A 111494-nucleotide genomic window follows, 5' to 3' on the forward strand; every position below is an offset into this window, starting at 1 on the left:
TATTCCTGACCTTATCATCACTCTCAGGTAATTTCATCATAGTAATCCATGAGCAAGACCAGATTTCCCTACCAGTTAAGGTGGCAAACTTGCACAATTATTTGAAATATCCATGTTTGTGGATGATATTTTGGTATGATGGACTTTCCTGAGTGGCAGCTGTGTCACAGCACATTGGTCTATATCCTGGTTTAGGCTCGTGGTCAGGACATTTTTTCTAGCCAAATTGTGAATTACCTTTCTGATAAGTTTTGAGGTAACTGTGGCTTCTCAAATAGTCAATTGCACATTTTTCCACAATTTTCGCCTTAAATATACTTTTAGCCCTGTGGCATCTATAGGTACATCAGGGACGCACAACACAAAAACTAGAATACTCAAAAGACTCTAGCATTCAGGAAATGCACAATATATCCATACTTAACATTGTGTGATGACATCGTGAGCAATAAATCAGACCGCTGACTGGCAGAAATCTCCCACATTTAATCCCTCATTTCAAGTAATAAGCATGCATTTGATCTTGTTCTAGCCCTGTCACATACCAATTAAAAGCTGCTTGAAACTACTTGAAATGAGAGGTTATATTTGGGAGAATTGTGCCAGTCATTCTTCTGATTTACGGCTCACAATATCATCTTACAATGATAAAGTGTGGATATATTAAGCATTTCCTGAATCCTTAGATTCTTGTGACTATTCCAGTGTCTGTATTTTGTGTCCCTAATGTTCCTAGATGCCACAAGGCTAAAGGAGAAAGTATATTTAAGGCGAAGATTGTGGAAAAATGTGTCTCATTGAATATTTGAAGAGCCAAAGTTACCTCAATATTTTTCAGACAGATTCACAATTGGGAGTGAAAGCTATGCATGCCCCCTTTAAAATGATACCAAACACAATATTATTAAACAATGAAAAATGTCCTGACCATGAGCCTAAGCCATATGCACCAGCGTCTAAAATGCATTTCAGTTTGGGGGTTGGTTCACTTCATGAGCTAGTTACTGTGACACAGCTGCCACTCAGGAAAGTCTATCATACCCACATATCATCTCCAGACATGGAAAATTTAAAAAATGTATATTACTTAGTTTTGCTACCTTGAGTGGGACCGACAAATTACATTTTAGGCTCTGGCCCGTTGACTATAGGAGATGATTTCAGCATTTCCCGAGAACCAATTAAAGACAAGTCTACTGGGTGTGATGAATTGCATACTAGAGCCAGGAAAAGTATATTATATTATACTATATGAATGACTCCAAATAGTATAGATTATTCTTGCCACTCTGGCACACAAAAAAAGATATTCAACACATGCTTTATAAAATTAAGGCTTGCAAATATTACAGTATATTACTATGGGACAATGCTCCGTTATCTTTTAATTATATCAATACTAAATATACTAAATAAGTAAATAGCCCTCTAAGTTTGCAAATCCATATAAAGTGGCAACAGGATGCAGCCTTTATCAAATTCATTGGGAAACAAATAGACATGATTTAAATTTAAGTTAATACAACACAGACCTCAGTTTGTACCCAATGGGAAGCTTTTAAAGCCTTCTTAAGAGGAAAAACATATTTCTTCTCCTAAGTTGAAACACACCCGTCAAAAACAACTGGATTCTAAAATGTAAACTCTGGAGAAGGTTGAATGTTTGAACGGCTCAGGAAACTCACATCAGGAACTTTTGTTACTTGATAACAGAATGAGATTGCAGAATGCAACAAAATATCTGTAGAGAGAGCTGTAGATAGCTTGCTGAGACTGAAACAGTCTTTTCATGACTAAGAAGTGAAACCAGAATCAGGCAGATGTCCTCTCTACTGCTGCTCGTCCTTCTGACATTTGGTGGATGTACTCTCTGCTTAACGTCTCTCTATCGGGTTGTCGCACAATACAGCTGCTCCACAGATGGTTCCGGCTCAGGCACAATGATTCCTTTTCGTTGAGCCCACCCAGGGACACCACTTGCGAAATAGCTCAAAAGATTACAGAGATTAAAATTATTTGCAAAATATTAGCATGTACATTAGAGCCTGTTCTCCCAGGTAGAATTGAATATTGAATATAGAATTGGATCAAAACTGATTTATTAACAGGAGACAAGGTTTTTATTATGTACTTAAGAGTGTTAAATATATTACAAATGAAGAGGGGTGCTCCAGATACAGCTCTCTTTTCAGTCTATGCCTAAAAGGTATTTGATCGAATTGAATGGCCTTTTTTATTTTCAGCTCTAGAACGTTTTGGATTTGGGACTGCTTTCTGTAGATGGATAAAGATGTTATACACTCAAACAATATTATTTCTCAATCTTTCAGCATTAATAGAGGTGTTCAATAGAGTTGCCCCATATCACCTCTTTTATTTACATTAGCAATCGGACATTTGCCATGGCAATAAGAGCACACAAAAGTGCATCAGGAATCAGGATGGTGATATCTCCAAATGGATGAAAGAACTTCCAAACTCCATTCGATCTGAAGAGTCCCTCTGCACCTTTAAGAAAAAGCTAAAGACCCAGCTCTTTCATGAATACCTACTAACTTAATGATGATGGTCTCCATATTATTGATGATGATGATGGTTGGGATGATGGTTTTTGTTTGATAATGATGACTTATAAGATGGTTTCTATACTGATTAGAGCTCTCAAGAACTGCCCTCAATGTTGTGCTTTGCCTCTGGTCACTTCCTGTCAGCACCTGTGTGTCCAATCGGACTCAAAGCTGATTGTTTGCTCTTACTGACATTGTTCCCTCTTTTCTAGATCCTTGCTTGTGTTGTAATTACTCTCTGATGTACGTCGCTTTGGATAAACGCGTCTGCTAAGTGAATTGTAGAATTGTAGAAAAGTGTTTTCAAAGTTAACTACAGCAAACATTTTCCGTTTAAAAATGACTATGATCACCAATTTAAAAGATGGTCAAAACTGTTGAAAAGTGAACAGTCTTTCGCTGACAATATGAAGGCATTCATTCAAGCAAAATCACATGAGAGGCAGCACCATGTACTGCATATCTGTAGCCTGCTGATGAGATTCAGTCATATGAGAGGCTGCAGGCTATACCACAAATAATCCCAGAATAATCCAGGGTATTCAGTACAACATATCAACCTCATATGGGATGTTTTTATACAACAGAGATTTAGCATTAATCCACCATGAGCAAAGCACTCTTAACAAGAAATAGTGGCAAGGAAAAAACTTCCTTTTAATAGGCAGAAGCAGACTCGTTTTATGAAGCAATGTGCTGCTGCTATGTTAGGCTTGCAGGAAGAGCTACAGATACAGAACAAGACACACAACAACGTCATGGTATGTTCTTGTTTCTTTTTTGTGATCAATGTTTTTATTGATTTTCATGTTAAGGCAGCATATACATTTATATATCCCGTCTGAGGAATCAACATTATGAATTCATCAATCATACATTCTAAAAAAATAAACCCTGGCTGAACTTTGGTTATGGTAATTATGGTAAAATATGGTTTAATTATGGTAACAATTTGCATTTCTGTTTAAGTAGTTCCAACTCTATAGTGTTATTGAGTAGATCCTTTAAGGTCTCCAAGCTTAATTAAGTTGAACTAACTTAATTTTTATTCAAAAGTTGTGGTCATATTATTATTTAAAGGCTTTATATGCGATTTTTTGATCCAGCAGATGTCGCCCCTTGAGCACCAGCATGAAACCAAAACAGCTCGCGGTGCATTGTTGTGTTAGCATGCTAATGTTAGAGATCTTTATTATGCTCGTATCTTCACACTGCATGTAAATTTACCTGAAATGAGTGTGATCTAGAAACACAGTTAAGCAGTGAGTACAGTATGTTATTCTTCTTTTCTCTAGTCCCTCAATTAAACAACTTTTATACACGAGGGGAGGAGTCAGCCGGCCGTCATGGCGATGTAAACAAAGTGAAGATAGGACTCTGAAAACTCTGAAAACATCACAGACAGTGGGACTCAGGTGTTACACCCATTGTAGACAGTCATGACTCACAGAGTTATTTTCGGAGGATATACTTGATTTCTATTATATTTAAGTGTGAAAAATTGCATAGAAAGCCTTTAAGATGTTCTAACTTATTTATTTCACTTTGATCCTATTTAATACAATTAAGGTAATAATTTGCATTTACATTTTTGAGTACAAGTATTTTAATTAACTTTTCAGAATAAAAAACACATTGCAACTTTATATTCAAACTGTTAATTATACAATATCACACCAGAAGCACAATGTTTTCTGTAAACTTTAAAGACAGTCAGTCACCATAGCCTTTATATATTTGTAGGAAAGCAGTCTATTGTTTTAAGGACATTACCTTTCGGCTTGCTTTCAGACCGTCTAGCTCAAAAAATATCTGTTGACATACCTCAAATGTTCTGATCAGTTCTTTTGGGTATCTGAGGTTGAGTTGTAAACCAGACCCGTCAGAAAGGCACAGGTCTTGGTACATCCAGGTCTTCAAGGTTCTGTTCCTTCACTATCTTTGCGTTGGCTGGATCACACATTATGGCTCCTCTGGCAACAACAATCTCCATCAGTATCCTTCACTTCAGAATCATGGCATAAGGAAGTCAGAATCAACATATTCGATTTTTCGAAGTCATCATGGTTTAAAGATCTCATGCACTCGGCCATTATTGATTCTGGCTGAATTTTTGGACATCACCATATGATAAAATAAAAAATAAAAACATATGATAAAAAAAAATGAAAAAGCTTACAGCACCTGGTATTCCCAGGCAGTCTCCCATCCAAGTACTAACCAGGCCCGACCCAGCTTAGCTTCCGAGATCGGGTGTGTTCAGAGTGGTATGGCCGTAAGCGATTATTGTATGCAGAAAGGGGCCTTTTAAAACAAAAGTTACACAAGTAGTGTTTCTAAACTTGTTTTCCTTGAAGGCCTTCACACAGAGCTAAACCACCAGGCAGTTGATCGCCATCCTTAGAAGGGGAAAAAAATGTCTTAATACTGTTTCTCAACAAGAATGTATTTTAATAAATAGCAGGTAGGCGACGACTGAGTGTTGACCAGTCTGTATTTTTTATATATATCATATACAACTAAAATTGATTCAGAAACGTATCATTTTCAAGTAAGACATATCTATTACTGTAGTTTTTGCATTATAAAACTTGTGAAATACATTTTGAAGTTGGTGCCTTATTGACCGTGAAAAGGCAGAAAGTGTCTTTTTGGCTCATGTGGTTGAAAGACACCAAATCCCAGAATGCACAGCACCGCAGGCCACTCCCACTAAGGTCCTCTAGTTCAGAATCAGAAATACTTTATTAATCCCAGAGGGAAATTCGATTGTTACAGTTTCCCCTAAATTTACAGTATAGCAGTAGAAATATAGTAATAAAAACATTTACAGACATATTTACTTCAACACGAGGCCATTTCCTCAACTGATTCAGAGAATTGATCTTGGAAATTCCTGGCAGAAAACAGACTCTATGTCTGTGTCCATAGGCAAACAGTGAGAGCACCGACACTACCGGGCGGCCGGGCTCCCGGGGGCCGGGCTTGCGGCCATTATCAGCTTTCTCCATAGAACCTGTTAGCTTAGCTTCCAAGCAATATGGCGGACGTTAAGTTTCAATTCTGGGAGTGAGTTCCCACCCACTGATCTGTGATTGGTCTGTGGCTTCAGTGGTCGAAAATATGAGGAACATAGCGTTGTAGTTTCACCCTGCTAACCGCAACAGCTTCCAGTGAGGCAAAAATCGTCATTTTGCCTCACTGGAAGCTCCTTTTCAGACTTTCAGAGAAAAATTGTGCCTGTCAGATGTCTGTTATTAGATGCAGAAAAAATGTAATTTGTGAGTTAAAGCAAGGCAGTAGTTGTTGAGTAATTTGGTCTAAAGCCAGACTGAAATGGAGTACTTAAATAACGTGACAATTGATCATAAGTACATTTTTCAAACACTTTTGCAACCAAATATATGACTGAAATTGGTCTGTAATTGTTGGCATCGAGAATATCGGCCCCTTTGTGAACGAGAGCATTTCCAAATAGTGGGTATTTGACATGTAGATAAAGACATGTTAAAGAGGTCACAAAGAGGATACATTAAAATATGTGAAGCTAGTTTCAGAAATTTGGTTTCAATTCCATCTAAACCAGGGCTACTACACGATTTTAGATTATTGATAGCCTCCTGTACCTCAACAGGTGTTATAGCCTTGACAGAAAGATTATAAGTGAGTGTAGCATTGCTAAAGAAACCATTTGAAGAGGGAGTTGACAGCTGAACGAACAGAGGAGAAATGCTGATTGAAAGCTTGAGCGACATGGAGTGGGTCTTGGAGTATATTATTGTTAACTTTTAACTTAGTAGGAGAGGTTTTTTCAGATATATTTGTTGCTTTTTTTATTTTATTCCAGAATTTTTTATTTTTTTTAAGTCCTGAATAAGAGACTCTTTATAATAACTGGATTTGGCATTCCTGGTCATGGTTTTGCTTATATTTCTCTGTATTTTTCCCAGCTATCTCTAAACGTGGACATGCATTATCTCTCTGTCTATATAGCAGTATAAAGTCAGAGGATATCCATGGTAGATGTGCTCCTTTGACTTAAGTAGATTTCAGGGGAGCATGTTTATCAAAAATGACAATAAATTCTGAGTATACAAAGTCCCATGCATCTTGTACATTTGGAATTAATTGGAACCTATCCCAGTTGATTGAGATTAGGTCATTGATGAATTGTTCAACATTCATTTTCTTATATTGCCTAATTCTAATTAGTTTATTTTTTATGTTCTTTACATTTATTTAAAAATATCTCTGATATGAACTTAAAAAGTGACACTTATATAAAGTACTTTTTATTGATCAGTTTTATACAAGTTAACATTGATTCTACATTTATCCAGTTTTTTTATATTTCTGAATCAGGTCAGCATGCTGGCATCACTGTTGCTCTCATCATTTGTGGGACTTCAAACCAGTGCAAGGAATATACCCGGATTACAGTTTGGAACACAATATGAACAGACTTTTAGTTCTCTCCCTTCTGAGTTCAAACTATGGCTTCAGTCTTAATTGCAATTCTAGTGTAAGCATTAAGTATCAGCATAATGCTGAAAATCTCCCAACTTTTATCACTGTCAGATCTTGAGATGTAATATTAAGGTCAGGTAATGGTGGTTTTTGTACACTTCACAGAAAAAAATCCTTACCATCCACAGTGCCATTTCTTTTTTGAACTACAGATTTAGAGAAAATTTGTTTTTTGCTCCACAACTACAATTTTAAGGTCTTTAGGAAGGTTAAAGTGTTGTTTATTCCAACCACTTAGGAGGGAAATTAACTGTAGGTTAAAAGTATATTGCAATTTATTTTAATTGGTTAAAAATGCAATCTCCTTTGGGATTAAATCAAAACAAATGGCCAAGACGCACAGAATAAGTTTTTTTGCGAAAAACTGTCAGACGGTTAATTTGATTTACCTTTTTACTGTCAGCAGAAGGAAATATTAAAATATATTGTATATTTTTATAGGCCTACTGTAGCGCCTACCTGTTGTCTTAGCTTTTGTATTGCATCACTTATTTAGTAAAGAAGTTCCCTGAACCTATCTTTGCACTATCTGCTTTTTAAACATTGCTGTACATATATAAACAACACAACCTCAGAAGGTCAACACTTTTTTATTCTTATTTTTTAGATTCAGGTCTAATTACAGATTTTTTTCCTCAACTGTTTTAAATTCTTGTTTAAATTGCACATATATTTTTATCCCTGCACGGGTTAAGTACATTTCTTGTATAAGTCTATTTTTAATTGCACAGTTTAAATTTGATTCATCTAGAGCAGGGATGGGCAACTTTGGTCACAGCAAGGGCCACATTCATTCAATTCTGACTGCTAGAGGGCCAAATTGTAGGATACAAAAAACAATTCCAATCAATTATGTCTCAAATGTAACTCAACATATGCCAGTGATCAAATATTATTATGCACATATTTCTGGTTTTCATGATTTCATGGCAGATTTTCTCATGTTTTCTTCATGTTTCCAATGAATTGATATGTAAAAAATGACCTGAGGGCCACGTTGAGAGTTGATGGGGGCTGCATGAGGCCCCCGGGCCGCCAGTTGCCCACCCCTGATCTAAGGGGATTCTTTAAATCTTTTATTTCGGGTTAATAGATATGTATGGGAGGGGGCCATTCACAAATATGAAAGATGAAATGTAAATGTGCAAAAACATAGTCGTAAATGGACAGTATAGACATAAGTTAAAGTGCATGAGTGCAGACATATTATAAGCAGAAACTATACAATATAACGGCGAGTAGACAGACAGATGAAGTGAACCTATCTTTCGCTTTTATACAGCAGTGAATTTAAAGATGCATTAAATGAATTTAAATTTAAATAAATTACACGATATAAATAGACACATGCAGTTAGGGCTGCTAGTTAAGGGGGAAATACTTCAGGGTCTCAAAGTCTAATAATTTTCCAACAGACAACGTGCCTTTTCCCATTGAAGCCAATCCGCTCCAATTTCAACCTACTTCCTGTTTCTCGTCGGGGTTCAACCAACCAGCGGCGCCGCTGCAATGTGCACTAATCAACACACAGAGAAAGCTCGCTAGAGCTAAGATGGCGGCATGTCTGTGAGGAGGCTCGGATCAAAACTCGAGGGTTTTTCCGTCATCACACGATTCTTATGAATCCACAAAAAACAGACCGATTATAAAACAAAAAAAAAAGATTTCCACAGTTTTTACCCGGCGGTGAGAGGGATTTTTTTGGATTGACCCCATGACATCTATTCACTTCGTGGTTCACCCGTTGCCCGGGACCGAGGATCAGCTCAATGACAGGTATTTCACTGCGGCCCCGGAGGAAAAGCAGGATTTAAAACACAAAAAAAACAATCATGACGAGCTGCGTTTGGTACACCGTGTTGTAGATTGTGTTCAGGAACGACATGAAGATTTACATGCGTTTGCATTCACGTTAAAAAAAAAACAATGAAATGACCCTCCACGGTGTGAAACAAGGCCCCGCATCATGAACAGTCCTCGTTAGCTCGCTGCTAGGTGGAGATGCTAGTGGTGAGCAGCTAACGGCTAGCAGGCTGTTTCTTTGGGCTCTCTGGGAGGATTGGCTCGCAGTCAAAGTTGAGGCAGACAATGCGGGTTGGGGGATGGGAATGAGAGGGATTGAGAGGCCTTAAAAAACACTGCTTTTTAATTTATTTTTTAAATCACATTCGTTTTTTTGTGTCAGATGTCACACACGAACTGTTTGGACACGTGTCGCTGTTGTTTGGAGAAGTTTCGTTCATTATCTTTATCAACGATGTAATGTTAGCATCACGGTAGCTAGTTGTTGCTACTAGCAGCAGCAGCAGCAGCAGCAGGCGAATGCGATAACACGCTCCTGACAAAGACAACTATTTGTTTCAGGGTTTTTAGTGTCAAGGGTTTTTTTTTATTTATTTTTTAGTGATGCAACTTGTGTGTTTTTTTTTTCAATAAAAAGGACTATTGGAAAAAAAAATGTACAAAAAAAAGTAAAGCCGACAACATTGTGTTTAATCCAGTTATCTACTTTAGTAAGGGGTCAAGTCGTCTGGATTACACACAGAATAGAATTACTTTATTGATCCCCAAACTGGGAAATTGTGGCGTTACAGCAGCAGGTTATCCAAACACACACAATGAGTAAAAAAACACAAATCTAAACACAATATAATATTAAATGCAAAGTAAATAAGCACTACAAATATCAAAACTAAGAATGTGAATATATACAACCAGGATTTAACTAAGCATTACTAGTCTTAAATAGGAAGATTAAATATGGAAGAGTAAATGTAAATGTGCAAGAACAGAGTCATAAATGGTTGCAAATTAAATACGAAAGATTAAATGTAAATGTGCAAGAACAGAGTCGTAAATGGACAGTATTGACATAAGTTGAAGTGCATGAGTGTAGACATATTATAAGCAGAGACTGTTCAATATAAGGGCGAGTAGACAGACAGATGAAGTGAACATGAGTGCAGGGATAGTTTGTAGATTTAAACATGTGCAGAACAGATTACATTATGGAGAGACAGATATTATCATGATGACAGTTCTCTGCTCGCATGAGGTGAGCTGTTGTACAGAGATGATCAATGGTGTTCTTCAGTGTTACAGTGTTATTAATTAATTTGTTATTTTTTTTACTGTCAAAATGCAAAGTGGCCACAGCATGCATTCCCTTCTTATACTTAACATTATGGATGCTGTTGTTAGTGTCATGATTCAGGCAAACATAACATACTTTGTTATCATTTGAGAATATGATGGTCTACTTCAGGGGTGGGCATCTGGCGGCCCGGGGGGTCACATGCGGCCCCCATCATCCCTCAACGTGGCCCTCTGTTCAATTTTGACATATCAAATAATTGGAGTCATGAAGAAAACATGACAAAGTCTGCCATGAAATCATGAAAGCCAGAAGTATGATCACTGGTATATGTTGAGTTACATTTGAGACACAATCGATTTCAATCGTTTTTGGAAACTACAATTTGGCCCCCTGGCAGTGAGAGTTAAATGAATGTGGCCCTTGCTGTGACCAAAGTTGCCCATCCCTGGTCTACTTGAAGACAACCTGCTAGATAAATGTTCTTGTGAAGATCTTAATACATAGTTCTGAATTCAAGCTCATAGTAGGACTGGGTATGTCAGGAACTTCGCAACTGGATTTAAATTCTGTGGGTCACAATTTGATATTGTTTGGTTCAATATGCTTTGATATTGATTCACCCAAATGTATTTTGACGTTGCATTATTTATAAATACACACAGGATAAAACATTAAACAGGGTTTTTGATGGACTGGTCAGAAACACTGCATCAGAATGAGCCAATCAAGTCTTGGATCATTTGAGTTCTGGTTGCTTTTTCTCCCTCCTTGACACACGCTTTACACTTTAAGTACACATGCATTTGGGCAGGTGTGCAGTGACTAGGCGGCGGCGTGTTTCTATAAGTATTCTAACTGGGTGGCCCACCCAGGTATGGTTGCAGACAGTTTAAGCATTAAATTGTCTTTATTCACATATGATTCTCATTTGCGATGGATAAATTAGTCAACAGTCTCCTTTTTCTCAGTACTCCTGGCAAGTAGTGTCTGACACGTGGCCTGTGTCTTCAATACGCTACACGTCATTAACAAGGCTCACCCACAAGCGAAACACAATGGTAGAAACATATTATGTCTTGTGTAATTTAGGCAACTTTTCACTTTGCTGCAGGAGGCGGGGCTGGACAAGCTGTGTGTATTATTAGAGGCAGTGTCGGTCACACATAGACGATACCTGGGTGAGCTGTCCAAGTATATTTAACCGTCCAAGTATAATTAAGACCGATTTTTTTTAAAAATGTATTTGTATAAATTGCCACTCGCATATAGAGATGCAACTAGGACTGGGCGATACGACTAAAAATGTTATCACGATAAACACTTTCATATCAGTTGATATTTCTTGGAAATTGAAAGGCTGATTTTTGATCCTGAGTGAAAGTTGAAGAAACCAGATTGTTAATTGTGGTTTACCCTTCTTTATTGTCAGAACATGATAAACTATACATGAACAGAGGAACGTTTCACAATCATAAGCATGGTGCTGAAAAACGCTCATATGACTCATATGAGTTTGTTGCTGGGGAGTAACACTTAACTCATTACTGAATTAGGTACTTGCTGAGGGTCCACAAACACTCGTTTGGTAATTTCTGTCTTTCGTTGTGGTCTTATCAGTGATATTGTTTCAAAGGTTTGTGGTGTTTCCCGTTTCACCTGCACTTGTCTTCAGAGCATGCAACTGTTTTTTTGTTGGACGGTAAATAGCGGTAAATATATCTCCAAACTCCTGAAGTTCAGTGGCCTTTCTTGTCACTCTTCTTCTCCCTGCTTTGAGCTGGTAGGCTCGGGGCTTTAGTCAGGCTGTTATCCCTTTATTTAGGCTGTGTTTCGTCTTTTTATTCTGATTTTTTTTGTCCTCGGATTATTCAAGTTAGTCGAGGAATCGTTTCAGCCCTAACCGTAATATCACTGTTATTATGTATTAACATATTATTTAATGCGGATACTTTTCCCGGTATGTTTTGGGAACAGTGGGACTCTGTCATCTTAAATAACTCAGTGGTCATTCTTGATGTACCCAAAATGCTCCAATACACTGCCGACTTCACTCGTGTCTTCAGTGTCCTTGCGTCCGCGCTGATGTGGGTTGCTCTCCTTTGACTCACCAGAATCATTTTCACTGTAGCCTTTTTTTATCGAGAAGAAATCGCAAATAAAGTTCTTTTTTTTTTTTATGAACATGTTCAGTATGATTTGGCTGCAGAATACATAACGTGACCAGAGAGTGAAAGAGGATACACTGTATGGACATTGAAAACGAACAGACCTCATTGAGTTCTGGGCCCGTTGAGCCCGTTTTCATATTAACTTGGTACTAAGCAAGTTGTCATGTATTCTGTTGCCAAATCATGCTCAGGTTTTTCAAAAGTGCACTTGTCGGGGTGATAACTGTTGCTGCTGTGACATTGCTTTGTTTCAGCACCAGGCACTGTGTACTGTATGCAGTAGAGCATGGGTCGGCCCCAGAAAGTCCAGCCTGAACCAGACCAAACCTGTGCAAATTCTGTCCGAACCGGACGGGCCCGTCTCAAAAACTGTATTCATGGACCCAAGCCTGACTAAAACCCTACATTTATAAATATGTTGGTTCAAATGAGATCTTAATGAGCAAAACACACAAGCATGTAGGCTATTATATGATTTAAAAACATCTATGGTTATAAACTTGGATTGAAGCACATTCTTTTCATTTCTTTTTTAATTTATTTCACTTTTAACATTGTACAAAATTCTGACAAAAAATGTCTTTACAGACATTAAACACATGACTTGAAAAACAGTTTTTAGTGATTGTTTTTTTTCCTGCTGCGAGGAGAATCTTATCAAGTATTGGTCTCCTTCATGCACAGATCCTTCCACATGTCACATGTATAAAATGAGACATGATCAAGGGATTTGATAACCCAGCACTTTGCAGAGAGCTGAATGTATCATCCCAGAAAGGTTTTTATCTTTGTGCAATACCAAAAGATGTGTGTGTGGTTTGGTTCCATGTTGTTGTGTAGTCTCCTCCAGCATTGCTGTTGATATTCATTTGTTTACTTAAAATCTTGCATGTCATGAAGTACAGAATTTAATTTTTCCAAATCAATTCTCTCCATGTCTGTGTTTGTGTTGTGGTTTGACTTGGTTTCCACATAACAAACCACATCTTTTCTGGGATCTCATTAAGTTTTTGGTTATATTTATACTAAGGTATTTTAGTGATCCTTCTTCCCAGTCTGAGTTGTTTAAGTTTCTGGATTGGTGAGCAGTTAAACATGAGAACTTGAGTTTAAAGTGAATTAATGTTGTACCCAGAATGCAAACAGAATTTTTCTAGAATTTGCATAAGTTGCATAAAAAAGTTCACAGGGTCCCTTAGATAGATCATAACATAATCAGCAAATAGACTAATTATGTGTTTTTGTTTGTTGAATTCTATTCCTGTTGTTGAATGATCTTGTCTGATCATTTAGGTTAGCAGTTCAGTATACGATCGAGTTGGGCTGAGACCAAAAACAAACAGTTTTAACAAACTGTCTGCTCGCTCCAAGGCTGTTTGGTTTTCTAAGCGGTGATTTATCAGCGTGAGGGCGCAGTCACACTGGCAATCAGTATCGTGCCCAAGCACACTTCAACCCTAAAGTCCAGTTAGTTTGGCCAGTGTGACCGCTCTGTGCACTTCCTTGGCTTTGGCCCACTTCGGAGAGGTGTGCTTCGGCACGGTACACTTCATGCACGTGCACAAGCACGCGGGTACACAACGCTGACTACGTTATGGAGAAATCCAGAGTTTCATGGTTTGTATCTGACTAAAATGACTCAATATAAGCCACAAAGTAGCTGTCGTGTTCTGTGTTGTGCATACGCGAACTTGACTGCGTGTCCCTTTTTTTAAAATTGTATTTTTCCCGAGTCCGCCTGTTTGTAAACTGAGCACGCTTCATAATAACATAAAGCATGCATGTGTTGTATTACAACTAAATACACAAGAGGTAATCGTGTTTATGCACGGTTAGTCCTGGTGCAGTGTGACCACGGGCAGCGGGGGGCCAATCGTGCTTGAGTACGGCACAGTACAGTGTGGCCGTGCCCTGAGTGTACCTGTACACTGAGTGTACCTGTACATTGAGCTGTTGTTCTGTGACTCTGGGGGGGGGGGGGTTGCGTCCGCTCCATAGCGTGTCTGAACAGCGTCTGTATTTCCGACTCCCGTCCTGGTTCCAACCTGGCCTCCGCCCTTCGGATATTTTGCTAATACGGACAGCTTCCCTGTTGCTGAACCTGCTGCTTAACGGACCACGTCCCTGAGTTTTGTGTGTGTCTGGGAAAAAGCCAGGAATAAAAGCACAGAGCCCGTCCCGACACAGACTCCCGAATTATGTATTTAAAAACAAAGCTGTAACTTCAGGTTTATCCAACTGCTAGTATTATTATTAGATCTATAAAAATGTGTATATAATTGAGGATAAGGCTGGGCAATTAATCAAAACTGACATTCCGAACCTCTAATCGATGTGATCAGGGTCCGAAATCAACACCCGCCAAGCGCCAAATGCGGGTAGATTTTCCGTTTGGCGAGTACTTTTCAGAGGGTCAATCTTTATTTGCATAGCGCAAATTCACAACAAATGCTAACTCAGGACACTTTACAAAAGAGCAGGTAAAATGCCGTACTCTTCGTTATATTCTTTACAAAGACCCAACATTAATCCACCTTGAGCACAACACTAAGCAACATTAAGCAAAGTTACAGGGGCAAGGAAAAACATATTTTTAACAGACAGAAAACTTGAGCAATACCAGACTCATGTTGAACAGCCATCTGCCAAAACTGTGTTGTGCTTGGAAAGTGGGATAGAGGGAGATGCAGAAAGAAATCAATAACAACAATGAGCAACATCAATTGTTGCAGCAACAATCATTTTATGGGAAAATAGTGTAATATAAGTTATTATATGCAAGTTGTATTTTCTTTTTCTGCACTTCAGTTTTGTAATATTACTTTTGTTGTCTTTTAGAACATGGTACTCCTTCCACTATCACTTATTTACATGCTCATCAAAACAGGTTTTTTTAAATTCTAAAACTCTTTGTATCTCTACAACTTTGTGCATTGTACAAGAAAATACATTTTCTTCTGATCCCACATTCAGGATTAAATCACAGTTAAGCTAAAATTCATATAGATATTGAAGGAAACAAATCATTTCTATAAATATTTCAAATATTTGTATTTCTCAAATACTGGTTCCTACGAAAAGACCCTTTACTCTGGGATGAACAAGGAGAAAATGATGGAAGCAGTGTTTCGAGGAAGTCCATTTTGTTTGTGGATGTTAAATTTCCCAAAAATAATGAGTTGAATTATACAATTGCTCTTAAAAGATAATCCATTTGAATTAAAATATAAACCTCTAATTAGTTACCCACCTACCTACTTTATGAGAACGTTATTCTCATAAAAAGGTAAAAGGTCAATGTTAAAGTCTCAAGAGATTGAAGATGCTGAGTGCTGTATGCAGAACAATCACATAGGAACAAGCAGCAAAGCCTTTGGTTTGTAACGTGACAATCAGGCCTTTTCCTGTTTGGCCATTTTCAGTTGTACCGATCCAGGGCTCTGCAGACGGATGCTCTTGGATCTTTAACGTTAAGATCAGTTATGGTTTTTAATTAGTTCTTGTCATCCCTTATAATAATGCTAGCTTCTTTAGGTACGAGGCTTAGCCAAATTCATATACTGGGACTGCATTTAGAACAAACCATGATCTGACACATGCCAATGTGTCCTTGAGCAAGACACTTAACCCTGAATTTCTGTTTTTTTTTGCACTCTGTTAACCATGCAACACACACACAGGCTGAAATATACACACATGCACAAACAGGATCCTATGGACATGCACTAATGGAGAGATGTCAGAGTGACAGAGCTGCCCACAGATGGTAGAGGTTACATTGCAACCTCTGCCATCAGTGTGTGAATGTGTAGGTGTGACATCCTTGGTAAAAGCGCTTTGAGTAGCCAGAAGACTAGAAAAGTGCTTTACAATCTCAAGTCCATTTAGCATTTAATTACGCGCACGGAGATCTTAGCGGTCGCATGAATACACTGTATGCACCGTGCAGCAGTCCCAGTATATAAACATCCTTCCCCCTCCTACTAGCTCAAGGTGAATTCTCTGCAGAATATCCTGCTCTGTTCTCACATCATCTCACCCTGACTTACTGTTGAAAGAATACTAGGGGTCTGGCAGGAGAAACTCTGGGTGAAGTCTGAAATGAAAAATTCAGCAGTTTGCGTTCACACAAAAAAAAAATTGGCGTATTTTGTCATTTGTTGCTAGGTGACCAAAACAATAGTCTGGTAAATAACTACTTTTTGGATGCACCGTGTGTTTGTAACTGTTCACTATTCCATTAGAAAGCCCTGTTGCCACATGTTTTTTTGACATTGGGCCCAACAAAAAATGTACTATGTGTTTATATACTGGGATTATTTTTCCCTTTAAATGAGGATCAAAGACTAGACAATGATGGAAGCTGTTTAAGATTATTTAGATCGTCTGTGTTTAGTAAAATTATGACAGTAAATAAGGGGAAATATAAAATATTATTGAAGTGTTATCAGTTTTTATGCATAATAACTAAGTTTATCTATAGGGTTTGGCACTGAATTGAATTGCCCATAACAACCTCAATTTATTAGATTGATTATTGTCTTACTTTCATGAATAATTCCTTTGCTTTCTTGTCAGGCTCCGTGAAGTCTCAGAGAAACTCAACAAATACAGCTATAATAGGTAAGTTTTTGTGAACATATAACTATTGGAGGTGTAAATAGGATCTTTTATGATTATTGTGTCTCATTTGTCTTTTTACTTTTCTTTTTTTTCAATGAAGTCATCCACACCTTGGTGTTTTGGAGCAGGCAACCTTGAAACAGTGTGTTGTGGGTCCAAACCATGCCGGATTTCTCCTTGAGGTAAGAGGATTTTGAGGGAGAGGTTGTGAGACGTGAGGCAGTCGACTGCAGAGGTCACATCCTGTTTCTGTGCATTTCAACCTCCTCCTATGATGGCTGCGGTTTTCCTTTGATTTCCTACAAAATTATACGCTTAAAAAGAATGTTTTTGTTTCACGTACACATTTGTTTCAGTACATTGAATTGAGTTAGTAGTATGCTGCAGCTATCAAATAGCCGCTGATAGCTGCAGCTATCAAATACGCTTAATACTCAGTTTAGTTCAGTGTTTCCCACACACAGACAATACCTGGGCAGGCAGAGAGACCCAGCTTCAGAGAGAGAGGGAGAGAGAGCAACTGTCCGTACGTCCCTCTTGTAAATGCACTGATTGAGTTGCCTTGCTCCTATCGAAACTGAAGCTTCTCACGGCTTCTTTTTAATCATGCTAATGTACAGCTGCTTTCTGCTAATAAACTCCTCTAAATACCAGAATATCAAGTGGAACTTTTCAAAACACACTGTGTACTCCTGGTGTTCGTGTCTGTGTGTGTCCATGGATAAGATGATCAGATTAAAGTTGTTTGTTTCAAAAACTAAATTAATTTAGAGGGGTAAAGACACATTTGATATAAATACAAACCTAACATTAAAATATACCTTAAGTATGTCGAACTGCTCCACAGACAGTACATTAGTATGTCTGACACAGCGTTACATACAGAGGATGAAAGATAGGTTTTGGTATTGTTGTGAGAAAATGGATGTATTTCAACAATAGCACACATTACTGCTTGATTTTGAAGGTTTACACTTGTCAAATGTGTGGCTGTAAAAACAATACATGTTCTCTTATAGGATGGACGCGTGTGTAGAATCAGTTTTGCTGTCCAGCCTGATCGCCTGGAGCTCAGCAAACCGGACAGCAGTGATGGGTGAGACACTTCTTTATACTGCGTTCTGTCTTGGAAAGTATGGTAGTTTTTGGCACTGAGATGGTATAATCAATTTATTGTGGAAATGTCCTCTCCAGAAAACACTGAACATGCTTACATTGACAAATTGTGATTGTTGATATATGAACTTGGCAAGTGTGTCCTTTTGGCTCGCTATAGTACTTTGTAATGTTACAGCAAAGTCCACAACATGCAGTTTCTGTGCAGCTGTAGAGCTCTTTTAGTACCATCATTTCACTTTGTGGAGTTTGCTCACCTACTACCTTAAGTATGGTAGTTGAGCTCTCAATCTAGGGTGAAAGTTGAACACACCCTCGAGTCGTGCTGCCCACCTCCATTGGTCATAAGTTGACTTAAACTGAGGCGTATTTCAATCAGAAGAGCACGACACAAGGTTTATTTACTGAGCAATAAACTACCCTTTTCTTTAAATGCATGATTATTACCTAATGTAGGAGAAAATATGTTAAAAAGTGGTGCTGCAAGCCTGCTCTGCATTGCTATGTATCAGAGCACAGCTTGCCATACACAATGAATGGGGGCAAATTTTCAATGGCGTCAGGTAATGCCGTGTGTGTTTGTGGCGGTTGCATTCGCGGTAATGATACCACATGTCTCAGCATTTTATACTGGTATATTGGTTACACTGGTATATTTTACACAGCCAACTTTTTAAATGGAAAAAATAGATATCAGAAGTAAGTCTTGTATAACAGGTTTTATAATATATACTATAAAAAAAATCTTGCTTTTATAAATATCCAGATTCGTTACATACAGGAAAGAGCGGACAAAGGCGTCTCCTAAATTAATGGCAATTGCAATACATACACAGATGTGGTTTCAATTGCTTCACAGGTTTTGTTGACTGGGCTTTGTTCTTTAAGAAACAGGTGCTTACTTAACCTTCAGGCGCAAAAATCAATTGTATACCGAGGGAGGGAGAAAACAAGAGGTAGATAACACAAGAAGTGCTCATGATGGATTAAGCTGGGTCTTTGTAATAAAGCAATAAGTAAGGTATTTTACCTGCTCTTTTAAAGTAATAAGGAGTAAGGTCTTTTACCTGCTTTTTGCAAAGTGTCTCGAGATAACACTTGTTATGAGTTGACGCTATACAAATAAAGATTGATTGACTGACTAGCATAAATGTTGCCTTTAGCCTGATATAATTAAATTATCAACATAGCACATATGTCTTATATGATTTATAACTACTTTATGTGTCTTATGACGGAAAAAAATCTGTCTTTCAATCTGATGAGTACTGTGGCCGTTAGGTGCAAAGGCTGGGCAGAAGCTGAAACAACTTACATTATTAAAAACATAGCTTATTAAAAAAAAAAACTGTAACTTAAAAAGCAAATTTAAACTTCCAAAAAAACATCTGAAACATGCAGCGAATGAAACAAACATGTAGAAAGCTGAATCAACTGCATTCACATGAAACGCGCTGCACATACAGAAACGAAACAAGTCAAAGCTAACAATATCGGAAAACCACTTCAAATAGTGAAATACTGCAAATTCAGCCTCAAATCTTATTAAAACGAGCAGAGTGCGGTCCACTTGATTCCAGGGAAACTCTGTAGCTCTGTGCTGGAACTGGCTCCATGCTTCCTGGACTGCTCTCACTGAACCCTCACTCCAGTCTATTGAGATGGGCGCTGACAGATGTGGGAGGGAGAAAGGGAGCGGGCATTTGCCCCATGTACAAGAACACTTGGTGGTGAAAGTATCATTGTTTGAAGACAGGGATTAATGCTTATCTGTAGCCAAGAGATTAACAGCAAGTTCAACCTCGACTCTGACAGCGGGGATGGCAAAAGCACGGTGGGTCAGGTTGTGACCACGGGGGCAGAGGGTTGTGTTTGAGCCAGAGCTCGTTAGCGACACAGCAGTGTTTTCCTAACAATGAATTTCCTAACAAATGAATTTTTAGGAAAACACTGAGCTCCTCTGCTTTTTGTTTGCTATGATAATATAATTGTGACAAACTTATCCTTGATAGTTTATATTATTTATTTTATTCCATGTTTATTTGTATAGGTACATGTATGGAGCAAGTAAACTGTTGCCACTAGACTTTTAGTCAATATATTCCAGCGGAACTACTTTAAACAGTTTTGAAGGCCTTTTTTCTGTCGCTCGTAATAGATAGATAGATAGATAGATAGATAGATACTTTATTGATCCTGAGGGAAATTCAAAGCATCCAGTTGCAGGTTACAAAGACATACATGACATGAAACATTTGTTACAAATTAACCACAAAAACGACGCCCCCCCTCCCATTCATATATATTAACCCGAAAAAAAGATTTAAGAATACCTCTAGATGAATCATTTTTTCTAGCAATGTTTAGAAAGAATAAAATGATAAAAAAAACAGACATTAAATAACAGTCAGTGCAAACATTAAAGGTGTGATTTAAATAATTGAGGATATCATTAAAGTGTCCAACTAGAGGCTGACTCTTGGGACAGCTGTGGGAAAGAATGGGAAATGGAAAAAGGAAGATTTAGTCCAAGAGTCACTGTGTGCTTTCCCCCTGCCATAACTGTGAGGTGTTGTACAGACGTTTGGCCAGGGGGACCAAAGAGTTCTCGAGTCTGTCTGTGGAACAGGATTGTGACAGCAGTCTGCCACTGAACACACTCCTCTGCCCGGTGAAGGTGCTGTGCAGAGGGTGCTGTGTGTTGTCCATGATGGAGAGCATTCTGTTCAAGGTCCTTCTCTCCGCCACTGTCACTAGAGAGTCCAGCTCTGCGCCCACCACAGAGCCAGCTTGTGGCTTGTTCCTTCGGAAGTCCACCACCATCTCCTCGGTCTTGGAGGTGTTCAGCTGCAGGTGGTTTGAACTGCACCACGTCACAAAGTCCCCTACCAGGCTCCTGTACTCCTCCTCCTGTCCATCCCTGACACAACCAACTATCACAGTGTCATCCGAGTATTTCTGCATGTGGCAGAGCTCGGAGTTATAGTGGAAGTCAGAGGTATACAGGTTGAACAAGACAGAGGAGAGCACGGTCCCCTGTGGTGCTCCAATGCTGCTGACCACAGTGTCAGATGTGCAGTCCTTCAGTCTGACGTACTGTCGTCTAATCTAATGGATGTGAATCAAGCTTTGAAGAAAAACGAGCAATATGTTCCTGAGTGTTTTGCAACATGCATTCTTGCGTGCTTATTACTTGAAAGCTGATGACTTTTTTAGAGTCAGCATCATTGTGTGATTCTGAAACACCTGCTGTAAGAGAATGGCAGTTTGTCTTTGCCAGGTTTGACAACTTACTCTGCATTGCCTAATATTGTCTGTGGTTTCAAAAAGCCATAATACTTTCTCTCAATAATATTATCTGTGTATCTTTAATATGTCCGTGGTTCATAAATGTTATAAGATTTGGGTAAACTTGTTGACTTTTGGTGTGCATTTACGGTTTCTGTGTAAATCCTGAATAATTTGAATCTTTTTTTTGTTTCCTACTGTATGGTTTAAAATGACTAAAATGTACTTCTGTTATTTTGTCGGTAATCTAAATTCAGTGTTATTTTGTGTCTGTTATAAGTAACATTAGCGAAATTGTACCAAATGAATCCACATTAATTAAAACTATCTATTTCGAACATCTCGGTTGGGGAGATAGCCCAAGTTGAGAACATAACATTAAACTACTTTTTGTTAAACTCAGACTTCTATAATGTTATCTTGAAATAGAAGAAAGGAGTCGCAGCCCTCAAACCCCAAGAACTTTTAAATGGGAAAGTCTTGAAGGAGGAACAAGTTGCAACCAATTCTGATTCCAAAGGGTGTTGCCATGCTAGTCTCCAAAATACCCCCTCCTGTTACTAAAAATTAAGTTTCTGTTTACCCTGGTAATACATGGAAATTTTTATCCCTGTGTGGGACTTCTGTAGATTTGTAACTGATCTCCCATCTTTTGTTTTCAGTTCAAAGTTGAGCAGTGGTTCAGGGACAGGAAGGAGCTCCAGGCCAGGCAGGACTAGTGATCCGCCCTGGTTCCTGTCTGGCTCTGACACACTTGGCAGACTGGCAGGCAACACCCTTGGGTAAGTTCTGGCAGGGTTAATACAGACAAATGGTGCCTAAAGAGTTAGCTGTTTAGCCCTAAACTAGCAGCAAGGCAGGGGTGAATTATGAGGGGATTTCATCATTCTAAAGAATTAATATAAAGGTGCCTTAAGATCCTAATGGATATGAAAGTGTCTACTACATGTACACCAAAACAAAGGTTATTTTCTTCTACTTTAATACATTTGCAATATATAGTAATTTTATTTTTTAATCTTTATTTTATTTATATTTATTTATTTCATGCATTGACCAAACAATACAAACATTAAAATCTTGAATGAAAAAGAAAATGAGCAAAAACAAGAATACTCTTGTATAATATAATCCTCTTTAACATGACATTTTACGGGATTGGTAAGCACTGGATAATTGATTTTCCCTTCAAATGATCTTGTTGCAACTGTTATTGAAGGTGTTCAGAAAGTGCCCTTTACAGCTTGATGCTAAACTGAAACCTACAGGTATTACTGATCTTCTAAACAAGTATGTTGGGCATTTTTTGTAAAAACCTAAACTCTAAGAACATCTGATAAAATAAGGAAATATTGCCATGTTAGATTAGTTCCCTAAAAATGCTGCTGCTGATGCAGAAAGACTTATCCAAGATGCCTTAAAGTACAATCCCTTGGTTATTCCGATGTTGTTTTTGGCAGTTGTCTCTGACCGTGGCCTTTTACTGTATGTAACAGGAGTCGCTGGAGCTCGGGAGTAAACGGAGCTAGTGGAGTAGGAAGTGGTGGAGGAACAGGTGGAGGCGGAACAGGAGGTGGCAGCAGTGGAGGAGGAGGGGGCAGTGGAGGAGGAGGAGGAGGTGGCGGCAGCGGAGGAGGAGGAGGAGGAGGTGGTGGTGGTGGTGGAGGAGGAGGTGGAGGCACATCGGGAAGGTCTTCAACAGCAGCTCGTGATTCCCGTCGACAGACCAGGGTGATCCGTACAGGAAGGGATCGTGGCTCAGGCCTTCTAGGTAGTCAGCCTCAGCCAGTGATACCAGCTTCTGTCATCCCTGAAGAACTTATAACTCAGGTACAGATGTCTCAGATTTCTGATAATATCTGATTCCATTGTTTTTGGTGTTGTGCTTTTCAACTCTTCTTGTGCTGAAACAAATTGTTCTGTTTTAAATTCTTATTACTTGGAAATAGACATCCACTAGAATGCTGGAATAAAATATGTTTTTGTTTTTGGACTTGTCCCACAGGCCCAGGTAGTTCTCCAGGGGAAGTCCAGGAGTGTTATCATAAGGGAACTCCAGAGGACCAACCTGGATGTCAACCTTGCAGTCAACAACCTGCTGAGCCGAGATGATGAAGACGGAGATGATGGAGACGACACGGCCAGCGAGTCTTACCTCCCTGGAGGTTTGACAAATAAAAACATAGAAAGAAAATGGGGACAGATATTGTCGTAGCTTACATATAGTGAAGAACATTCTAATGGCCAAGACAGTATTAGCCAAAATGGCAGATAGTCATGTTCATGTTAATCATGTTTTTTAAATTAATTTTCTCTAACTTGTCAAACTTTTGTGCCTGTGTTCTTATTCAGAAGACCTGATGTCTCTGCTGGATGCAGACATTCACTCGGCTCATCCTAGTGTGATTATTGATGCTGATGCCATGTTCTCCGAGGACATCAGCTACTTTGGCTACCCTTCCTTTAGACGCTCCTCACTATCTCGCCTGGGATCCTCCAGAGGTAACTCATCTTCCCTCCTCAGACAAGAAAAGGGAAAGCAGGGTGATAGAGGGGCTGTGGTTGCAACACTGGTGATGGCTTTTAATGCTGGCATGGAGCCTTAATAGCTATAAGTAAAACAGGTGTTATCTTCCAAGAAAAGCATTTTTATCTTTTTATTATAATAAGAACATGAATGACATCTGTAATGTAAAAAATGTCGATTTTACCCTGTTTGCTAAATGTAATCTTAGTATTGATTTAGGCTTTTAAACAAATGTTTTGTGGGTTCAGCTTGTTCGCTGATGCAGTTTCTTTTCTCCAGTCTGTTTTTGCCAGATTTTTTAAATATGGGGGTTAGGCTAAACAGACTTTACATGTTTGATGTTGTATGCTGCATGGCTGTAGTACATACTGTAAGCTCTCTGAGAAAGGCCCGCTAGGACAACCTGTCTGGACAGGGAACCTCTGAGGCAGTTTAATTAAGAAAAACCTACCTAGCCCACGTGTAGCCCATATGCATGTTTTTGTTTCTTTCTATTTACTTCTTCCTCCACATCGCATTTTAACATATTTGCGTGCAAACTAAAACTCACCTCACCCCCCAGTGCAATTTAACTCCTCAACCACTCAATTTCCTGTACTGCAATTTTGATTTGCATTACAGTGATTTTAAATATTCTATCTCTCTATTCTTAAAACCATGTTGACGGGTCTTTCCCAGAGAGTGGCTTACTTCTATCCCACTGGTGTGACCTTATTGCATACCAGTTCTCCTTCTTCCCTTAGAGCGAGATTCAGAGCTGTTGCGTGAGAGGGAGTCTGTATTGAGGTTGCGGGAACGCCGATGGCTAGATGGGGCCTCATTTGACACAGAGCGAGGCTCTACCAGCCGTGAGGGTGAGCCCAGCTTGGACAAAAAGAGCATCCCTGTGCAGAGCCCCGTTTCCCTGGGAGAGGAACTTCAGTGGTGGCCTGACAAGGTAGGAGTAATCAAAACTGAACTTTAGAATGAATGTCTCAGGCTTTCTGATGAATAAAGAAATGTATTTGTGAGTTTATAAAGACTTAATGCTAAAAAACAACACAGCTTTGCTTTGACATTGCAAGTGGAAAGTTGTTGAATACTACTCTCTTTCATCATATATCACTGTCTCTGAAACGACATGGCAGTCCACTAGTTACAATTTATAGTCATTTACTTTATTCTTCACCATATCAGAAATGATCTGAGAGCTCTAATTTCTTTTTTTACAGGATGGTGTGAAGTTTGTGAGTATCGGTGCCATGTTCTCAGAGCTGGTGGCTGTCAGCTCCAAAGGAGAACTTTATCAATGGAAGTGGAGTGAACCTGAGCCTTATAGGAATGCACAGGTAGCTTTTTCCCCAAAAGTGCTATTTATGTATTTTTAAATTGAAATAAAATATGCAGCTGTATGATAGTAATTTAACTGGCTTGAAAGCAAAGTTTGACTCCTTGAAGAGCTAATATCTCTAACTTTCTTTTCATTTGTCCCACAAGAATCCTTCCATTCATCACCCACGTGTGTCCTTCCTAGGCCTGGCTAATGAAAAGATCACCTTATTATCTGCCAATAGCATCAGGGCCACTGTGGCTACGGAGGCCAACAAGGTATATAATATGTTTTTCCTTTTAAACAGAAAATTGTTCTTGAACTTGCTCTTGGTAGCAATATTTTTCATAAAGGTTTTACAACTCGATTTCGGCCAAAGTTGGGACATGGTGTAAAATCCCAATATGAAATCTTTTATACTACATACTTCATTGAATATAGTACAGACGGACAGAAATCAAACGTTTAATGTCATTGTTTTTGGAAAATTATAGGCCCATTTTGAATTGGATTCCAGCAACACGTTTCAAAAAAGAATGTGTTTCAAGAGGTGAAAGATGAAGGCCAGAGATGCATCTCTAGACAGTTAAACAGAATAAGGGACGTATGCACTTATTATGCTGAAAGCTCTTAAAGGTGTTTGGCGACTTGGAAGACTCTGGAAGTCTACATGTTTTGAGTATTCAAATAAATAAATGTATATATATATGTGTATTTGTCACTGTGGAAATGTACCTGATGAACAGAGATTTTAAAAAAACAACAGAAAAGAGAACACAAGACTAGATCGTAGTTTTAAAATGGTAGAGAAAAGGCACAAATTTGTGAACAAATTGATCAGAATGAAGCAAATTAAATCTTAGGGGTTTCCTTTTTTTTTTTTTGGTTATTTGCCAATCACATAATTTACTATGAAATTTCTCAGTTTCAACGTTTGATATGTTTTCTATGTGCTTTTTTTAAGCAAATATGGTGTATCAATGTTTTGCAACACATCCCGTTTTTATTTTACACCCTGCCCAACTTTTTCTGAAACGGGGTTGAAATCGAGAATAAATCAATGAAAGCTTTATTATTATTTGTAATGAATTGTTCATTAACAAGTGTTTGTATTAAACGTAGGTGGCAACCTGGGTAGATGACACACTAAGCACAGTGGCCTCTAAGCTTGAGCACAGTGCTCAGGCTTTCCCTGAGCTGCAGGGTGAACGCCTAGTGTCACTGCATTGCTGTGCCCTCTACACCTGTGCACAGCAGGAGAATAATCTCTTCTGGTGGTAAGAAAGTATTTTCTATTATCCCCCTGTTTTTTATTTAAAACTATACATTCCTGAAAGTGTGGTAAGAGTGTTCAAAAGTCATGTGGATAACAAAAGGCTTCTTTACATATCTTTATTCTGTTTATATAGCTGTACACTGTATTTGAAGATTCTGTCAGTCAGTATGTTTCCATGCAGTTAAAAAACAATGTTTTCTAACTAAAAAAGAATGTTTTCTAACTACCCTAACAATGTGTCGGCATTGCCACATGGTTAGACGCAGGCCGTTCATTTTCATAAAATAGTAAGGCAAAGGTCTTGGGAGGTTCCAACCCATTTTTAAGAGGGGTTATAGTCAGCTTTGTAGGGAACCACTAGTGATTTTTAAAAAGCACTGGCTTCCTTTTGCCATTAGTTGGCATTGTGAGTGTTTGTGAAATTACTAATGCGTTATGTGTTAAGACATTCAGAGTTTTCATACATGTGAAATATGAAAAGAACAAACAGTTAAAACTCTCATGCATTGTCCAATTTTCTAGATTGTCCAGATTGAGATTGGCAATTGCACGAGGCTCCTTAAAACCTGTGATTAAGCAAATGTGATATGTCTTCAGTTCTAAGGGAGAAAAGCTAATTTTAGTGAACATTATAAATGTCATTGAAGTCCTCACACTTTTCTGCTTGCATGTTTCTGCAGGGGAGTTGTGCCTTTTAGTCAACGGAAGAAGATGCTTGAAAAGGCCAGGGCCAAAAACAAAAAGCCAAAGTCTAGTGCTGGCATCTCTTCAATACCCAACATCACTGTGGGCACACAGGTAAGACAGAATTTGATATTATGTTATAACTTGTATGACACAAGTGGACAATGTTCTTTTCCAGCCTAGGTGTTCCATCTAAGTAATTATTTCATGTTTTGAAAATAGTGGAAACTTACCAAAGCTTTGAAATTTGTGTAACATGTTATAATGTGCAAATGTCCCTCCTTAGGTGTGTTTGAGAAATAACCCCCTCTACCATGCCGGTGCAGTGGCCTTCTCTGTCAGTGCTGGGATTCCCAAAGTGGGAGTCCTGTTGGAATCTGTTTGGAACATGAATGACAGTTGCAGATTCCAGCTACGCTCACCAGAGAGCCTAAAAAACATGGAGAAGACCACTAAGACCCAGGAAATCAAGTCAGTATCATTTTTTTAAAGAAAATGTTGTATTTAAGTCAAATAAAATTAGGCAGTATGCCTGCCACCTTGACAAAAAGATTTTTCTTATAATGAATATTTAAAAAAAACAACAATTAAGTAAAAAAAATCACAGATTAAATTTACATTCAGTCTCTTTATATAGTATCATTAACCACTGAAGCCTTTATTGTATACACCTTTTTTTTTTTTTTTAAATGCTGTTAAAAAAAAAATCTTAGTTTTAGACTCTGCTCTGAATAGTCTGTCTTGTATTATGTTAAATTTTTGTAGCTCTTAAATCTCAAATTCACCTCTCTCTATTGATTTTATCCAGTAGGACGGAAAGCAAGCCAGAGCTTGTAAAGACTGAGATGGGTCCTCCTCCCTCCCCAGCTTCCACCTGCAGTGATACCTCTTCCATTGCCAGCAGTGCCTCACTGCCCTACAGTATGTCAGCCTGTCTCTTGTTATGTCTCCCTCTCAGCAACACTTGTATATTGGCTGTGCTATTCAAGCAGACTGGTCTCGTAGCTTGGCCGTGTCATGTTGCTATTGGTTATTACTCTTCTTCTTTGTATGCTTTGTTGTTTCTTCTTCTTCGTTTGTTGTTAATAACGGTTAGCAAACAGCTACAAGCAGATTGCTGCCACCTGGATTAGGATGTGAATACTGCAATGTGTGATTGCCCTTTATCTCTACTAAGTAGTCACACAACGAATACGTCTAAGAGAATCATTTTGGATGATATTTATATCTATATAATATATTAGTTAAAATGGGAAACTTGCCTTGTCTTTGTATTTGTTTTATTTGTTTTGTTTTGATATGTCATTTTGAATTGATTTTTTTTGCTCTCTTTTTCAAAATACATGTTTTCATCATAATGCTTTATATGAATATCCTGAGATGAAAGGACTAAAATATAGTAATCTCTACTAATTGCAGAGCGAAGGCGTTCCACCCCGGCTCCAAAAGAGGAAGAGAAGGTGAATGAGGAGCAGTGGCCCCTAAGGGAGGTGGTGTTTGTGGAGGATGTTAAAAATGTCCCTGTGGGAAAGGTAGGTGCTTCTGATAATGAGTCAGTGTATAAATTTAGACTTTTCAAGTGTAGTGATATCTATCTAGATTATGCCATCGATTATGTTACTGGTCTGACTTTCTATGAATTGATATTTCAGTTTTGGAACTTAAAATCTTCTCATTTAACCTAGGTGCTTAAAGTGGATGGTGCATACGTTGCTGTTAAGTTTCCAGGAACATCAAGCAGTGTGAGCAACCAGAGCAATGCTGCTCCCACTGACTCAGACCCTTCATCCCTGTTACAGGACTGTAGGCTCCTTAGAATAGATGAGCTGCAGGTATGAAATGAAACTGATATAAAATGCATGCATGTTCATGACTGTATTTTGAAATGTGAAGTAAATGTATTTTTGCATGTTAGAGCATCTAATCCCCTGACATTTATGTGAACTTCTTTCTCCCTCATTTTGTTCTTGACAGGTGGTCAAAACTGGCGGGACTCCAAAAGTTCCTGACTGTTTTCAAAGAACACCTAAAAAGCTCTGCATCCCAGAAAAGGCAGAGATTTTGGCTGTGAATGTTGACTCCAAAGGTGGATTTATGATTTGTTGTGTTAGATACAATACAAACTTGACTAATATTTATGGGTCTATAGTTCACTGCAGATTTTCATTTTTACCTTGACCTGTTTCTCTGTCCCCCAGGAGTCCACGCAGTTTTGAAAACTGCTAACTGGGTAAGGTACTGCATCTTTGATCTAGCCACAGGCAAAGCTGAACAGGAGAATAACTTCCCAACTAGCAACCTGGCCTTCCTGGGTCAGAGTGAGCGCAATGTTGCCATATTTACCGCAGGACAGGTGAGATCATCTCCCGAAAAGGCGATAGATATATATATATATTTTTTTTTTTTTAGTTTTGCCCATGATATTAGAAAGCCTTGCTATATGCTAATCTTAACTGTTGAAATTGTATTTCCTCCAGGAATCTCCGATTATCCTTCGGGATGGAAATGGCACAATCTACCCAATGGCCAAGGACTGCATGGGCGGAATTCGAGATCCTGATTGGTTGGACCTCCCTCCTATAAACAGCCTGGGAATGGGGGTGCACTCTCTGGCTAATCTGCCCTCTAACTCAACAATTAAAAAGAAAGCTGCTATAATTATTATGGCTGTTGAGGTAAACATGATCTTACATTGTAAAAGACAAACAACCGGTAGATGCATTTAGAGTTTCAATGTACCCCTGAAAGTTGACTTAGTTTCCAGTAAAGACATAAATCTAAAATCTGTCTGTGCTCAATCTCTGTGTCTTCTAGAAACAGACGCTGATGCAGCATGTCCTGCGTTGTGACTACGAGGCCTGTCGACAGTATCTGGTGAACCTTGAGCAGGCTTTCCTGTTGGATCAGGGCAGCCAGGCTCTTGGAGCCATCCTGGACAATCGCTGTGATGGAAACCGTAACATCCTTCATGCTGCTGTCTCTGTCTGCTTTCCTGTTAGTAATAAAGAGACCAAAGAAGAAGAAGGTATGTTGGTGTTTGAGAATTCAGCCTTTCTTAAATTAGATCAGAAAAGTACTTGTTTCTGACACATTTTTCTTACCAATATATCTCAGATTTTGACTTGTTTGTCTAACAAAAAAATGAAAATATTTTGAAGACAACTTTCTTTGAAAACAATATTTTAATTTTGAATTTGTGCACCCATATCATTTTTAAATGCTGTATCTGTGTCCCTCATACTCATTTCCATGCTAAGTCACCAAGCTTTGTCCTTTCAGAAGCTGAAAGGTCGGAGAGGAACACATTTGCAGAGCGTCTGTCTGCTGTGGAGGCAATTGCAAATGCCATCTCCGTGGTATCAAGCAACAGCTCTGGGAATAGGACTGGTTCATCAAGTAGCAGAGGGTAAATAACTAGTTATACGTTTTTTTTGCACCACACATAATATAAGAAGGGAAAAATAGTCTGTACAGAAAACTCATTTAGACACTGAAGACTCCCTATGAGAATAAATTTTACACACATACGTATATACGTGTGTGTGTATATGTATATGTGTATATATCTATATATCTATAGCAGAAATCAAGTCTATCTTTTGTAAATGTGTCCTTCACTCATGACTGTCTACAATGAGTGAGAAGCGTGGGTTTGCCAGCTGTTTTTTGCCAGCTGTGTTGTTTACATGGATGGGACGTCCTTGAGTATAAAGCTGTTTTAGTCAAGGACTAGAGAAAATAAGAATAACATCTACAACACCTACTCACTGCTTATTTAGATATCCCCCAAGTGATCAGTCATTCCATGCAATGTGAAGCTATGAGTTAACCTAAGTGTGCGAACATTAGCCTGCTAACACAACAATGCGAGCCACAGGCAAGAGCAGCTCGAGTCAAGGACAATTTTGTCCGCCGCTTGTGCTTAAATGGTTCTCAATAAGGTTGCGTTCTTGTTAATAACTCCTTTGTGCAAACGCGAGTGGAGGGGGGTTGGAGGTGTGACACTGGAGAAGTGCAGAGGCTCCACAATAGATTGTCACCAAACAGCAATTTGTTTTGGTTTAATGCTGGTGCTTAAGGGTGACATTTACTGGATCAATAAGGTGCACATTTTTCCTTTAACAATAAATACTTCCAATGTGTATCAAGATTCAGAAAAACGTAGGACGTGCCAAGGGGTTTGGCAAAATGGTAATATGCAGCTGCTGTCAGAAGTGTTCATGTATATGTGAAAGTTACAACATGGATTTGCTGCTGTTGTGCATTATGTGTTTTACTAAGAAGTATGTTTAATATTTACTCTCTATATATGTTTTGTTTTGCCACCAGGCTTCGTCTAAGAGAGATGATGCGAAGGTCTCTTCGAGCAGCAGGTCTCAGTCGTCATGAGTCTGGCCCTTCATCCAGCGACCATCAAGATCCTGTATCACCTCCTATTGCTCCACCAAGTTGGGTGCCTGACCCGCCACCCATGGACCCTGGTTTGTACAATCTTTTTATATGAAATTGAGATGATCTTTGTTACGTTCAGACAAGCAATGCCACTGTGACAAAAAACATTCATATAAGCAAGACGTAGTTGAGGTGTTGCTACAAAGTATTCAAGCCTAAAACTGAAAAATTCTATCTCTACACCAGCCCACCTTTCTACAACAAATGTAATGAGTTATATGTTACCAGTTAAAACCCAAGAACTTTCTACCTTGTGGCCTTGTGATAATTTTCTTATAATTTGGAAATATTTAAAGCCCTGTGGTTTAAATGGTTTAAAAGATACACAATCGTTAATTAAAGGAGCATCTGTCTTGCGTTTGGTATGCCTTCTCAATTTGTTAAAATCTTTGTAATACATCGGAGCTGTGGTTTGATTTTTTTTATCAACAGACGGCGACATTGACTTCATTCTAGCACCAGCAGTGGGTTCCCTAACCACCGCCTCCACTGGGCCCAGCCAGGGACCAAGCACCTCCACCCTACCAGGTACATAACATCTTCATTAAAGAGGAGAAATTGTGTCAAAAATTAATAAAATGTTAAAGTTCTATACATAATGTCATTAATTTCATTGTAAAGGTGCACTGTTCCAACAGTTAGTTGTCCCATGTTCAACATACTTAACCAGATTTTATATTATTCGACCACATATGAAACGTGTAATAATGGGGGTTACTTTTTAAATTTGTACTCGGCTTGTTGGCTTGCTGGCAACATCTGCCATTGTAAAGTCTGACGTGCAGCAATGCATTGTTGGGCTGTTGAGTAAGACTGTAGAGCGATCATATAATACTACAAAATAACAATATCATACTCCTATCTAGAGTGCATCCGAGAATTTCTCACACGGAAATTTGCATGAGATGAATTCGGCCTAATCTCTCATGTATCAGTGTTTCTTCATTCTTGGGCTGTGTGCTTTGTGTCCTGAAATTCTGTGATAAAATGTTTTTCACCTAATGGACATATCCTCTTCATATAAGCAGGGACATCCACTGAGTCGTCTGTGGTGGAATCTAAAGACAGGAAAGCCAATGCCCACCTTATCCTGAAGCTGATGTGTGACAGTGTTGTTCTGAGGCCACACCTACGGGAGCTGCTCTCTGCCAAGTATGAATTTTCAATTATTGTTATTGTTACATGTTATTTTAATTAAATGCTTATTGTTAACAAAGCCGATTCCCTTTTTTATAGATATTTGTCTGCTATTGCATAAATTGCCCACTCATTTTAAGTGCTCTTTTATATAATGTTTTGACAGAGATGCCCGTGGAATGACTCCTTTCATGCTAGCAGTCAGTGGGAGAGCCTATCCTGCAGCCATCACTGTACTGGAGGCTGCTCAGAAAATGGCTAAGAGTAAGTTAATTGATCATCTGTCTTCCTTGTTGTTGTTGTACCCTGTTTTTCATTTTATTTGATTTAATGACAACACACAATGCACATACAAAACAAACAGAGAAAAGACAATTACAATTTACATTACAGTGTAACACCCTTTAAGACAGCACTTTATGATTATGAAAGCTATAGAAGCCATATATTCTATAGAATTATAGAAGCCTTTTTCGAGGTGGCAATGTTGATGTTGATCGAGGAAGGTCTAAATGTATGTTTGTAATTTCATGTGTTGAAATGAGTGATGCCATTTTCATACCATGTGTGGCAGTGTTTTTTTACTACTTCTCAAATTAGAAACGGATTGTGCCAAAGAGGGTTGTGGAATATTCACCAGGCTGATATTGTTTTTAAAAAAACAAGAAAAGGAACAGCTAGGATAAGACATTAATCTGAATTTTGAATCTCTTCACTATCTTTCTATCAATTTGTAAAATATGCACCAAAAAGATCTAGACATTATCTATGTCCACGCAGCGTCTCATTGCTTTCTCCCTCTCTCGTCACGCTATGTATTCTGTAGCCAATCGTAACTGTCTTTCACTTTATGGTAGGTAAAAAGGTTTTAGTCATTCATTCATTTAGTCAGGGCTTTGTTTTTGCATCGGTCACTGTCTACTGTCTGCAGAGCTGCACTGTTTCATGGTGGGAGTGTTTGACTCTGTCACTGGTTATCATGGCATTGTTAAGAAAATATTAAAATAAGTAAAAGTCACAGTCAAAATAATCTTGCCGGCCAGATGTTGTTGCTGGCAGGCCAGTTTCTGACCCTCAGAAACCCATTTGCTAAATAAATAAAAAGGGGTGGTGCGATAATTCCTGCATACTATTGGCCCACCCTGGATCACCAAGGTGGAAATTCCTTCACTGCAACAGTGAATGGCAAACTTTGTTAAAATGCTCAACATAGGCATCTGTGTTGCATACATGGTCCCCTGGTCTGCGTGGGTTAAAAACATCCACACTGGGGGCAATTTGGGTTTCAGTGTCTTGCCCAAGTGACTGCATGAGCTATGGATACTCCCCCACATTCCAGTTGAGAGACCGCTGACTCCATCACTGAGTTACAGCTTATCTCATGTTATGTGGTTTGGTAAGAGTTGTCACATTAGATGTAAGTTGAGAGATTAATCCTGACCTGTTTTTCTGCCTGTTTTACAACAGCTGACAAAATGTGTATCTGGCATGCTTCAGATTTCTTATTTTCCGTATATTTTCCTCTCTGTCTTTAACACAGTGGGTGACCCAAGCATCACAGAGAAGGAGGATTCAGATTCTATTTTCATGGAAATGATTTGTCCGTTGGGGACAAACCCAGATGAATCGCCGCTCTACGTTCTCTGCTGCAACGACACCTGCAGTTTCACTTGGACTGGAGCCGAGCACATTAACCAGGTGAGGCCTTAAGCATACAATTCTGATGAAAACACTATTCACCATAAAAATTATGTATGTTTGAGAGCCCAATCAAGCTGTGTCTTTTTAGGATTATAGTTGTTGACCAATATTTAGTATCTTAAGTACTTACAGTTACAGGCTTTTAAGGAAGTAGCTGAATGAATTATTTCCTATCGCCAATTAAAAGAGACCACAAAACATATAAAAAGTCCTGGCAAACTGCATTAGCTATACTCTTTATTTTACTGCTCAAGTAGGGCTTAAATGATTAAAGAGACAAAGTTAAAGCTTTTAATTTGCACTCTTCATTTGTACCATTTTTCACAACAACGACTTTGTGTTTAGGACATCTTTGAGTGTCGGACCTGTGGTCTACTCGAGTCCCTCTGCTGCTGCACTGAGTGTGCAAGGGTATGTCACAAAGGACATGACTGCAAGTAAGTTCAACGTTTGAGCATGGCCTAATTTAAAATGTGAAGGTTTCAATGCATCACCTGTATTTCACAATTTGCTATCTGCTCTTTGCCAGGTTGAAGAGGACTTCCCCAACAGCATACTGTGACTGTTGGGAGAAATGTAAGTGTAAAACATTGATAGCTGGCCAAAAGGCAGCTCGCCTGGATCTGCTGTACAGGCTACTCACAACCACCAACCTCGTCACCACGCCAAACAGCAGGCAAGACTTTTGTATTTACTGAAATGGCTTTTACTTTCTTTACTTTACATAGAGCAGCGTTTTGTTTTGTTCTTTACAAATACAAGTTGCTTAATTCTGTGAAAAACAAGGAATAAGTTGTATATGTTTGTTACTTTCTGCAGGGGGGAGCATATATTACTGTTCCTGGTGCAGACTGTTGCTAGGCAAAGTGTTGAGCACTGTCAGTACAGACCACCACGCATTAGAGAAGACAGAAACCGCAAAGCTGCTAATGCAGAAGGTGGGTCCATGATCATTGTCAAGTTACTAGCTTACCACTACTGATTTATTTTGTGTTTAAGTAACCTTCTTTTTTGAACATGATTCCCTCAAGTCATCTGCTATATTTTCCTTTATTTCAGAATCTGATATGCCAGATCATGACCTAGAACCTCCCCGCTTTGCTCAGCTGGCTCTGGAGAGAGTCTTGCAGGACTGGAATGCCCTCAAGTCAATGATCATGTTCGGTTCTCAGGAGAACAAAGACCCGTGAGTATGACAGCAAAAATGCAACCCCGTGGTTCAGTTTAGTTTTAAAACCTTTGAAACAGTTCCTAATACTCAAGAACCAAATATGGTCACGGAAAAGATAATTGAATGTAATTTTATAAATACTATCCATGAACATGAATCCCCCAGAGCCTTGTATCAGGATTCCAGTACATTGAAAAAGAAGTTCACTTCTTCACTGCATGACCATGTGTCACATACTATAATCACATTATGGAATATGTTTAAATGTGCATGCTTTTTTTGGCCATTCTTACAATTCTATAAACAAAACAATGAAATGAAAGTCAAAGTCTTGAATTTAATTTGAACAGTCTTTAATTTATGAGGTCTTGCATAGGATAGAATAAATACTGTATCAGTGATGTGTGTGTAAGGCTTGGTGCTGACAGGAAACAGAACTTCATATCCCTGCTTAAAAGATATGGACAAATCCATATTTGGAGGCAGGCAAGCCCGATACTGAATGTATTCCTGTCCAACCAAAACAGAACATTTATACCCCCTTTGGTTAGAGCTGTTTGAATAGTTACGGTGTTCTCTTTCTGGTTTATGATTGTGGCATAGTCATGCTCTCTCTGCTACATTAGCTTTACTATAGCAGAGAACCCAAACAGCGCAGCTTAGTAGCCAATGAAGAAACAAGCAAGTAGGCAGTGTAGGGACATTTCAGATACACAAAGAATGATCATTAGAGACAACAGAATAAAAACAGTTGCGCATCATTGGCTCTCTCTATCTGCTCAGTCTCAAAGAGTAATTCACAAAGCATATAGCTGTAATGATATTCAGGCTTCGATCAGAAAGGTGCCCTGCTCTGTTTGCGTGTGACATGTCTTATAAATGTTGCGGCAAGTTACCGCATAGTCTCAGCAGACGTTTTTTGATACACTCTTAACTGCGTGGTTGTTGGTGCTGGTGTTTGGGAAGTTTTGCAAAGAGGCTTATTTGCATGGAAAGGTAAAGGTTTTTCCCCAAATGACTGTTAGCAAAGGTACATTCCATGCTACATATAAGATATGGTTTCAGTCACGTCCTCACAATAGGTATTTGGATTGTTGTTGTAAAACTCATATTTTGTGCTTTGTATTTATTTATTTTTTGTCCAAGACTTAGTGCCAGCAGCAGAATTGCTCACCTCCTACCTGAAGAGCAGGTCTACTTGAATCAACAGAGTGGCAGCATTCGCCTTGACTGTTTCACCCACTGCCTCATTGTCAAGTGTGCTCCTGACATCACTGTAAGTCTAGTTAGTTCCTTCTTCTGCCTTGCATCAGGTTGATTGTTTTCCATCTTGGCTTCTCTAGTTTTGACATAACATAAGTATGCATTAAGTAACTGTCTGTTAGTTGGGGGTGTTTCTTCTGTAAAAATTCAATGATGAAATTATGAGACAGACTGTATATTATATTAGGATTTATTTGGCCAAGGTCAGACAAAATATAGCATAGCATGAATAACTTTTCATGTTAACAGTCAGTAAATGTCAGACATATACATTTCTTCAGCCTCAGCAAATCACATTTCCTTTTCTGCTCACAACAAAACTCGGCTCCTATCCAAATATAGATCTGCTGCTAGGAGGTGTCTTACACATATATATTACCGCTACACAGACCTAAAAGAAGCATTACCCTAAGAGGGTAGACATATTTTAAATAATATATCCATTAATTTACCAAGATTAATGAATTCCTGAAAATTAATACAAACACAAACGATCTAACCTAAATAATATCAGTGGTAATACATGTTCTTTTGATTTTGTGATGTGCACTGTTGACAGTATTTTGTATTTTGTTCTTCAAATAGTGGTTTTTTTTTTTCCTCCTGTCTTAGTTTATTGACACCTTACTGGGTACGCTGGTAAAGGAGCTGCAGAACAAGTACACCCCTGGCCGGCGAGAGGAGGCAGTCAGCGTCACCAGGAGGTTCCTGCGTTCTGTAGCGCGGGTTTTTGTCATACTTAGCGTTGAGATGGCCTCATCCAAGAAAAAAAAGTAAGGACAAATGATTCAAGTAAAGTTTGATATTAATTGTAACTTGATTGTTAAAAAAAAAATACCAGCTTCCATAAAACAAGTATGCATTTTGACAACACTGTGAAACTGTGTTTTGAATTAATCAAATGGTTACATCTGTCTTTTTACCATCCCTTCAAACAGCAACTTCATCCCCCAGCCAATTGGAAAATGCCGTCGAGTTTTCCAAGCTCTGTTGCCCTATGCTGTGGAGGAGCTATGTAATGTAGCAGAGTCGCTGATTGTTCCAGTGCGAATGGGTATAGCAAGACCCACTGCTCCTTTCACCTTAGCCAGCACCAGTATTGATGCTGTTCAGGGTAGCGAGGAGCTCTTCTCTGTCGAACCTCTGCCTCCCAGACCCTCACCGGACCAGTCTAGCAGGTTAATTTCATGTATTTTCCTGTATTTGACAATTATTTTATAAAAACCGTATGGCTATATAAAATCTCACATCCCTCATTAGTATGCCTTACAATACTTAAAACTATAAGAATTGTGCTTTTGTGCTTAATTTTTCCAGCTCCAGCCAGACAGCTGCCTCCTATATCATCAGGAATCCACAGCCTAGGCGCAGCAGCCAGTCTCAGCCTGTCAGAGGAAGAGAAGAGGATCAGGATGACATTGTGTCAGCAGATGTCGAAGAGGTAGGGCTCTACTAACAATTAAGGCCATAATGAAATATCACTGCGAGGGAAGTTGTGGTAATCTTTTTTAGTGCCAAGGAAGACATACCATCCAAAGCCCAACTGCATTTCCTTCATTGTTTAGATCAGAAACAGAACATCTCTGTCTTGCATTAAGGTTTTTTTTTAGTTTTTATCTGTTTCATTGTCTTTCAGGTTGAAGTTGTAGAGGGAGTTGCAGGTGAAGAAGACCATCATGATGACCAAGAGGAACAGGGAGAGGAAAATGCTGAGGCAGAAGGTCAACATGATGAGCATGACGAGGATGGTGAGACACACCTTACGATATAATGCAAGATCACAAAAGGTTATGCAGATGCCTTTGTAACAATGATACAGCAGTATACAAGTATTTGCGATGCAAAGTCGGATAGATTTGAGCAGTTTGTGTTGAGCAGAACGCTAAGTTAAACTTCAATAGTTTTATAGTCTCAGGTTAGCTGTTCTCTGGTCACTAATGGACTCTTCCTATGAACACAGCACTGTAAAATGGAAATGACAGAGGCCAATACAAAACAATCAGCTGCTGTTATTGACATTCATTTAAAACAATCAGACACTGGCTACTCTACCTCACAACAGTTCAAAGAAATAGGAAATCGATTTGTGTTCCGTTTTTAATGACACTGAAGTTAATCATGTGTTTTTTGAGTAATTAGCTGAATCTGAAACCCAAGTCAACGGAGAGTGCAATGTCTTTGTTCCTTATTTCTGCTTCAAGGGAGTGACATGGAGCTTGATCTGCTGGCTGCAGCCGAAACAGAGAGTGACAGTGAAAGTAACCACAGCAACCAGGATAATGCCAGCGGCCGCAGGAGCGTCGTCACAGCAGCAACTGCTGGCTCTGAAGCAGGTTGGTAAACGCTGCTTAGATATTGTATTCCATTATTATTATTTTTTTAAAGATGATATAATATTTTCAAAATAAATTAAGTTTTTTGTTGAAATTCTGTTATGTCTTATTAGGCCTCCTCAATCTGAATAAATCCAACATTTTTAGACTCTAACGACTTCCTTGGACGAAATAGATTTTCCTTTCTCTGCTCTGTGGACTATTTTTCCTCTCGTAATACAGAGCAAGCCTGTCGTTACGAGTTACTTAATGTTTTACAGTTAACATTTGGATCTGTGGGGAGTTATGTATGGAGAGTTAATGATAAAGTCGTCCCTGGCTGAACACCCAATGTATTTCATTTGCAGGCAGTAGGGTGTCCTTGGCATTTCCTATTTTTGGTATGAGCACCTCTTTAATTAAATGCACATAGAGATGTCAGGGCAAGAGTGAATTGCAAAAATGCATACAGTGTCCCGCTGAAAGTTAGTTCAGTTTGTCCCTTTCTCACATTTCACTGTTATTGTGCATGTCAGTTTGAACTTACACTGTATTTCATCACAATTTTAGCTATGTTGTTTTCTTTTCAACCAATTAACACAACTGATGGCTTTTCAACATTGTGACTTCCTCCTTGGTTATCTAAAATGTGTATTTTTACAAATGATGATGACAATAGTAGTTCCCCCATTCAGTCAAGTGATTCATTGTGCCTTTCTCTCCATTATGAATTTTCTAAAAGTGCTTGTGTTTTTCATTTGTAACTGCCAAAGTTGATGAACAGAAACTGTAGATGTCGTTCTGACTCAAAGCGTCAGTGTGTTTCTCCTTTGAATTAGTGTTGTTTGATATTGCAGTGTTGTGATTCACTAACATGCACTGTTGATACAACAAATCAGATTTTTAAAATAGGAAACAAAAAAGGGAGATGAGAGGATTATTTAAATTATTGAATTTGTCTGTCTTGTATTTCTTCCTTATCCTCCTCGTCTGTGAAGGTGCCAGCAGTGTCCCTGCCTTCTTTTCAGAGGACGACTCCCAGTCGAATGACTCCAGCGACTCTGACAGCAGCAGCAGTCAAAGTGACGATGTGGACCAGGAGACATTCCTTTTGGATGAGCCTCTGGAAAGGACATCGAACACTTCACACAGCAACAGTGCAGCCCAGGCTCCTCGTTCAATGCAGTGGGCTGTTCGAAACACACCCAGCCAGAGGGTGACTGGAAGTGCTCCCTCCAGCTCCTCAACACCAGCTGGTCAGTGGATTTGTTTTTGTTCATGGAATTTTCTGGCAAAATGTATATTTGTGTGGTTTAAAACTAATGTCACAAGAATGGATATTATGTATTTACCTGTTCTTAATTTGTTTGTCTTTCACAGCTAGCTCCACAGGCCTGATATATATTGATCCCACCAACCTGCGTCGCTCTAGCGCTATCAGCTCTAGTGCTGCAGCGGCAGCAGCAGCTCTTGAGGCGAGCAACACCAGCAGCTATCTGACGTCTGCCAGCAGCCTAGCACGAGCATACAGCATTGTCATCAGGCAAATTTCAGATCTCATGAGTCTGATTCCAAAGTACAACCATCTAGTCTACTCGCAGTACCCTGCTGCTGTTAAGCTTACCTACCAGGATGCAGTTAACCTACAGGTAAGATATCCTGCTATGTTGTGTTAATGAAATGTTATAGCCTATAATATTTTCTGATAATTTGTTATTTTTAACAAAAGTCTAATCCAAAATGAGTTAAAAATGTGTGAAATGTTCTTTGTTTAACCAGAACTATGTTGAAGAAAAGCTGATTCCAACTTGGAACTGGATGGTGTCTATCATGGATTCTACAGAGGCTCAATTAAGATACGGCTCAGCACTGTCCTCTGCTGGTGACCCAGGTCATCCCAGTCACCCACTCCATGCCTCCCAGCACTCAGCTCGCAGGGAGCGCATGACTGCTCGGGAGGAGGCCAGCCTTCGAACCCTGGAAGGTCGCAGGTAAAAAATACATTGATAAACCCAAATGTTGTTCCTCTTTGTTTATTCTCATGAACCCGTGGATAGAGCAACATTTATGAGTCTGATAATTAAATAAATGTTATATGATACGTTTTGTAAAAACACCAAGGGTAATGTATGTTTGAATAATGTCTATATTATCTAAGCTTGTGTTTCTATGCGTTTTCTGTGTTTTTCAGGAGAGCAGCTACCCTACTGACAACTCGCCATGGCATGATGTCTGCGCGGGGAGACTTCTTGAACTATGCCTTGTCATTGATGCGCTCCCACAATGATGAGCACTCTGATGTTCTTCCTGTGCTGGATGTGTGCTCCCTTAAACATGTGGCATACGTTTTCCAGGCTCTCATTTACTGGATTAAGGCCATGAACCAGCAGACCAATTTGGACAACCAACAAATGGACAGAAAAAGGTAAATGTAGCTCAGTCTGTAGGGACTTGGGTTGGGACCCCTAAGGGATTTAAAGAGTAAATAGTTAAAAATGTTAAGTGACTCTACCCCTCATAGTGGGATATAGCTTTATACAGTTTATGAATAAAAATACATCTGGTTTGTTTTTGCAATATTCATTGACAAAACCATGGATATCAAATATTTATTGTATTAATCTTAGACAAATAGATACAATGCCTTATTGTTATGCATCTTGAAAAACAAATTTCTATGCAAGGGCAACCAAAACAGACAAAAATTGAGATTCCTCATCTGTGTTTTAACTTTTGTAGGAATCGTGAGATTTTAGAACTGGGTTTGGACAATGAGGATTCTGAACATGAGAATGACGAGGACACCAACCAAAGTAAGTCAAATAACTAATATTATAATGAGAAATATATTTTTTGTTGTATAAACTATGATGTGTAACTGGTATTGAAAAAAAGTATGATTGTACGCATATAGTTGATTTCTTTGTGCTTTGACCTAGGTTCCACGCTGCAGGACAAGGACGATGACCAAGTTCCATCTGAAACCGGTCAGAACCACCCCTTCTTCCGTCGTTCTGACTCCATGACTTTCCTGGGCTGTATCCCACCCAACCCCTTCGATGTCCCCCTGGCTGAAGCCATTCCCCTGGCAGACCAGCCCCATCTCCTGCAGGTCAGATTTGTTGCTCTGCACCTTTTTTTAACACACTTTTCTCTCCACCCTTGAAGCACAACACAAGACTATCAATTCACCAGTCAGGTGCTTCCACTGGATATAAACAACATATCAGATTTGTCCAGTTACCATGCAGGATTTAGTTAAAAAAAACAAATAGGTGACCATAACTTTTAAAGGTCGACAAAAAAACAGCTTAACAACATTTAAAATACAGCTCCAACAATATTTCAGGGTTGTCTTTGCTTATGGTAGCTTACACCTAATAGTTTGCGTCCTCTTAACAGCCTAATGCCAGGAAGGAGGATCTGTTTGGTCGTCCCTCTCAGGGCTTGTACTCTTCCTCATACATGACAACTAAAGGCCTAGCTGAAGCAAGCATGGACAGGAACTGCCTGGAGGTAAACATGGGCTCCTCTCTACCCTCCCCCTCTCAGGTATACCACCCCTCTTTACTTGACAAAAAAGCTGGCAGCTGTGTTCTAACATCCACTCATAACAAACTCCATTGAAATGTTTGGGTCAATACACTCTTAGAAATCTAAATCTTTAAAAAAAAAACAAATCCAGAATTAATTATATCCAACTCAATATTTCTGTTGGTATTGGCAAATAATGGATAGCAGTTCACTGGTGGATATTAGAACATTGAATCTGTTCTGTGTCTAATTTCCATTCGTTAATTATCACTCTCACCTCAAGACGTAAATGTGTTCGTGGTACTAAATAACATTTGAATCCTTCCAAATCAGATCCTGCCAACAAAGATGTCCTACTCAGCCAACCTGAAAAATGTAATGAGTATGGATTGTGGCCAGGGGAGCAGAGGGAACCAGTCACTGGTGGATCAGGAGGTGGAAGCTTCAAAACAAGGCCCATCACCTCATGACCTCGCTGCCCAGCTGAAGAGCAGCCTTCTTGCAGAGATCGGCCTCACTGAGAGCGATGGACCTCCTCTCCCATCTTTCAGGTACCATATAATAGTTGATAAACAAAAGACATTCACACACACACACACAATAATTGTATTTACATTTTGTAAATATAATGCAATAATGGCATTTAATTGTTTTCCTCTTTTGTCAAGACCTCATTGTAGTTTCATGGGGATGATGATCTCGCATGACATGCTGCTTGGCCGCTGGCGTCTGTCACTGGAGCTCTTTGGACGTGTCTTCATGGAGGATGTCGGAGCAGAGCCTGGATCTGTAAATATTGATTTGAATGTTTATATTAACTAAGCTCTGTGTTCTCACCATTTCTAGTTGAGATGCTTTTAATTCCCAGATTTAAATCAGGGGGTTTCAAAGTGTGGGAAAGTGAGCCTTTCCGCTTGCACCTGTTTCAAAAGACCGCTGTGTGATATGTCATTGTCCTTGCACTATCAGTAAATAATCCACAACAGCAGCCTTAATCAAAAGACTCTTGGATGTGATCTTTTAAAGCCTTGAGTATTTCTTTTGCTATAGTGAGACCTTGAAGACAAGACAAGACAAGACAAAACAAAACTCCTCTTTATTACAGTGCACATGCACAGTTAGCAACATCTGTTCACTTATCCATCTCATTAGAGAAGAGAGGGCTTTCATGAATACTGTCCAGCACCTGTTCCTTCACATTGGAGGCCATGTCTAGGATATGCTGCTGGATGGTAGTGTCAGACACTGTGATCAAATTATTTGACACCAGTTAGCTCCTCCCATCATTACCAAACACAAATCTTAATTAGCAGGGAGGAAAAAATCGCAGCAATTACTTTCTTCTACGACAGAAATTCTTTTATCTTCCTATCATAAAGTCCCTTTGGCTTGGTCTCCAGACTTGGTGCTAGATCTCCATATGACACTAGAGTTTAGATGGTCTCATACTGTCATTGGCTGGCACCTCTTTGCAAATAAACCACATCACTGGAGTTACTAATGAGATGCCTCCCCTGATGTCCTCTGGTGGCCCGTAGGGGAGGCGTGCCTCACACTTTGAAACCTCTGAAATGTAATATCGTGCTTTGATTAATAAATAAGCATCAAAAAGTAATATGTGGCTGTTTAAGTGCAGGAAGTGCATTGTCACTACTAATCATTTAAAAGCCAATGTGGAGAGCAGGCTCATAATGTTGTTTGTTTTTCTTCATTCCAGATTCTTACAGAGCTGGGTGGCTTTGAGGTAAAGGAATCTAAATTCCGTCGCGAGATGGAGAAGCTGAGGAACCTGCAGTCCCGTGATCTGGCCCTGGAGGTGGACAGAGATCGAGACCAGCTAATACAGCAGACTATGCGTCAGCTAAATACACACTTTGGTAGGCGCTGCACAACAACACCCATGGCCGTGCACCGGGTGAAGGTCACCTTTAAAGATGAACCAGGCGAGGGAAGCGGTGTGGCACGGAGCTTCTACACAGCCATTGCCCTGGCCCTCCTCTCCAATGACAAGCTGCCTAATCTGGACTGTGTTCAGAGTGTCAGCAAGGGCATGCAGGCCAGCAGTACGTGTCACCACGATTACAATTCAAGTATGACAATACATAGGAACTTAAATGTATTAATGATCTTTTTTTCTACGTTGCATTCAGTGGTACTTTTATGATTGCTCAGATAATACCAGAAATAAATACATTTTCTATACCAAACATATATGGTTAGTTGTAATCTTTTTATATCTAATGTGTGTTTGTATCTGTAGATCTAATGCAGCGCTTGAGAAACAGAGATAGGGAACGAGAGCGGAGAAGTGGAGGACTTCGAGCAGGATCTCGGAGAGACCGTGACAGGTAAACTAAGATTGAAAACTTGTATCTCTTTTTACAAAAATCAAATCTTCTTTAATGTGATACTAAGACAAAACGTGTGTGTGTGTGTGTGTGTGTGTGTGTTCTGCAGAGACTCAAGGAGACAGCTGTCCATAGACACCAGGCCTTTCAGACCCTCATCAGAGGGAAACCCCAGTGATGAGCCCGACCCTCTTCCTGCTCACAGACAAGCCCTGGGTGAAAGGCTCTATCCCCGGGTTCATGCAATGCAGCCGGTAATTATTTGTTTGCATCTTTGTGTTAACTTGAGAGATTTTATTAATTCTAGGACAGGTTAACCTATCTTTTCTTCTGCTTGTGAGGCAATAAATAGACCTTGCTCATTCTAACAGCAATAAGAAGAAATCCATTGGATATAAAGAGAACGGCCTTTACTTCACTGTCATCGCGCTTTATTCATTTTCTTCATAAGTAACATATTTAGACTGCTCTACTGTATTGGCACATGTTTGACTACCAGTAAGTCAAAGTGGAACATTTGATGGTTTTCTTTCATTTTATTTAGATTAGCTGTCTCTGTTCCCCTCAGGCATTTGCCAGTAAAATAACAGGCATGTTGTTGGAGCTGTCCCCTGCCCAGCTCCTGCTGCTGCTGGCTAGTGAAGATTCTCTCAGAGCAAGGGTTGAGGAGGCCATGGAGCTTCTCATTGCACACGGCAGGTAAACAGTTAGCACTTACCCTATTTAGCCGTATGTCTGGGTAAGCATTTCAGCTTGTTATTCAGAATGAAACATTATGTAGAGCATAGTTATATCATTTTCTAAATGAACAAATGGTCATTTTTTTGTTGATTACAAAGTTGTGTTGCCACCAAACTAACTCCTCTTTCTCTCTCTTAGAGAAAATGGTGCTGACAGCATATTGGACCTGGGTCTCCTGGAGGCTCCAGAGAAAGCACAAGTACATTTCAAATCTCATATTTTACTTTATATTGTCAAAGCATTTAGTTTTTTTGTTTATAATTGTAAAACATCTCTGTTGGTTTGGCATACTGACTAATATTTATCGCCTTGACTTCACATACTTAAAGTGACACAAAAGCTTGCCACAATTAACAATCTCCCCCTCCTACCTTTTCGTGTACTTGCAGCAAGAAAACCGTAAGCGCCATTGTTCAACGCGCAGTGTGGTGGACATGGAGCTTGATGATCCAGACGATGGTGACGACAATGCGCCTCTCTTCTACCAGCCTGGCAAAAGAGGCTTCTACGCTCCTCGCCCTGGCAAGAACACAGAAGCCAGACTTAACTGCTTCCGTAACATTGGCAGGTAGTGAAATGTCTTATGGATTTAATCAAGACAATTAAGATTAGTTTTAATTAGTTTTGGACTCAAAAAAATAATTAGAATCTACCCAAAATCTGGAAGACACACTGTTAAATATATGTTTTTTTATATTCCTGACAGAATACTGGGCTTATGTCTGCTTCAAAATGAGCTCTGTCCAATCACGTTGAACAGACATGTCATCAAAGTGCTGCTTGGAAGGAAGGTAAATGAAATTAGACTTAGTTTAAATGTAGACTTTTACAGCGTGATGTTTTGAGAATAAAAATGGCTTTCATTTTTCATTTTTCAGGTGAACTGGCATGACTTTGCATTCTTTGACCCAGTCATGTACGAGAGCCTGCGGCAACTCATCCGCCATTCTCAGGCTGGTGAAGCAGAAGCAGTTTTTGCTGCCATGGACCTGGCCTTCGCAATTGACCTCTGCAAAGAGGAGGGGGCTGGACAGGTAACAGACAACACATTAGCCCCAAGTGTAAAAAGACAGAGCAAAGAAACGTAAAAAAACAAAACTGGATGGGCGTTGCATGCTTTCACACTGCTGTCCCGTCCTGACATCTCCCCTATTTTCACTGATGTCTTTATTGACAAGATTTCATTAAATGACATAAAACACATCCTTGAAATTCACACTGACAGTACAATAAAACATGTGAAATAACCACACATAACTGATTCACTTGTAGCAGGTGGAAAAATGAGAACATGTTGGTGCTAATGGTACGCCGGTTGCACATCCTCCCTGTTGTACCAATTGGCTAAAAAAGTAAAAAAGTTCCTCAAGGCACTTTCCCCTACTGTGTGTATCTGTGACCAGCCTTTCTTTCTCTCACATCATAGATATGTCATTCACACATGTCCAGGATCTTAAAGCTATGTCAACAGATGGATCAAATATAATACCGGAGGATTCAAATACTTGCTCTTGCGCATTTTTACTGCCACGTTATCAGACATTTGTCAAATGCAAGAACAACTTAAACCATTGATCTATGCTACAGGGAAACAAGGAAACTTCCAAATGTATTTGACAAAAAACTTTTAACTTCCTTCTACAAAAAGAAAAGAATAGGGGAAAGAATTTAAATGTAAGGACAAGGAGAATTTTACCAAGAAATAAGTTGCACTGTTTACTTTACAAAGCATTTGTAAGTCGTTTCGACCTGTTTGAACTTGACCTTTTACGAAGCATCATTAGGTTGGAAGAGCGATACAGAACAAGGAAGGGTAATTCAACACCCTTTACCAAGTCTAAAACTTAGTTTACGTGTGCCAGCTTATGCTGATTTGTATTTTTTCCTTTACTACTGTGAATGATATTTCTTGACATTGAAGATAGGCAGTGTAATACACACTAGAGGATAATCAGCTGTCATCATCAACAAGACTGGAGTAGAAACTTTTTGTGTTCATCTATTTCTGTACATACTGTGTACGTATCATGTAAGTCATGATAATTATACAGTGATCAAATCTGCACCTGATGTGGCTGCAACAGGCCTTTTTTTAAAATGACAAACTAGTTCAGATTCATGATTAAACATTTCTTCATATGTGCACATAAAATATATTTTCCATCTTTGATCATTCTTGCTCAGTCACTTATTAACCAATAAAATACCTAGAGTCCTGAGTTTTTAAGAAGAAACTCCTGTCCTGTTTTACTTTTACAAACATACTTTTACTGTACGTTAGTGTGATGTCAAATAAAAAAGTACTTTGAAAAATGATGCCATGATAAATTGCGCTTCTTCTTTTTTTGTTCTGGTTCAGGTGGAGCTTTTGTCTGGTGGGGTCAATATGCCAGTGACTCCTCTCAATGTGTACGAGTATGTCAGGAAGTATGCAGAGCACAGAATGCTTGTGGTGGCTGAGCAGCCTCTCCATGTAAGTGAAACACTTAAACCTACAAAAGAAAAAATGTTATGCAAGGCGGCATATATAACCATGATGTCTGTGTGTTTCCTAGGCAATGAGAAAAGGTTTACTGGATGTACTGCCTAAGAATGCCCTGGAGGACCTGACGGCAGAGGACTTCAGGCTGCTGGTGAACGGCTGTGGAGAAGTCAATGTCCAGATGCTCATCAGCTTCACCTCCTTCAATGATGAATCTGGTATTATGCATTGCATTTTCTTTTCTCTGTCCTTCTGTCCATTATCCAACTTTATCTTGAATTACCTACATTCAGTCTAAAAAAAGAAAGATTTACTGCTGTAAAAAAAAAAAAAATCGGCAACACATCAAGCTAAGGCTTTGACTTCATTCAACAGGTGAGAATGCAGACAAACTACTGCAGTTTAAACGCTGGTTTTGGTCCATAGTAGAGAAGATGAGCATGACCGAGAGGCAAGACCTGGTAAGTATGACTCACCAGTGCAATCCCTGTTTATATATAGAGGCTCACATTCAGGTTTGAGGTGTGAAAACGTTTCTCTGTTGGCTGCCGAATACTGAGAAACAATCTGAATGACTCAATTTTCTATTTTCACAAGTCTATTTGTTTACTGTACATTATTGCTTTCTTTCAATGGATTAGTTTGTTTTTCAACCATATCAGTGTCCAACAAAGTATCAGTATTATATAACACGCAATATCAGAAAAAAATTAATAATAAAAGTATTTTTTGGTTAAAAAAAAAAGATGTGAAAACTAGGTTCCATTTTGTCCGTAGTTGTTGTTTTGATTTTCAGTAGAATGGTGTTTTGCTTTTTGTGCATTAACATTAGCCATATAACAAGACTACTTACCAGTACACTTTCTCTCTATAATAATCATTTAGACAACCCTTTTAGATAGACTCAAACTGTTTCCCAAATAATTGACCTGGTGATGAACATGAAGGAAAAAAAGAAGAATCCTGTTTGTTTAAAGATTTGGTTGAACATGTTACTGAACCTGAGTAGTAGAGCTACATCCTGCCCTGTCACTGAAAACAGGCCACCCTGCACATGGCACTTGCTGTGAAAACCAAACCCTGAAAGATTTTTAAAAAAAATGGGAGTTCATCTTGATGAATCTTCATCAGCAGTACAAAGGAGCACAAACATACAAGCAGAAAAGATTGGGAGGTGATGATGTCAGTGAGGTGCATCCCTTGGTTTCCTCAAATTAAATTATTATAATATGCAACCTGCTTTATTAGATTGATTGACTACGGTCTCGATGTCTGTCACTAAACCTTTGTCAGAAACTAGAGTAAATACAGCAATGTCATACTAAACTACATATGGACTTTACTATTCATAGGCAACAACTACAGGAATTCTCTAGGGTTGAAATTGTGCAGACACACCAAAACTGTTGAAGTCCACATGTTTTGTACAAGTATTCAAATGAATGCCTTTGAACCTGTGTCCAAATATCAATTAAAAAAACTCAAAATTTTAAAATCTTTCAACTTTTCAGAAAGGCGTTGTTGATGCCACTGGCGCTCTTTTCCAAATGTATGATAATTCCCATATTTTTGCCACTTAAGAATTGTCTTGTACCATCAACAATCTTATTTGATCTGTGCCTGCTGGAATAAAAATAATCCCCAAATATAAGACAGTAAAAAGCTACGGAGCATTGTCTGTCATACAGCCGCTGTTGTCATAGAGACAGGACGGACGTGCAGCGCTTTTCTTCTCAGCGTACAAAAGCTTCATTAAAGTGCTCCTGAGCGCACAGCTAGCACATTTCTGCCCGGGAAAAATCTAGGTGGACACGGGGCCTTAATCATTGTATGAAAATATGCCTGATGAATGGTGAAAGAGATTTTAAAAAAACACATTAAAAAGGACAAGAGACGAGATCATGATTCTGAAATGGTGCAGAAAATGCACAAATTGTTGACCAGAATGCAGAAATGAAATGTTTGGTGTTGAGATATTCTTTTAGGGGCCCCCAGACCCCTTTTTTTGTTTTTATTTTCATATACTCATTTATTTATTTGTACGTCTCTGGTGTTTGTGTGTGGGGAAGCTGTTTTCCATTCTTTTCCCTGATGAAGCCTGGCTACATAGTAACAAATGCATAATGTTATTTTTGAACTACCTGTCTCAGAATAGAAACTGTTACACTTGGTACAATGCTCTTTATGTTGAAATGGAAAAGGTGAACAATGACTTTCTTTTCCTCAGGTTTACTTCTGGACCTCCAGTCCATCTTTACCAGCCAGCGAGGAGGGCTTCCAGCCAATGCCCTCCATCACGATTCGGCCTCCAGATGACCAGCACCTCCCCACAGCCAATACCTGCATCTCACGCCTTTATGTGCCACTCTATTCTTCAAAACAGATACTTAAACAGAAGCTCCTGCTAGCCATTAAGACCAAGAACTTTGGTTTTGTGTAGAGGCTTGACAGAAAAGAGTTCAAAAGGAATAAGAAAACATGTTTACTGTTGTGAAATATTTACCTAGCTTAATTTTTGTAGATTAATTTTCTGTGTATACAGTTTTATGAATTTGACATACTGTCGCTATCTTCCCAGGCTGTAATATTTGTGTTGTGAACACAAACACCTTGTTATTTTTTATTTTTGTTTTTTTTTTGTGTTCATGAAGTCCAGAACATTCCTCCATTGGCCCCAGTAAAATCTAAACCCCACAGCCATGCTCTAATGGCTCAAACCTTAGCTTCCCAAGATATGTGGTTTGACAGAAGACTGTCAGCCGAAACCCAGCCAAAGATGACAGCAGTAGAAGTATTTAAAAGAAAAGACACACTGTGACTGAGTTTCCTTTCCCTAAAATACTATCAGTGACAGTTCACTGCTGCCTTTGTGGAAAGTCCTTTTTCTTGTACAAGGGAAGTAGGGAATTTCAAAAATAAACTTGGATGCAAATAAGTTGTCTTTTCTTGATTTTTGATAAGGGGCCTCAGTGTTGGCATCAGTTTAAGAGAAGAATGGTTTTAATGGTAAGTATGAAGTTGCCCATTTGTGAAATACCGGCACTTGACCCACTACACCTAATATTCTCCACTTTACCCCAGCAAATATTGTTCAGTAAATACACACACTAGTACCTTTTGATCATAACCCTCATTTTAAATTTGACAAAAACACCTCGTAAATGTTCACACACAATAACTACAAAACATTTCGGTTTGCCCAACTTTTGGACGCTTACCACCTTGGTTGTGGTTTTGCACGGTCGAAGCTGCGGTTTACAAGGGACCGTGAAGGCAACATTCTCCTCATGTCAAAACGGAGCCATATGAGGTGAACGTGCGTTACTCGCGCATGCACTGTGGTGGTCAGGCAGCCAGCGCGTGCGTTCATTTCCTCACCGGTCCTGTCACCGCAACGTGGACAACATTTAGCAGCCTGGACGTCTTTGTTAGCCTGGTGAGGCTACTGGAGAAGAGGGGTTACTTAATGTTTGATCTCATGTCGACACTGTTCCTCATCGATCCGTTGTAAGAAAGTGTTTAAACATGGAGCAGTGGCAGGACGCGGCCTCTCAGCAGATCAAGCCTCTTACAAATCGTCTGAATGAGCTGATGTCTAAAGGCCTGGGGCTGCTGCGCTCCGAGCTCGGGATGGATCTGGGACTGAAGCCTGAGCTGATTCCATCATGGGTGATCCTCTTATCGGTGTGCACAGGGCTGCTGCTCATGGTGGCTCTCTGGGCCTCCGCCTGCCAGGCTCTCTTCAAGACACGACCAGCTGTGAGGCCAGCTGACGATGACTTCCGATTCAAGAGAGGGGTCGTCAACATCAAACTTGAGGAGCCGAAGAGGAAAAAGAAGGATGCAGGAAAGGCACGTAAATTAAACCAGTCTAAATATCTGCACATGCTTTTTTTTTTTTGGGCCATTCCGTTAGCAAAGTTGACTGTCGGGCTCCAGTGAAAGTGTCTGACCTGGCAATGCTGGCCTCAGATTGAGTTATTTAATGATTGCTCGAGGAAAGGAGGTGGATATAGTGTATATTATATATTTGTCTTCACCAATGCCTTCCAGAAAGCCCTGCCTAATGGGAGAGATGTTACTGAACCACAGGAAGAGCCCATTGATGAGATAGAGCCATGTCAGCTGTCAACCCCCCAGAAGGTAAAGGATGAACAAGTCTCAGGGTTAATTTGCTCTATCGAGGCAAGGCAGGTTTATTTCTATAGCACATTTCAACAACAAGGCAATTCAAAAGTGCTTCACACAAGACATCATAAAGCATCATGACAGAGGAAAGAAAAGAAACATTAAAATAGAACATTTAAAAATCACTGAAATGATTAAATCTGAACATATGTTCAAATAAAAATTGAAATTAATTGAAATAAATAAAGTAAAAGTTACAGTGCAGAGTTAAAATTTAAAAACGTATTAAAATAGTTTAATGAAAGGCAGCTGCCAAAACAGTTCTGTGTTTTGTTTTTTTAACATCTTGATTGGCCCAGTGTGATGGACATGTTTTACAGGAATGATTGTAAAATGACTTACACCTGCTGAAAAGTTCTGATCAATGAAAAGAGGCTGGATACAAAGAATTCTAAAGGTGCTGGAGGTGATAAATAGTGCTTGCTGAAAGATGATATGTAGGGCGTCTCGGATAGTGGTCACCAAAAATAGACGCTTCTAGCATGCTGAGCAGATTGGACTGTCATGGTAAACTCAGATTGGGTTTCCCTATCGAGTTACTTTCTCGGTCACATGCTGTGTCAGGGCTCCACGTTTCGGTTTTAACACTGGTTGGTCCTTCTCCCGAAAATCCTGAGCGTTAGACACAAATTCCTGTATATAGTCTACTCATATTTGTCATTATGTTGTTTTTATTTTTACTTAATAAAACACAAAATCAGTTTATTTCTTTTTAATAATAAATATCTGGCTTGTGTTACTCACATTCATTTTTCCATTTCTCAGTAGTTGCTCTTAGACACATATATACCAAGCACAAGTTATTGAAGAACTCTATAAAAGTGCATAGTGTGTTATATTATTATTAAAAAAAAAACTAGCTATGCAGAGTAGTATGTACAAAAAGTGCAGCGTTGAAGACAATAAATAAAAATAAAGTAATACTGAGCTATTGTGTATATCAAAAATGCAGTGTTGTCTCAGTATTGCATTATCGGATAGATTCTTGAACTGTTAAGATTCAGATTGTACATTTTAAATAACAAATGAATAATGGAGGGTTTTGCAGTTGTCAGAGTGAAATAGTCCGGGGTCAGACAGAGTGTTTGAGGGAGAAGTTGTATAGTTTGATGGTCATTGACAGGAAGGACTTGTTGTGTCGTTCTTTGGTGTATTCGTTGGGAAATCAGTCTTTCATTGAAGTGTTTTTGTAACAGTTGTGTCAGCTTCACAAACATAAAGCAGCAAGCCTCTAGTGAAATGAAACTCCTGAAGACTGACTTTAAAATAATGAGTCATAATGTGTTATCTCTAGAAGTGTTTAATTTATCTTTGCTAATGGTTAAGCTTTAAGACAGAAAAGCAATGCAATAAATGAATTGTTATATCTAGGTTATAGTAATGATGGCAGATAGATGTATGGTCCCAGCTCAATGCTGCACAGCCTTACCACTATAGCCTATTTTCTTTAAACCTCTTTCTTTTCTCTCATGATGATTAACTTCTCTACTATACAATTCAATTTCTCTTTTTTCAGTCAAAGAAGTCAAAGAAGAAGATCAAACAGGCTTATAAGGAGACCAAAGCTGTGAAAGCAGATGGCAAAGAACCAGAGGAAGGTGATATATTATTGAAGACCTGTTTGTTTTTGGTCAAAGTAATGTCTGGGTATGGTATCATCAATTTGAGGAGGCGTCTTATTTGTTTCATTTTAAGCAACTATTTCTTTAACCAGGCACCACATATAGCAACACATGCACATTTTTAAATCCATTTTAACATGGCCATGATTTAAAAAAAGGAAGTGTATTTAAATCTGACTTCATGCAGGAGTGAAGCAGGGAGAAGGATGCATTCATATTGCATCACATCTATAGGTGATGCATAAATGTGTTTTTGTTCCACTACCTGACAGAGAAAACAAAATGGATCTTATTTAAGAGTCTTTTTCTCAAAATACATTCTTAGAGGGAATTTGAAAAGCCTCTGCTTCTATAATTCTTTTCCTGTCTAATCCATAGCACGTCTCCTCATTCCTCCCGTAATAAGAGCCACGTGAAATGTTGCAATAAACAACTCGCTGGACTCGATGCTTATTTTTCAGGTTCATGGGAAACGAAGGTGAGCAGCAAGGAGAAGCGTGAGCAACGAAAGAAAGACAAGAGTTCAAATGATGGCCCAGACAGTCCGGGTGGAGGAAACACACCAGCGAGCGCCCCTCCAGAGCAGCCCAAGGCCTCCGCGCTTCTCAGCCAGAAAAAGAAAAAAGGCATGTTTATCTCATTTTGGGAATCGGTTTTCTCAAATGTTTAGATTTGAGGTTAAAGTGAAGGAGTTTCCCACAGTGTTGTGTTTTGCTTGTACACAATAACACAAAGAACTATAAGGGTGTAATGGTTTTTTTTTACAGACTGAAAACATGACTTGTAAATGAGTTGATAAAATGTTGTAGGTGTGTGTTTGTGTATGATGAGAAGAGAAGCTATTGTTACCATGACTTATAATCATGCAAATATAAATATTGAGAAAAAAGAAAAGATAAATACCCAGTAGATTTTTTTTAAAGCGCCAAGTGACAATAAAAAAATAAATAAGTTGTCATAGTTAGAAAAGGTCTTAGGGAGTGGCTCTGATGGCCTAGCAGTTAGGTCTCGCGCCTTGCCCCATGCAAGGCTTTAGTTTGTAATGCGGTCGGCCCAGGTTCAATGAATCATCCAAATGAAGGCAAAAGGAAAAGGGCTAGGGAACAAAAAGACAAAAAACACAAGAAAGAAGTAAAAGAGAAGAGAGAGATTTCCATGACAACAATGATAAGTAGAAAAGAAAATAGCAATGACAGTAAGTTGTAGACTGCTCTTCTGTTTTTGTCACATTGCATGTGGAGGCTTATTGATGATTGATTGAAAGTCGTCCTGTTCCAAGCAGTTTGCTCTTTTTTTGTATCTTAATGTGTCTTTTTCAGGGTTTATTTTGATGCCAAACTCAGCTAAACTTAACACAGCAACCTCTGCTATTAGTATGTGAATGGGGAGGTTTTAATTTAACTTTAATTAACACTTTAATTAATCAGAAAAGCTCAAACCATTTACCATTTACTTTATTTTCAAGGACATACAGAGTTGGAATTGCTCTACTGATCGCTGGAAAGTTTGCGTGGGACCTCCTATTAGTTATGCGTCACGGTTACCACGTTGTCTCACCTCCCAGATGGTTTTCTAGTCGTGGCTGCCCGTGTTTGTGAATTGGCAAGTTCTTGCAATGAAGCCTATTTGTAAAGAAAGGAGACAGTTTTCCCCCCAAATGACTCCACCATGTTACATTTTATAGGAACAACAAGCACTGGTGCAAAGAGACACAATTATCTGTGCAGCGTACTTCAAGATGTATTTAGCAGCCCCCGTGTGTTTTGGAATCAGAATCACATCAGCTGCAGAAACATATTCAAACAAAGACGTAAGAAGCTTCTGTTTTAAATGAATATGAGACGTTGCACCTCCGTCAGTGCATTAACGCCGGGGATGTACCTGCTAGCTCTCCCTCCCTCCCTCCCTCCCTCCCTCCCTCTTCCCATGGATAAAAAAGGTTTGAAAATATACTTGGATGGCCATTAATATACCTGGCTCCAGAACTCTGTGAGGTCTGGGCGCTCTATCTCTATCTCCTCCTCCCTCCCCCCATGGATAAAAAAGGGCAAAACATATACTTAGACGGCCATTGATATACCTTGGTGGCCCATGTATCATCTGTTTCTGGGAAACACTGAATCAACAAGTTTGTGAGCAACTGCATAGCGTTTAATGCTGTAATTATTTCTATATATTTAAACAACAAACACATTGAGGTAAACCTGACTTTTTCATTTCATGGTACCAAATGGAGGCGGAGCAATGTGACTTGCGGTCTTCGGTCTTTCCCCAAATAATAATTTATATCTTCTCATGATTTTTTTCTGTCATATTTCAGCTTGGGATGCTGATAATAGGCCCAATGCAGCAGACACTGATAACACTGTACATGTCTGTTGATGTGGTTCATCTGCACACTGCAATTTCTATACAAAAAGGCCTTCCCCAGTTTAGAATGCCTTGAGTTTATATAGAGAACAGTCTATATAGAGAGAGGCTTAAAGGGAAATGTAATTGAGTCTTGTTTGAGTTTGCTGTAGTCTTTTAGCTGCAGTGTTGGTAAATGATCATCATATTTCTACATGTTACTCTTGTGTAATTTATAGTTTTGGATAATAAGGCAGAAAGGATTGAGGCTGTAATGCTCCAAAATATATTTGATCAAAAAATCCATTACCCATTGGTTTTACTCAAGCAACAATCTCTCAGTTGTGCTTAATTGACCAGAAGTGTGTATGCCTAATGGAAATCTGTTGTTGCAGTGGTGACTCCCTGTGTCACTGATGTGGCTGATGAGGTTCCTGCTCACGTTGCTGCTCAGAAGACTGACCCGTGGACATCCAGTAAAGAAACGCCATCACCCTGGAGGGCTGAGATTGATGGTAAAATGATTTCTCTCTACTACTTAACTTCTTGGTGGTTTCACCCTCCTCCACTGCTCCATGTCATTTCCTAAAGCTGATAACCTCCATACTGGCTGTAGTGACGGATGTATTGATGAACTAATTGATAAGATGAAGATGAAGATGTGAAGATGAAATTGATCAGAAAATCGTTTTTAAATAAGTGCATAAATAAAAAGCATAATTCAAGATATGAAGCATTTTGCTGGATTAAAATGTAGAACTTTATCTTTTATTGTCATGTGGAATCTTAAATACAATAAAAACAGCCTCTTTTTTTGTTAGTTTACTTATTAGATTTTTAATAGAACAAATAACGAATCAATTAATTAAAAAAATAGTGAGCTCTTTAACCAGGACAGCTTTTCATCAAAATAGATGCTGATCCACCCTGACATATTCCCTTCTACCCTCCCAACTGTATGAGCCAGCCATCCAAATAATGTTTATAGATGGATTACAAACCAATTTCTTTATAGATGTTTTACAAACGACTTCTTAAAGGTTTACAAATCATTTGGTAATCATTAACAAACACTTTATAAAGTGTATAAAATGTTATAATGTGTGCAATAATAAACTGTTATTTATTATTTTTACTGTAACATAACATAAATTATAGCATTACAAATAATTAGCAAACATAATTAATCATTTCATTGTTTGTTAACAGTAAAATAACTATTAACTGAAGGTTAATTAACTATGAATTGACCCTTTATTGATGATGGTTATTATAAAGTGACCTGATTATATTTTAGGGGCGTGTATGAAAGCTTTACAGCTTGTCCTAACAGCACGCGACACGAGCGAGCATCAGCAACAGAAGCAGCCTGATTCAAAAGTTTCCTGTTGGAGTGTCCTAACTGCCCGAGAGCGACGTGCTGTATTTATCCCGACGCCCCAGTTCTATTTTCCTTTCAGTCGCTCGTGTAGACAAACGAGGAAGGAGGGGACTCTACAAGCCACTGACACTCGCGTTCCTCACTCAACAGAGCGTCTTAGCTTGTTTTACAAAGTGGAGACAGCAGTGCATCCGTGATTGAAATGTTGTGTTTTGATTTGTTGTGTTTTGATTTGTTGTGTTTTGATTTGTGTCAACAACACCAGAGAAAAACATATTTTCCGCTCAACGTGAGCCGTCTATTGACGAGCCTCTGAGTGTTGGCTATTGAGTCAACAGCTCGTCAATACAAAGCAGCACATATCCGTTTGTCCACCTTCAATACAAAAGCACTAGATGTCCTACTGTTTGCAAAGGGGGAACGGAAATTCACTGCACAGAGAATTCATTATTTAACGGATGCAGAGTGGACAGCCGGCGTGTGATCATGCGTGATGTGACTGTTAGAACAAGGTGTTAGAGGTTATATTACAGCTGCAGCCCCGATGTGTCAACCAAAGAGTCTGTGAAAAAATCATTTAATGCGATAAGTTTGCGTAATTTAACATCTTAGCAAAACTTTTTATTTTATTTTATTTTTTTGTCTCTGTCAAAGGATTAGGGATAATAACATTAAAGAACAATTAATTATTATAGTTATAGTTACCATGATGTCATACAAGTGAAATGTATATGTTGCAGAGTCATGGACTGTGATTGAGAGGGGGATTACTACAGCAGAGGGAAATCTTTCTTTACCTGGAAGTAGTGCTGGTAAGTAAAAAAATAAAATAAAAAGATGTCACAGTTTTACAAAAGCCAGGAGCACATCCCGACATGCAGAATGTTTCAAAGCATGTGGATGGGCGCTTTAGGTAACAGTTGTTTTGTTTTTGTAGAGCCACAACCTGTGATGGAGTCACTCTGGCTCAGTGAGCCCAAAGTGGGAGACGAGTGGTCTGGACTTCGTAAGAATAATATCAAAACATTTTGATCTGCTTTATTTAACTTCAATTTGAAGTTCTGAATCTCCTTTTCATCTTTGACAAACTTTTTTTCTGATGTTCATTTGTGTTTTTTAGACGGTGGTTCACTCGACCCCACTTCTGACTGGAACGCCCCTGCTGTGGCCTGGGGCAACTTTGAGGGGGGCAACTGTGAGGAGCCCACTCCTGAGCCTCCTCAGACTCAGGAGAAGCCCCAACCTGATCCTGCTCCGGTTCATTTGCTTGTAGGAGTAGCTGTAAGTATGCCCCGAACAAATTAGCATTATGGGTAGTGATTGTTAGAATTTGTATAGATATCAAAACCTGTTTGAGGTAATAATGATTGAATGAGGATTCATTTTGTTTTAGGTTACTTAGGGGTGTCTGAAATCATGTAATAGAGTCAACTGTAAAGTCAATAAATCATCGTACTTTTAGCTGCTGCCGTATTTCTTACTTTGAATCATGACTAATTCATTTGTGTTTCTAAGCCTGATGAGGAAGATGAGAAAGTGGAGGTAGAGACTGCTGCTGATGGAGCCGATAAAGTGAAAAAGAAGAAAAAGAAGAAGAAGAAAGCTGCAGAGGATGAAGAGGCAGGTTTCCATGAGATGTCTCGTGATGATCTATATATAAACATGTTTCCATATGTATATCTTGCTAACCTTTTTTTTATTTTTTTTAACCATAAAAGGCTTTACATTTCTCTGCTAGTTTTCCGTTGATATTTTGATAGCTCGTTCCAGTTCCTTGGCCCAATGATAGATAGATAAATACTTTATTCTTCATATAAAGGGATTGACATCTCAAAATTGACTTGGATTTCACAAGAAAGCTTGTACACCAACCTAGCTTTTATCACTTTGTCCCAGGGCGAGGAGCGGGAGAAGGAGATCGCACTTACAGCCACGGTGAAGAAGATACCACCTCTTCAAGAGAATACTGCTGCTGTCCAGCCTGTAAGAGCAGCTGATGCTGAGGTTAGTTGTTGATGCTGATTACTCTAATGCAATGCTTGACAAAAAAAAACAACCCAAAAATGTAGAGTTGGAGGGGTTTGAATACTACTCTGTGTTTACCTAAAACTAGAAAGATAGTCAAACTAGAATGTGAGAGCTGGCAAAGCTTTGAGAATACGCATCAGCCATCACTGTTACAGCTGTCACTGTTTAGTCTCTCCTGAAGCTTTTTCAACCTCCAAACTAAAGCTAAAATTTTCAAAATCCTTAAACACCAACTATAGGATATCCTCTGTCAGTTGGTACAAACTTGTTGAGGGGTGCTGTTTTTAAAGCAGCACATAGGAGTTTTACAAAACTAGGTTGAACAATAAGAACCATACACAAGCATGTCAGAGAAATGATGTTGAGAAAGTTATTTATCAAGTTTAAAAAGACATCAGACTTTTGAAATACACTTGTTTTATTGTTACCACAGTTTCCAAAATGTACAAAATAAAATCACACAATATTCTGATAGTTTCTTGAGCACTGTTGAAAAAATGACTGATGTTTGATCAAACATTTATGAAAAAGGTTTTGGGCAACTCATTGTCTCAGATCAATTCATTATGCAAATCTATCCCCAGAGCCCTGGCCAAGCACTCTGATGAATGCAATCTGTATCTTGAATGGTTGGTGTAGGCAAACAAACACTAAATGATTATTCCAGTTTGTAACTGTGGTGGAATTATGGATTTAAAGTGCATTTATAAAGTGCAGTAATTTATTAATTTCTTGCTGAAGGGATCAAGACTTACACTGTTGCCCTTTCCTTATAGTTTAGACTGGAGCAGCTTGTGAAGGACAACATATCTAAGACCCAAGTGCCACAAATGTCGTCTAATGATGAGCCCATTGCCAAGAGGAACAGCCCTGCTGCTCCGCAACAACAAAGTCAGTATGCCATGTTGAATCTAACACCAAAAGCTCACACACACACACACACACACACACACACACACAGATCCACAGACACTCCACAATATAAAGGTCAATCATGCACACTAAGCAACTTGGAACGTCTTTTATCTAGCATATATTTATTCTCTTTACTAGTCTAATATTTACACTTACCTTATTGGGCTACACATTTTATTAATCATCATCAAGTTTCCTATTTGAAGCACCATCTTCTGTCAGAGCTACACATGTGTATGCATGAAGGTCAATGACTAGCAGAGTCTAATACAAAACAAATAAATAGAACTCAAATCCAGACTTTGCCTCAAGGGGCTTCACAACCTCTATAGCAAAAGGAGTCCTCTCTCCTTAACCCATTCACATGGATTTGTAAAAGTGTCATTTCGACACATCAGTGCAAAATAGGTTCGGCAGTGGTAGAGTCGGATGCTCTCAAACTTTTGGGTCGGGGGTTTGATCCCCAGCTCCTGCCGCCACATGTCCGATGTATCATTGAGCAAGACACTCGACCCCAGATTGCTCCAGCCGCTTTGTCGGCGGCACGTCTGTGGATTATAGCCTGACCGATTAATCACACCCCAATCTTTTCTAGCTTCCTAATATTATCAGAACAAAGCATTATCTGTGTCCTGATGTCAAAATGTACATCTTTTTCATTCACTGTCTCTGAGCAACACTTTGTAATCTGTTATGTGATTTTGAAAGCTTTGAAGATTAATAGGAGGATTTTAATGACTTGTGCCTTTTTTTACATTTTTGTGTTTCCCCAGAAAAACCTGAGGAGATCCAAACTGCAAAGCCTTCAAAGAAGAAGAAGGCGAGAAGAGAGACATGAGAACATGTTCTGAAGACTTAAAGATACTGTTTATGCAACACATTCTGTGATAAGAACTTTGAACAAAACTCTTCATGATGGATTTACATCTTAAAAACTGTCTTGAAAAAATATTTAAACATCAAGTGTCTGCCAATGGATTATTAAAAAAATGAACCTAGATGCAGAGCAGTTGTAGGTGATGCAGTGATTTCTTTTAAGAAAACTCTTTTTTTGGATGTTTTTGCCTTTTGTTGGTTAGGAGCAGCTGAGAGAGACTGATGGGAGGAGAGAGTGTTGGATGTCATGCAGCAAAGGGCCGAGGTCGAATTTGAAACCATGGCCGCTGCAATGAGGGACTTAAGTGTCCATACATGGGGCATGTAACTTAACCTCTAGGCTAACAGCGCCCTGATGATTTCTATGCTTTTGATACTCCACTTTGAAAGGGCTGGTGTGCAACAGGGCGTGTAGAAAAAACTTATCAAGTGTAAAGATTGATTATTGTTTTTATTGTATAAATCAGTCAACATCTTTCAACTCATACAACACCATGTCACAATTATGAGCTGGATCTTGCTTCTGCAATTTCATATTTTGGCTCTCTTTTGTGAGCCTGTGGTACTTCAAGTACTTCTGGGTGAAAACTACTGAAAGACCCAATCTCTTCACTGAACAGTTTTTTGTCTCTTTAAGGTGTTAAAATTGGTGCATCATTAGTTACAGTAAAGAGAATCTGTGTGCTTATGCATTCTCATCTATAACTGCTTCCTTTCAATTGACTCAGTCTTTCTGGCTTGTTGTTGGACTAATGTTATAATGAAGTGTTTCATGTCAAATGTTACTGCTGCTGTTTCTTTGTATCTCTGGTCAGAACTGTGTGGGAGCATCTTAACCGTATGTACCAATATCAAAAACATTTTCTCATTTAACTGTTGTCTTCACAAAGTTTTGTATAACCGTTTGTAAGAAAAGAAAAGCTAAAGACTAAATAAAGGCCAGTTTTTCTATTTTATGACTTCTTTATATATATCATTTTTTAGTTAAAAAAAAGGTTCCTCTTTCAATTTTTAATGTAAGTGCATGACAGAGAACCAACCACCAGAACAAGGAGAACGTGAATGCAACAACACTAAAATGATCAGAATAAAAGAACAATAAAAGATTCAAAGCTTAGTATATGCTGTGTAAAAGCACTTTGAGTAGTCAGAAGACTCGAACACAAGCTCAAGTCCATTTACCAGATAAGAAAGTCATAGTGCAGAATGTAATGAAATATTATTGTACATAATATTTAACATGATATGGAAATCAGTTCAGAGGATTAGCTCTAACATGAGAGGGGAGGGAGGTAGAGCCTGCAGTCATCAGGCTATCGTCCACAGAGCAGAGGGGTAAGAAGAAGGGGGCTGCTGGCCAAAAACTAATGAACATTGAAAATGACCACATGAACCAAAATTAACTTGAATAATGCTCAAAGGGATATCTGGGGAGGGGGAGGGGGGGGAGGGGGCAGAAGCAAGAGAAACAACAGGATTACTCTCTGGATATCTAGAGTCTGAGAGGTGAGATGATTGAGAGTTTGGGGTCATTTCATTTGAGTCTGTGTAGAGTCCAAGAGCTCTTCATCTGATCATGTTTTCCCACCAGAGCTCCTTGAGTTGTGATGAATGGATTCTGGGCCCACTGTGTCCATTGGATTCATTACTTTGGAAATAATGCACAGGAATCCTGGTGACAAGAGCGTGTAGACTTGTCGAGCAAGTTCGACCTGCTGGACGGAGGCACTGGAGAAGCAGGGAAACAAAGGGGTTAGATCACCGGCAAAGCACTCAAACTAAAGATACTTACATTCAATTTGAGAGATACCGCTGAAGTAGCAGGTCCATCTTTTTTTAACAAATATTTGTTGTGCCATTTTAATGTCAAACCCAGGCCTTCAGGGTGATCCAATCACGGGCTGGCAGCCATTTCTTAAGGTATAAAGAAACCCTGGACCAAACATACAGTTTCTAAAATGTCCATATAGTACACTTTAAATCATTAGTAATGTTTAAAACACAGGAGGAACAGGTTCCAATGAGAAAATCAGGGGGAGAAAACAAGTCAGAGATCCAATGTATTCAAAGTCTGTTATAGTTAAATGATAATTCAGCAGAGTAAGTGGCTGACGTTTCACAGAGGAAAAGGAGATATAACATGTATGTCCATCCTTTTGCAAGGCTCCATTGACTGATCCTGTATTTTAAAGCACAGTACACTATAATGCATAAAGTACATGTTGTTGAATACATTTCCACATAGGCAAACTTGCCGATTTGACCAGCAAATACTTCTTCACAGCCTTGCAAGGCTCTTAAACTTATTGTATGAATGAACTATTAGTTGCTGGCATGTGGTTTAAAGCACTTTAAGTGGTCAGAAGACAAAAAAAAGGGATCTGAAAGTTCAGTCTGCTAACCATATGAAAAAGAAGGGTGAAAAACTAGACTTTACCACCAGGTGGTGGATTTCCCCAAGTGGGACACTCCTTCGGGGGAAGGGCTTTCACTCCATGCACATGTTTGCCTCCTCCTCCTCCTCCTCCTCCTCCATGAATAGTGCGACTGTGAACAGAAGCAGTCCGGAAACATTCAGCAGTTTTGCATGCACTGCTTTGCGGCATTATTGCAGCATTCTCTGTCTGGAGAGGGCAGGAGGCCATGCAGAAACATACAAGGGGAAAAGGGGAGATAATGGTGCCCAGTTATTTTTAAGAGTTCAAGCTTGTTTTTCCACTGCCTGACAGTGTCTCTCTTCGACACACTCTTAGTATCTATAATAGCATTCAACCTTTCTTTTGGGTTTTTTGAAGCTAACCGTTTTTTTCCAAACATGGGGTGCTCCTCATCCAGTGCACAGACTGTTGACCAAGAGAAAAGGCCAGGTACAAAACCAGAAGAGAGCAATGGAGACACACTGGGTAAGTAGAGATCAGTCGTGCAGAAGTAACTTCTTTTTCAAAAGTGTCATTAATCCTTGTTTGATGTTTGTCTGAATTATGATAAAGGCCATTTCTCAAGATATAAGATCATCTGCGTTACTTTTGATTTGTTTAAGTTTGCAGAAGGTGGTGTGTGTCTCCTCCTGGTCTGGCCGGTACACTGTGTGCTTTCTCACTCTACTGTTCTGCACAGCACTGTACTGTAGGTCCTCAGAGAGAAAACCATTTAGTGTTAACTGTTTCCTCAGAAGTACCTGACATTTATTTATTCACCAGTCATTTTAAGCTTCATGGACAGTGATTTGTTAAACTTTGTAAACTGACTGGTATGAATTATTGAACAAAATTAGATCTGATAAGTTTCATATCCCTTCATCATTCAATAAAGCTAATTTGGTGTTTGCATGTTTTCATGAACATTATTGACTGAACTAAACAAGTCAAAGATATCATTCGAACAGTTGCCATGTGTCAAAGCCAGATGGGAGTGTAAAGCAGTATATCTGCAGCATGAGGTAGAAGTTGCAACCAAACCTGTTTGTCCCTCTACTGAAGTCTGACTTGAGAAAAGACAAAACCAGGGGGGTAGTGTGCATCTTTTCCATTTATTCCAGAAAAAAGTGGTATGGCAAAGTTTTCTCAAAAAGTCAGTGGCTCACCGCGATCTCCACATCAAGTTTGCATTTCTGCTGATTCCTTCAGAACACAGATTTCATAGCTAGTTGATGACGTGTGTATTGTGGCTGTTCAGCGTTCCCCTCCTAAATTTAAACAAAGCAACCATGGACAGTTATAGGTAAAAAAAAAAAAAACATGTTTTTATTTGTATGTGACAACACAAGGTTATCTATTGATATTTTCTAGAAAGGTTTGCAGTTAATTGAAATATTTTTGTATGATTTTCATTCTTAAAATATGTGAGCACAGTATTGTCAAAGACACAAAAACATACTGAAGATTTGTTTTTCTTTCTTTAATAAAATATAAAACTCCCATTCCTTGTTTTTTATAAAAGTTCCAGCCCACTCATGCATTGCACACCTGACGTGACGTAACTTCATGAATTATCTTCTGCTGAGGTTTAAGGTAGATAGTGAAAGTAAAGCAGGACAAGAGTTTTTTCTTTTGAGATTACCTTCCACTGCTTCAGGTTATATAAGCAGAAGGATGTCGAGCAGCTTTGTACACAACGGCTGCCAAAATTTGCACAGAGCTAAAGTTCATACCAGTAGCTTTGAGGAGGGTTTGTAATTTGCTCCAGGTATTTATAGTCACATAAAACAAAGGAGATACTTGGCTCCTTTTGTTTACAGGCTACTCTGAAATTCCTTGAAATGACACTGCAAGGCCTGGCTCGGAAACAATTTTGCATCTCAAGAAGGTCTTGCTGTACCTGTAACTGGTTTGTTTAGCTTTACTCAGTGACTTGTATAAGAGACCAACATAAGGCCTATCAAACATTGTCACAATGGCTGTCTGTTCATGGAACTTACTGGCACATGGCTGTCGTACCAAGCACAGCTGCATTTAGAGTATGTGTTCACTTTATCTCCATATAAAAAAGATTAAAGGACGGCTATTTCCATAAAGCTGAAAATATTTCATCTGTACATGTGATTGCAATAGTCAAATAAACATTTTGATTTGAATAAGAAACAGGATAATAGTTCAAGGGGTTAGTAAACAAATGTAAAACCAAAAATAATTGTTACTTAGTTGTTAAAGCTGGCACAGCCCCTCCGTGTTCCTTTGTAATGTATGTGACAGGGTATTGTCTCCTCAGGCAATGGACACGGTCACCTGGAGAAGCCCGGGTCCCTTTTCCAGCCTCTTACATCATCGCCAATAAGAAAGCAGTTATTGTACTGTTTGGTCAGACAGGCTTCTCTTAAAGTGTCACATTCTGTATAACAAACCAGTTATATGCAAGCCAAGCTGCTGCTGGTCCCATCCCTGTCTGTCCCCCTTCTTGTCTCTGTGCTTTTTTTTTTTTGCCAGCCACGGCTCTGTTTTGACTGGGAGCTCTGTCATTTCTGGCGGCTAAATCATGTAGACACACCAGTCATCCATGTCTGGAGCGGCTGGCTCTGTCTCTACACACACACACACACACACACACACACACACACACACACACACACACACACACACACATCGACACTCTTTAAAACCCAGTCCTGCTGTGCAGACAACAGCTTTGTATTCTCTATGAACACCGGTCTAATAACTTCTGCTTTTATAATTCTAAACTCTTGGCAACATTTTTTTTTACAATACTAGAATTATTACGCTCAACATAAGCACTTTGTTTTTGTGTTTGCTAATTTGGGTTGCAAGGCCGTCACATTCCCTTCCACCCGTCAATCTCATCTGTCTTTACCACCTCTGACAAACAAGTGCAATCATACAGTGTCCAATCTTTTCCACCCATTCTGCTTTCCGCTTTTGAACAAAGTCACACGAGTGATTGTGCAAGACAAAAAGTAAAACACCGTTGAGGATAACTGTTTAAAAGATACCAATATGTTGTTGTGATGCCTGTATTTGACATATGAAGACACAGTCCCAGACATAGAGTTTTATTCTCCTTGCATGCTATTTACCTCATCGACTGTATGGCTTCATCACAACATCAGATATAAGAGCAGGTGTCAGGATATTAGATAAGAGGGAGGGTGTGTTTATATGTTATACAAGGTGTGTTTGATAAGATGATAAGGTTGAAAAATGTGGGAATGCATTGGCTAATCCTTTTTTATTTATAGATTGATACTTCATGTATCAAGTTCAATCAAATAAGAAATCTTCTTGAAGGCTTTATTGTTGCGCAGTGTTGTCATGTAGTTGCTTTTAGTGACATGCAGGGGTGCTAGATGAAAGAATGATTAACATATTTTTTTAAACATTTGTTTGTCTGTCACAGCTGCTGTATTAATCAAGCACCTTTTTTTAACTTTGTATTGACAGATGGGAGAAATGCCATCAACACAGAAGAAGCACAAACCATCGAGGACCAAATGCAGTTGCCCGTGCAGACGACCTTACCGGAGGATCTTCAGCCGGGTAGTGATGACGAGGCAGAGGTTGTGTTAGTAGCCCTGGAGGCTAAGGAGGATCTTAACTCAGGGGTAGACCTTCTCCCTGTACCTGAGCCTCAGCAAGAGCCTGTTGCCACTGCAGATTCCACTACAGAGGCCGCATCTCCGGCTGAAGCTCCGGCTGAGGCCTCCGCCGAACCTGAGGCTGCTTTAGTGGTAGTTGAGGAGCTACCTGTTGTGGAAGAACCTGCCCCTGTCGAAACTACAGATACTGAAGCCACTCCAGAAGTGGAAATCTTAGTTGAGTCTACTGAGGAGGTCTCCTCAGTGGAATCTGTTGTAGATACACAGGCAGATCCCCATGCTGTTGCTGAGGAGACGACTGCTGGGATGGCTGAGGCCTCTTCTGAAATTGACCCCCCTGCTGTCGAACCTCCTGCTGTCGAACCTCCTGCTGTCGAACCTCCTGCTGTCGAACCTCCTGCTGTCGAACCTGTCATATCTGAGCCAACAGAAGCTCCAGTGGCAGAAGAAGAGGCAGCAGATTTAGTAACTGAGGTCCCTGTCGAAGTGGTTGCTCCTGTAGAAGCAGAGGCTCCAACTGACAATGCTGCTGTTGATACTGCTTCAACAGCACTTTGTGAATCTGCAGAATCAACTGAAGCTAAAGCACCTGTGCAAAGTGATGCACCAGTGCAAAGTGATGCACCAGTGCAAAGTGATGCACCGGCACAAAGTGATGCACCGGCGGAAAGTGATGCTCCCGCACTGGTTGAGCCGGCAGCCCCAGGTGAAGGTGTAGCACCGGATGAAGTTTTAACAGAGAATGAAGTCTCAGCACCTGTACAGCTTGAAGATCCTGTAATAGATACCAGTATTGCTGTTGCAACAATTCCAGTGATGCCTCCACTGTCTCCAGTGATGGTCCAAGCTGAGCCTCAGCCCTCTGTTGAAGACACAACGGTGCCTTCTGCGGCCCCAGCCATCACTGCCCCGACAGCAGAGGCCTCGCCCTGCCACAGTGAAGCCGCTCCTGAGGTCGGTGCAGCCCTAGAAGCTTCTCTCGAGGTCGTATCCACCCTAGAAGACTCTGCTGCACCTTCAGCTTCTGCTCCCACGCTCTCACTTGAAGGTATGAACTGTGAATTACTCTCCTACATTTATTCTCCGTTAGTCAGTAATCATAGTTTGTTTTCTGCATTGTCGATACAATTCAATAATAACCGTCTTTTAATAAATACTAACATCGGTGATAATTACACAAATAAAACTGCAAAACAGAATCGAGACAACTATTTATAACAGACATTCCTTGGTGCCACAATTGACACAGAGCAGTGTGTAGCGATCACATTTCCTTCATCGATACTGACGGCTGGAGAATGACAACAGTAGGATTCTCCTTGAAGATGTCAGACATTTTTGAGGGGGGTACTGTATGTCTTGCAGAGTTAATGACAAAGTGCTTCATTTTATTTTATTTTTTTTTGGGGGGGGGGGGAGGCTTTTTGTGCCTTTATTGTAGAGATAGGACAGTGGATAGGGTCGGAAATCAGGGAGAGAGAGTGGGGGAATGACGTGCTGGAAAGGAGCCACAGGTCGCAGTGTTTCCCCTAGGTTTCCAGCTTTGGGGGGTGGGGGGTGGGGGGGGGTGCGGGCAGACACACCCCGACACAAACACTTTAAGGAATCTTGGTGTTCATGCGTTACTTTTAATGACAGCTGTCCTTTTCTATTGGAAAGGTATCCTTAAATGACTTCTTTCCCTGATTTCCGACTCTATCCACTATCCTATCTCTACAATAAAGGCACAAAAAGCCCCCCAAAAAAAGTGCCCCACAAAGTGCTTTATTTGATCAAGCAAAGAACTACTTCCTAAAAATGCCTGCAGTGCAAACATTGACATTAAGGCATCATATCTTATTGAACCTGTTTGAAATGGAATGCTTGAGTAAGTCTTTACAAAGTGGGGACTCGAGGGCTGACGGCCTTTGGGTTCAGGATAGGTCAAACAATGCAGGGTTGCCACTGGCTAAAATAGCTGGAGAATCTAACTAACATGCTTGGAAGAAAAGAAAGCGATAAGCAAGCTGACAGGACATACGGGATATGTTTGGTCTGTGGAATTTAAAGATAATGTAGGAAGAGAGATAGAAAACAGGCACACACTCTCAGAGGGAAAGTGAAGGCTTGTTTTGAGTGTGTAAGTCGGAGCATGTTGTCAGCGCAACATGTCCAGCCACGCAACTGTCACTGATGGTGAGTTGACTGCACGATCGTGCCCTAAGGCTTCGAAGTTACATAAGGCAAGTATAAGTGAAGTATCCTACCGTTTTGACTTGTCTTCATGTTGTTCATTTTAGAAAAAATAAATCATCAAATGATCATGTGTCTCTTCAAGTTGGTGTTTCCTCAGTACTGCAGCTGATGTGATGAATACAGATACTGACAAAGCAGCGATGTTTTGCACAACAGACCATGTTTTGTGGAATTTTAAAAAATTCCACAAAGTACAGTGGCTCTCCTGTTAAGATTTGTGGAGCACATGAATATACTGTTGTTAACGGTGAAGAAATATGTACATGTATTTCTAAAACCTGTGAGTTAATTCTTGCTGGGTTTTTTTCATCATCTCACAAGATGTGCAGTAACTAGTACCCCTTTAAAGGAGAGAGTTTGGTTAGCAGCAGTCTGCACCCCCATCTTGACTCTCAGAGAACATAAAGTACTTTGAGGCAGAGAAGGGAGGCCCCTCCATGCAGCACGTGTCTGCTGTTGAAGGCATGTTGCATAACTCTTATGAGAGTTTCTCTGTTGAAGCTGTGCTGTGTGCATGCCAGACCAATTACCTTGCAGTATTGGGTGTATGTGTCTGTCAGTACGTGTGAATGTTTAGAGGCCGGGCAAATCACTAGTCAACCAGTTTAGCAGAACAATATGTGGTTAAGAGGGAATGTTTGCGCTTCACTTCTCCTCTCTGGCATTGTATGGAGTTATGTATTTTCTTTGTTGGTGATGTCAAACAGGACAGGCTCAAGGTGAGAAAAAAGTCACCTAATGTCTTCTCAATTTCTCTGTGTGCAGTGGTGTCTGAGGCCTCACAGGATACAGAGAGAGAAAAATCAAAAAAGGAGGATTAAATTGGTAAGTTCACAACCACAAGCCACAATGTTTATCTACATCTATCTCTATACAGTAAATGGCATCCTGTTTTCAGAATTATAACCTATTTATAACAAACTTAAAGCAATGATTTCTAAACATTTAGTTTTACATTTTTAGATATTTAGCAATGATTTCTAAATATTTAGTTTTAAATTTCTAGATATTTAGCAATGATTTCTAAGTATTTAGTTTTAAATTTCTAGATATTTAGTTTTAAATTTTTAGATGTTTAGCAATGATTTCTAAATATTTAGTATTAAATTTCTAGATATTTAGCAATGATTTCTAAATATTTAGTTTTAAATTTCTAGATGTTTAGCAATGATTTCTAAATATTTAGTTTTAAATTTTAGATATTTAGTTTTAAATTTCTAGATGTTTAGCAATGATTTCTAAATATTTAGTTGAGACTCTAAATGTTTAGCTAAGATTTCTAGATATTTAGCAATGATTTCTAAATATTTAGTTTTAAATTTCTAGATGTTTAGCAATGATTTCTAAATATTTAGTTTTAAATTTCTAGATGTTTAGCAATGATTTCTAAATATTTAGTTTTAAATTTTAGATATTTAGTTTTAAATTTCTAGATGTTTAGCAATGATTTCTAAATATTTAGTTGAGACTCTAAATGTTTAGCTAAGATTTCTAGATATTTAGCTAATGTGCAAATTTATGCTACAGCCAACCGGAAGCACCAAATTAAAAGTTTGATGAAGCGATCCAGCTTAATAGCTAAATATTTAGAAATCAAAGCTAAATATTTGGTTTACATTTTAAATATTTAGCTTTGATTATACATATTTTCAATCTTAACTAAATGTTTAGGATGAAGCTAAATATATACGATCAAAGCTAAATATTCAGAATCTGTCTATTTTATATGTGTGTGTGTGTGTGTGTGTGTGTGTATATATATATATATATATATATAACACAACAAACAGATGAAAAATGTCTACTGACACTCTTTTATTCTTTCTTTTTTTTTTTTCAGAGAGAAGAGCCTCACCAAAGATCAAAATCCATCAAGCTACCAGCAACTGGAAGAAAAACACAAGACACAAACACCAGTATTCTGTATTGTAATTGTCATTTCTCACAAACTCCACAGATTCACTGCCTTGTTAAACTATCATTTTCCTACATTTGAAATACAAGACTTTCTTTGGAGACCTTACATGCGTCCACATAATCAGGCCTTTTCAAATCAGGTGGCATTAACTCACTGACATGACATGAATTTGATTCAAATCTGTGAACTTCTGTAGCAGTGTTAAATAAAGGATGCATACTTAATATATTCTTCACTATTTATAATAGCTGCTTTTGTGAAATACAAGCCAAATAAAAATGTGAAAGCAAACGCCGTTAAGGCACAAAAACATCAACCTAGGTGATGAACACATTGCTACGTACATGACAGCGTCTTTTTTTTTATAGTTTACGAAACTGATTTCAAAAGACGACATTTTCCATGGTTTTATTTAAAAGTTGTGTACATGATAAATTCTGATAAAAATTCACAAGTTTCTTTGTTTTTACTCCAAATTTGAAGTGCAGCCTTTCTTTAAACATTTACTGCATTGAAGGGAAAACTGGGTAACAGAGGGAACAGTGTAATACTGATTCAAACTCATATTCCTTATGTCTTTTTTTTTTTTGTTTTCAGACCAAAGTATGAATACAATTTGTTTTGGTGAGCACTGGGAGGGGAAAAAACAACAAAAAGGAAGATGCAAATGGAAAGATGACTTATGACAGAATGAATCATTGCCAGGAGTAGGACATGGATGCTCTTAAATACTGATACTATGCCATCTTGAGCAACTACTTGTGCCTTACTGTTCAAAAAAATGACTGTGCCTTAAAGTTCATACAATGATTTACTTATTAAGGTGTTTCAAAGTTTCATTTTAAACCCTTTACTGGGCCTGATATCATGTGAACAATACATTTTGTACTTGAGTGCATTATATACATTCTAGCATAGCAAGAGATTACCTAGTAGACATGAGTTTAGATATTTAGTTCTGCACCCTGGTTTAAAATGTAGTTTGAATATCATTTTGTGTATGATGTGATGGATGTTTGGGAAGAAAAGTCTGATGTCTGATGTCTTTTTTCATCTATTTCCTTCTGATATATTATTTCTTTTTATTATTTTTCTGAGCCTTGTTTACAGTTCTGCAAGAGAATAGAGTTATACATTCTAATAAATGTTATTTTTATTCACAATGAAATGGGTCTGTGTCTTCTTGTATGGAAAGATGCATACGTTTAAAAAAAAAGAAAAAAAACAGACAACCGGCTGTTGCACACTGTAGAGTGTTTATTGAAATGAGGCAACTTAAAGGCCCGGTTAGGAATTGATTCACAATTTAGATTATTTTCAAACTGAAGCAACAAATATGATGGACAAATAATGCAGGTAAAAGCTCCCTCCCATGGGACTTTACACACCAGTGTGTGTAGATATTACATTTGTGTGACTGCGGTTAATTTTTTTTACATCAAGTCTTTGGTTAAAATGTCATCATAAAAAAAAATGTAGAAAACACCCGACAAAACTGCAATCTAACGAAATAGGTTTGTGTATTTTAAAGAATAATCACAATAAGAATTTATACATGAGATTGTAAAAAATAATGTTCTGGCAGGCCGTCAACCAACGATCTCAAGGAGCCTAAGAGAGCTCAAGAGCTCCCAGGAAAGAAGGTGGTTAGTGACTGAGATTTACAGATAGATACATGTAGTAATATGATGTACTGTACATGCACAGAGAGGTGCCAGTTCCCTCGGTAGTATAAGCCTATAGCAGCATAACTAGGAGCTGGTCCACACCAGCACCAGCACTAACTATAAGATTTATCAAAAAGGAAAGTTTTAAGTCTATTCTTAAAAATACAGACTATGTCTGCCTCCTGGACCCCGGCTGGAAGACGATTCCAGAGGAGAGGAGCCCGATAACTGAAGGCTTTACCCCCCATAGTACACTTAGGTAGGTACCACTAGCAGGCCTGCATTCTGGGACTGTAATGTTCTCGAGGGACAGTACGGCACGAGTAGCTCCTTAAGATAAGATGGTGCCTGGCCATTTAGAGCTTTGTAAGTGAGAAGAAGGATCTTGAATTCTATTCTAGACTGTATAGGGAGCCAGTGCAGAGAAGCCAACACAGGAGTAATGTGGTCCCTTTTCCTGGTTCTGGTCAGTACACGAGCTGCAGCGTTCTGGACTAGTTGAAGAGTCTTTAGAGACTTACCAGAGCACCCCGACAAAAGAGAATTACAATAATCCAATCTGGAGGTAACAAATGCATGAACTAGTTTTCTGCATCATTTTGCGACAGGATATTCCTGATCTTAGATATATTACGAAGGTGAAAATAGGCTGTTCTTTAAATTTGCCTGACGTGAGAGCTAAAGGACATATCTTGATCAAATAGAACTCCTAGATTCCTAACAGTGGTGCTAGATGCCAGGCTGATGTCATCAAGGACAGTCACATCACTAGAAAAAGTATCTCTGAGGTTTTTGTGTGTGAAGATGTGCAATGAGTGTGAAGCAGTATTCACAGTAGGTAATAGAAATGTGTATTGCACAGTATTGGCAGGTGGATGCAGTGCTGCGGTTTGTCAGGAGGCTCAGCGTCAGCTCTTTGCGTGTCATTAGGTTGTCTGAAAGTTAAGCTGAGACAGGATTTCCAGCGACCGCCATCAACGAGCCTCCAGAGTCCCCTGCAGTAATCTATGGGTGACGTCACTTCAGCTTTGTCCACTATTATTAAGAGTATGGGGAAAAAATGGGCTTAGTAAAAGGGGTGCATATGTGACCTCCGGTGCTTTTGCAGCCAGCTTCAAGTGGACACTCGATGAACTGCAGGAAATTTACATTGGCTTAATTTTTTAACACCAGAGGGTTGAGACGCTTGGATCAAACCATGCGGTCTGTTTCAAGTGCTTGCTCCATGTGACATATTTAATTGTTTCAAAAGCGACTGAGCACATATGATGCTTATTAGGCATTATAAATATATTTATATAATTATTATTAATTATATTATTAGGCATTAGACAAGCTTGTGTCAAATAAGCATCCCACAGGTTTGTCAACACTGCCCAGAGGAATGTTCTTTTGCAATGCCAGAAATATTAATCAACAGAGGCAAATTTACTTTTCTTTTTTTTTAAAACTAAGAGGGTATTATATATGTTAATAACTGTAGTTCATACTCAACCACAATAGGTGGCGGTAATGCACCTTGAAGCTGACAGCCGCCCGCCATAAACGGAAACAAAGAAGAAGCACAACACAAAATGCCCATATTTGGTAGTTCCACTTCCTTCCGCTTCCTCCACGTTTGTGATGCAGACACACTTGCACATGGCAGCGTCCTGGTAAGAGTCGCGTCATTTAATATGTTTGAACAGTGTTTCTGACTTGCAATCACACTGTAGAATAATAGAATCGGATACATGCCTGTAGCCACTCTCTGTTAATTTGTGTTTTTTCTTTGGTTAATTAAGAAACGAACTAACTTGTGGTGAAGTTAGCTACCTAGCCACAGTTAGCAACAGAGCGTATTGATCATGTTGATGTTTGAAGTGTCAGCGTTTCGTTCAGCAGGAAGCGACGTGAACAGCAGGTGACTGAAATGTTTCTACCTGTCGTCTCTGTAGAAGATGTCGTCATCTAAAGCGAAGATGTGGGAGAAGAAGATGAGACACCAGCCCACCAGTGTCCAGTATTCATCCACTCCAAACGGAGGAGACGCTCCGGTGTCCGGTACTTATCTGTGGTGGTCCATGTGCAGGCTGTGTGCAGGCTGTGTGCAGGCTGTGTGCAGGCTGTGTGCAGGCTGTGTGCAGGCTGTGTGCAGGCTGTGTGCAGGCTGTGTGCAGGCTGTGTGCATCCTCCTCCCCTCTTATATATCAAAGGGTCAACACATTAAGGTCGCAAACAGTGTCCCTTCTGACTCCCAGCAGTGTATTAGTGTGTTTTTAATTGTTAAAATAAATAAACACATTGCTAAATTACATGTTATAAATAAATAAATAAATAAATAGTCACTGTGGGTGTCACATTTCTGCCCCAGGTTAACTTCTATACTTTAATACTCAGCATTTCTTTGAAGTTATATAATCTATGCAAAATTTGTTTTAAGTGCTGAAACTAAATAAAAACAATATCTAAAGAATACATATTTAAGGTGAGCTAAGATAATAGAATTACTTTATTGATCCCCAAACTGGGAAATTGTGTTGTTACAGCAGCAGGTTATCCAAACACACAGAGTAAAAAAAAACCCCACAATGTTAGCAAATCTAAATATAATATTAAATACAAAGTAAATTAGCACAAAAATATCAAAACTAAGAATGTGAATATATATATATATGTACAACTAGGATTTAACTAAGCATTACTAGTCTTAAATAGGAAGATTAAATGTAAATGTGCAAGAACAGAGTCATAAATGGACAGTATTGACATAGGGCAGGAGTGGGCAACTGGCGGCCCTCGTCAACCCTCAATGTGGCCCTCAGGTCAATTTTTATATATTAAAACATGACAAAGTCTGCCATGAAATCATGAAAGCCAGAAATATGTCCATAATAATATTTGGTCACTGGTATATGTTGAGTTACATTTGAGACATAATTGACTGTTATTGTTTTTGTATCCTACAATTTGGCCCCCTGGCAGTCAGAATTAAATGAATGTGGCCCTTGCTGTGACCAAAGTTGCCCATCCCTGACATGGGGAGCTGTGCGATCAGTGATGCTGTAAGTTAAAGTGCGTGAGTGTAGACATGTTATCAGCAGAGAACTGTTCAATATAACGGCAAGTAGACAGACAGATGAAGTGAACATGAGTGCAGGGATAGTTTGTAGATTTAAACATGTGCAGAACAGATTACAGTATGGAGAGACAGATATTATCATGATGACAGTTCTCTGCTGGCATGAGGTGAGCTGTTACCTCAGAGTTATGGCCTTCGGTAGGAAAGATTTCCTGTATCTGTCCTTGTGACAGCATAATAAGTAAGCATACAGTTTAGTAGCAACTTAGAACCCCATACCACTTTGCTTTTTGTTTTTTTTATCATGCTTTGTTTCAAAAACAGAAATATGGATGAAAATTTAAATTACCTTGGTTAGTTAAAGCATGCTGGTATGCATTCTGAACTTGCCTGTGATTGCCAGTAATGACAGAATAATACTATTTCCAAAGGTCGAAGTTGTAATGATGGCCCATCTGGCATCGAGCGATCTACAAAAAGGCCAAACAACCCTCACCAACAGAGTGGATGGGCCTGTGGACACCAGAAAGGTGGGGGAGGCTACGCCACGGACATGCCCAAGGCCATAACAGGTGATGACATTTTCTAGAGTTTTTAAGAGTGCATTTGTTACTGTATACTGTAAACGGGATGTTTTGTGTTGAATGAACCCTAATGATTGCCCATTGAGATATCCTGATGGCTATTGGGATTTATTTTACAACCAGACGTTACATTTGACTTTCTCGGTGTCCTTCATTTCAGTGTACAGGATTAGAAAAACTCTGTGATACCGTGTAATTTTTATTTTTGTAACGATAATAAAATCTTAAAATTTTTAATAGCACAAACAAACGTGTAATATATATTGCATGTTCTTGCAAGCCGTGTTCTTCTCACCGTTAGTGGTCATAGACATATTCCACTCCATGGCTCTTCAGTGCACTGCCAGCAGCCTGATAGTGCCCGCATGTTATGAGGGGACTACACAGTGATTTACTTTGTGTGCAAATTGGAAAAGGTCTGCGGACCTACATGAACCATGCCACACTGTATTGCCCTCAATATTCTTATCTGTAAAAATCACATAAAGCCAATAAAGTTTTTTGTCATTAAGATATTCTCGCAAAGACAGAACATATGTGGTTGATGTAACCTCTGTTTACAACATCCCTAAATAAATGGTAAGAAAAGTGATGTTGTTTTTTGGGATCCGATGCGTTCCTGTGGATTAAATTGAATATTTTTCTGTACTCCTTCAGTAAGTGTTACATTAGGTCCCAACTCGTGTTGGAAAAATGTCCCAAAGAGGAAGAAACTAAAGTGAAATAATGTATGAGAACGCTGGTTTTATATTAACTGCTCTCTCTTGCTTCCAACCTCACTCAGGCGGAGCTTTTGCCAGGGCCAGGGCTGCTGAGGTAAGTGCCATGTTGAAAGCTGTTAACAGGACAACTGGAAAATGCCATGTGTTTGGATCCCTGCCTAAACACATGAGGAGACGGGCCATGAGCCACAATACGAAGCGGCTCCCTCTCAGACTGAGAGACAGAGCTAACCGAATGGTAAGGCTTAGAACTTTTCCCTCAAGCATGTAAAGTTCACAGTTACACACTTGCTGACCTGTTTCATTTGGCGGGACCAATACCTCTCTGGTATGTTAAAGGAAATGATTTTGTCCTTCCCCTCGTCTCTTCCAGCGAGAGAAGAGCCTCAAGGCTGGATCAAAGAAGGAACCCGCAAAGAATAAGAGTCGCAAGGCCCGCCGGCGGCACGGAAACATGCTGCTGGAGTTCAACCGTCGTCAAAGAAAAAATGTGTGGCTGGAGACTCACATTTGGCATGCCAAGCGCTTTATTATGGTTAAAAAGTGGGGTTACTGCCTTGGACATAGACCCACAAACAAATGCTATCGTCCTTGCTACAGGGCAATGAACAGCCACTGCCTCCTTCAGGTAACCATAAGACTTGGAATTTCTGTTTGATTCATGTGACAACATTTACATTTTGATTTAAGGGGATTTCCCTGCAATTAAAGTTAGATTGACATTTCAGGACCATTCCTACTACTGCTGCATAGAGCTACAGGGAGAGGAGAGCACACTTCTGGCTTCTCTGTCACGGTTGACAAGCAAGGAGGCTGGTGAGAATTTCCTCTACACAAAATATATATTTTTTTGTCCTAATTAACTGAGTGATATCTGAAACTGGCTATTGACCTTGTTTCCTATTTGTCCTGACTGATTTTTGATTGATACTTCGTGTACTGTTTAGTGATTAATTCTAATCAAACTATATGGAAAGTAAAGCTTTGATTTAACTAACATGATACAAGTTGTACGTTTCATGTTTCGGCTGAATAATGGGAGCAATATGTTTGTGTTGGGGGTTTCCAGGCCCTACATTTGCAGCAGCAATGACTCTATCAGGGCAGAGACAGGGTAGTGTGGTGGTGTACAGAGCAGGACAGTACCCCTTGCAGCCTCTGGGCCCTGTGACCTTCCTCTGGAGACCACAGATTCAGGGTTCAACCATCAGGCAGTTGTGGATCTGGGCTCATCCCACAATGAAAAAGGTACAGTGTGTGTATAAGGGATGTAATAATTAGTCTTTGACTGATTGACCTTTAGAAAATTAAAGATGTTACATTAAGTGTTCTGGCTAATGTAAAGAGTTGGCAATCCTGGTAACTCGAGTTATTGCATGCACCTTGCAGGACCTGCTTCCTGAGCTACAAACTGTGTGCGAGTGTTGTGAGGCAGTAGTTCCTTCAATTAATCTCATGGGGACTCCTGCTGAGGTTGTTCCCACCACAGAATGTGAGCAGAAGCCAAATGAGACTCCCGAAGCCAAGCAGATAACTGGAACAAAGAGAAAGAGAACTTGTAAAGATGCGACTGGACCTCCAACCAAAAAGATCATTGGCGATGGAACTAGATCTCCCACTACACCAATCACCTGGAAGTCAAGCTCCACTGGAATCATTATTAAGTTAGTGTTGTTTTTAATTTCATTGTGTTTCAAAGTAAGTAAGATGCTTGCGTGAATATTTTTTTACTAAAAGGGTTTATGTAAAAATAAACAATATAGGATGAAGTGCAAAACATTGCCAATTTTAATTACATATCTAATTTCAAAGATATATCTAATGTCAATCAGAAAATGTCAGCTTTTAAAAAAGATTTAATTTTTAATTAATGACAGCAACACTTTCTTCAGTTGCGTAAGGGGTTTCAGTGTTGAAATAATCACATTCTGTTTATTTTTACACTTAATATAGTATCCCAACTTATTTTGGAAACTTGTATTTAAAGTTGAAATGTTTGAAAATCCCTTGTGGCTCTGTTTCAGTGATCTCACTATGGAGATGGTACGTTTTCGTCTGATTGGACCACAGTCTCTCACCGTTCTATCAGAGACTTTGGAAACGGCTGCGGATTGTGAAGTAAGAATTTTAGTGTGTAAGCAACGTGATAAGCAGCAGAGTGAATGTATTTCTTAAGTGATTGTTTTCTGTTGTTTAAAGGGAGTTCATAAATCAAAGCCCTCCTCCCTCTGGTGGTCTGAGCAATGCAAAGATGAGAGCAAGAGGAGTCTGCATCAAGAACAAAGTGATATCTATCGCCTGCTTAAAGGTGAGTTGTTATTTAAATCTCAATTAGTGCATCATCTATGCTGGTGTGGCTTTCTAAGAATTGACTGCATGGTTCCTGTTTGTAGAGTTAATATGGTTTAAACTTCTCTGCACTCCTTGTAGCTTGTCCTACAATGATGTCTGTTTGCGATGGTATCAAAGTAACCAAGGTGATGCCGCATATCTAAAATGTGATTTGAGGCACCTATCTGGCCAATTTGCACAGAACTAGATTATGTAGTCTTTAGCAAAACACCGGCCCAATGGGAAATCCATCATATGAGCTACACTAGGGATGCACAATATGAAATATCTTGAGCCAATACAATAATTTATTATTACGTGCTTCTGATGGCCGATACAATAAGATTTCCAATACATTTTTTAATATTATATATATTCTTTCATATTAAAAAAAGGTCATAAAATGTAATTTATGCACATCTGGGGATAATAAATGTTCGATATGTAGTGAGCAAAGATTTTAAATTACAAACATTGAAAAACAAAAATAAACAGTTGTAACTTTTCAATTTTTATTTTTTTCATTAACTATGTAGAAAAAAAGTTTTTACTCTGTAGCTAACCAACGAGGCACAACACATAGTTTAAGCCTGTAGTTGACCTTCCCCCTGTTTTAATGCTTAAAAATAACCAAATGATTGTTTTCCTTGTAAACAATATAAACATTCGCGTTGACATGAGATTTAGATCGGTGTTGTGTTCCCTAATCTACACATTGAATTAATTTCCTTCCTCACAGAACCTTTACAAAGTCCTTGTTTACATCTATTTTTATCTTGTGTCCATTCCAGGGAATAGGGGGGAAAATGAGCTGGTCCTTTATTTCTATTTCTGTCCAATCGATGACAAAATTCATTGCTTTAGCTTTGGGGCTGTTTCTTCAAAACTTTCTGCCGTTTTCAAAAGCTTGTTGAGTCGTCTTCGTGGTTCTCTCCTATGAGTCGGTGCTGCAGCTACCGGCCACTTCTGCTTTGTTTTTCTTTCACATGTCCTTGTTCTCTTCAAGTGGCTTATAAGATTCAGTTTGTTAAAACTTGATGACCCCCTCCCCCATCTGAATTCTTGCTGCTACGTTTTGTATTTTTATTTAACCAGGAAAGAAACTCCATTTAAAATTATCTTTTTTAAGAGTGTCTGGAAAAATGTAGAATGCATCCGTGTTATTCTGCTCTGATAAAATAACACTGCCAACATTGAAAACTGGTGACAACCGTGTAAACTCTCGCCGCGGCTGCGCTCCTTGTTCTTCACTGTTCGATGGTCGTTCGCACACCACCACCTACTGTGTCAGAATGTGTAGGCTTGTTAATAAGTAAATAAACACTGTTACATCGCATTTCATTAATCAGAATAAGAAATGTTAAAATATTCCTCATATTTGCTGATAAATGATCTGAACCTATATATCGTGGTTCCCTAATTTGAACGTCTCGAGATGCAGAGAGCAAACGGATTCCTTCCCATAATATGGTCAAATGTCTCTTTTTTTTTTTTTCTGCACATTGATGTTTTGCGTTTGTTTATCTAACCATAACTGTAAAATTCCTTCAGGCATCCATTTGACTGGAGAGCTCCCCCCTGGCACCGTGCTGGGTCTGACCGTAGAAGACCCAAGGCTGACTCTACCAACAAAGAAAGTTGTAGCGTTGCCACATGTTAAACAAGCACAAGGTAAAATCTGACCCACCAGACAGAATTTGGAGGAATATACCGGTAAGCAGTTGCTTTGAATTCATGAATTATTCCAGACTCGAGTCATTCAACAACTGCTTTCATACTATCTCTCCAAATATGGACTCGGATGACGGCCCGACAGCCGTACTTGACCATTTAAATAGGAACTAGCTGAGCATTGAATCAGTTTGTTTTTCTGCTGCTGAGGTTGTTTCAATGAGTGCTTACTGGTTCTGTGCTCTAGGGGGCCTCTGCTTGGTCATGCAGATGTTCCAGGTTCGAATCCTGGCAGGACCTTGTACTCCAAACACACCTTCAGTGACAGATGATAGCTGATTCAGTGCCCGTGAAGAGAAGCTCAAAAGAGAAGGGGTTGGCCTTAAAACTCCTACGTTTTCTGAATCTAGTTTTTACTACAATTTTATGAAAGATTGCCCTTGTCCTTAATGTTTTAGTATTTTTTCTTTTTCAAATTACTTTATCAGTCCAAATAAAATCCAGTTATACTTGAAAATATAACATTACATTTGAGTAATGATGCCTTGACTTGTTGTCTAATAGTATGCTTTTCATAATTCCTCACGCTCTACTACTTTACTGAACTTGTGCTCAAGTGATAAGAGTGTGGGATAAATGATCAGATTTTAGAAAACTATCTAAAAACACAAGGGTGTCATTGTTTGATCAGCATTAGTTACCATCCCATCCATTATAAACAATCTGAGTTATTAACTTCATGATGAAAATCCTTTTATATTCTCTGCCCGTAGAATCTGTCTTTGAGTTAGGAGAATAAATGGAAGTGTTGATAGAAACACTCAACATCACATGGTAATGTGGGTGTAATTGAACACCTGCTTCAAATAGATTTGATAATCTTCATCAATATGCTCACTGACTAAAACCAGAACAAGCAGAGTTAAACTATTACAGGCTGAAGAATCGTTTGAGAGGAAAACTGTTTATTTACCCTGTTAGATTGATTTTTTTTTTTTTTTTTTGTCTTTAAGGACCCTTTTAACAAAACAAAAACTAGTGTCTTAATATCAGCAGGTTTATTATTGTTTTTAACTTAAAGGGATCTATTGTCTTCTCTATTTGAGCTTTATCTTAGAAAGTGTTTGAATAGACTTTGAAACACTGGATTGTTAAAACTTCCTTCATCCTTTTGGTTGAACAGCTTTATTTTCAATCCGGATTACTACAACATATACTCCTGTTACATCTGTTTGGAGAAGAAGCACAACCAATATTTACATTGTAAAAAATACTGGCAAAGCTGCACTTCTAACACTAATTATTTTAAACGTCATATATTTGTACCCAATGTTGAAGCCAGTGACTTCGACGTATGTTATGCAATCTTCCATTTTCTATATTATTAAGGGTATGAAACATTTGCGTCACCTAAAGAGTAATTACAGAAATGAAAAATAGAGGTGTTTCATGTAAGGGTGGCTATCGGTGTGTTGCTGTTGGGTGATAAATCCACGTATAGAAAGCTTCATAATCCTCTCTTGACTCTATTGATGTTGATCATACAGGAGCATACTGTGTGTGATGTTTGTTTCAGAGTCGGAGGAGAAGAGTAGGGAGCTGATGCTGAAAGGAGTACCAAAACACTGCTGTCAGAGTTACCTGTGGGAGCGCTCGGTCCGAGACAACGTCACTGAAAACAAGATATCAGAGCAGGCAGCTTATCATTTTCATACTACCAAAAATATATCTAAAAAAACTAACTTTTAGTAATTGTTAAAAACACTATTAGCATTGCAATTGAATGTTTTCTCTTAATCTTAAAGATGTTCTTGTACATCTCGTGCTAGCTATCTTCTATTTGTCCAGATAGATATTTGGCCCTTCCTCTAGCATTATCTGTGTGTCACCCACAGGAGTTGAACAGAAGAAGAAGTGAGATGCTGGTCCCAGGTTCCAGGCTGACCCCCACTCCCCCGCAGAGCAGAATCCCCATTCTACTCGTCCATCAGCCTGGCAAGCAGGTCGGGTGTGAGATGATGTCGTGGGGTGCTGGATGGGACCTGCTGCTTCCTAAAGGATGGGGCATGGCTTTCTGGGTTCCACTGGTAGGCTTTTATTTAAATGTCCCTTTGTAACCTTTCATTTCTGTTGCAGTAGCGTGGATCAACTTTCATCTTTCCAACTAAAGAGGTCGTGAGTTTGGTGAAAACTTTGGTTAAAATCCCATTAAGAATGTATCTGATTCTGATGAGTTGCTGCTTATCTTACTACTTGATGTACTCTAACCTTAAAACACCATTTTACATTTTCTTGTACATATTTTAGAAAGTACTACTGTGTTTGTCAGCTATAAATATGAGATATCTTATAATGCTTTATTCGTATTCTCGGTAGGATCGAGGAGATATTTACTTTACTCAAACTTCAAAACTCTAGGTTTCATGGTATTTCAGTAAAAGTGCAACGAATCTGTGTTTACAGTGAAAGTCAGCTTGAGAAACCATTTAAAAGATGTTTTCATTACTTGGATCCCTTTATGGGAGTTCCATTTACTTTGAATAAGTATGTGTAGATTTAAATGTGTAAGGTACATTAAAAGCCTTTTTTGTGTCCTTAATTAAGTTCCTTTTAAAATCCAGTGTTGACTGTTTTGTGTTTTGTATGTTTCTTGGTCTGCCAGGTGTACAGAGGAGTTCGCATCGGAGGGCTGAACATGAGTCTGAAACACTCGCAGATAAAGGGGGTCCCCCACTTCCCACATGATTACCCAGATTGCCCTTCAGGCGTGGCGTTTCAGGAAGAGCAAGAGGCAGAGCTCCTGAAAACGTTTAAAAGGTCAGCTCAAGTCTAAACAAGAAAAGGGAACAGAAATAATGATGTTGAAAAGTTGTAAGGACCTCGGTCCAAATTAACCCGATGATTGAAAGCAGATTAATTAATGTATATCATAATGAAACTGTGATAATCTGCTATTAAAATACACTAGTCATTAGCCTGTAGTGTAAGGTTATGATAGAATGAAAGGCTTGAGCAATTTATTGGCTTATGCAGATTTGTATCAGCATGGGGAAAGACAATTAAAGCAGTTTGCTGCTCTTCCCCTAACTATCTGCTACTCATCAGTCATGATTTGTTAAATAAAATGACGGGGCTGCCCCAACAGTTGCAGAAAGATTTGACCCTTTTGATCTTTTTATAGGCGTCCGCCAGCCAAAAGGACCAATTACATTAAACACGGCTGTCTGGCTCCATTCCGTTGCCCCTGGCAACAGCTGGCAGAGGAATGGGAGCCTATTACGATGGAATCGGGAGAGAAGAAAGACGGTCAGATCGAAACAGCGACAGAGTGTGACAAGGTGACTGAGGAGGAGCTGACTTCACATTCAGCCGTCACTGTGACAAAGTCTCTGAGCTGTGTCAGTGTACTGAGGTGAATGTTTGTCTTTACTTTTTCTATCATCATGTTTCATCAGTCTTTTTTTTATAATCTCACTTTTATTTTTGGGGAAAATAAAACCATCTCATCATTGATTCAAAACATACCAGCTGCAGGTTTTCTCTAAGCTCATTTTAGTCAAACGTATTGCATATTTAAATCAGATCCCTCAGATGTTTAAAGTTCCTCATTACATTGACGATCATGCATATTTATTCTCGTTTCATAGACTGCCTTTTTGTTTTCAACATTAAGAATTAAAAATGACTTTAACTAAAACTGGTCCCCTTAGGATGCTTCATGAAAACCAATGGAAATGCAGCTTTTCCTTACATGATTTATTAAATTGTCATTAATGGATATCTGCTGCTTTTATGCTTTCCAGGAATAGAAAGTCACTGAGGCTGCTCTCTGGTTGGTGCAGACCTACAACATCTAAAGGTCAAAGGCCGTGCCGCGTCGGGGACCAGCCGCCCCTCAACCACTCGGCGGTGATGTCGTTTCTCACAGCACACAGAATGAGCCTGGTGTGGGTGCGTCTCTCTACGCTGTCAAAGGGCAAACCAGAGCCCCATGCCATGGTTTGTGTCCCGACCGCAGAGGACCTGCAGCTCCTGAACAAAGGACCCGGCAGCAGTGGCCCCCAGGAGCCCCCACACGGAGACCACTTTAAAAGCAGAATCAAACACAAAAAGAAGGGCCTAAGAAAAGCTGCTACATCCTCTTTGAGTGAAATGTCACACCTCTCTGCCTCTGAACCGAAGCCCTCCTCCTCTAAAGAGCCCGACCCCTCCCAGTCTTCCTCAGACCTCACCTTTGGGCTGTGGCCAGACCCTCTGCCGAGAGTCACCTCTCACTGCTCTCGATTGACTTTAGGCTGGGCCACTCAAGGTGACTTCTCGCTGTCTGTAGGCTGTGGGGAGGCTCTGGGGTTCGTCTGTGTTGCTGGACTCCTTAAAACCCTCTCAAACCAGCCGATGGAACACAGAGGAATGTTGCTGCTGCGCAACCCTACTTCCCTGCACTACCGTTTTGTCAAATTAACCATCGAGGTCTGACCAAAGCATGTGTGAACATGCAAGAGAATGACTGACTCTGTCCACCAAAGGTCAGACATTCTGACTATAAGGGTATGCATGAAGAAAAACTATAATTTATCTGGTGGTACTATCATCTTGAAGATATTGTGTATTCTTTGCACATCATTATTTCATTTGAAAAAGTTTGGAGTTCATATTTGTTTCCATATAAATCTCTTCATGCAACTGATACTTCTCAGAGAGCTCCTGTATCATTTTTCAGTTCAATAAATGTGCATTAAATCATCTGTTGTCATTGATATAGTGATCACGATAATGGCCTGTGATGGAAGCCTTTGCATTTGCTGTCTAAGCAGCAAAAGAGACAAAGTCTCAATCATGCTGTAGAGGTTGGTCTGCAAGAGAGCGGCAGTGGAACAGAGAAGTTTCTCAGCTCATTTGTTTTGAGTAACATGTTTTTTTTCCCCGTTCTCTGCTTGAGCTATAAGTTACCTTGTATATTCATGGAGTGTCAGCTCATGAAGTTTAATACGGTATATTAAACCAAATAATCCATACAGATCAAAGATGGCATTCACATCTGACCACAACGCGGGTGAAACTAGATCAGTGAGAATTTTGAGGTACCAGTCATCAAACTATAAAGCAAAAAAACAAACATCTTGAGAATAAAACTTTATACTATGTAAATGAATATGTCGGTTGAGTGGATTATTTGATCTTTAAATCAACAGAGTTTCTAAAATGAATCTCTCATGGGTAATTTAACATCCCTCTATCCAAACAATAATGCTAGTAGTATATGCTTGTTATAGTTCGATGTGGAACTGAGACCAGGCTTTCAGAATACCTCCGTTTAAATGGCTTTCTTTGCCCATACCAGAATATGAAATCAATTACTGTCGCTTCCTGTTTCATAACATTTGTATAACAGAACTTCTATAACCAACCATAAATGTGACTCATAACTTGTCCCGGTGTAAGTAGAGACATTCTTTATGTAAGCAGGAGGCTTGACAAAACTTTTTAAAATAATGAATTCAATTCACTGGATTAACACAAAATGTAAAAGAAACTAGTGATTGAGTTTTGTCTACCATTAGAGGGCAGTAGTGCTCTTTATTTTGTGGAATCACAATGACAAATCTTTCATTTTGGTGTATCAAGGTTTGTACTTTATTCTCAACTGAACACATGGACCAACCAATTAGTTGATCAATTAACCACAATCCATATCGTACATTGTAAAGTCTTTTTCAGAGTGGCCTGAACATTATCTTTAATGTTTAATGTTCTTTTTCCTGACAACTTTGCAGGAAACACTGTTAAGATGTCTCACCAAATCAATGAGAATCTTAACAGATATAGAAAAAGATTCAATATTTTACACAAAATCTTCAGACTCACATAAACAACCTTTATTGTTGGTTTAAGAGATATAGGTGAAGAACCAGAGAAAATAGAGACTTGTCCTATGAATCGCCTGTTTGGTCAGCTCTGTTGCACATAAGTTTTGCTGCCAGTGATCCGTATGTTGAAGTCTTTGCCTCAGGCCTCTCTTGGTCTGTGCGCCTTCTCCCTGGGAACACACACAGCTGCAGTAATCAACATTAAATCCAGGATCACTGCTAGCAGACTTTTACAATAACTACTAGTTAAACAATACACCATAATCACTACAGAGGGTCAACACATCACATACTGCATCCTAAAGCAAGTCGATCAAAATCTTACCAGGAATTTGATCCATTGCGATAAAATTGGGATCTTGTTGCTTTATTTTTGGCCTGTTCCTGGCTATGAGGAAAACTCCAAGGAAAGACAGAAGACAACTGGAAAAGATTTTCAGGAGGAACTGATTCCGTCTCACAGTACATATTTCAAGATGCAATTCTTGGTATATTTTTGAATACATACCCAAATAGAAACATAAAAATGTTTAGTAAATCCAAGTCTTCAAATTCCTGGTAAAACACTATCCCTGCATTAAATAAAATACATTAGAATGCATTTAAGTTTTCACAGAAAAACATAATTAATCTCTCATGGAACGTAGCCCTGCAAAGCCTGAGCGCAAAACATACTGGGATTATCTGAGGATAGAGTTTGGTTATTAACTGGACAATGCAATCTTTACAAGTGTCTAGTCACATAGAAAAATTCAAGATCACACATCGACCCTCAGATTATCAGATAAAAAGTTGGGTGCTTTACGCAGCAGCCATCAGTACGTGGTTGTGGTGTGAATGTGACCTTGCGTGGGCAGAAGACCAGAAAAGTGCCGTTTAGAAAAATCCAAATGCAGAGAGTGAAACTAAACCACAAATTGTCAAAGCTTTATAACTGACATACCTGCAATAATGGCACTTGCGGTAAAAAACACGAAATTGACAGGAACTACCTCTGTGGCATCAAACATTTTCATGGCTTGGTTGAGGAATCTATGAAAAGGAAAAGGAAGATTTGAGAGAGGCACTGAGTAGTACCTTGCTTATACAGTATAGACAACATTTAACAGTCTTTTCACAACCTCATCCCATTTTACAGTAGGTGCACTGCAGGTACACTGTCAGAATGTCTCATAAATAATTGTACTCACTTTGTACAGGAACTGGAAATCTGAATATTGTCTAGCATTAGGAAACATGACGGATTTAGCAATACAAAAGAGGATCGAAACGGAAAGAAGAAGAAACAAAGAAGTAAACAATAAAAGCTTGATTTACTTAATCTGGAAGGCGCAGGAGGCGACCATGATCACAAGCATGACATGGAAGATGGGATAGATAAACTGCAGGTCGCCTTTTATTGACTCTTGGATCATCCCTGACACAGCTTTGACTGAGATAACTGTTAGAGAGGCTGCAGAAAAACAGACGACAGAGATCACGTCAACATTTAAAGTGTGTACTGTAACAATTAAGAACTTCCTCATTGGTTCAAGAATATGTGTCGGGGTTGTTCATTGGTCCTTTGTTAGTTCTAGTAAATAATGCTCCAAGGATGGATCCTTTTTTTTTGTTTAGGCAACAAAAAAAAAACTTAAATTCATAACCTCTGCCCTCAATGGGCTAGTCTCCATTTGTTCCTACCCAGCAGGGCCACCAGCAGCATGACAATGACGATGTGCTTCACATTCCTCCTCTTGTACAGATACAGCAGGATGCAAAAGACAATGACCTCTATGAACTGTTGAAATGTTGGGTGAGAGAAAGGGTACAAACCATTAGTGCACATTCAATTCCCTTCAACTTTCCAAAGACATTGAACCAAGGCAAAAAAAAGTGTTGGTCTTTAATGAGAAGGCGCCCAGGGTCTAACATCCTAAGTCCAGAGCATTCAGCTGTTGAAAGGCCTATTATACAACACCACATAGCTCTAACTGATGAAAAATACGAGTATTAGAGGAGTACAGAACTGAATCAATACCAATGGGCAAAATGACCATTCAATGTCTCTGAAAACCAGCCCTGTGTCTCATATGTGGTATAGGGGTCTTATTTAAAACTATTATTTTATGTTGTTGTTAAGACCTTGGGTCATTGCAACTTATAGACAAATGAATGCTATGCTATGTGAAAGACCCCACAGTTGTTAAATGAGAACATCCTTTCAGATGTGGTTATAGTTTGACCTTTGTTAATAATGTATGTTAATATTTTTATCTGAAAAAAACTACCTTAGGTGACGCTGCATTTAGAGGCTGTTCCTCTAAAAGCTGATGATAACTCAGATTACATTTGCAAGAAATCCATTCATTAATACCTATTTTCATACTATGTTCTTGAAGATTTTTTTCAGTGATTTTCTTTGTACAGGTTTAGAAAAAAAAAAGAAGCTAGATTCAAATGTGGCATGTGCAATATGGATGACAGAAATTCTCAACTCTAAAAAATAATTGAATTATGCAAAGCCCTTTTCGGGGCGTTTTTAGGCTTTATTAGAGAGACAGAGACAGGAAAGGTGGGGAGAGAAAACACATTAAAACAGGAAGTCGAAAACAACACCACCGTCTTTCAACATTTAGAATGCCGAACTCAAGCAGGAGAGTTTTAAAAGTGTAACTTACAAGATAGAGCAAGAAGTGCCAGCTGATCACGTAGTACTGGATCACATGGGCTGTGATGTGTGTGGAGGTGTGAGGGGCAAAGGTCACCAGGACATATGTTCCTGTTATTGCCAGGGTGCCGCCTGTCATATTAAAAGAGACTGGTGAGGTTGTAATGGAAAATGTTTTCATTGAGACTTGAAGGATAAATCATGAACCTTTTAGCTCATCTTATATTGCAAAAAGTCATCTGTTTTAGCAGCCACTATTCTCCATCAACAAATTCACTCTAACACAATTTAGTGTAATCGGTACACAATAAACTGTGTGCAGAGTAGACTTTATACAGTGATAAAGAGAGATGAAGACAAAGAGACAGAGACATTGAATTAAACAAAATGAGAGCGAGTAGGCCCTGTAGTGCTTTGATTCTCAAGTGTTTGCTCTTACCAACGATGTCAGATGCACGCACTGTCTCCTTGAGAAAAACCACGGATATGACAGCACTGGCTGCAAAGTGAAAATACGTTCATGTGAGTTTAACCACCAATAAAACCTGCCACAATAACTTTAAGTCAAGTAGACTTATTTATTCAATGTAACAGTTTTATCCTCTCAAAGTCAATTTTAAAAAAGGCGATCAAATACATTTCAGAGTCTAGATACCAGATCAAATTGTAGATTTAATCATCCTACTTTCTGTTAGCAATAACATAACAGTTAATGCCTTACAATAATAATATAATAATAATTGGCTCCTAGAGACACTGAAAGCTAGTCCACGTAAATAAACTCAGTGCTTGATAAGTTTATGTAGAACATCATGATCAAATCTGTCAGCTTGTCTAATTACATTTCACTTGTTAGGACTATATCACATGAGCAACAAATCAAGATGCCTTTCCATGACACATTTTCCACTGGCCCATTCATTAATATTTTAATAGTCAAAAAACTACAATGTTGAAAAGCAATCAGTTGCGCCCCCACAATTCATTTTAATGTTTCTTCAGAAAGTGTGTAGACTCAAGGGACAGGCGCCGCTTGGCTATCACAGAGACTGAGAGCAAGAAAATCAAAAATGCATTTCTAAGAGATGCTAATAAACAAGCAGATACACAGATGGATGTAGCCACACAGGTGAGACAGAACAAATAGCAGACACAGTGAGGATGTCCGTTTTTCGAACTAGATCCTTGCTTGTGTTAAACTTACTCCTTGATTTGCGTCGCTTTGCAAAAAAAATGCATTCGCTAAATGAATTGTAGAATAGTTCAATTGAAGAGAACTACAGCTGTAGGCACCGTTTGCTCATTACATTTTTTGTACATTCTCATCAACACAAATTACTCTTAAAAGGTCACTTTTCCTATGAAAACATCATTAACATGAGCTTTTTAAAGACTTTTGTAAATTAGACATGTGTTATACAGTTGTAATGCAGGAGATTATCAAACAAACGTTCTTGGACTGAATAAAAAAAACTATACTTTTTAATTTTATTATTTCTTCATTTACATTTTCAAGTAAATGCAAATATTTGATAAACATAACATTCTTCATGTAATGCTAAATGCTAAACTACTCAGCTGACATGTTGTGAATCAGGGTTCTGTTCATTTTTAACATGCCATCCTACCTCTCCTTTCCAGCTTTAAATCAACTTCCACTTCAACTACAACTTTAAATGTATCATCCAGGAGGGATATTCGTTTATTTATGCATGTTATGTAAGTACTCACATGACAAGCTCAAGAGATCAGACTTCACATGGGAATGGTTTTCTCTCAACCTTTCCCTTCATGCCTTCATGCATAGATAATGTATGAGGGGGCAAAAAGGTATTGGACTTTTACACTTACCTATGACAGAAACACAGCCCAGCGGGGCTATGAGTGATGCCGGGGCAAAGCCGTAGGCAGCAAAGTTCCCGAGTTCTCCAACACCCATTAGAATCACACCACACCACCATATCACCGAGGTGTAGTAGGGCTTAGAGCAACGCTGAGCCTGGCGGACATGAGCATATTTCTGAAACCCAAAACATCAGTCAGGTTAAGAGATTCATACGCAAGCACCCAAAACAAAGATATATTTACAGCTTTTAACACACACATATATAACAACTGTGAAAAAAAAGTGTCAAATTTCATTGTGTTTTGTTGCTTAGTATTTAAGTGGGATAACCCAGACGTTTTAACCTATAGCTATTAAAGGTTAAAAATGTCATGCAGCCATAATCTGTCTGCAGATGGTTGGGGTTTGTAGTCAATACATCACATCTACTCTCTGAATTATAAGCATGCAGCTCAAAAATCACTTACACTTGAAATTATAATAATAACTTATCAGAGGCCCATTTTATGCAATCTGTTAAAGCTGTACAAATATTATAATCAGGTCAGACACAAGTACAATACAGATTATGTTGAGGCAATATGATGACTTAACTGGCTGATTGTAATGGCAATCACAACATCAACTGAAACTGATTTCCCCTTTTTTAAACATTTATCTTTCTAAATTCTCAGAATGTATATTTTAGCTGTCTGTTGCACAATGCCTTCTGTTAACATGTCAGCACATCCATCATCCAGACCCCAAATCATAATACACATAATGCATGATCAGCTGAAGTAAGAGCAAACTTTCCAGAGTAAGTTTATATGAATAATGAATTGTTCACACTTTACAATAAGGTACACATATTTTGCATATTTACTGGATAATGAATGACGAACCAAACTACCTTTCAACCAACTACCTGTGGTACAGTCGGTGTTGTATTAGCATAAAAGAAAAAACAATAAAAGAGAAAAAACAAAACAAATGATCCCAAATAAAGATCAACACAGAAATAAATAACAACACAACACCTTATTTGATTGATCTTACATAAGGCAAAATAAAATATACGCCTTTGGGAGCGATGTATCATCTTTGTGTTGTAACATTCCCCATAATAGCTTTTACCGCAGTAACAACAATTCTTTCTTGGATCCACACAATATATATGAAATGTGCAGTCACATTGTTGTTATCACCCCCCCCCCCACACACACACTTTCTGGATGATGCTCAAGCAGTGGATGTTGGCATTTCAATGTTTCCTGCCCCCTCAGAGCAGCAGGCTACATATGCCAGACTGCTGCTCCCTGTTCTTTACCCTCGGGAAGTAATGATAACTTGGCCCATTGCTGCCCCGACTTCCTTCCTCACCTTTTGCATTCTGCAGAGGATTCGGACAGAGATAGCATGGCTCGTTCTGATAGCCCCAAACTGGCCACATGGTCTGCTTCTAGGTCATCATTCTATTTATAGGTAGATTACCATGGGGGCTCACTGGCCCAAAGGAGTTCCATCATTTTTTCACAGCTTTAAAATTATGCCTGGCCCCTGAAAGTCCAGCCTCTTAGAAATGGGTCTGCCACATACAGTACTGCACACCCTTCAAAGGGCACAGGCTTTGTTGAGGGCAGAGCGTGTCCAGAGGAGACCTACGCTCGGTAGTCTGGAGGCTTCACCCTCATGTAGTGACAGAGATCTAGGCCCACTTTGGAACAACAGTGGCACATCTGTTTGCCTCCAGGGCGTCAACACACTGCTCCCTGTTCTTCTCCCTATGGAGGTCCAACTCTCTTCTTGGACTATAGAGCGCCACAGGAATGAGTCCTAAAACCCAGAAGTAAGTTAGCATTTGAGCGCCATGGGGTCTCTATCCTCTCAAAGTCAATGGGGATTATGAATGGGTTTGTGGTTAGACGTGAATTTTGAAGTTTTTACGCGTCTTTAAAAAGGCGGTTGTTAACAAGTGGCTAAATGAGACTACAGTGGTTGTCGGGGACATTAAACATCATCACGCCGGACACAAACGTCAACTCTCTCACTAGTCCGTGATGTCTCCTGTAGGTTTAATCTTTGGGTTAAGGCAAACATTAGGTTAATAAACAATTTATTAAGCTACGCGGATTAGCGTATAAGAGATCGCCTGAAGCATACTGTAATGGTAGTGACGTCAAAATCATCCAGCCATGTCGAGACAGCTTCCACACATTGGAGAACAAACAGAACATGACAGGTACTTCCCTCATGAAATGCAATATGTAGCTGGGTGGAGAGATATTCTCTTCACTCAAAGAACTACAGTTGCAATATAAGCTACAGTGTTTACAGGCATGGTGTGCATGGTTGTGTTGAGTCAGTGTCTGCTGTTCAGCTTCCTACCTGTATGTTGAGAGATATGCTGATGAGGACATTCCCACAAATAGAGATTATGATTCCCAGGAGAAAAGTCTGTGGGAAGAAATAGTAAACAGGCAAATGAATGGGTGAAAGGGTTTAAGGGTGTGGTTCTTGCTTGTGAATGTGTGGGTAGAGGTTGTACACCAACACAGAGGTGATCTCAATTTACTTTGAGCTCATCGTATCACATCACAACATAATTCCATCAAACAGCCTTCATGGAAGTAAAATTACTAATGTTGTGCACTCACAAAACTATTTTTTCCCCTGAGAAACCTACTTTAAGATGTAATGGAAAAATTCAGTTTACTGTCGAGGACACATTTTACTTACAGCTCGCTTGAGAAATGCTACGATAAGTTAATACGTAATATTCTTGTTTTGTCTTTACCCGAGGATGAAGGTTTCTCACAAATAGCTAAATATCAAAGATACTCAGACTTGGAAGTTTCCTTGACATTACTGTTGTGCGACGTGTTGAAATGTATGACAAAATATATTTGATATTTGACTACAATCCTTAGATAGGCATGAAGGTTTTTCTGTGAAGCATGTGTATATAAACCAAAGCATATTGTGATATCTTGGAGCTTTTCCTTCAGACTGTGTTGACACTCTGAAGCTTTGTTCCTTCTACTTGCAAGAAGAATTAAACTAAACAAAGACATTGATTGACTCATGATCCTTTCTTTTGCATTGTTAACAGAAATTTCCAGCACAAAGAACGTAAGCCAATTGAGAATTTTCAAGTATTTTTTTATTAAAAAAAACATACCCTTACTAACTCACTACTCTATTTCACAATTTGCATGCATTTTCTTATAACACCTTGCACTGTGTGTGTGTGTGTGTGTGTGTGTGTGTGTGTGTGTGTGTGTGTGTGTGTGTGTGTGTGTGTGTGTGTGTGTGTGTGTGTGTGTGTGTGTGTGTGTGTGTGTGTGTGTGTGTGTGTGTGCACGTACACAGGCAGTAGTGAAGTAGCAATACAAGTGTTCAAAGTAGGAATCTCACTCAGACAGCAGGAGCCGATACTCCGGCACAAAAGAAAGACCCACAAGAGGAGGTTGTGGGACAGAGTGAGAAGAAAAAAAGGAAAAAGAGAGACGGAGACTGAGGGAGATTTCCTGTCACAGGAAGAACAAACAGAGCCGTGGAGGACACAAGGGCCGTTACACTGGGAGTGTCGCTGGCTTGTCGGCCTACTTAGCAAACATTGCATAGTTTACTTAAGGGAAACCAAGAGACGTCACATCACAAAGCTCCCCATTTTCCTTTTGCAGTTGTGTTCTAAATAGTTTTACTACTATAAAACGACTGCTTATGTAGCTGACTGTTTGGCTTTTACACTTTAATGTGCAGTGGTAGCACAGGAAATATTTTGAGATAAGGCACCTTTGTCTCCACAATGGTGGAAAGCAACAAGGCACAGTACTTGTATCTGAGCTTTTACAGTCAATTTATATAATTGAGTTTAAATTATAAATAGGTGTACATCATGTATCAGTGAACATTTTAAATATTTGAGTTTGCCAAGTTATTGTTTGTAGATTTACACGTTTAAATATTCTCAGCAGCATAACCGTGATCAAAATATGCTGAATCCACCTCTGTGGTTTTCATTATGTTTACCTTCAGTTTAGTCATCCTGATCTCTGATTGGTTTACTCAGCGACATGTGATGAGTAACAAGGTTGTGAAGTGGATGAAATATGTCTGACAGTAAAGTGATGCTGAGAACGTTATCCATCTCTATCTTAAGTAGAGTGATCCATCCAACCCACATTCACCCCTCACATTACATTTGCTAGTTTCTTGTCAAACTATTTGAATATAAAAAAACAACATGTGATCAATCTTAAGAAGTCATAAAGCTATTTTATAATCTTTGCATGTGGCATGAGATACTACAGGCCCATCACTAACATTGGTATAACTCCCAGTTTACCAGCCTACAGATATTAAAACACTGCCAGTTGCCCATGATGCAGGCAGTAGAGCAGACAGCCATGCATTGGAGCAGCAAAAATGAACAAATGTTAATAGTCTACCTATGTCTGATGTTAAGAACACAGGACGTTAGTTAGTCTAAGATTCTGTCTTATCCTGTCAGTATGTCTAGAGAATTAGACAATTAATGTAGTGGCTATGTTGTGCTTGGCATGTTCATGTACACATTGTTTTTCATAAATTAAAAAGTCACTAATCATTTCTTCTGATGTGGTATTGAATCAGCGGATATAACTGCAATCCAAGCAACACATATCTTGAACAGTGGCCTGTGTGTGGCACAGTGGAAGGAAATAAGTTACATGAGTCGACACGGCCCGTCTATCCATGAATAAAGAAATCAATTTCGATTTAAAGGGAATGAGATGTGAAAATCTTATTCCAATACAAAACCTATGTATTGACCATGTCTTTTAGACCGTTTAAACAGGGACCTCTACCTGTGAGAACTATTACAAATACTGAAACACAGATATAAGGTAGCTGAAATAAGCCCAACCACAATCATTCTGATTATTTCTGTTATTTCCAAGTACGTACTTGTTACAAAGGTGTAATTCATAGTGCAACCAGAATAGATTTGAAAACTTACTGGGAAAATACAGGAAATGACTCAAGACTCCAAAACTATGTATTTTTTTAAATGCTGCTGCTAGACTCTTAACAAGTAAATGCTAAGGTGCGGTACGTTTTTGGAGATTGATCTGGTAACACCATGTCTGTTTGTAAACTTAAACAGAGGTCAAAATATGTTAAATGAGCATTAAAAGTAATGCAGGGACTGACAGCACTAATCCTACCGCCTACTTGTTAGGACACGGACCTACAGACAAGCAGACAGACACAGAGATAGACAGCATGCCCCTTTGTGTGCGCTGACAATAGAGATCTGTCCAACCCTGGGGTGGGAAAGTCTGTGGATGAAGCTCTCCACTTTTGTCTCTGATGTCGGAGTTACAAATGACGCATGAGTGAGGTTGTATGAAAATATGTAAAAAATTGCTCTAATCTAGAACACTATTTTAGCTGCTAAAATTTGACTTTAACTGTTTTCTGACCTACTGGGCAATGTGCAAGTAAGGTCAGAAGAGTGACCTGCTTCTAAGGAAAAACTTTCCATATTTAATGTACAAACTAAAATGCTGAGGTTTTGGACAGCATAAGCATCATGCAATTATGTGATTTAAAAAATCTGTCATGCAGTAGGATTAAGAAGAAGATGAGGGCCATGGAGTAATTATAATCAAATGAGTATACTCAGCGTATTATTCTCAAAATAACCACTTTTTTTTTTTTTTTTTACAATATTTTCACATTTTGTGTTGCTGATTACAATATATGCTTTGGAGAGATATTGATAGTTATCATCTTGCAATATTATGACCTGCTGGCAAGTTACAGACTGAAGGTAACTGTGGAGTTAATTAATGTGGCTAAATTTACATCAGCAATATTTCTTTTCAACAGTTATTTTAAGTGGTAGAGTCTTTCAACACCCACCTAGGTCAACCAACTGGACAATTTGTACGAACCTTTGTTTTCATTTGCACCATGCAAACATTTTCAGACAGTAAGATATTGTCCACTGGATGCTGGGATGTTCTCTAGGATGGTGGGTGGCATTTTACAGAGGGAGGAGCTAGGACCATTAGCCAGCTGCTCAGGACTCTTACAGTAGATCTATTATCTCTCAACCCACGAATAAGCCATTACTCATTATTCTCGCCTCTCATTCCTCCTCTTCTGCTCTGTAACCCCCCTCTTGGTTATGTCAAAAAAAACAACAACATGTTAGGATGTGTGAGATGGACAAAAATGTCTGTCTGTGTAAGAGTGGGAGAGGATTGATGCATACATAATAGTACATTACAAAAGGGAGACTTTGCCAAGCATATTCAACGTGATGAAGAGACTTCTCAAAGTTGTCTTGTGTCCTCATCGACACAACGTGCACCCAACCACAAAGCTTTGGAGGGTTATACAGTTGTAGGTTTGTTTTGACCAACTTAATAAAGAAACAATCACAATATTCATTATCCTATCTGCAGCCTAGGCTACAGTGAACCCTGAACCTGTTTCGCGTGTTTTTATTGTGTGTGGGTTTGTTTTCTGCACACATAGGCTACATTTAAGAATTGGATGAAATAGCAAGAAGAATAGCCAATAATTATCTCAAATTGGTGTTTGTTTTCTATAAACAATACGCTTTCTCGTTTCTTTTTATGGGCTACTTTAAAAAATAAAAAGACCAGGATGTAAAATGTTGTATTTTCAGCCTAATAGTCCGATAAATAATTTCCATAATCACGGAAACAATCGGTTAAATCACACCACACAGGTTCCGCGACACTCACCTAAAATACCTGATCCTATTCAACTTTGCAAACTTTTTTTTTTTTTTTTAAAGAGTGAAAACAAATGTAGCCTACCTGAAGTGGATTTTCAAGGATCTGAGCTTGGGCGGAGGTCACATGAAGAGACGTAAGTGGATAACTTAGATTCGCCATGCTTTTTTTTTCTTTTATAAAAAAAACCAAAAACAAATCTCTACATCGCAACTGTCACTATTCTAACTTGTTCTTTCATGGTTTTTCCACCTCGTCCCATCACATTGCATCCCTTGTCCCCGGCAGCTACAGTGCAGAGTGGAGAAGTCAGTGACGTAGGCTGAGTGTACGAGGCGGACCAGGAGTGTGTGCTGACTTAATGTGTGGCTGGGGAAATGGACTATTCACAGGCCTATTTGAAAATACAACCGGGATATAATAGGCTACGTTAGGCTATATAGCCCATGTATAGACTATTGGTTGTTATTATTAAATATCAGTAACCTTAACCTTTGTATGACGAACCCATTTGTTTATGCCTAGAATCCAAACACTCTTATGTTCGACATCACGAGTTGCACTTGAAGGCAACCTCTGTGAGCAGGCGCAGCACCTGTTGCGGAACTGCACTCAACTAATTATCAATTTGCGGAAGGAAAGCAGTCTACTAACAAGCTTAACAGTGATTGATATGATAACTATTGCTTTGACAAGAGGAAACGAGTACAGTCGTATATGAGTGAAGCATGCATTATTAGCCTACATAGGTGGGGAGAGGAAGTTTCTCCACAGCATGTTAAGAGAGACCCATAAATCAGTGAGGGAGTGGGAAAGAAAGCAAAGGAAAAAAAAGTCTTCCAAGGATAAGTAGGCTACCTAGAGGCAGATAGACTACATGTCAAAATGCCTCCTCCGCACTCTGGAGCCTCACATCAGGCTCTACTTTATCTCTTATTCTGTTCTCCCCTCTGTATCAACTTCCTCTAACTGAAGTTTAAAGACAAAGTCACCTGCTGTTTCACCTGAGGGGGAAATAGCTGCTTCACAGTCTTCTCTTGAGGTGGGGTTTATTAAGGCTTTTTTTTTAAATAATGATTTGAAAGAGATATTGAAATGGTGCAGGGAAGCACCATGCAACACATTTGTTAAACTTAATAGGAGTCATCTTTGTTGATGGAGTTGCCTAACAGGCTTTTTAAGTTGGGGCATTTCATCCCTTATGACCTTTATTTATTAATTATTTTATATGCCTATACTTAAATTAAACATCCAATACCCATAAGGTTAGTAGCCTACCACCTGTTGTCCATATCGTATGGCACTACAGCAGGCTATTTTAAAATGAGGATATTTCAGAGTGATGCTGGAGCAGTTTATTTTTCACCTGATGTAGTTTTTTTGTGCTTTACATGAATTGGTTGGTTGGTGAGGTGACCCCCTCTTCTCTTTATCTCTGTGATGCTTCAGGAGGGCGGTGCAGAGGAAGAGCTACGTGTTGCTGCGCAGCAACAGAAAGAAAGAAGAGAGAGGGCAAGACAAAGGAATCTCCTCGCATAAGCTGCAGGACGTAAAGCAGCAGGCTTCCTATGGCTCTCAGGATGTAGGCGACTGTTATTAATGTAGCGAATTATAGACTGCATGTAGGCTGACTAAACAAGGAAGAATACCCGAAGGAAGCAGAGTGATCTACCAGCTACAACAACCCTTCGAGCAGCTCATATTGGAGGAGGGAACGTCAATTTATTCCTGTCTTGAGTGAATTTCTAATTGTAAGGATTGTATTTCTGAAGGGAGGAAATAGGCTGTCGTATTGCGCCGCTTCCATTGAGCTTCCTCCTCTTCATCGTGCCGACTCCCTTTTGGAAGCTTCCTCCTCCTACCTTCCGGAGATGAACCTGTCTGGATTCCAGGGAGAAGCTCTTTGCATTTGATGTAGTGTTGAAACTTGTCCACAGACTGCAATATGCCATCTCTTGAGTTGATCACAGAGTGTTCTTGACGGGAATTTGGGTCAACTGTCCTCGCTAAAGTAAGTAGCCTACCTTGTTTCTTCTGTCTTCTTTATGACTAGGCTACTATAAAAACTATCTGTCTCTTATTGGAGAATGATGATATCAGGTGATTCTTGTGAAACTGGTGCCTTCTGAGCCCCCCCCAAAATGGCATTCAAGTTTTAGTTTCCAAATAGAGTCACAAGATGTTCTAAAGCCATCAAAATAAAGAACCAGATGTGTTTGCATTATAATGCAATTCAACTGAAATGATTTTAAACAATATTAATATAGGCTAGGTTGAGAAAGTGACAAACATTTCAATTCTTTTCATTTTCCAACAAATTAAAAATGCAATTTATGCCCAAAATGAGTTGCTAGTATAAAGTTTTTTGTCATCACTGACTTAAGATATCTTTTCTTTTTCAAAATTCAGAATTTAAAAATTGACACCTGTCGCCCTGTTTGTGTTCAACTCCCTCAAAACAAAGCATTCATTTATAAAATGATGGTTAGTCCCTGTGACATCTGCATGAAGGAAGTCTTAACATACTGCAAAGTGAAAACAAGTTTAAGTATCTTTTTTTTTTTACCTATATTTGATAGTTTTGTTATCGTCATCAAGCTTAACCTTTCAACCCTTTTGAGAAAGTGAAAGTGAACAAATTTAAAGAAATACATAAATAAGGGTGGCAAAATACAAGCCTGTTTCCAAAGAAGTTGAGCCATGTGATGATTTTGAAAACATTTAAACCCGATATTTTTATTAAAAATAGCACAAACATGTAAAAATGTCAAGACAGAGAACACTTTGTGTTTTGGGATTTTGAATTTGATACAGAGGACATGTTTCAAAACAGCTGGGACATGGTCATGTTTACCATTCTGTTGTGTCACCTCTTCATTTAACAAGAGGAGACCAATTGGTTTCATTTGTTGAACCATTCTTGCTAAATGTAGATTTTCAGCAGTTCAACATTTTACATTCGCTTGATCTAATTTGATGTTCAATAATATTCAAAACGTTTTTAACATGTCTGTAGTGCAGGCAGGTCAGTTAAGCACCTGGACTCTTACTACAGTCATACTGCTGTATTACGTGCAGAATGTGTTTCTGTGTTGTCTTGCTGATAAAAGCAAGGCCTTCCTGATAAAGATGTTGTCTACTTGGCAGCATATGTCGCTCCAAAACCTTTATAGATTGCTTAGCATTATTTGGGCCTTCACAAATGTGCTGGTTACCCATGCCTGCAGTAATGCACTCCCATACTGTCCACATTCTGGTTTTCAACTGTCACTAATAACAGGCCGAATGGTGGATGGAGAACGGGGTTTCAATGATATCCAAACTAGTGAAGGATATTATTGATACTGGTATGGACACCGATACTGTTTATCAATGTGATACTTATTGATAATACTCTTACTCTTTAATTATTTGGTTAAAAATATTGAAATGAAAGGAAAGATGTCTGGCTTTAAAAGACAAATCACATACTTTCCAAACCTGATTCACAAACCTCACATGAAAAGCTGAGCCTCAAATGACTCGAGACAATAATGAGATGAATTTAATGTTTATATTTCAAAGACACATTGGCAATTTGGAAAATGACATATATTCCCCTAGTGTGTCAAGTTTAAATAAAGTCATTTTAATCAACTCCCAGACAGTTTAAATAACCTTGGAAACTCTGACGTTAGCTCAGTGAGAGTGGTGAGAGAATCAACTCATTGCAGTCAGGTGTGTGTGGCACTGATTGGCTTTGATTAAGCCCAGGTGTGGGGAGTTTTCATATACCCTGAGTCTCCAGTGTCCTGTGCTGACTCATTATCTCACCTTCAGAGGTAGTGAGAGGGTCTCCCTGGGGCTTCTTCTCCCTGAGTGGTTGTGTGTCTCTGTAAACACCAACTAGCCTGTTGTGGCTCTAAACAGTTTTGTTGTTTTTTCCCCCCTTTCCAATCTATCTATCGATTTTGTGGTTATCCTTCTGGGATAACTTTGAGACACCCATGGGTCCACACTTGCGTCCCAACCCCCCCCCTCCCCCTGTGCTAAAATTAGATAATAATTTTGCTGAAAACAAATACAACAGGGTGCTTATTATTAACATAATAATAGGCTATCGAGACAGTCCATTAGAGAGGATCGCCTGCATGCATATGGACAGAGAAGCAAAGCTGACATTAAAAAATGTTCATGTAACAAACCCTCAGTTATCTCACTAATGAACAGCAGCTCTCTGTTTATAGTGACTGAGTGACAGCTTGTCGCGTATGAACGATCCTCTGCAGGTTGAAGAGGCATCTGTTGTTAAAGAAAATAAACCTTTGATAAGAATCATCTCAACTAGCCAGAGACAGATATGATGTTAAAAGGGTCATTTTATGATTTGTTCATTTATCAATCTTCTTCTGTACTTCAATTATTTTACCAAAACGTGAACACTTAAGTCTACTCTCTCTCTCACACACACACACACCCTTATGTTTGTACCTTGATTTGAAGCTAAGGTGCAGGCTTCTAAAATGTACAGAAAAAGCAAGCTACAACTTGTTAATCCAAACAATTTTATCAGACTGAACTGAAAAAAAAAACCAGGCTGTAATGAAGTGACTAGTCCACTGTTTGGTCTACAGCTGGCACTTACAGAGAGAGAGCCCTGCAGTAACTAAGATGTATTGTTAATGTAAATATCGATACTGATGGGCTTTAGCAGTGCAGTGCCTGTTGCAGAACTGCATTCAACTAATTATCAATTTTCGGAAGGAAAGCAGTCATCCTAGGCTCTAATAACAAACGTAACAATGACTGATATGATAACTATTGCTTTGACAAGTGGAAACGAATACAGTCTCTTTGAATACAGTCATATTAGACTTATTAGGGCAGATTTCCCTTCGCCCGGGTCCAGCTGAATGAAATGAGATCAGGCCCACAGAATGAAGCTGCAGTAAACCTTTATAAATGGGGGATTTACTGGCTTTCTTAGGCTGGGAGTTTTGTTTGTCTTGGAGATTTTTGATAACACCTTAGACAGCATCTAAAGGGTGGATGTAAGCTGTTGTTTTTAAAAGTAAAGCAAACTGAGAGCGGCCGGCTCAGGTTTGAATCCGGCCTGTGGCTCCTTTCCCCGCATGTCATTCCCCAATTTCTCTCCCCGATTTCCGACTCTATCCACTATCCTATCCTACAATTAAAGGCACAAAAAGCCCCCCAAAAATATTAATAAAAAAAGAAAAAAAAAAAAAAAAAATTGATTATGCATGAAAAATGTGATTTCCAGTTTAAGTAAATTATCAAATCATATCAAATAATATTCTCATACCATATTGTAACATTAACAGTCCATTCAACAGTGTTATAATCAGTCATGTTGAGGTTTAAAGTTTTTAAATTAAAATCTTGATAAAACGAGGATAAATTAGGTTAATGGTTTTTTTTTTAATGTGTGGGCATTTTTGGGAGCTCAATACAATCATGTTAATGCCCATTTTTGATATAATATCAAGGATGATGTTCCATTTATTTCTCATAACTTGCCAAGGCAAGCTACTGTAGGGAAGATTTTCAAATAAAAAAATCCAATAACCCAACAACAGTGAAAAATAAATTAAGTTATTTGAGGTGTTTCTTTAAATGGTAAGACCCAAAATGCACTGTTCTCAGAGAATAACCCTTTTACACACTTATGATACTGCCTTTATTCCATTTGTTCTTTTATTTAACTTTTCTCTTAAAAGATGTGTATCTGTTTGGGGTTCACAGTCTCTTTCCGTTTTTCCCTCTCTGTCTGTCTGTGTTTTTCGTGCACCCAGTCATGACAGGTCAGGCCCTGGGCACACCATGCGGCACGGCTCACATGGAAGACAACGCTGCAATCCGCATCAACGTAGGTGGCTTCAAGAAGCGTCTCCAGTCGAACACCCTCTCTCGGTTTCCTGATACCAGGCTTGCACGTTTGCTTCAATGTCAGTCCAAAGAGTCCATTCTGGAGCTTTGCGACGATTACGACGACACAGAGAAAGAGTTTTACTTCGACAGGAATCCAGCACTCTTCCCCTATGTGTTGAATTTCTACAACACGGGGAGGCTGCATGTCATGGCAGAGCTGTGCATCTTCTCCTTCAGTCAGGAGATCGAGTACTGGGGCATCAACGAGTTCTTCATTGATTCGTGCTGCAGCAGCACCTACCACGATAAGAAAATGGACCAGAACCAAGAGGATTGGGATGACAGGAGCGATGAAGCAAGCAGCACTTCGTCTTTTGATGAACTTTTGGAGTTTTACAGTGATGCAACCAAGTTTGACAAACAGCTGCTTGGGAGCACAAGAAGGCGCTTTTGGTTGATGCTGGACAACCCTGGTTACTCTGTGGCCAGCCGCATCATCAGCATCCTCTCCATCCTAGTAGTGCTTGGCTCCATCACCACTATGTGTATGAACAGCATGACTGAGTTCAGTCTGTTGGACGGTGAGGGGCAACTCAAAGAAGACCCCCGTTTCGAGACTGTGGAACACTTTGGCATTGGCTGGTTCACTGTGGAGCTGGTTGCCAGGTTTGTGGTAGCACCTGATCTTCTTCATTTCTTTGAGCACCCGTTAAATCTGATAGACCTGGTGTCCATACTTCCATTTTACCTGACACTTATTATAAACCTGGTGGTTGAAAGCAGCCCTGCACTAGCTAACCTGGGCCGCGTTGCACAAGTGCTGAGGCTAATGAGGATTTTCCGCATCCTGAAGTTGGCTCGTCACTCGACTGGGCTGCGCTCCCTAGGGGCAACCCTCAGGAACAGCTACAAGGAAGTGGGCCTGCTGCTTCTTTACCTGGCTGTAGGGGTCTCCTTTTTCTCCGTCGTTGCCTACACAGTGGAGAAAGAGGACAGTGAGGATCTCTCCACAATCCCAGCATGTTGGTGGTGGGCAACAGTCAGCATGACCACCGTTGGGTACGGCGATGTGGTGCCATTGTCCATAGCAGGCAAGCTGACTGCCTCGGCGTGTATCCTTGCTGGGATCTTAGTTGTTGTGCTTCCGATAACACTCATTTTCAATAAATTCTCTCTCTTCTACAAAAGACAAAAACAGCTAGAAATTGCAATGAGAAGTTGTGATTTCGATGAGGGGATAAAAGAGGTACCCTCGATCAACCTAAGGAATTATTATGCACACAAAGTTAAGTCCCTCATGGCGAGCTTGTCAAACATGAGCCGGAGTTCACCTAGTGAACACAGTCTCAATGAGTCAATACACTGAACAGTTTACCGGCCAACACCTATTAAAACAGGTGACATGGTACTTTCAATGTGGCATGACTGCAAATTGTGTGTACGAGTGTCCAGATTGTGAAACTGGTTAAAAATCTAATTTGCCACTGATGTCTGACCATTTGCCACTATGTAGCTCAGTGCAATAACCTGTTAAAAAAAAAAGTGTCACTTGCAATGAGAAAGTAAGCAAATGTTGTGGCTCTGTTGTTGAAACATGATATCATAACTAAATACAGTAGATCAAAATTTTGCAACATTGGATGAAAAAGGCAGAGGAATCAGTTATTGTTTAAAGTGTTAGATGGTGTCAAACTCTGGTCAACGCTCCATCTGTTATGGTCAACTATGTCTGAAAGTGACTCTAGTTGTATCTCTTCTGAAAAATGTCAATGTGTCATTGTATCTTGTAACAAGATGAATTCAGATGTGTTGTTCAAAACCGTATTAAACCAAAAATGCACAACACTGTGTCTTACTGATTGACAGATATTTAAGCCCGAAGAGGAAAGGTGGATTTACTTCAGTGATGGATAAAATATCTGAAACAGTTTGACAGGCATACCAACAGAAGTTTTATGCTGACACAATACATTAATGTGTTTAATGTGTCTATTAATGAAAATAGTTTATTTGTGTTTATTTGCACCTGGTCAGCATCATTAAAGGATAAAAGCCATTTGATAAAAGTAAGGAAAAAATTGCTTTTCCCGTCTCAATTTTCTGTAGAATTATCTACATTCATTTTAGTTTATAATTAAATGTTTGAAGGCAAATTTAATTCTGAGGCCAGTTGATGCCCAGCCACCACCATCGCACTGTCGTCCCCACAATCACCGCTGTCCTCATTCATGCACGGCCTGCTCTGACCTCCACCTCAGCTGCAAGGAAGTGTGGACAACAAGGACGTGAGGAATACAAAGGAGAAATCCTTCCTGCATTTTATCCCATCTCCCATTTTCCCATTTTTCTTAACGAGTATGGTCTTTAACGCTCCTCAAGATAACACTTGTTATTGCTATACAAATAATGACTGATTGATGTCATGATGTATGATAACAGATAGCGATTACTTTCATTATTAGCTTAACCCTCTTATAGAAATAATTTTTATGGCAATGACATTTAAACAACTAATTTTTATTTAATTTTTATACAGATAATTTGCCCATGTCAACGACTTGAGCAAGAAAAGAAACCCCGCCCCTGTGAGCAGGAGTCATTTTGTCCATTGTCCATGTGTAGATTATGGGTTATGCTTACTTGAAAAATAATCTTGATAAATTCATGTATTGGGGGTGACAAAGCAAAAGTAAGGGCCTTGTATTAACGCCTATAGGTCACTGTATCTCCTGAGAAGGAAGATGGAGATGTATTGAGCTGCCATCCAGTTTGTTCTGCAATTGCGATATAAAACTTAACGCGCTCAGGCACGGTACACTTCCTTGGCTTTGGCCCACTTCGGAGAGGTGTGCTTCAGCACGGTACACTTCCTTGGCTTTGGCCCACTTCGGAGAGGTGTGCTTCAGCACGGTACACTTCATGCACGAGCACAAGCCCGCGGGTACACAACGCTGACATTATGGAGAAATCCAGAGTTTCATGGCTGTATCTGACTAAAATACAATACAAGCCCCAAAGTAGCTGTCATGTTCTTTGTGTTGTTCTCCGATGTGCGGCCGCGGACTCTACCTGTTTTTCATTTTATTTTTCCCCCTGTCCGCCTGTTTGTAAACTGGGCGCTCTTCATCATAACATAAAGCATGCAGCGAATCGTGCTTGAGTACGGCACGGTACGGATTACCATTGTGACCGCGCCTTTAGAGTAAGTAAGCTCACGAGGAAAAACAACAATGTTCGAAATCACTGCCAAGCCTTCCAGTTCAACACCTTAGAATTCATGTTATGTAGACTACAATGAAGGAAGAGAAACAGTCTGTCCATCTGAATGTCTTGTAGAAAAACGATTAAGTACAACGGCTAGTGAGATGTAACGATGATTTGATCTAATTCATGTTTGGACTAAATAATTTTTTCATGAAGCGTTCTGTTTTCTCTGAAAAGTTCTCAGGCTAGTATGCTGTAACATGTTTTACATTTTAACAACAGGGAATGTGATTTATTGTATTAATTCAATTTTACACCAGATTCCAATAGGATTCCAACAAGACCCTGTTACTTCACACTTTGGACTCTGACATCTTTGTTAAGTTTACTTAAGACAAAGCTATGGTGAGTCTGATCTCTACCAACGATGGAAGAGCCAATTGGGATAAGGAAAACAACCTTGTGCTGAACGTCTGGACTTCAGCAGGAAGCAGCAGAGGAACTACGACACATTCAGTATCAAAGGCAGCCAGGTAGAGCAAGTTGACAGCTTCAAATACCTCAAGGTCCACATCACTCAGGACTTCTCCTGGACCTGACACATCAACAGTACCATCCCAGACAACTACCATAAAGAGACTTGTGTCTAGGAAAATGATTACCTGGATGGGAAACAGTACTGCTTGGCCTTCAGAAGGGTTGTCCGCTCAGCTGAGTGAACCATCAGAAACACCAGGTGGGTTGCACCCACATTCGCCGATACCTTATTTCATCCCCCACACTTTTTACTGAGGGAGTCATTGATGAAAACCTAAAGTTAAGTCTGATTTACAGAAAGGCAGTTCAACTTAATCACAGCAGTTTGACCAACCCATCAGGCCAGAGAACAGTTTATAGTTGAAGCACATTAAAGTTACATGCTTTCAGAAAATAATCCTGTCACTGGCGTACGGCTCGAAGGTGTACAACACCTTATCCCCCCTTTTGTTACACAATTGACAATTTACAATTACACAAGACAGTCATTATCATACATGTCTTCATTATTATACACAATATTCCCCCCCACTCCTTCATACTCTTATATATAATATAATACTATATATTAAACATTTTAAATGTATTTTATTGATATAATGTGTATATTTAATTGGCTAGACAGGTAACAAATACTCCCATTTTAATATGCATTGTACTGTATAAGTCAAGTTTATTTCTATAACACATTTCAGCAGCAAGGCAATTCAAAGTGCTTCACACACATCATCGAAGCATCATGCCAAAGGGAAAAAGAAACTTTATCAAATGAAATTAAGAAAAGTTAATAAATACTAAGAAATTAAGTCAAAGTAGAGAAGTAAAGACAGAAGTTATGGGAAAGCAGCAGTAAATTAAAGATGTTTTAGAAGAGCTTACAGATGTAGTGAGCCTCACTTCTAGTTTGTTCTACAGGTGAGGGGCATTCAAACTAACAGCTGTCTCTCCTTGTTTGGTTCTGGTTCTGGGAACAGTGAGCACGCCTGTCCCAGAGGACTTGAGGGATCTGGATGCCACATAAGGGACTTAAAAGGTATTTTGGCCTTCGACTTGTCGGCTCCTTGTGGGAGCAGGATTCAAACATCTATCCTTTGACTTACAGGAAGCTAGTGCAGAGCTCTAAGGACTGGTGTGATGTGTTCTACTTTCTTGGTGTTGGTGAAGACTCTTACAGCAACATTCTGGATGAGCTTCTACTGTCTGATAGATTTTAGAGTTAAGACCTTAGAAACGCCATTACAACAATCAAGTCTGCTGAAAATGGAAGAATTAACAAGTTTCTCTGAGTCCTCTACAAGGGAAGGGGTGCCTTGAAGCACCATGTCTACCTCAAGGAAGCTGTCACCTGAATCATTACTTTCATCCTTAACATGTGTATAAAATTGAAACACAACCCATGCAGTAGCCTATATGAAAACAATCTCAGATAAACAGTACGGCCTACACTTCTGTTATTCTCTCTTCAGCTTCATAAATCCTGTGCTTTGCCTTGTTAATGCCCCAATTTCATTTCTTAGCGTTTCACCGTCATACTGTTAAAGTCTCTAAGTTGTGTCAGAATCGTTTCCAAGTTTTCTTCCGCCAGTTGTGCAGCTAGCTTGCTGCTTGTTCACGCTGCCTTCATAAGCGACAGGTCCGTCGTTTAAGGCACACTGTTCAGATCTTTACAAAACATTGACTTCCTCAATTGACTCTTAAATTGAATATTATCTGCCCCTATATCACTTAGTAAATTGTTAAATAAGTATAAAGCCAGGCTCTGTGGGCTTTAGGAAGCACTTTGAATTGCCTTATTGTTGAAATGTGCTACATAAATAAACTTGCCTTGCCTTGCCTGAGGAGTTAATCGAGGGAAGCTGCTAATTTTGACTGCTAAATTAGGCATACGTGATAAAGGCAGGCCTAGACAACAATGGGGGGCGCTCGTGTGAGCACTGAACATGTAACCAGCTGCAGGACTGTCAACCTCACCCACTCCTCTCCTGCTCTGCTCGCTTAACTTCAGCCTCTCTCTCTCTCTTTCTTTCTCTTGCTCGCTCTCTTGCTCTCTCTGGCCTGCTTTAGCATTCACTCACTGCTCACTCCACAACGGCAGTAGGAGACGAGACATGTCAGAGCGTTCAGATCCTGGGGAAGAAATCAGTCATTAGGATTTAGAAAATACAAATATGGAGTAATGTAGGCACCAAGTATTGGTGAGTATTTAACTACACAAATAAGTATTTTTTACACAATATTATACAAGTGTCTGGAAAAAGCAAAGAGTTTGTTTTGGAGATCTTTTTTGAATTTCATTTTCAATGCTACGGATCACCAACCTTCATTTTATTGGACTGAAGTTGACAACTGAATCATTTAGATTTCATGCAAACTTGGCAAACGAAACCCTAATAGAAAATGGTAAATAGCCTTGAGCTTTTATAGCGCTGGTCCAGTCTCTGACTAAAGCATTTTTATCCAAGACGTTATAGTGAAAAACAGAACATGGTTAGAGGCAGTCATTATCAACATTTATATGCCAGAAGTTGTTTTTTTAAAGCTGTCTGACATATACAGTAAGAGAGCTACTACCCACAGACTCACTCCTGCACACCGCCCACTCAGTACAAAATAACATGATAGAGATTAAAGAGCTACTAATAAGATAAACTCAGAGTTTCACATCACTGTGTACGCTGTATCTGAAATACAAGTACAGTTCTCATGTACAATTTTATCCACTTCTGCTGTCAGTCCTGAGACTATCAGTACATCAAAACTTCTAAAACAAGACTTACTTATTTGCAGCTAAAGACAAGTAGTTTAGTTTAATTGTTTATTTGAATCAGGGACAGTGTACAAAAAAAAACCCATTAGTCTCAGAAGAGA

At 39.2% G+C, this 111494-nt stretch overlaps 6 protein-coding genes and 1 pseudogene across 15 annotated transcripts; 5 read left to right on the forward strand and 2 right to left on the reverse strand.

Annotated features, from left to right (window-relative positions):
• Positions 1-4739: 4739 nt before the first annotated feature.
• On the reverse strand, positions 4740-4848 carry LOC114920466 (5S ribosomal RNA; annotated as a pseudogene).
• A 3795-nt stretch (positions 4849-8643) lies between these two features.
• ubr5 (ubiquitin protein ligase E3 component n-recognin 5) lies at positions 8644-51258 on the forward strand. Of its 9 annotated transcripts, none has more exons than XM_065957767.1 (58): positions 8644-8870; positions 16938-16982; positions 17083-17164; positions 18002-18078; positions 22049-22168; positions 22883-23216; positions 23392-23551; positions 23739-23888; positions 24639-24850; positions 25125-25241; positions 25390-25500; positions 26345-26499; positions 27179-27296; positions 27469-27653; positions 27991-28103; positions 28602-28714; positions 28868-29014; positions 29157-29268; positions 29381-29535; positions 29660-29857; positions 29997-30207; positions 30462-30588; positions 31512-31663; positions 32067-32162; positions 32660-32786; positions 32938-33035; positions 34312-34469; positions 34818-34909; positions 35002-35148; positions 35292-35410; positions 35532-35658; positions 36790-36919; positions 37519-37679; positions 37845-38084; positions 38224-38347; positions 38543-38654; positions 39108-39239; positions 40217-40474; positions 40599-40867; positions 40998-41209; positions 41410-41643; positions 41958-42031; positions 42158-42330; positions 42621-42770; positions 43086-43303; positions 43421-43541; positions 44470-44842; positions 45013-45100; positions 45210-45354; positions 45669-45799; positions 45980-46040; positions 46231-46409; positions 46548-46632; positions 46720-46875; positions 48201-48314; positions 48397-48541; positions 48699-48784; positions 50551-51258. In XM_065957767.1, the coding sequence occupies exons 1-58, from the start codon at positions 8809-8811 to the stop codon at positions 50761-50763; spliced, it is 8604 nt and encodes a 2867-aa protein (XP_065813839.1). In that variant the 5' UTR covers positions 8644-8808; the 3' UTR covers positions 50764-51258. The 9 variants fall into 9 exon arrangements, with proteins under 9 accessions (XP_065813839.1, XP_065813846.1, XP_065813843.1 ...); XM_065957774.1 differs by having other exon boundaries at positions 44470-44815; XM_065957771.1 differs by having other exon boundaries at positions 36796-36919.
• A 378-nt stretch (positions 51259-51636) lies between these two features.
• LOC109987398 (protein LYRIC) lies at positions 51637-62633 on the forward strand. 2 transcript variants are annotated; one of them, XM_065958156.1, is made up of 12 exons: positions 51637-52179; positions 52381-52466; positions 54028-54109; positions 54595-54759; positions 56878-56997; positions 58604-58675; positions 58801-58869; positions 58984-59144; positions 59379-59483; positions 59760-59867; positions 60668-60782; positions 61580-62633. In XM_065958156.1, exons 1-12 carry the CDS (start codon positions 51849-51851, stop codon positions 61642-61644), a joined length of 1479 nt encoding a protein of 492 aa, XP_065814228.1. In that variant the 5' UTR covers positions 51637-51848; the 3' UTR covers positions 61645-62633. The 2 variants fall into 2 exon arrangements, with proteins under 2 accessions (XP_065814228.1, XP_065814229.1); XM_065958157.1 differs by lacking the exon at positions 52381-52466 and having other exon boundaries at positions 51637-52175.
• A 1583-nt stretch (positions 62634-64216) lies between these two features.
• Positions 64217-73049, forward strand: LOC109987396 (fibrous sheath CABYR-binding protein). The gene is made up of 4 exons (XM_020638465.3): positions 64217-64585; positions 67574-68776; positions 70729-70788; positions 71804-73049. Exons 1-3 carry the CDS (start codon positions 64498-64500, stop codon positions 70782-70784), a joined length of 1347 nt encoding a protein of 448 aa, XP_020494121.2. The 5' UTR covers positions 64217-64497; the 3' UTR covers positions 70785-70788; positions 71804-73049.
• Positions 73050-75154: 2105 nt separating this feature from the next.
• Positions 75155-86660, forward strand: pop1 (POP1 homolog, ribonuclease P/MRP subunit). Its single transcript, XM_020638523.3, has 16 exons — positions 75155-75203; positions 75486-75591; positions 77041-77181; positions 77978-78153; positions 78289-78543; positions 78644-78731; positions 78985-79163; positions 79305-79579; positions 79940-80033; positions 80115-80223; positions 81798-81917; positions 83494-83612; positions 83813-84004; positions 84580-84734; positions 85099-85329; positions 85721-86660. Exons 2-16 carry the CDS (start codon positions 75489-75491, stop codon positions 86391-86393), a joined length of 2910 nt encoding a protein of 969 aa, XP_020494179.3. The 5' UTR covers positions 75155-75203; positions 75486-75488; the 3' UTR covers positions 86394-86660.
• An 862-nt stretch (positions 86661-87522) lies between these two features.
• On the reverse strand, positions 87523-99333 carry LOC109987402 (NIPA-like protein 2). Its single transcript, XM_065957819.1, has 11 exons — positions 99102-99333; positions 94648-94716; positions 92286-92454; positions 90874-90933; positions 90445-90566; positions 89468-89564; positions 89102-89237; positions 88728-88816; positions 88293-88356; positions 88110-88207; positions 87523-87954 (listed from the first exon to the last, which is right to left on the reverse strand). Exons 1-11 carry the CDS (start codon positions 99177-99179, stop codon positions 87848-87850), a joined length of 1089 nt encoding a protein of 362 aa, XP_065813891.1. The 5' UTR covers positions 99180-99333; the 3' UTR covers positions 87523-87847.
• A 1142-nt stretch (positions 99334-100475) lies between these two features.
• On the forward strand, positions 100476-106730 carry LOC109987439 (potassium voltage-gated channel subfamily S member 2). The gene is made up of 2 exons (XM_020638513.3): positions 100476-101028; positions 104810-106730. Exon 2 carries the CDS (start codon positions 104812-104814, stop codon positions 106249-106251), a length of 1440 nt encoding a protein of 479 aa, XP_020494169.2. The 5' UTR covers positions 100476-101028; positions 104810-104811; the 3' UTR covers positions 106252-106730.
• The last annotated feature ends 4764 nt before the right edge of the window (positions 106731-111494 follow it).

The sequence above is a fragment of the Labrus bergylta genome, chromosome 8 (assembly GCF_963930695.1).
Source record: "Labrus bergylta chromosome 8, fLabBer1.1, whole genome shotgun sequence".
NCBI lineage: Eukaryota > Metazoa > Chordata > Actinopteri > Labriformes > Labridae > Labrus > Labrus bergylta.

Excerpts from the sequence above, each read along its gene's own strand:
- LOC109987439 (XM_020638513.3), top strand. The coding sequence starts at position 104,812 with ATGACAGGTCAGGCCCTGGGCACACCATGCGGCACGGCTCACATGGAA.
- ubr5 (XM_065957767.1), top strand. The coding sequence starts at position 8,809 with ATGACATCTATTCACTTCGTGGTTCACCCGTTGCCCGGGACCGAGGAT. Across the intron at positions 16,983-17,082 it reads AACAAATACAGCTATAATAG|TCATCCACACCTTGGTGTTT; the intron begins GTAAGTTTTTGT and ends TTTTCAATGAAG. Across the intron at positions 42,771-43,085 it reads CTCTACCCTCCCCCTCTCAG|ATCCTGCCAACAAAGATGTC; the intron begins GTATACCACCCC and ends CTTCCAAATCAG.
- LOC109987398 (XM_065958156.1), top strand. The coding sequence starts at position 51,849 with ATGGAGCAGTGGCAGGACGCGGCCTCTCAGCAGATCAAGCCTCTTACA. Across the intron at positions 56,998-58,603 it reads CTGGAGGGCTGAGATTGATG|AGTCATGGACTGTGATTGAG; the intron begins GTAAAATGATTT and ends TATATGTTGCAG. Across the intron at positions 59,145-59,378 it reads ATTTGCTTGTAGGAGTAGCT|CCTGATGAGGAAGATGAGAA; the intron begins GTAAGTATGCCC and ends TGTGTTTCTAAG.
- pop1 (XM_020638523.3), top strand. The coding sequence starts at position 75,489 with ATGTCGTCATCTAAAGCGAAGATGTGGGAGAAGAAGATGAGACACCAG. Across the intron at positions 78,732-78,984 it reads GTTGACAAGCAAGGAGGCTG|GCCCTACATTTGCAGCAGCA; the intron begins GTGAGAATTTCC and ends GGGGGTTTCCAG. Across the intron at positions 83,613-83,812 it reads AAAACAAGATATCAGAGCAG|GAGTTGAACAGAAGAAGAAG; the intron begins GCAGCTTATCAT and ends TGTCACCCACAG.
- LOC109987396 (XM_020638465.3), top strand. The coding sequence starts at position 64,498 with ATGGGGTGCTCCTCATCCAGTGCACAGACTGTTGACCAAGAGAAAAGG. Across the intron at positions 64,586-67,573 it reads GAGCAATGGAGACACACTGG|ATGGGAGAAATGCCATCAAC; the intron begins GTAAGTAGAGAT and ends TTGTATTGACAG. Across the intron at positions 68,777-70,728 it reads TCCCACGCTCTCACTTGAAG|TGGTGTCTGAGGCCTCACAG; the intron begins GTATGAACTGTG and ends CTCTGTGTGCAG.
- LOC109987402 (XM_065957819.1), bottom strand. The coding sequence starts at position 99,179 with ATGGCGAATCTAAGTTATCCACTTACGTCTCTTCATGTGACCTCCGCC. Across the intron at positions 94,717-99,101 it reads TCCTTGAAAATCCACTTCAG|ACTTTTCTCCTGGGAATCAT; the intron begins GTAGGCTACATT and ends TTCTTCCCACAG. Across the intron at positions 88,817-89,101 it reads TCCTGCGCCTTCCAGATTAA|ATTCCTCAACCAAGCCATGA; the intron begins GTAAATCAAGCT and ends TCCTTTTCATAG.